This window comes from Heloderma suspectum, chromosome 10 (assembly GCF_057233095.1).
Source record: "Heloderma suspectum isolate Gila_16-S chromosome 10, 16-S_ref, whole genome shotgun sequence".
NCBI classification, from domain to species: domain Eukaryota; kingdom Metazoa; phylum Chordata; class Lepidosauria; order Squamata; family Helodermatidae; genus Heloderma; species Heloderma suspectum.
In genome coordinates, this window is record NC_139467.1 from 44,864,529 (window position 1) to 45,002,064 (window position 137,536).

Below are 137,536 nucleotides of genomic sequence, written 5' to 3' on the forward strand. Positions count from 1 at the left end.
AGCTTTGGGATTTTCTGGAGCTGGTGGAAGATGGTGCAAACCTGAGGAAATGCTCCAAGAACATTTTCCCATATGCCCTCTCCATGTGGTGGGCGATTGTGGTTGATCAAAGTGATTTTCACAGAGGGATAGAAGGCAGTATGAAAGGTTAGAACCTGCGCTTTGAACTCTGCTTGAAAGTAATCCTACAGCAAACTAACTTCAGATGCTGGAATATTAATGTCATAGCTCCTGCCTTCTTGCTGACTCCATGGCAGAGCCTTGAATAATTTTTAAATGGTGGGTAGGTGTGTGGGTTCTGTTAGAAAACAACCTCCAAACCACAGTATGCTAATGCCTTTATTAGGACCAATCAAAATACCTCAACGTTGTGAGCAAGCTTTAGAGTTTTTGGAACTCGTTGGGCTGGACTTGAAATAAAGGGCTGGGGTGGTGGTGGTTGGGCATGATGTAAAACGGGCCATTATTCCTTCTTTGCCACAACAGCTGCATCCTGCAATCCCTTGCACTTTTCGGGGCTGGTCTAGCTATGTCTGCAGAACTCCTGCATTCCACCTTAAGACTGATGCAAACTAAGACAGGAGCATGATATTATTACCCAATGTCTTCTCCCCCTGCCCCTTTGTTTCAACATTCAGCCTGAAGAAGAGTTTTGAAAGCTCTAATCCTTGTTCACAACTTGACATTTTTGATGCTAATAATGGTATTCCTGAACTGTGGCTTGTGAAGAACTCGCAGCTCTGTGACAGAGAACTTTTGTCACAAAGCCTTGTGTGACATAGTTCCTTTAGCTGGAGGAGACCTGCCCACCTCCCTATCTTCCGTCCTCTTCTCCCTTGTTATATGTGTGGGGAGGGTGGGGGGGAGAGACAGGTGTTTGACTTTCCGTATTGTGCTACTGGGGGAATTGTAGAACAAAGTGCACACGCCACAACGTATAATTCCATGTCTTCTTTTTTTAACGGACTCTGCTCCAGGTGGTGCATTCAGTGCCATTTATGTGGTGCCTGGCAACACTTGTACACCTGGGGCAGCAGCAAACTTGGTACAAGCACCCACTTGTAGGGGGCCCTATGAGAAAGTGCCTGACTTCATCCGGATAAAACCAAGGATAAGCCCAAGGGTTTTTAGGGCCCTGCTGGAGCCTAGACGAGGCTGCTCTTCTGTAGGGTTCTCCTGCCCCCTAGTGAGGGACTCTTGGAAGGGCTTCCGCTCTAGGGTTTGGCTGCTGAAGGAAGCAGACAAGACCGGCTCTGCCAGTCCGTTTGCCCTTGAGCTCTGACTCACACCAAGAATCTCTCCCTGCTAGTGCCTCATCAGTGATCAGTGGCTCGGTATGAAATTTCAGTGGCCTGTTCCTGCGGCTTGCTGTGTGTGCAAAAGGCGGGACTGGGTCTGGTATGCAGCTCTTGCATGGCTTGCTGTCTGAAGATCTAGCCATCGTAACCCGCTTTGGAAGAACCAGCAGCGGAGACGCTGGCAGATTCAGAAGAACAGAAATGCGCCTATGAAGCAGCCGCCTCATACTGCCATACTGACCCCATACTGCTGCTCTGGTTGACAGCAGCTCTCCAGGGCCTCAGGCTGAGAGAAGTCTTTCTTTCCTAGCCCTCCTACCTGACAATAATTCTGGTCTGAGCAGAAACTTAAAACCCTTTTTTCACATTCACGTTCTGTAAAAATTCTGTACTTGGTACAAAGGAACATTGAGCAGCCCCAACTAGGAGGGATACAAAGATGTGACCATAGTTTTGTGTATTCCCATTCCAGAGAAATGCTTATGTAGCTGGTGCTTCAGTTATCACAGGGACACAACTGAGACCAAAACCAACCAGGTACATGTGACCACCTCTCTATGGTTTATATCACAGAAACATACTGATCCCTCTTTTTGACTTACGAGTTTTTACAAAGCCAAGTTTCTAGGCCATATGATTCCAGAGGCAACAGTAGCACTCAAATCTGAAAAGGGGATGTGTGGCATTTCCCAAGTCTATGAAATGTTAGAAAAGTTATTCCCTCCTCTCTGTCCCCTAGGAAACCAACTTGCATGTTCATCCATTATAGGGGCAGGAAACAGACAGAGGTTGGCTGTTTGCTTCATAGCAGGGAAGAAGGCTTGGTCAGCTCAGTTGCCTCTGGAGGGACAGGCCTATAGGAAGAGGGCCTCCCCCGGCCAGGGATGAAGAATTCACGGCCAGCTGCTCCTGTGCAGAAGAACACCCCAGAATCCAGGCTGCCTTCCATTGTAGTCTGCTACTGGATCAGGCAGTTTGCCATTGAAATGGCAAGTGCAGATTTCATGGCATTGTAGGTTGCCAGAGAACAAACAGGTACTTCTGCTTGTGTGGGGTCAGGCAAAGTTGGAATTGCCAAAGCTGACGTCATGTCAACATGGAAGCATCACTCTTGGGGAGTGGGGGAAAGAGAGAGGCAAGGGCAAGTGTTCAGGGTGTTCCTTTTGCTCTGAATTACTTGGCAAACTAAATATTTCACCAAGAAGAGTAGAGCAGCTTCTGTAGGGGGAAATAAAGGGTTTGTGGGCCCTGGAGAAAAAGAAACCAAGAAGGCCGCTCCAGGAACAAATAAGGGGCGACTCCTAGCTGCTCTCGCATAGAGAAAGAAAATGTACGTTTCGGTCTTGGCAAAGAGACGAAATGCCGAGATGCCTTAAATGATGCTGCCGTGGAACAGGGGAGGTAACCCTGTGCTTAATCCTGAGGGCTGCCCAGGACCAGGTGCAACAGATAAGTGCTGCCAAACCATCTGGGAACAGTGAGGACAGTGCTATGAAATTCAGCACATATGTAAGTGGAAAACTGCCCAGAAAGACCAATGTGGTCTCATTTACTTTCAGAGGAAGAGGGGAAACTTCTGGAAAAGAAGAGGATAAGCAGCTGAAAGGGAGAATAAGCAAGCTCAGTTTTCTCCAAGACACTTATAGATTATTTAAAACCATGTTAATAGAAGCTCAGCTAGATTAGGTCAGGTACTAAGAGGTCCAAGAGGATGCCAGTGTGGTTAACGAGCAGGGTCAAGGAAGCTACAGAAGACAAGAAGGCTTTCTTTACAAACTACAGGCCTTGCCCAAATGAAGAGAGGAAAAGGGAGCACAAATTCTGGCAAAACAAATGGGTGTTGACAATAAGACAAGCAAAGGACACTATTTTTAGGATGATGTTGCTAAAAACAACCTTTCCCAACCTGGCCCCTTCAGATGTGTTGGACTGCAATTCCCATCACTCCCAGCCAGCATGGCCAATGGCCATGTCCACTGAACCACGTGAGGGGCTGTGGCTCAGTGCAGAGCCCCTGCTTTGCATGCAGAAGGTCACTGATCCTCAGCACCGTCAGGCAGTGTTGGAAAAATTCCTGCCTGAAACCCTGGAGAGCCGTTGCTGCCAGTCAGTGTTGACAACTCTGGGCTAGCTGGACCCAGGATATGGCTCAGTAGTAGGCAGCTTCCTAGAATCATAGAGTCATAGAATAGTATGGTTGGAAGGGGCCTACAAGGCCATCGAGTCCAACCCCCTGCTCAATGCTATGTTCCTAGCACATCTGGAGGGCACCAGCTTGGAGAACGCTGGTTAAAAAACATAAAGGGAAACAGCTTGCATAAGGGCCTTCGCACGATGCCATCACAAATGCCTAGAATTCATTGTACCAAGACGTGGGACAGCTGTCAGCCAGCTGGCTTCACAGGGGGACGAGATTGTGCGTGGAGGAGGGAGCGGCCTGCCCGAGGCTGCTAGTCATGGCAGCTCTTTGCTGCCCCCTGGATCGGTGGAGCCTCTCGGCACCAGGAGCTTGAGGGCAGGGGCCGGACCGCTGTCCTGCTGTCTGGCATGTGGGTGTCCGGGAGGCCCCTGTGGGAACCGAATGCTGGATTAGATGCAGCTCTGTTTTTTGTCACTCCCAGCGGGCCTTGCAGCTCGACCAAGGGGAATAGTCTGGTAAGTGTACGAAGGACTTTCCCTGACCCCTGCATGGCTGCAGCTGCCCCGCAGAAATCTGAGGCTGGGGGCATGGGGGGTGCTTCCAGGGTGACAGCCGCCACTTCTAAGCAGCACCTCTCTTTTCAGATATGTATAGGGTGTCCACTGAGGGGGTGGGAGGAAGCAACAGTGGCCTAGGCGCTTCTCTGGCTTACCAGACAGTTGCCCCCAAAGCAAGGGGCATGTCTGCTTCTCTCTGCCCCCCCCCCTGCTTGCTTTTATTTTAGCTGCACAGATTCCATGAATAAGACTCAGGCCTGTTGCTGGATCCACCAGATCCTGCTGAGGGAGGTTGCTGACCCCATTCTGAGGGTCCTTCTCCCAGAGACAAGGCAGAGTGTTTTTTATCTTGAGGGCTGGCAAGCCTGTATATTTGTGAACTCTGCGGATCGCACTCAAGAGTCATGCTGCTGATGTGTGCGTGGGTGATCACAGCCCACATGTGTGCACTTCCAGGAACAATGCCGGGGGAGGAGGGAGGACGACCACGACATCTGCATTACTCTTCCAAGGCCAGTGTCAGCCTTCGTCATTCTGGCAGCTGTCCTCAACTGTAGTTCTGAGGTAGGTATGACTTTTGTAGGGACATCTCTGGTAATACTTACCAACAACATAGCACATTTCACATGCCCAAAGTACTTTGTACCCTCAGCAGTATTTACAATGCACGGGAAAGATAGATTGTGTTTATTAATTTGTTTAAAAAAATGGAAGATGGCCTTTCTCATACAGGGCCTGGAATCCAAGGCAATTAACTGCATGTCAATAGATGATCATAAAAATGGTAATGTAAAACAGAACAATGTACTATTGTGTACAACTAGCAGGAGCAGCTGTCCCCTACAAGCAACTCTGCCCAAGGCACCAGCTAAAAACAACATTAAAAAGCAGGGAGGAAAATCCTACAGCCAATAAATGGTATTACCATCCAAAGTCCTAAATGAACAGGACAGAATTTTCCTGGCACCTAAAAGTTAGCAATGAATGTGCCAGGTGGATCTCCCTTGGGAGACAGCCCCATCAGCAGGGTGCAACCACAAAAATGGCCTTCCAGTCACTAGCCAACTGAACTGCTGCAGCTAAGTTTGATGGAGAGTTGCCTTGTCTGTGATACTTCAATAGCCATTCGTTTTGAAGTTGTGATGCAGTGGGATGTTCACAAACATTCTAAGTGCTGAGGAGAGTGGAAGGTGAGTTTGAGAGGAAAACCTCATACAAGGCCTGGACTCAGGAGGAGTTGCCAGGGACACCTTCCCACAGATGGCCAGAAAGGGCTATGTGTATGTTCCAAACGGGCAGCAGCTGGCATGGCTAGAATCTGGGCAAAACCAGCTAACTGGGCCATATGGCAACCTCATGTGTTTGAAGGAGGATACTGGGGAAAACCCTCACCCAGGGTCCAGCAACAGGTGGGGAAGGCACAGCAGAACATGTGGCAAATCCTGAGATAGGCTCAAGAATTTTCGAGTGTGGTGTTGGTGGGAGAGGTATGGAGAGGCCAGGAGAGATTCAAAATAACCAGACTGGCACAGTGGCACAGGGTTTTTAGCACCCTCCCTGCCAGGGCCAAGCATATGTCATCATCTGACCTCGCAAAACAAAGGAGGCTGAGTAGCCCAACTTGTTGTCCCCTGAGTGCTTGAGGAGTGACAGGTCTGGGTGAGCCCTTCCTGGCCAGCATGTCTCAGGCAGGATGTGACCAATTCCAGTCTTGGCTGCTTGCTGCTCCATCATCCACTTTCCCTGAACTCTCCATGTGTTCAGGGCCAGAGCAATAAATGCTCTGGGTGTGTTGTGAGCTCTTTATGGCTTTCCCTTGCCTCGCTGATACTCTGGCCAGTTGTTAATGCAGAGGGGCTCTGGGTGGGTGGGGTAGGGACAGCAGGTTTGAAGAGAATGAACAGCACATTTTTGTTTGCTAGGGAGTTGCCTCAATTGGGAGCAGAGATGCCACAGTCTTGGACAACCAGTATGTTGAGTTCTTCAAAGCACTTGCCCTAGAACAGCAAAGATGTGCGCTATCACACCATTGTGGAGGACATCTTGCATTCCAGCTCCGCCAAGGGTGCACTGCATGACCTCTGGCCAAAGCCGAGCGTATTTCCCAAAGTAACTGCGCAATTTGGGAAGTGATAAGTCTGTGGGGTTCCTTGCGCATGAGGCAACCTGGGGAGGGGCCACCATGCTGCTTCTGTGTGTGGGGTTTACATTTGTACCCAAAGGTTCACCAGTGCACAATATCTTTGTAATGCAGCCTTGGAAACATATCTCTGAGCATGCACAGAGGCGTTTACCTTCCCACTGATTAACCACAAGCCAGCTCCCCCATAATGAGCACAGCTGCCAGGCCAAAAAGTGGGACGGAAGCCCAGTGTCTTTTTCTTAGAAGGACTTTGGGGCAAACACTGCATATCTGGAAAGCCTTCAGAAAGGCACTAAGGGAACTGGGCCATATAATGTAACAGCATTTATATGGTGCTTTCCAAATGTTTTATGCACTTCATAGATGTTCTCTCTCCTTCCCTGTCACACTTGCCTGTCCGTCCTCTCCCTTTAAAGGCATTTAGACTGTAAGCTCCTCAAGGCAGGAGCCATACCTTTTTGCTTAGGTTACTCTCCAAAGTAACCCTTATATTACTATTATTGTGCCCATATTACAGATGGGAAGACAGCACTGAGTCTGAGATAGTGGCATGTCCAAGGCCACCTAGGAGGTTCATGGCTGAAGAGAGATGGGAACAAAGGATTCCCAGCAGAGCCCATGATCCCCACGAGGATGCTATTTTAGTTCTTTATGTTGAAAACATGTGAAATACCCTTTATGACATCAGTTCATATCTCATCACCTTTCCTTTGCCCCCCACTGCCTTGCTTTTCTTGTGCTTCTCACATTTATGCCTTTTTTGGTACAACCAGGACAACTCCACCCTAAGCCCGGGATTCCACTTTGATATATGGAATTGTTGGGCTGTGCCAGTCTGTTTGGAGCAAGCAAGCCGCCTGGCCTGGCCTGACCTGGCTGTCCTGCCTCCTGGCAGCCTGGAGCCCTCCCTGTGCTTTGCTGGGCGCCCTCAGGAAGCCGCCTCACCTGTTTGCCTAGTCTGGGCCCATCCCTCTCTTGCGTGCGCACCAGGTTTATCCCGACGGGACTTCCCTCCTGGCTTCATAAAGGGAGCGTCTGGTTTCCGTCTCCCACTTCGCCCAGGAACGCACTGCTGGCTGGATATATGCCGAAGGAGGCAGCAGGAAAAGGAGAAAGGAGGAGTCACCATGGGTAAGTATGTGACAAGGCCCCTGGCCCTTTCGACTGGGAGTGGTGCTGGCATGATTTCTTTACGGCACAGGATTCTAGATGTGGCAACACTCGCTGCATCTGGCACAGCACTGCAATGCACGGCACACTTATGTAGGTTCACATCTCCCCATTGTATTCCTGGTGTAGCATAGTAGGTAGTGAAACAACTGAGCCAGGAAGGCCAGGGTTCGAATCTCATTCCTGCCACAAGCCGCCTAAAGGAAGGCATCACCTCTTAGTCCCAGCCTCTCCCCACCTGTTCCACAGGGATAATCATATTCGTCTAATGTACATGATTGCTCAGTATATTATGTACATGGAAACATGCTGAGAACTTAGGAAGGCCCTAGATGAATATGACAGGTTTGGTCCGCATCCTCAGTGTGCTGCACTCACTGCAAAGAGCATTCTTTTTGTTAAAAGGACGAGTTCCATGTTACTGAAAGGGGAGTGACAATCACTCAAAAAGTGTGTGCATGCTGGTGTGTTTGTGCATTTATTTTATAGGGTTTTATTTAGCACTGTTTGCTACCTAAGGTTATGAAAGCAGCACCCCGATCCAAAGCCCTGAGCGCTCCAATGCGAGCACAGAGCATGGCTGCATGCTGTTGCATCCCCCTCAGTAGAGCCCCCCGCCCTGTGGAGAACTGTCCCCTCCATTGGAGTGACGAAACAGCACTCGCTGAGCTCGGTGTGTGTGAGTGCGTGGAGCACACACCGGAGCCCTCGTGCCCTCAGCAAGTCAGAGCCCACATCTGGAAATCAAGCATGATTGTTCTGATGTTATATTCAGGCATAATTAAGAAAGGAGAGGGTGCTCAAAGAACAGGTGGGCGGGGGCATCACGCCCCACCCTTTGTGGTGGCCCCCTCAGCTACTGTTTTACAGCTCTCCTAGGGGAACCTGATTTATAGAATCATAGAATAGTAGGGTTGGAAGGGGCCTACAAGGCCATCGAGTCCAACCCCCTGCTCAGTGCAGGAATCCAAGTCAGAGCATCCCCGACAGGTGGCTGTCCAGCCTCATCTTGAACGCCTCCAGTGTGGGAGAGCCCACCACCTCCCTAGGTCATGGGTTCCATTGTCGTGTTGCTCTAACACTCAGGAAGTTTCTCCTGATGTTCAGCCGGAATCTGGCTTCCTGTCACTTGAGCCCATTATTCCTTGTCCTGCACTCTGGGATGATCAAGAAGAGATCCTGGCCTTCCTCTCTGTGACAACCTTTCAAGTACTTGAAGAGTGCTATCCTATCTCCCCTCAGTCTTCTCTTCTCAAGGCTAAACATGCCCAGTTCTTTCAGTCTCTCTTCATAGGGCTTTGTTTCCAGTCCCCTGATCATCTTTGTTGCCCTCCTCTGAACCCTCTCCAGTTTGTCTGCATCCTTCTTAAAGTGCGGTGCCCACAACTGGACACAGTACTCCAGTTGAGGCCTCACCAGTGCTGAGTAGAGGGGAACTAGTACTTCCCGGGATTTGGAAGCTATGCTTCTATTAATGCAGCCCAAAAGAGCATTTGCCTTTTTTGCAGCCACATCACATTGTTGGCTCATATTCAGCTTGGGATCGACAACAATTCCAAGATCCTTCTCGCTTGTAGTGTGGTTGAGCCACATATCCCCCATCTTGTAACTGTGCATTTGGTTTCTTTTTCCTCTGTGCAGAACTTGGCAGTTATCCCTATTCAATGTCATTCTGTTGTTTTCTGCCCAATGCTCTTGTCTATCCAGATCACTTTGAATTGTGTTTCTGTCTTCCAAAGTATTAGCTATCCCGCCCAATTTTGTGTCATCTGCAAATGTGATCAGCATTCCCTGCACCTCCCCATCCAAGTCATTAATACAAATGTTGAAGAGCACTGGGCCCAGGACTGAGCCCTGCGGTACCCCGCTCGTTACCTCTCCCCAGTTTGAGAAGGTCCCATTGAGAAGCGCTCTTTGAGTCCGATTCTGTAGCCAACTGTGGATCCACCGGATCGTTGTTTCATCTAGCCCACTTTGAGCTAGTTTGCTCATCAGGATATCATTTGGCCCTGCCATGTCTCTCTGTGGCGCTGCACCTGGCTGAGGATTGCAGGCCGCTGCCAGGTCTGTAGGGCATTCCTTATTCCAGTTGCCTGTCCAGATCCAACCATGTTCTGGGCTTGAATTGGGGGTGGGCAGAGAGGGGGCCTTGCTAGCCCCCTTACCTTCTGTGACTGCCGTTGGAAGGACCGTCTTAGAAGGCCTCAGGGGTGGGGGGTATTTTCATACACCAGTTTCTGTGGAAAATGGGCGGGAGGGTGCTGTTGCACTGCTGTCCTACTTGCGGGTTTCCCTGTGGGCAGCTTGTTGGCCACTGTGTGCACAGAATGCTGGGCAAGATGGACCCTGGGTCTGATCCAGCCTTAGGGCTTTTCTGTTATTCCGATGTTCTTAACATTGGGAGGCGTCAGGGAGCAACAGGGCTTGTGGATTTGTTAAACATCGCCACCCCCACCCCCGGCAATTCAAGCCCTGGGAGGGAGGGCATCTGGTTCGTGGGGATGCCGATGAAGTTGCTGTGGGCCCTCGGGGTGGTCCACCCAGCGGCTGCTGTTCAGCCATGGCTGCTTTATGGAACGGGGAGCCTGTCCACACAGCCAAGAGTCTCCCTTGGGGTCAAGGAGCCACCAGTCCGCTGGGGATGGGGAGCGGGGCCTGGGTGGGTCTCTCTTGGTGGCGCCAGCAGGGGGAGCGATCGACACTGCTGATGCCTTGGAGGAAGCCCACTTCCGCTGTGCTCCTCCCCTTGCTCCTCAGAGGTCTTGGTTCTGGTGGACTTTGATGGGCACCTGGCCGATGAGCTGAAGACCATGGCTGGAGACATCATCCGCAAGGTGCAGCCAGGCCCGGAAGAGGGGTGGCTGCAGGGCGAGCTGGATGGCCGAGTGGGGCTCTTCCCTCAGCAGTTTGTGCAGGTGAGCCAGCTCAGGGCGAAGGCCTCACTGCCACATTTAGACTCCTGTTCAGGGCAATGATGTATGCGTCTACTCAGATGCAAGTCCCATGATTTTCAGTGGGGCTTACTCCCAGGTAAATGTGTACAGGATTGCAGCCTTAAGGTGTGTGTTCTCAAAAACTGTGAGCAGCCACTGGAGGCAACTTGTGGGTGTGAACACCTGTGAAAAAGCCTTTTGCTATCCCAGGAACCTGTGTTCAGTCCCAGAATCCAGCACTGAACATGAGAAGTCCTCTTTCGAATGAGTGCCTCTGAGTACGTGCAAGGTGCCGCCCGTCTCACTACTGAGCAACCACAATCTGCACACCAACGCACAGGCTTTACCTCCAAACGTATTTGGGAGAAAAGCCCCCAGGCCAGAGGGAAGGACATCCAAAGCAGAACTGAGCCTTGACCTGTGGGGCCCAGAACCACAGGCAGAAATGAGAAGCAAAGGAGGAGTTCCTACCTAAGGGGCCCTCCTGGCTGAAAACCACATTGCTGGTTGTTGGGGGAATGATGTCTGGGTCTTAGGGCATCTCTGTTTTGCTCTCCTGAAAACAGCCGGGCCCCTCTTCCATCTGCACCCTGCCACACTCTGCTTGGTTTCAAGCCCTGGAGTTACCATGTTCTGTGCATATTTATATTCACTCCATAAATAGCTCAACATCAAAATTCTAAACGCATGGGGTTATCTGTGCTACAGATAGGAGAAATCTATTTAGCTTGGGATATACTGGGGCTCTAGCCTCTGCAAAATAAATTGCTCATGTTGCCTGAAATATGTAGCCCCTTGTTATATTTTCTGTTAAATGTGATGACTCTCCCACACTGGAGGCATACAAGACGAAGCTGGACAGCCACTTGTCAGGGATGCTCTGATTTGGATTCCTGCATTGAGCAGGGGGTTGGACTCGATGGCCTTGTAGGCCCCTTCCAACCCTACTGTTCTATGATTCGATGATGTTGCATTGTACTGCATGTTCCCCCCCACCCCCACATTTCTCCCTCTTTAGCTGGGATTGCTGCATCTCTGCTTATTTCTGGAGAGGGAACCAACTAGATATTTTCATTCAGGAGGAGTTTGTGGCCAAAGAGTGCAAATTATTCCCTGAGAATTTGTTTAAGTGATGAGCCACAGGAAAGCTGCATGGAACTGGGCGAGATGTGGCCCGTCTCCTGTTCCACCCAGCAAAGTATGTGCCACACCCCTGGTCACCTGCTGCCTCCTGCCAATGTTTGCCCATGAGCCTGCCACCCAGCCCCTCAGAAGGCTGTTCAAGCAGGGAGCTGGCTGGCTGGGTGCAACAGAACAGGCTACAAATGGCCACATCCAGCAGAGCCATGTAAGGTTCCAAACCCAACCGGTGGCAGCTGGTGGCCATTGGAGCTGGGGGGACAGAAGGCAGGACCACCAGAGGTGGAACAGTCTTTTGAATGCCCAGGAGCCAGCAACCCATCCCTCAGGAAGCGGGGACTGAGGCATGTGCACTTGACGGACTTGAGTGCAAAGCGGAGAATTCACACAGCCACACAAAAGCACTCCTTTGGACCCACGTTCTCCTGTTCCAGCAACAGCTCCCATTGCATAGAGAATCAAGTGACTTTAAGATCAGGAGTGCAAAACAGTGTGGAGTGGGGTGCGGGGGAACGCACACAGCCACACAACATCAACAACAATAGATTTGATGATATCCTCAGAGCCACACAGAAAAATAATCTTTTGAACTCAGCAGCAAGCTCTGAGAATACCCCAAAGCCACCCCTTTGCATGTTCTTGTGGTGGTGGTGGTGGTGGTGATGATAATTTTCAAAATTTCTATACCATCCAACAGCTAAAGTTCTTTGAGCAGTTCAAAAACATTACAAACTACAAATATAATAAAACATACTATAAAATTTTTAACATGCAAAATTTAAAAAATTTACAGAGCTAAACAATTTCAATAAAGTACTAGACCCAATAAATGCCCCATCATAAGCCATTAAATGACTGGGAGTAGAGGGCAGTCTAAATCTGGCACTGAAAAGATGACAGTGTTGGTGCCAGGTGGGCCTCAGTGGGGAGATCATTCCATAATTGGGGGGCTACCACTGAGAAAGCCCTCTCCCTTTTTGCCAAAGGTCTGCACCTCCCTCAGAGGAGGCACTCAGAGGAAGGCCTTGGATGTCGATTGTAGTGTCCAGGTAGAGGAGAGGTGCAGTCCCGAGCCTTGTAATACTTTATAGGTTGAAAACAACACCTCGAATTTGACTCGGAAATATACAGGCAGCCAATGCAAGTAGGCCAGAATTGGTTGTAATATGCTCAGACCTTCTGGTCCCAGTTATTAATCTGGCTGCCACATTTTCCACAAGCTGCAGCTTCCGTACAGTCTTCAAGTGCAGCCCCACATAGAGTGCATTGCAGTAATCTAACTTGGAGGTTACTGGAGCATAGTTTACTGAAGCCAGGTTATCTCTGTCCAGATAGGGGTGTAGCTGGGCCACCAACCGAAGGTGGTAGAAGGCACTCTGCGCCACTGTGGCCACCTGAGCCTCAAGTGACAGAGATGGCTCTAGAAGCCCCAAGCTACGAACCTGCTTCAGGGGGAGTGCAACCCTATGCAGAACAGGTTGAGCACCCTCCATCCAGTCAGAAGAACCACCCACTAGCACCTCTCAGTCTTGTCTGGATTGAGCTAGTTTATTAGCCCTTGTTCAGTCCTTATGCAGCCAGGCACCGATCTCGCACATCCACAGCCTCACCTGATGAAGATGAAAGGGAGAAGTAGAGCCGCGTGTCATCAGCATACTGATGGCAATGCACTCAAAAACTCTGGATGACTCTACTCAGATGTTTCATGTAGATATTGAATTAGCATGGGGGACAAAACCAACCCCTGAGGAATCCCATGCTAGAGAATCCATGGGGCCGAGCAATATTCCCCAAGCACTACCTGCTGGAGCTGGTCATTCAAGTTGGGGCAGAACCACTGCAATGCAGTGCTTCCCACTCCCAGCTCAGACAGTCACCCCAGAAAGATGCCACGGTTGATGGTATCAAAAGCCACTGAGAGATCCAGGGGTATCAACAGGGTCACACTCCCTGTGTCTCTCTCCTGACACAGGTCATCATACAGGGAGACCAAGGCTGTTTCCGTGCCAAAACCAGGCCTCAACCCTGACTGAAATGGATCCAAATACTTGGTCTCATCCAAGAGTATCTGGAGCTGGTTGGCTACCACCCACTCAAGGACCTTGCCCAGGAAAGGAACATTTGCTATCCGCCTAAAGTCACTAGGATCCTCCTGGTCTACAGAGGATTTCTTCAGGAGTGGTTTCACCCCTGCCTCCTTCAGGTGGCTCGGGACCATTCCCTCTTGCAAGGAGGCATTTATCACCTCCCTGGCCCGCCTGCTGTTCCCTCTCTACTGGCTTTTATAAGCCAAGAGGGGCAAGAATCCAGTATGGAAGTGGTTGCATGAACCTGTCCAAGCACCTTGTCAACATCATCAAGCTGTACCAACTGAAACTCATCCAAGAAAACTGGACAAGGTGCTCTGGACACCTCACCTGATTCACCTGCAATAACACTGGTGTCTAAGTCCTGGTGGATGCAAGAGACTTTCCTGGAAGTGCCTGGCAGGTGTGTCACAGTGGGCCTTAGATGGGTCCACAGTGTCCTTTCAGGGATTAGACCTGATAGACAGAGTGCCTGAGGAACTATGGACGGAGGTCCATAACATTGTTCAGGAGGCAGCAACTCAATCCATCCCAAAGAAAAAGAAATGCAAGAAAGCCAAGTGGCTGTCTGATGAGGCTTTACAGGTAGCTGAGGAAAGAAGGGAAGCGAAAAGCAAGGGAGGAAGGGGAAGATATATCCAACTGAATGCAGAGTTCCAGAGAATAGCCAGGAGAGACAAGAAGGCCTTCTTAAATGAACAATGCAAAGAAATCGAGGAAAACAACAGAATGGGAAAGACTAGAGATCTCTTCAAGAAAATCGGAGATCTCAAGGGAACGTTTTGTGCAAAGACGGGCATGATAAAGGACAAAGAAAGCAGGGACCTAACAGAAGAGGTGAGAAAGATGAGATTAAGAAGAGGTGGAAAGAATACACAGAACTATACAGGAAAGATCTTAATGTCCCTGATAGCCATGACAGTGCGGCCACTGAACTTGAGCCGGACATCCTAGAGAGTGAAGTCAAGTGGGCCTTAGGAAGCATTACTAACAACAAAGCTAGCGGAGATGACAGTATTCCAGCTGAGCTATTTAAAATCCTAAAAGATGATGCTGTTAAAGTGCTGCATTCAATATGCCAACAAATTTGGAACACTCAACAATGGCCGCAAGACCAAGGTCAGTTTACATTCCAATTCCAAAGAAGGGCAACACCAAAGAGTGTTCAAACTACCACACAATTGCGCTCATTTCACATGCCAGCAAGGTGATGCTCAAAATCCTACAAGCTAGGCTTCAGCAGTATGCGAACCGAGAACTACCGGAAGTACAAGCGGGGTTTCGAAGAGGCAGAGGAACTAGAGATCAAATCGCCAACATTCGCTGCATCATGGAGAAAGCAAGAGAATTCCAGAAAAACGTCTATTTCTGCTTCATTGACTACGCTAAAGCCTTTGATTGTGTGGATCACAACAAATTGTGGCAAATTCTTAAAGTGCTGGGAGTACCAGAACACCTTACCTGTCTCCTGAGAAACCTGTACGAGGGTCAAGAAGCAACAGTAAGAACCAGACATGGAACACCCGAGTGGTTCAAAATTGGGAAAGGAGTACGACAAGGCTGCATATTGTCACCCTGCTTATTTAACTTACATGCAGAGTATATCATGAGAAACGCTGGGTTGGATGAATCACGGGTCGGAATTAAGATTGCCGGGAGAATTATCAACAACCTCAGATACGCAGACAATACCACCCTAATGGCAGAAAGCGAAGAGGATCTCATGAGCCTCTTGTTGAGGGTGAAAGAGGAGAGTGCAAAAGCTGGTTTGAAACTCAACATTAAAAAAACTAAATGGCAACCCACTCCAGTATTCTTGCCAAGAAAACCCCATGGAACGTATGACAAGGCTAAAAGATATGACGCCGGAAGATGAGCCCCTATCTCAAGAGCCTCTTGTTGAGGGTGAAAGAGGAGAGTGCAAAAGCTGGTTTGAAACTCAACATTCAAAAAACGAAGATCATGGCATCAGGCCCCATCACTTCCTGGCATATAGAAGGGGAAGAAATAGAAGCAGTGACAGATTTTACTTTCTTGGGCTCCAAGATCACCGCAGACGGTGACTGTAGCCATGAAATTAAAAGACGCTTGCTCCTTGGGAGGAAAGCTATGGCAAACCTAGACAGCATAGTAAGAAGCAGAGACATCACCTTGCCAACAAAGGTCCGTCTAATCAAAGCTATGGTTTTCCCAGTAGTAACGTATGGCTGTGAGAGCTGGACTATAAGGAAGGCTGAGCGCCGAAGAATTGATGCTTTCGAACTGTGGTGCTGGAGAAGACTCTTACGAGTCCCCTGGACTGCAAGGAGGTCAAATCAGTCCATCCTAAAGGAAATCAACCTTGACTACTGCTCATTGGAAGGACAGATACTGAAGCTGTAGCTCAAATATTTTGGCCACCTAATGCGAAAACTCTCTGGAAAAGACCCTGATGCTGGGAAAGACTGAAGGCAAAAGGAGAAGGGGACGGCAGAGGATGAGATGGCTAGATAGCATCACCGATGCAATGAATATGAACTTGAGCACGCTCCGGGAGAGAGCGCAGGACAGGAAGGCCTGGCGTGCCATGGTCCATGGGGTCACGAAGAGTCGGACACGACTGAATGACTGAACAACAACAACAACAGTGTCCTTAGGGCCAGCATGTAATTGGCTCTGGATGACCCTGAAAAGCTCTGCTGGGTGGCACAGGGAAGATTCAACAGAGGCAGTTGTTTCTTTGCCATCCTTGCTGCCACTGAATGTACCTGCTAATAGGCACACACCTGTCTTCAACTGCATCCACCAGTTTTTCTCTATCTGCACTCAAGCCGTCTCCTATGTTGTTTCATTGCTCTCACCTCTGGGGTCTACTAAGGAGCTGTATGAGCTCTGCTGCAGAGAAGGCGCTCAGGAGCACTCATGTCAACTGCGCAGGTCATTTCTGCATTCCACCCATTGACCAGGGTGTTGACAGGCACGCCAGCCATATCAGCCAGGACCACCCTAGAGCCCTCTGGAAATCCATTGGCCCCTGGGGGCGGACCCTCTTCATAGGCCCCCCACCCTTGCAGAGGGGAAATGCTGCTGTCAGGCTGAACCTCAATAGGAGCTGATCTGACCATGACAAGAGGGCTGATTTTATTAATAATAAAAATATCTTCAGAGCAGCAACACAGAAAAGCCGCCCTTGGATCTCAGCACCACCGCCCATGAGGGCAGCGGGGCAGCTTCCAGGGCGCAGGGCAGGCCACGCGGCACACCGCTCTGTCCTCCAACGTCTTGCTGCCATGTGCTCAGTGATTTGCCTGGCCCCTGCGAACTGCTTGCTCAAAGCGGCAGTGCCAGGATGCCCGTCGGCGCAGAGCAGCGTGTGCCTGTGCACAGGGACTTCTGGGGCAGGGGCCTCTGCCTGCTCACCTTTCCCACTGGCACTGGCAGTGACACCTTGGGGGAAGGGGCCAGGTGGGGCAGTCAGCCAGGCCGGGCCAGCAGCAAGGAAATGTGGGCACGGCTGTGTGTGCATGTGTGAGGAGGGATGCCTAGGAAGGGGCGCTGCTGCTGCCTCCCCCCCCTCCCCTCCCCTCCCCTCCCCCCCTCCGCATCCGCTGGCCTAACTGTAGGGTTTGGCTCAGATTCTTCTGCGCGCTGGGTGTGAGCCTGTGGGGCACTGGGTAGATGTGGTCTTGAACACATGAAGGCCTAGTGTGGCATGGGGGTAGGTCCAGTGGAAGCCCTCCCCACAGCTGTCCATCTCCACACACGGAATGCCCATGGAGGGCTGCGAGGCCACTTGCATGAAGCTTGTATGGCCATCGCCTGACAGAGGCAGCTCTCCCCAGGGTCTGCGCTTGCTGCCACTCGACTTTGCACTCGGCTTGCAGGTTCTTGCAGCTTGGCTGGCAAAAGAGTCTGCAGGGCTCCTTCTTTCGATGAAAATGGCTGCCATCAATGGCTCTTCCTATGATGCAGTAGGTGCCTAGAATATGCTAGAGTCCGCCTTCATGGTGGGAGGTCAGGGGTGCCCCCTTGGCTTTGCCCCTGCCATTCTGTGACATAAACAAAGGGGACAGCCTGTGGGTTTGGGGGACCCATAGGTGCACATAAACAGCAGGCACTTCCACCCTGGGAAGCAGCTTCATGCCGTAAAATGTTGTGGATCCTTCTCCTTTCACGGCATCCAGCCTGGATTTCCCTCAGAGCCTCCAAATCATTCTCAGGGGCTTCCCTACTCCCCTCTGTCACAGGATCCCTCCACTCCTCTTAGCAAACAGGAAGCCAATTGTATTGGCACTGGTGAATTTCCTAGAGTTTCATGGCTGTGGAGTTACCAGTTCTTTGCTGAATGGCTTGCTAGAATCCAATCCAGTAAGCAATCCTTAGAGTCAGGATAGGAGGCATTTTGTAGGTCTGTGAGGTGGAGAGATGAAAGGAAGCAGGAAGCAGATTCAGACTTCAGTATCTATGCATCATCATCACTTCTATAGCAAAGTGTTAACAGACCCATTTTACAGTTGACAAACTGAGGCTCAGACTACCCAGCCATAACCACCCAGTGGGTTCATGGTCGAATTTGAACCCATGTTCATTCCAGTTTCTCCAACAGACTGCATGAGCTCTCATCTGGAGAATATCACTTCTCGTTTTTCTTAATTAAAAAAGCCCCTCAACTATTATGGCAGCAAATAGTTGGAAGCTTAAATCCGATTTGACCTGATATGTCCCAAGGCACTCTGGGAACTGCGATTTGGAGAGGATATTGCGGGCCTCTATGTGGACGTAGGTTTGTTGCCACATCGAACTACAATTCCCAAGGTACTTGAGGGGGACGAACCAGCAGTTACCCCATTTTGCTTCGCACGGCAAAGGGTGTGCCTCGCTGAGGCCACGCCCCTTACCATCACCTATATATTCGCGGGCAATGGCGGCTCCCGAGCCTCGCTGTCCAGGATGGCTGCTTCGGCCCCGCGCGGCCGCCTCGTTCGCTGGGTGAGGGGAGAAGAGGCGTTCTCGCCTCGCCTCGCCTCGGGCTAAGAGGATAACGCCTGACTGCCTCCCCCTTGCAGCGGGTGGAGCTTCCTCAGGTGTTCCGCCCGGGCGATGGCGACGCCCGCTCCAGCCCCTCGCGGTGTTTCTCGGGAAAGGGGCCGGAGGGCTCCTGGGCTCTTTCCCCCCGGGGCTGGCGCTGCTGCCCAGGCCGCCGTGGGAGGAGATGGCGCGTGAGCTGCAACAGGGGCGCGGCAAGAGCGGCGTCCCGGGGCTGTCCGGGCGGGACCCCGAAGCCTCGTCCGAGGCGCCCGGGAGCGGCTCCCGCGCCTGCTGCTCCCCCCCCGCAAGGCCCCCGCCGGTGGTCCTCGGAGGCTTTGGGAGCCGCGCAGGGGCCGCTTTTCGGGGTCCGGCGCGCGTAGCGGCGGCGCTCCCGCTTCTTCGTGTTCGAGGTGCGCGTCCGCGCGCGCCGCCTACCGGGCCGCAGCCCTGCGCGGCGGGCTCCTCCGGCGCTGTGCCTGCGCAGGGAGGGGGCGCCGCGAGGCCGGGCCCGCCCCCCTCCCGCGGCTCTCCTCGGCCCGGCCCGAGCAGCTCCGCGCTCTTGGTCACGCGCGCCCTGCTCTCCCCCAGGAAATCCCAGCGAGCCTCCGAGCGGACGGCGCCCAGCGGTACCCCCGATCGCTCCGCAGTGGTGAGTGGGGCGGGGGGCGGCCTTCAGCGTAAGGGCAACGGAGGAACAGCTGCCCTCGATGGAGCCACAGTAAGGAGCGCGACGCGCGCGCCCCTCCCGCCGACGCGCCGCGAGCGGGCGGGAGCACGCGGGCCACCGGCGAGGCGGGAGCGAGGGGGCGCCGGCGCGCTCGGCGCCGCTGGCCTTTCCTGCGCGGGAAGCGAATGGGGCCCCTTTCTGGATGGCGCCGCGCGTGCTCGGGGCGGAGGGAGGGCCGTCCCGCCGCGCCGGCTCCTGTCCACGCTGCGCTGCCGCCCAGCCCTGTTCGAAATCGGTTTAACCGGCGCCTCTCGTCCCCTTGGCACTGCGACGTGTGTGCGCAGAGGGGGCGCGCGCGGCCGCTTCAGCCTGCAAGACCGGCGTTCTCCTCGCGGAAGTGGTGTTCCTAGAGGCCCTGTGCTGGAACAGGATGCGGGGGCTAAATGGGCCTAAAACCGGGCGGGCGGAGGGGGAGCGGGCGCGGCGGCCCTGTCGACTCTCTTGGCTCCACTGGGTCGCACCCGAAGAATGCGAGCAAAGATGGCGAGAGGCCCACGGACAGTCGCCCACCTCCTTGGCCAGGATCGCTGGCCGGGGAACGCGCGCCACCCCCCCGCGAGCTGCCGCGCTCAGGCACGCGCTTCCTCCGAGCCCCGTTTAGGCCGCGGGGAGAGCCGTGCCCGGGCTGCGCGCTCGGGTGGCGGTGCCCCCTCCAGGCCGGCTGCGGCCCTGTGTTTGCGCGTGTCTCCCGTTGGGCGCGGAGCGCCTCCCCGCCCCCGCTGATGCGGCCCCTTCTGCCTTTGCCTTTCCGCAGCCCGGGCTGTGAAGAAGCCGCCCGCGGTGCAGCAGCGCTGGGGCCGGGCCACCTTCCCCTACGTCCCGGCCAAGGAAGATGAGCTGGAGCTGCGCCCTGGGGAGCTGGTGCAGATCTTGGAGGAGGTGAGGCGGGGCGAGGGCGGGCGGAAGGCTGAGACTCTGCCCCCCCCCCGCGTGTGGCAGCAGGAGCGGCGTGTGCGAGCGAGGAAGGCGCCTGCCTGCCGCCGGAGCTGTGTGGGCGGGGAGGGGGCGGGGAGGGCGGCCGCCCCGCCCCCCGCCCCGCCCGGGGCCCCAGCCGCAGAGAGGGCGGAGCAGTTCCTTCTCCGTGAGCTTCGCGTGGGGGTTGGCCGGGCGCGGGCGCGGGCGCGGCATCTCTTGCGCCTGGCTCTGGAGCGCCAGCCGAGTCTGGCCTTGCGCATCAGAGGCTTTAACGGAGCAGAGCGCAGCTTGCCGGTTCTGCAGTATATTTTGTTTTTAACGTGCTGTGAGCCCTCCCGAGCACTGTGAAGGCAGTGGAGGGGCAAGCAAAAACGCAAAATAACAAGCGTGTGCCTCTTATTTATATAGTTTGTGAGGACCCTGATAGAATCCTGAGAGTTATGGTTCAGTTGCTGTGTGTGTGTTGGGGCGGGGGTGCTGCGACTGTTCCCGACTGCCTGTCTCCCCTCACCCTTCCCTGAAGAGAACTGAAGCCAGGCTAAGCGTAGTGTAAACGGAGAAGGGTCTATTTCTAGGGCTTGCCGTGCACCCGGCTCAGACAATCTTTGAGGAAAAGGTTCTTCACTCACAAGCTGTGAAATGTGGGGAATGACCCCTTTGGCCACTCACTGGCCCTAGGAGGGGAGCATGCCTGTGTTACGGACTTTGCCAGGTGTGGATTGTTATGGACTGGGGGGGGGGGAGTTCTGTGTTGAGAGAGAGGCCTTTTAATCCGTCCTGTCTTCTAGCCATTTGTTTCTTCCTTTATTGCCATTGGACCGTTGCCGCTTTCTGTTCCGTGGGTGGGTCAGCGGGGCCTTGTGCAGAGAGGGGTCCTCCCTGAGTGCCAGCGGGCGTCTCCTCCTCCTCCTCCTCCTCCACAGATTGAGGATGGCTGGTGGCTGGGCAAGAAGAGCGGGCAACTTGGCGCCTTCCCCTCCAACTTTGTGCAAGAGCTGAGCAGCCGACCTCCAGGTGGGGAGTGCGGGTATAGGGGTGGCCAGGGGCAGGGGGGAGAGATCTGGTGCCTCTGCAGCTTGTGGGCTCTACTTGAGAGAAAGTGGGGGCAATGGGGCAGAGTGAGGGGGTAGAATTACATGACTGTGGGGTGCTCTTGAACTCCAGGGCTTCCATGCGATTCAGGATGGGGCACAGCATCACCATGGGGCTAAAGATCAGGAGTTTCTGGTTGAGACCTGTGTGAGCAGGGCAGGGGCGATGGCAGGTGCCCCAAACGCGCCAACGTGCCCCCTCTCCCCCAACTCTCACTTGCAGATATGACGTTTCCGGAGCCCAAAGGAGGAGCAGCGAAGCAACGGCCCAAAGTGACTGACGAGACCTTCCTTCTCAATGAGCCTGAGAAGGTGAGCGGAAGACGGCACAGCGGCCTTGGAGTTGGGGCTTGGAAACAACCAGCCTGCCGCTACGTTGGACGGTGCCCCCTGCATGGACTCCCGCATCGGTGCCTCTTTTCCCCTGACCTCAGTCCAGTCCTTGGGGTGCTTCCAGGCGAGACATTTCTCATGCCATCAGCCTGCCTCATTCATGGCCTTTTATGTGGGGAGGGGGGCAGGCAACATCTGCTTCAGCTTGTAACCTTATAGGAGGCTGGCCTACACAGATCCAGGCCACTAGTCCATCTGGCTCAGTAGTTGTGATTACACCGACTGGCAGCAACGGGCCTCCCGGGTCTTGGGCAGGGTGCTGTCTTCCCGGCCCTGCCTGGAGATGCTGCCAGGGACTGAGCCTGGGACTCTGACATGCAGTGCAGGGGCGTGACCACCGAGTTATGGCCCTTCCTGTGTTTTTCCACCACTTCCATCTTTTCTGTTAAGGAAAAAAGAGAATTGCTGCCCAAGGCTTTTTGATTGGTAGGGCTAGGAACAACGCCCCCCCCCCCCACCTGAGGCCGTGTACCCATCATGAAACAACTGCGCAAATGTGCCACCCCCTTCTGGAGAGAGGCCCGCTTCTGCTCACTTCACAGCAGCAGCTGAATGTTGTGCCGGGTGCTGTACGGAACATGCATTTGCGCCCACGTCCACCTCAGGGCTGTGCAAATGCCTCCTTGTCCCTTTCTTCCTCCACATCCCTGTTCCTGCTACAGCTGGAGAGTGCCGCAGAGAAGCCAGCTGCTCAGATCCAAGCGAGTCCAGTGGTCCAGGCCAGGCAAACCTGTGAGTGACGCCAGGAGGTCTTGGTGCACGGGGCTGGCTTTGCTCCGGGCGCTGCAGCCTTCCCAAGGCAATGGGGAGGGGGGGGGGCAAGGCTGTGACCCCTCCGCCCATCCCAGCAGCGCTGAAAAGGCCTGGCAGGGGAAGGGAAGTTGGGGGCAAGGCCAGCTTAGGGGAGGCCTAACAGAGGAAGCCCCACACTGGAGTCTGGACTGGGCGGTGTGAGTGGGTTGTAACATCTGGCTGAAGGCTGTTCATTCATAGGCCCTCTCTGGCATGGAAAGCGGGGCGGGGGGGCTAGCTGGCGGAGGCGTAATTCCAGCGGATTTCTTAAGAGCCTTCAGGGAGCTTCCAGACGAGGCTTTTATTGTGCTATCGCTCTGACTCGTTCACCGGATTTGATGGGGGTGTTCAAGCAGTGGCATCTTCCCCTTGCGACCCTCCCATTTTCTCCTGTGGCTGCTTCTGCCCTTTCCCCTCCTTTGGAGAATCCGTTAAGCAGAAAGTTGGGATAGCGGCATGAGGCTTTCTGACTGTCAGCACTAGCAGGAGCCCTCCAACCCGAAGCGCCCTCGGTCAGAAGCAAGCCAGAGATCGGGCTCCAGCCCTGCGCCCGCCCGTCTCATCTGCCCTGCGCTTCCCTGCAGCTACAGGCGACGCCTCCCAGTACTGCCGTGCTATGTTTGACTACGAACCGGAGCACGAAGATGAGCTGCTGCTCCGGAAGGGCGACCTGGTCCTCTTGTTGAGCAAGGTGGGGACCGTCCAGAGGGTTAGGGTTGCGGGGGGCCCTGTGGGGTGGGTGTCATGGCCGCTCTCAGGGAGCCCCTTCAGCTCAGAGCTGCAAGCACACTGCCTTGCTTCCGTTCGTGCAGTATAGGGTGGGCTGGACGGAGGAGCGCGGCATCCAGGCGGCAACCTCCCCCTGCCCTGTTCATGGGCGTGGGACAGGGCTTGGCACCTGGAGGCAGGATGCAGAGCTGGGCCCGTCCTTGGCCAGGCCTCTGCTCTGCTCACGAGGGCCCAGCAGAAGCTCTCCTGCCCTAGAGACTTGCTTCTGGAAGAGTGGAGGCTTACCTGATGCCAATTGCTGAGCTCCGTCCCCCGTTTTGCACTTGCAGGGTAGGATGCAGAGCAGTGAGCAATGGCCTCTTGAACTTCTTCACCCTACTTGTGGGGAGAGAAACTGGGGAGACTATTTCACCAGACTTCTCCAGGGGGAGGAGAAATTCTCCAACAGTTTCTCACGGGTAGGACTCACCACCGTCAGGTGTTTTAGCACAGCTGTTTACTTTTTTTTCCTGTAAAGGTTCTTGTCTTTTGGAGCTGCCACTGCAAGTGGCAACAGCAGCAACTGTGCTGGCAACCTGGCCCCCAATTTGCACTGTCCCCACTGCCCCATTCCAAGCATCATTCCAGGGTATTGGGTGCTTTGGGGAAGGCAGACACCACAAAACATTGGGAAAATATTTGGAGAAAAATCTGTAAAGTGGCTTTATTTCTAGGGTTTAAATGTGTGTGTGTGTGTGTGTGTGTATATATATATATATATATATATATATATATGGACTTTTCTCAGAAAAATGTCTTTACTGCAGATGCTTATAATACTCTTTCTTCCCTGAATGCCCTGTTGCAGGGTGGGGTGGGGTGGTAGTATTGTGTTGAGCTCTGAGTGGAGCTAGTGCTGTGTCAAAATTTCTCCTCTGATTTCCCAAGAGTTTTCTTCGCCCATTAAATAGTCTTCTGTTTTTCTGCCTTGTTCTCAGGGAATGCCACAATTTATTTTGAATTTGTTTTTGGTAGTGTTTTTGAGTTACCTCATCCCTGCGAAGTGGCTGAGGGTGTTGTGTGTGTTTTCTTTCTAACATTCCTCTCTACATGCCTGAAAAAGCCCCATGGGAGAGGAGTTCTACCATGACCTCTTCCCCTGGGCTTTAATTGAATTGCAGAAAGTTGGGGAGGCCGGAGAGATGATTGCACAATGAAAGACAGGACGCACACACATGCACACACACACTCGCTCACTCACTCAGGGCTGGGCCCCAGGATAAATAGTGCCCTGGGCAAGGAGTGCCTTTGGTGCCCCCGCCCCCCTGGTCAGCTTTGCAGGGCCATCCAGAGGATTTAGGGGGCCTGGTGCAGGTGCGACATCCATCAAGAATGACATTGCTCAAAACCTTGATCTCTCAGCCACTGTGCTACAGTTTGCACAAGCCAGAGCTCGAAAAGCCACATCCTGACCAGTGGCAGTGCACTATGCAACACGGCAGAACTATCACAGGTTTTACTTTTAATATTTTTTTGTTTTGTAGCAGTTCCTATTTTGGGGGGTAAGCATTCTTTATTTTATAATATGCATTATTTTTATCTTTAAAAATAATAAAGAAAAGTTATAAATAAAAACTGTATCCAGCTGACCTTACATCTTACAGTTTTATTTTATTATTTATATAGTGCTTATAGTGTTTACAGTATTTGAAGTGCTAAGTGCTTGGTAACGTTGCCTCAAAGCAAAGCTGTGTTCCACTGATTTTTACCTGGCACAATGGCATTGAAGTGGAAATTGAAAAGGAAACATACTTTAAAGCTAATTGAAGGAAGGTTGTTTTGTAGCTAGTACCCAAACGACCTGTAGAACCCTGAGAAAAGTTCACAGACACTTGCTTTCTGCCACCCTCACTCCCTGCAGACAGTACATTCAAAAACTGCAGCCGCTGAACTCAGCTTGGCTTGGTGCCCTGGGCAACCGCCCAGCTCACCCACCCCTAAGACTGGCCCTGTGCACACCTCTCTCAGCCTCCTCAGAAGTGAGGCAAACACAAGGACCCCAAACTCCATTCAGGAGGAATCATAGGGTAGTAGGGTTGGAAGGGGCCTGTAAGGCCATCGAGTCCAACCCTGTGTATGGGACTGCCTCCCGTACATAGCATTGCAGGGTCAGACACCTTCAGGAATGTATAGTGCAGGCTTCCTCAATCTGGTGCCATCCAGACTGTTGGACTACAACTCCCAGCATCCTCCAGGCAGCGAACTGGGGTGGGGGGCGGCAACAAGGATGATAATAACAACGACAACATTGCTGTGGTCTCTGCTGTAGGTGGTGGGGATGAGATATTGGGGTGCTTCTGGCAACTCTAGATGCAAATAGGTGCATTATTGATCCTGGAGGGGGCTGTTGGAATACGGCAGGTGGTGGGGTCGGTTTGATCATAGGCAAGATGGGATGCTGTGGTGTGTGGCAGGGTGGCAGCGGTGGGAAAATGCAGGCTAGAGAAGCCTCCCGGGTAGGGTGTGGCAGCTTTGGGCTGGAGGATTTCTCAGAAATGTTCTTCTCCTTTGAATTTCATTTTGAAAGCAATTTCCGTTCTATCAAATTGAATGAGAATGGTAAAAAAAAAAAAAAATGTGGAAGAATTTTTTGGCACAGGACTAGACTGTGCAAAGAAGACCGCACAGAGCTCTTTGCAGCTGGCTGGAGGGAGGGTGAATGGCTGAGCAAAATATTGGTGAATTTGGGGGAGCAGTTCTGGGCCTGGCCCACGGTAGGCAACTTCTGTAGGATTAAACTATCTTGTACTTTTTCAGTGCGGGGGGGGGGGGGACGGGACGCCTGCAGCTCGCAATGAGCAATTTCTTCCTTGCACTAAAAAGGTGAACCTTTTGTTCACTGGTCAAAGGACAGGGGCCGTCACCATTTTTCTTGAGTTAGAACAACTCCTGATACTTTGGCTGAGAGGAGGGAGGAATGGAATACTTCGGGGGCAAGCCTGGATCGGCTGGGTGATCATCAGTCGGGAGGAGGCACTTTTCTGTTTGTGCCCACCTGTGTACAGGAAGGAGAACTTTTGGGTTATGGTCGAGGTCTCCTGACTGTGAATATACTTCAGCAACAGGGCTCCGGCTCCTTGAATCAGACCTTGTGCGCTAGAGAACTGACACCCCCCCCCCCCCGACTGGGCCAGAGCTGACCTTCCTCTCCGTTCTCTTTGCAGGAGACGGTGGACGTGGGCTGGTGGGACGGCGAGTGCCGTGGCAAGAGGGGCCTCTTTCCTGACAACTTCGTCATGCCTCTGAGCCATGTGGTGAGGGGGATGTCCTCAGCTTCCTTCAGGGCAATTCGGGGCTGCCTGCCTGCCTTCCTGTCCCCTGGCCTTCTGCTGTGCACTGCAGCGCTTTCCCACAAGCGGCGGCACCCTTGGGCCCCAGGCAGGTCTCCAGAGCATGGGTAGTTCTCAGCCTTGCAGTGGCCTTCCCTAAGCATTTGTCTGCACAGGCCAGTGGGTGCCACGGAGGGAGGACATTTCTGCACCCAAGGTCCCCTGGACTCCTTCTCTGGCTCCCCTGCCGCTGCTGCTGCTGCGCCCTCAGTTGCCTTCCCCCCTGCTTCTAAGTGTGTGCATGAGCGGAATCCGGCCCAGGCCGCCCTGAGGTGCTGAGGCTGCTGTTCTGGGTGACTCAGCAGCTCCTTCCTTCCCGTCATCCTGCTCTTGTGTCTCTGCAGATCAAAACCAAAGTGCCAGCGCGGAGCAAGGACTCTGGTGAGGAACAAGCACTCGGGGGGGGGGGGGGGCGGGAGCAAATGCCATCAGGTTCTCCTCTCTAAGCAGGATTGAGTGGCCCCAGTCCAGCTGGCCACTCTGGGGAAACTGAGGCATAGATGACACATGTATGCCCTAAACTGGCTTCTTTCTATTAATGCCCAAGTGCAAGCAGGATGGAACCCTCTGGGTTCATGTCTGTGTGCGCATGCATGTGTTTGGGATGAGGTTGCACATGGAGCTCCCCCCCCCCCGCCCGCCCAATCCTGCTTAGGAATGCAAAGAGGGGTGTTGTGTGGAAATGCTTTGGGATATGTCCGGTCCTTGAGTAGCATCCCAGTGCCCTTCTGATACTGGCTCTGCCATGGAAGCACCCTCCTCCTCCCCACGCGCAACACTTGTGTCTTCCCTCCCTCCCACCCTCCCTCCCTCCCACCCACATCTTCTCTTGTTCCTTTTTACAAAAGCCACCAAGCCAGGGAAGAAAGTCCTCCAAGGCAACAAGGGGGAAACGAGACATCCTGGAGACCACAAAGGTGAGAGGGCAGCTGACCGTTTGGGGTGGGGGGAGGTGCCTTTGTGCTGCTGTCATCGGGCTTAAACAGACCTTAAGCAACAACGGAGACAGAGGGCAGAAGTGCAAAGGTTTTGTGTCTTCCTCTTCCTGCTGTGGTTTTCAGCTTGTTTGCGTTCTCATATGAACAAACCTCTCTGCAAAATGGAATGGAGTCTATTATTCCCAGCCGTGACCCACTCGCTGCCCCTCTGCAGAAGGGCTGGCCTCAGGCAGGAGGGGTTCTCTGGATGCTGCCTAATTCTGGTTTTGCACATGGTGCTATCCTGCTGTGCCGTGGCGGGGGGGTGGGGGGCTTTGAGCCAGGCTGTTGATGAGGCCCAGTAGCTCCCAAGGGCCTGGAGCACAAGTTGCCCCCGCCTGGCCCTCCCAGGCTAGAGAGCCTCATCTGGTGAACAAGGTGCGCTGAAAGAGCTGCAGGCGAGAGTTGACTCTCACTACGGGACCAACGTTCCAGTGGCATCTGCATGCTTGCTTCCTTGTAACACATTTTTCAACAGGTTCAGAGGTACCTGAAGTCTCCTCCAATGGAAGCTTGCCTTTTCCTGTTGGCTGCAAGCCCGTTGTGTAAGCTACTGCAATGTCGTGGAGTGTCAAAACATTTCCAGAGGGCAGACATGTTAGCCTATGGCAGCAAAACCTGATATCAGCAAGTTCAATTCTATTGCAAGAAGCTTGAATCTGGAAGAAGGATTTTTACCACACTACATGTGTTAATTGGCTTACCTGTTGCCCCGATGTTTGTGTCACTGGCAGCAACTGTACTGTGAATGACCACTGTTCATACTGTGATTGTCACTGTCAGCACTTTCTGCATTTAGTTTAAGATCCTTCTCCCCACCCCACCATATGTACTATAAAAAACTTGACATTCTCCATAATACTCCATGCATCTGATGGAGTGGGCTATAGTCCACAAAAACTTATGCCAGAGTGAATGTGCTGGTCTTTAAGGCAGGGCTGAGCAACATGCAGCCCACCTTGGCCACTTTTGCAGCCTCCTGCCCCCACCACTGAACTTGCACTTGTGGTGGTGGAAGCAAAAAACAGGGCTATTTTACAAGGAGAGACAACGTCCGCGGGGAGAACGTGTCTTTGCATGCAGAATTGTGCTCTTGGAAGCATCCTGGAAGTGAGTGCTGGCACAGGGTTCTGGGGAGGGGCAATGCATCCCCTGACCCCCAGAGGTTGCCGGGCTCTGCCTTAAGGGTCCACAGGACTCGTTGGTCTTGTCTGAATGTGCTTCAGCTGACGGGCAAAGCATTAGCCATGGCCTGCTGAGGTTCTGTTTGGGACGTGGTGCAGGAATTGATCCTCCCTGTTCTGCTCCCAGAACAACTCTGCTGGTGCTGCACCCTTTGGCCAGCCTGCTTTTCAACCAGTTGGGCCTGCTGCTGTATTGACCTTTTCTCCCCCCACCCTTAACTGCATGCTAGCGGCCTCCCTCCGAGGGTTCTGTTGAGGATAAAGTAAGAAAAGGATTAAAAAATGCCATCCGTAGGGAGTCACAGGCCGTTCTTGTGCGTTCCCTTCATGCCTGTCTTGCAGGCTCAAAGGAGCAGAAGATGGATGCCCCCAAGCCGAATCCTCCTCCTGTCAAGAAGGCAGCTCCCCCTCCGCCTGTGCCAGCGAAGGCCAAGCCAGCCCACAGCCTCCCCCACAAGTAAGTTTTGATGGGGCCCGGGGGTGCACCTGTGTGTCTCCTTTCCTTCTATAAGTCAGGACTGGTTTTGGCCCAGTGTTTAGTCCAGAACCCATTTCAAGTAGTAGGGCTTGTTCTTGGAAGCAGTAAAGCAAGCGTGGGTTCCCTGGGGCCACCCGAGTGCCGACTGTTCAGCTGAGGTTAGGGGGAAAAGGCCTCCCGGTTAGAGGAGCGTGTGGCTCCCGGGCAGCCTTGAGCCTCTACATTTCTCTGTGTAGAAATGTAACTTCTTGGGCCCGAATCCGGGGGCGATGTGCCCTGTAGGGTGAGGGTCATAGTGCTGGCTGGCAGAAGGTCTAGGGCCCTGTGCATGTGACAGGGAGAGAGAGCTTTTAGGCCAGATTCAAAATGGTTCTTGGAGGTTGTTGGCTCAGCGGTGGAGCGCTGCTTTGCCTGCAGGAGGTCCCTGGTTCCAGCTGAAAGGATCAGTCGGGAGGGGATAGGAAAGCCCCCCACCCCCTGCGCCTCTTCTCAAGCCCTGAAGAGTCACTGCCAGTCAGAGCAGACAATACTGAGCTAGCTGGCTGGGAAAAGACAGCTCTGTGCATATGAATTCTGGTGCAGGCTTCATGGTTGCTGGAGGGAGTGGTGAGCCCATGTGGCTTTCTTCTCTGGGCTCAGGTTCTCGCCCGCCAAGTCTGTGCACCCCCCACCCCTCACTGTTGATAGCTTTGTCCTGCCTCATCTCTCCTTAACCAGGCTGGCCATTCATGTGCAAGTGGCCAGTTTGGAGCTGGGGTGAATCTACTGGACGTGCATTTTATTTCCATGGCTTTAGCAATATCCATTGAATGCCATTTTCATCTATCTCACTGCATGATGGTGATGTTCCAGGTCCACAAACATTCCAGCTTCCTGCATGGCAACCCGTGCTGGGAGAGGAAAATGCAAAGAGACAGGTAGGTGTCAGCCCTTTCAGTGCTTTTACCCCCAAAGTCCTCCCCCTTTGCAGGGCTCTTATTCTCTCCTTCTCAGCCAAAGACACAGCTGGGTTGGCCTGGGAGCCTTGAACCCCAACCCATGCAGCTCCTTCTTGGCCTGCACTGTCCCCTGGCCTGCACTGCATGGGTGTCCTTCCTTATGTCTGTGTCTCTCTACAGAAGCCGATACTTTTAATGCTGTCCCTATTCCCAGTGCCAAACTGAGCCACCCAACAGCCAACCGCCCCAGAATGCCAGGGAAGAGGCCACCCAGCCAGCTGCTGGCTGGCTCACCGGTGAGTTCCCCTCGGCCAGCTTTTGCTGACGAAGGAGCAGAAGAGGTGGGAAGCTCTGGTATTCACGCAGAGCACACAGATGTGATCTTGTGCCTTGAAACAGCCCAAACGGCTGCAGTGTGGCAAAGCAGAACTGGGGCTGGGCTAACATTTCTCAGACAATTTTTCTGAAAACAGTTCTGAGACTTTTCTTTTCTCCTGACCTTAGAAAAAGGCTACTTTGTAGAATTTTCTCCAAATATTCTCCACCATTTTTGTGTGTGGTGGTGGCCATTTTCCTTCCCACTATACCCAGTGCTGCGTTCATCCTTTTTTTTTAACCACAGAAAGTCCTGACTTTTTTTTTGTGAGAAGAATGGAAGAGTAACACAATGTCCACAGGAGTAGATGGCCTTAACACTACTCTTCTTGGTTTGTTTGCTTTTAAGGGGGTGTGGTTTTAACAAGGGCAGTAACCTATTGGGCAGATGAACTCGCTAGAGCTCAGCACACATTTCAGTATAACCTTTGCAGTTGGTTCTATTTTTATTCATTTTTTAGATTGATCTTTTAAGTAGAGCTAAATACTATTCAATCTCTCTCTCTCTCTCTCTCTCTCTCTCTCTCTCTGTGTGTGTGTGTGTGTGTGTGTGTGTAAAAAATAATAGTGAAATTCCACTTAAATGAGAGTGTTACAGTGCTTCACCCCTGTGTTTATAATGAGATATATAAATAAAATGAAAAAGCCCTTTCCAGTCACTGTCATTTTGGCAGGTTGGTTAATGGGGGTGACCAGAAAGGTAATCTTTTAAAATGATTAAAAAAAAAATATAGCACTATACCTATATAATGCTGTAACATTTTCATTAAGTGGTATTTCATTATTTTAGTATTTTAAAAAATATAGTCAGAAAGGTATTTGAGTACTACTTAAAAAGACTGGTTTTTTAAAAAAATTGGTGATAAAAATGCCACCCCCTGTGAAAGGTCTACTGATAGCTGCCTGATCAGTCCCTGCCCACGTCAAAACCTCTCAGGCACTGGTGTGTATGGACCATCATGGAATGAGCACACAGAAAAGGCACCATATCCCCAGATAGCATGGGAGGCCCATTGCAATTCCGTTGGCAGTGGAAGAGTGCAGGAACTTCATGACTGGAAGTGCCTCCTTGTGAAGCTAAGATGCAGGAATGACTTGGCTGGTCCTGAGGGCACCAATTCTCTCTCATTGGCTCTTGCAGGATGAGAAAGAGTCGACCCATCACTTTAGCTCTACAGAGAAAGCAAAACACCCTGAGCTGGTGAGTTGTGTGTATGGTGAAGGAAGGGGGAGAACACTGTGTTGGGTGTGATCCAAGAGCTGTTTCTTCTGATGCACCTTCCCATCAAAAGGGTATCTACTTAACCATTGAAGTTTAGGGATCACAACTGTTAAAAAAAAAAAAAAGTACCAATGTTATAGACTTAAATTGGTTTGACATCCCCCCCCCCCTTATTTCCTGGGTACCATTATCATGATCTTCAAGACATGGTCCGGTATTAGTGAGTTCAAGTTCTCCAGGGCCTGTCTTTGTGGGGAGGGGAGCCTTGTCTCACAGACAAGTTCAATCAGCAGCTGCCCCAAATCGTCCTTGCCCAGGTTTCTCACTCTGTCATGGCTTCTGGGTTTGGTAGGTGGAGAAGCCGTCCATCCTCACCAGAGAGGACTCTCCCACCCTGGTTTGTGATGTGCCACAAATGGAAGAAGGTCTGGAATCTCTGGAGGACCTCAGGACAGAGCTCCGGTCACTGAGGACTGTCATGGATTTGATGCGTGCACAGCATCGGTGAGAGGAGCCAAGGGCAGGCCAGTTCCCCTTTTCCTCAAGGCAAAGGAGCCGATAATTCTGGAAAAGCATATCTTTGCCAAAACAGCGGCCAAGTGCAATGTTGCAATTCACATTTCTGTCCTGGTGGATTTGCTCACCTGCTCAGGACTACTCTGAAGTGAGCAGCCAGTTAACACCCACAGAGGCCTCTGGGAAAATAAAACAGCAGTCATCAGGAATGCTCAGGGGATTTCTACACCAGCCTAAATTCCTGCATTTAAAGCGGGGCTTTCTGCTTCCATTTTAAATGCAGGATCACAACTGACTCCCTTTGCACGCGCTTCCTTCTCTGTAGATGGCCGTTCCCATAGCATTATGTTGCTGTGAAGAGGCATTTACACACAGTCCAGGTTCAGCAATGCTTGCTCCTGGGTTCTTGCCCCTTTCCCTCCCCTTGCACATTACTGGTGGATGGGGACTGACACATGGACAGCCCCTGCCCCATCTCCCTGGGCCCGCCCTCCCTCTTCCATTCTGTTGGCCAGTCCCTGCTGCTCAGCCCCTCTGCTCCTCCTCCGCCCGCCCCCCCGCCACCACGCGCTGCTGCTCTGCCTTGAACAGGCAGGCTGAAAATGGTGAGGAGCCAAAATGGTGCAGGCATGGGAAGGCTGAACGCCCATCAGACCTTCGTCACCACCTTCGGCATCATGGCCACGCCCCCAACAACCACACTCTGCACTTCATTCAGGCCAGGGGAGAAATATGCGGGGAGGACATGGCGCTCCATTTGCGCATATCTGGAAAAATACCCCATGTCTTCTGTTTGAGGAAAACACAGGGTGGGTGGGAGGAAGTGGCGGAATAATGACTGGACAACGATGACGTCATGTAATGGACCCGCACAATTCAGTGCGTGAGCAACCATGAATGCGCAATAAACTTGAGGTGTAGAGATCCCCTCAGTCCTGCAACTTGGGAGCCAGGAGATGGAGCCGTGAATAGAACCAAAGTCAGTGACAGCCTCCTTGGGCAAAAAGCAAACTCCCTAACTCTGTCTTCTGAGGCTGCAGACAGGTTATCGGTTTTCAAGGCTGGAAGGAAATGACAGCCTGTGTCCCCAGCATGGGGAGAACGTTTCCTTCCCAGCCTTCAGGTTCCTAGATCCATGTGGCTCTTTTCTGTCTAGTACTGAGAGCTCAGTGTTGCACGAAAGAGCATGAGGCTGCCTGTTCCTTCTAGTCCTCGAGCTCCTGGTCAGGCACTAGAAAAAGAGGAACCTGTGTGGGGCACGTTCTCCCTTCAAGCCTTGAGTCTAGGAGCTCTAGCATTGCGAGGCAGGCGCTGCTTGGTGCACACAGGGGTGCTTCCTCCCCGTGTGTGTGTGTGTCCTGAAAGCAGGGCAGCCTTGTTCAGGTAAGGCAGTAAGCAACGTCACAGCATGTGATGCTGTGGGGGGCACCTGCCCCCCGTGTCCTTAGTGACAAAGCTGGTGGACAGCATAAGCCATGCTGCTTCTCTCAATCCGTGGTTAGCTCTCAAAAACTAGTCGGCCTCGAGGTACAGATGGCTGCAAATGCATGGAATTCTATGGAAAAGTGGGTGGATGATAAAACAATTGTGTATGAGGCACTTGAATGTTCCCAAGCATATAAACGTGAATTACGTGAAGCACGTTATATTACTCATAGTTATTTGCTGTGTTTCTGTGCATTTTCCAGTGATTTTCACCCATCTGTCTGGGGAGGGGCCTGCCATTGTCTTTTAAGTTTTGCATTTGCCAAAATTCATCTCCCTCCCTCCCCCTGCAGGAGAGACATGGAGGAGCTGAAGCTGGAGATGAGTCAGGAGCACACCAAGCGGGCAGCTCTGCAGGTAAAAGATGGCGGGGGGCCGGGAGTGACAAGAGCAGCACAGGAGACAAATAAATGCTCTTGTGCCCAGTTGGGATAAATGAAGATGCCATTTTGGGTCGTGCGTCTGCTGTCCTTGCCTTACTTTTATGTTCCCCTTTTTGCAGGCAGAAATTGAGTGGCTGAAGCGGACGGTGCCTACGGTGCCAGAGCCACTGGGCTATGCCTGTCCAATGCCCGCACCTGGCAGTGGAGCCGTGGAGGGGACCGGCCTTGGCGTCTCCTCAGCCACTCCGAACACTCACTCCACAGTCTCTGCCAAGGGCCGAAATGCTCTCTTTCCCTAGCAGTGTAGCTGAACCTGGGAGGGGGAGGGATCCTTCTTCCTACTTGTAGCATCTGAGATGGTCTGTCTTCTCTCCTGCCTCCCCCAGCCAGGCCCCAAATATTCTTGGAGACTCCAGTGCAAGCAGCAGCCCCACGCGGCTCTTGTGCTGGGGTGGTTCTGCTGGGCAGGTGGGGGGTGGGGGACCTCGCCCACAGGCATGGTCCAGCAAGAGCTGCAGGCCAGTGATCGCCGAGGCCCACACAACTTACTTTCTTCGCTGCAGTCTCCGAGTCCTGCCAGGTGTGGGCATCCCCCTCTGGGACCTGCTCCATACCTTGACTCGACTGTCCCCCAAGCCTCAGTGGTGGTCTTTCTCTCCTGAAGTTAGGCTGTAACCGGCCATGACTAACATGGCAGACTAGGCACACATCTTCATATTAAATTTGGCTTGGCTGTACTAGCTTATCTCTCCCCTCCCCCCAATGGAATAAGATATTCCTGTTGCCCAAGAGCTCCTCCAGAGAATCCCAAGAACAATTCTGGTTTCTTTGTCAGAGCCATGATAGCCAAACTACTTTCGTTATCTTTGTGGTGTGGACAGCTTCCTTCAGTCCCTCTGCAGAGGCAGCCCTTTTGCTTGCTGAGGTGTAGCCTCTGCCCTCTCCCTCCCTCTTAATCTGTCCCACTTGGGGGAGCACTGGGCAAAATGCTCATTGTTTAATTGTCTCTAGTGCTGGGGGAGCAGGGGGAGGAAGATACATGCCTTACCCATGGGCCGTTGCTTACCTGGAAGTTGCATCACTGGAAATACTCAACTCTGTGCATAATTTTGAAACCTTTTAACTTAAAATAAAATATTTTTATATGCAAATCAGGTGGTTCCTCCTTGGGGGGGGATGTGTTGTACAGAGGTTAGGTATCTGCACAGATAAAAATAAGAACGATCCACGTCTCCTGTGATTTTTCTCTTCCTGGGGGAGCTTCTGTCCTTCTCCTTTTCCTTTGTAGTGCCCCCCCCCCCCGGTAGTGGTGCTACAGCCTGTCCTCTGCTGGGGTGGGGCAGGCAAGGAGCACCTCGAAGATGGTTCTCGCATCATGCACAGCCCCTTTCCTGGGAAGGGATGCTGCTTCCAGCAGCAGAGGGCGCCCCCTTCCCCGTGCACATCCCGCTGCTCGGCACTCCCTTTCCTTTGGCTCGGTCTTGTCCCGATGGAGACCGGCCGCTGCCCTTAGTGTGTGTGCAGTTCAGCTTTACACTGAATTGTCATAAACTATCTGTTGCATTTCATGGTGACTTGATACCTGGACGTGAGGGTCTTGGAGGCCCCTTCCAACCCAGCTATTCCATGATTCTGTTTCCGTTTCTCCCTCTCTGCCTCCCTCTGCCACTTCGTGTGTTGGAGGAAGTGGGCGGCGCAAAAACTTCAGCCATGCTGAAGCCGCTAGTCTTTAAGGTGCCACAAGACACTTGGTAGCTTTTGATCAGTAATTTTACAAGCAACCCTGTGAGCACCGTGTCACTTGCCGGTGGAAACCTGGATCCTCATAGGGAGAAAATGGCAACCAGGAGCATCGGCCAGGCACCCGATGAGTGGAAATTCATCTAATTGTTGGGAAAGAGGAGAGAAATGACCATGGCTACTTTTTTAAAGAAGGGCGTGTGTAAGTGAGCGAGAGAGAGAATTACAAATTTGCTCTGAGGCTCCTGTCAAACCCTCAGTGCTGCAGGTTTGGCAGAGATAGGTGGAAAAGGAAGATCTAACCTCCAGGAAGGCATTTCTAGCCATTCACCAGGTTTATGGGCAGTAAGAAGAGGCTCTTTGAAGTTTTGGCTTCCCTTTGCCTTCAAAGTGGGTTTAACTGTACCCCAAACCACTACTGGTTTTCTGTTACCTTGCATGTCATGCCCCCCCCTCCAGAAAACTGCAGCTTGATGTGGGGCATTGGCTGCCAGAGGTGCCTTTGTCCCACTCACAGGCTACAGGATGGGGCTCCCTAGCCAGGGTGAGTGCGGGTTTAGCAGGGAACACACACGCAATGCAGGGGGAGGAAGAAATGTGGATGCTGCTTGGGCTCAGATGCCCTCAGGTGTGGGCAAAGATGTTTTTTCCCCTGCAATAACTTAATTAGCCAGAAGTTTTCAGCTCTCTGCTTTGGCACAGCCAAAGTGGAGTATACTGCTTTGGGGATGAGCACGTATTTGGGGCCCTTGAGGTGATTCCACCCCCTTCAACCCCCCCCCCCCACAATGAAATTGTGCAGGACAAGCCTTGCTTTCAACAGCAGTCTGTGATGGTTGCTCAAAGAGGGATTGTGTGTGTGTGTTTGTGGGGCAGTTACAAGCATGAGCTCCAGTTCAAATCCCAGCTCAGCCAAGAACAGCACGGAGCTTCAGCACATCCCTATAAGCCCCCGCTCCCCTCCGGCACACCCAGCCTGTGCCACAAACGGCTGACGGAAATGTGCCCCCTCGACAGAGAACACCGCGCCACAGACCTTGGAAGCAGTGCGGGGTGGGCCAGGTGCGAGTGTGTGCGGTGGGAGGAAGGGTGCGAGAGGGCCCCCCCTCAGGTTGCACAGATTCGGAGGAGATGGCGCCCTGAGGGTGGCGGGCCGGGCGGGGCGGGGCGGGGCAGGGCCTCCGCACACGGTCGCCCCTGCGCTGAGGATGCAAACGGAGGCGCCCGCGTTTAGTTTTCGACAGCGTGGGGAGCAGGGAAGACACTGGCCGGGCATTCACCCCAAAGCTCAGCCTCCCCCCCTCCCCAAGCGTAGGGTGGCTTTCCTCCCCCAACGCCCCTTCCCCTGCATTCCAAGCAGCCTCCTGACCGGCCCCCTTGGCCCGCAGGAAAACATCTGGCAAACATCTGGCTCCAATTAGAGGCGGCGGCGGGAGGAGAGGTTGGGCTATTTGTACCACACCGCACCGAGGAGGTGCACGGGGGGAGGAAGAGCAGGAAGGAGGCTCTTCCGCGGCCTCTTTGCCCTGCGGACAATGGCCCCAAGCGTCCCTCCCCAGTATGCCGGCTGGGCCCGGGGCGGGCAGCTCAGGGGCCGTCGTTGCAGATGGGGAAATGCTCTCTCCCCCGCCCAGCGCGCCGCGTTTCCAGGCGGGCCTGCGCGCTCTCGGGGGAAAGCCCCGTCTTCCGCCCCCACCCGGCGGCAAACAGACCAAGGCGCGCCTCCCCTCTGGCCTCGCGGACGACGTTTCTCTGGGGAAACCGCGCGGAGGGCGGGCGCGGGGACCCCAAGCAAGCCAGCCCCCCCCGTCCCAACGGCCAAGGCTAAGCCCAGGGCCTCTGTGCGGGTGAGGCTGGCGGGGCCGCAAGATGGGGAAGGAGCGTGGGAATGGCTTTCTTTTCCCACGGACGGAATGGTCAGCGAGATCCCGCAAGCAGTGGAGTGGGGTGGGGGGAGAGGGCACAGAAGGCCCAGCCCGGCGGAAAGGTCTGCGGCGGGGGAGAACTGGGCCTGGCCTCCTCAGGGAAATACTAAATCCTTCACATTGGCCGGCGGGGGGGGGGGGGGGGCTAGGCTATGGAGAACGTTAAAATAGGCTGTGCTACAAAAATGCACTTGGGACGCATTTTATAAGCACACAAGAAGGGCCCTGCTGGATCAGACCCAGGGTCCATCCAGTCCAGCGCTCTGTTCACACAGTGGCCAGCCAGCTGTCGACCAGGAACCCGCAAGCAGGGCATGAGCGCAACAGCACCCGCCCCGCCCATGTTCCCCAGCAACTGGTGTACCTAGGCTTGCTGCCTCTGGCACTGGCGGTAGCACATAGCCATCAGGACTAGTAGCCAGTGATAGCCTCCTACTCCAGGAATTTGTATCCCCCCCCCCCCCCGTTAAAGCCGTCCAAATCGGTGGCCAGCACTATTTCCTGTGGTGGAGAATTCCATAAACTGCACTGTGTGTTCTTTTTATAGCACCCCACCCCCCAAATGAGCCACCACGCAGCTGGCCCTCTCTGTGCTGTGAGGCACTTTTGGAGAAAGAAGTCAACGAAGAGGCCCCACTGAAGGAGGCTCAGAGAGGCTAGACTAACAGCACCAAGGTGAGTTGTGGAAAACTGGAATGATTCTGCTTTATAAAAGGTACATTTTTACACAATACATTGCTGGCTTATAACAGGCACGCTGTGTCCAATATGCAATACAGGAGCACCCAGAGCAAAAAGGGGCCCTCGGGTATGTGGATTCCAGACACGGAGCCCTCTACAGAGGCCACGTGGGAGCTGCCCATCCTGCACCCCCCCCCCAGCATCAGAGCCCACTGATCCAGGCTGCCCCACTCCTGAAGAGCAGCCAAGCCCCCGCAGCCTTGCGGGATGGAAGGAGTCAGGCAGTGGAGGGCGTTCGGGACAGGCCTGTCCTTGCTTGTCCTGTGCGCTGCCTGCCTGCGGAGGGGCATGTAACAGGGCCGCCCAGCCATGCATCAGCCTGGGGGAGGGGAGAGGAGAGCTCCAATGGGGGGGGGGTCTCAGGACCTGAAAGACACCTGAGATGGTGCTTGTCTGCTTCCCCCTCCCCTGAAAGCTCCTGGAAACAATCAGCACGAGCCGGGGCAGGCAAAGAGGGGTACTAGCTGCCAGGGGAACCATCATGTTGTGAGGAAGCCCGGGAAGAGGCAGACGCAGAATGCAGAACTTTGGCACAGCTACTCACCTGCCTTCCTTGGTGTGGGGCTGCGTAGAAGCAGGAGTGGGCTGAAGCTTGCTGAAGCCTCTTCCCTCCGACCCAGCCCAAAGATGTGGCAAGGGCACACGCCTCCCCCTAGCACCGTCTTCCTTCTGGGCATGCCCTTCTTGCCAGACGAATGTGGCGCAGTGGACATCTCACAGATGGGCACCTCCAGGCCGGCCAGGGCTCTGGCACCTCCCACTCCTCCATACATTTCCCCAGCCAGTCCCACTGCATCCTGTACCTCTCTGTTGCCCCCACAGATGCTGCTGCGTCATGGGCCATGCTCCCTGCACAGAAATGGTCCCCCGCATGTAAACATGAGTGGTGGTACCAGCTGCGGCTCCTGCCACATTTCTTTGCAGGCACTAGCTGCCCACCTCCCTCCCCACAGAAATGGATGGTGTCAGAATAAGATGTTAGCAGAAGTGGAGGAAAAGGGGTGCAGGCTTTGGGTTGGCTGTCCCCTCCAACAATTTAACTGAGCACTTGTCCTTGAGGGTTCTTCTTGCTGCTTGCTCACCCTCATTGTCACTGTCCCTTTGCCCCCAAGTAAGCCCCTTCTCTCACCTCCCACCCACCATGCAAAACGGCTGCCTCTTAGTTGGCAGGAGGGCAGGTCTTGCTAAATGTTTGAAATGCTGGCTGATTGGCGCAATTACACACAAATCCCTTGGGGAGACACAAGGGGGGTTCAACAGGTCGGTAGCTGCCCACCCTGCCTGGGTGAGGAAGCAGGTTGATCAATAGTAGTGGACTCTACTGATGGTACCAGTACCAGTGCCCAGGATGTCAGGCTGCCCATTGCGCCAGATCTCCCGGAGGATCCGCTCACGCTCCTCCAGGCGCTGGGCGCGCTCCAGCTCTTCTGCTGAGGCAAAGACATTGATGGTGAGGGTCCCGTCCGGTGTGCCATGGGGCTCCAAAGGCAGCTCGGTCAGGGCCAAGGCAGGCTCAGCGGCAGCATGGTCAGCAGTGCCCTCTTCCTCCTCCTCATCTTCCTCCTCGTCCTCGCTGACGTCCCGTAGGCTTTTACGGGGCCTGGGGGGGATGGTTTGAGGCTGCCACGAGATATGGATGACCAGCAGGCAAAGGGTCAACACCAGGCCAAAGCACACCCCCAGCACGAAGTACAGGCCGAAGCTCTCGGGGTTATCTGGGCAAGACAGGCAGGGGCAGGATGAGAAATGAAGGCTGAGGCCACAGTCAGGCTCTGGAGATTCACATCATGGTGAAAGGAAAGAAATTGTGAATGGGTGCGTGTGCGGGGCTGCTAGATTCTGGTGGAGACTATAGGTTGCTGGTCTCAAGGCATGAAACCGAGCTAATCTACTGTCTCCTAATGGTGGCTGGAATTTTAATAGCCAAACACTGGAAGAACACAGATCCCATCAATCAAGCAGTGGGAGGCAAACTGTTGGTCCGTGCTGACATACATATAGGGAAGGTAGAATGAATGGGGAGGGTTTCTTTCAGTTGTGGGAAAGGAATAATGTCCTTGGATTGAACAGCTGGGGTGACATGATGGCTGAGGTGAGTATAGCAAGAAGACAATTAAAGTGATCTGATGTAATGAATTTTGTACAGCTTTTGGGTTTCTCTGATGTTTTTCATTACCTGAATAGGTGCTAAGCATTGTATAATGTCCCATGATATTTCTGATACCCTTTGATGGTTTTGATGTTATTTTATTAATTTAAAACCAATAAGGAATGTGGTTGAGTGGTGGCCACTGGCATACCAGTTGAACTACTTCTTGCTGGAAAGGAATGCATACGGGCCCTTAAACACGCAAGAAGGGATTTTCAGGAATAATAATGTTCTGCTCCCGAAAACCTACTTCAGTGGGAAACAAATTTCGATTCATTTGAGAGAAAGTTCCTTGCACCCAACTGAACTGCTTTTGCTGCATTTGTGACAATGGTGAGACACCTCAACAACCATAGCAGCAGAATAAGTGATTTTGAAAGAACATTCCTATTTTTTCATATTAAGACATTACATGTAAACCTCCTCTGTTGTGTCATCAACCTCCTGACCAGCCTACCTGTTCTTTAAAAAACACCTTCCAGCCTAGTTAGTACTCATGGGCAGGATGGGAACATGAGCTGGGTCCCTGTCCCGCCAGAGATGGCATCTCTTAAGTGGAAAGTCCAGTGAAGGCTTGCATGACTTCGGACTGCCATGGACCGCCCACCTGAGGCAATCGGGCCATCCCCTTGGGAACAGCACCTCACAAGTTCTGACTGAAACAGACTCCCTTGGGCCAGGCCTAAAAAGTTGGTTGCTGCCACAGCCGTCTGTGGACTATTTATCCTCTCCTCCCCACACTTCACATGAAGGGGTCAACATCAATTATTTTAATCAGATTTTAAAACTGTAAATGTTTAATTGTAAATGTGAAGTTTCTCTTAAAGTAACTTAGTTAATATTAAGAAAGCTGAAAATAATCATGTTAGCCCTAAAGTTAAATATCTAGAACCTGAATCAATGCCTCTAATGGAGTTAGAAGAGGCTTTTCTGTATAAGGGAAGAACCAATCATTTCTCAAATATGAATATTTTACACTCTACCTATAAAACGCAGGCATGTCATTTTCACCTCATTAAAATAAACTGCTCCAGTCTGACAGTTAACTACCAGACCATGATCTGTTGTCTGTCATGGGAATCTCATTTTTCTTTGCAACTTTGTTTTTCATGAGGGAAGCAGAAAGGAGCAACAACAGAATGAGGAGAAGACAAAATTGTCTGGTGCACAGGTTCCTAAGTCTCCATACTTAACCTCACGTTAGTTAATAGAGATGGAGGCAAACCACTGTATCCTTCCTTCGGAATAAAAAGAAACAAGGAGGCTGCCATTTTGAAAAGAAAAACAAAAGACCTGGGACTACTTCAAAGAGCAATTGCTGAGGACAGAGGTCTATTTTCACCTTCACCCCAAACTGACTCTTTGTGGGGTCAGATTGTGCAATACTGCTTTTGCTGGTCAGGTACATCCCAGGTCTTCCCCACATTGGCCCAACCCACCTCGGATGTGTGCATAGGCTGCAATGCTGTTGCTCAGTAGCTCCATCTCCCGGTTGTGCGTCTCCATGGTAACTCCTCTGTGGTGCCTAGGAGAAGGAGTTGGTGGTGTCATCATCATCATCACCACCATCTTGGAAAAGGGGTGCTTTTGTCCCAATCCACTGAACAAGCCCCTCTTCTGAGGGTTGAGCTCCCAAAGTGAGGACCCCCAGCACCTTCCCACTAATCTCACACTGCCCCTCACCCAGTTAGCTGGCTTGTAATCTCTTGCCATTTTTAAACTAAAAAAACCCAACACATTTGTGGGACCAAAGACCTTGGAGAGATATTAAAATTATAATAAAAGGGCCTTTTCTGCTGTGGTTCCCCAGTTGCGGAATGAGCTCCCTAGAGAGGTTCGCCTGGCACCTATGTTGTACTCTTTCCGGCACCAGGTGAAGACCTTTTTATTTCCTCTGCACTTGTAGTATTTTAGCATTCTAGTCTTTTAGCTCTGCTGTTCTAAATTTCTTACTGTATTTTAAATCTCTGCATTGCTGCTAGGGTTTATGCTTGTTGTACTTTTATACTGTAATTGTAATGCTTTTATATTTTATACTGTTTTTATGCTGGACTTGTAGTTTTAATTTGTGTGAACTGCCCAGAGAGCTTCGGTTATTGGGCAGTATAGAAATGTAATAAACAAACAAACAAACACACACACTCTTGGCCTGTATCCCATTTGGGGTCCAAAACTATGCCACAATGGTGGAACATATTGGCTTGCATCCTAGGATGGCTGGCTTGGGGATATTGGGCACAAAACAAACTTCCCTTTTGTATTCACAACTGAGATGGTTAAAACAGATAAATGAAAGAGCTTTGAAGCCAGGATAGTGCCCAGGAATGACTTCCCCTTTAACCAGCCAGCACTGCCTGGCTGTTCTCAGGCCCTGAGGCCTGTCATGGGGTCCGCAGAGAGGAAGCCCCATCAAGCCAGAAAGCCCCGTGACAGGCATCCCTCCCAAGTGCCTCCAGGCAAACAAACAGGCCAGGCAGCCACATCGCCATTCGTACCCTGCACTGAATCCAGTGGAGGAGACAGTCAGCCCTTGCTTACCCTTGTCCATGGCTCTTTTCAGCTTGCAGAAGCCTTTAGAGTCCCCCGTTGTGTGTCTTCCACTCAGTACCCCTGCAAAGCAGGGCAGGGCAGGCCAAGAGAGGGGCTTGCGCAAGGCCACTCCTTTGAGCTTCATGGCTGAACGGAGCTTTGAACCCGGGTTTCACCACACGCAAACTCTGCCCTCTGTCCGCTGTGCATTGCCCTCGCATGCCTTGGGCCCCAGTGTTTAGGCTACGATTGTGCATGACCCTGTGAACTAAGTTGTGAACGCTTTTCCTCTCCCCACCCTGGGGGGAGGGGGAACTTCCTGCCACTGTCAGGGAAAGATTCATCCTCCACGGTGGGAAGACAGTTTGCTTTTTTGAGACTGGACGCTTCCTTTTCCTCTGCCTCCACCCAGCGCTGGCACCACTCCCCAGTCATCCAGGTCACGCCTATTTATGGCAGGTTCCACAAAGTGGTGGAGCCCATGGTGGTGGGGGTGGAAGCCGGGGGTGGAAGCCGGGGGGCGCTAGAGGAGACATGCCGGGGGGGGGAAGCTGGGGGGAGAACTGGAGTCCCTTGAGCAGCAGAGCAGAGGACAGAATGTCCTCATGGGTAGAGGTTTGGCCTTGGGTCTGGGCGGCCAGGGTTCCAGCTGTATCTGAAAGGCTATGAAGAAGATGCTAAGTGCTGGGCTGCGTATGACCATTAGGACCACCACCACCACAGACTCCCTCATTATAGGGCCCAGCCCCAGTCTCCATCTGTATAATGGGAATGAGGGCAAAGCAAAAATCAACAAAGCATTTGCAAACAGAAAAGGACTGCAAACATGCTGGCTTGCAGTGTTAGGCAACAAGGCAAACTAACATGACCAAACCTGGCTGGCTGAATTGGTGGTCCAGCATTGGTACTGAGTTCTAGAACATGGGGTTGCCCAACAGCACGTTGAGTATGCACAGAGTGACATTCTCCAGCTGCCAGCTGCAACTCCCACACATTGTGGCTTGGGGGATCAGGGTCCCCAGTTCAGAGAGTATGGTGGCTTCTCTGCCAGCCAAGCTGTAGATTCTTTCACCTGAAAGGTTGCTACTTCTGGGGAGAAACTGCAGCAGAAAGAAAGGATACATCTGGAATGGAAGCTGATTCCCACCTGAGGATGCACCAGCAGGGTTTTATGCTCAGTAGTCGGGATGCCCCCATTTACTTGGCCCTGGCCTTGCCTCAGCCGGAGTTCTGCATGCAGTTCTGAGCATCACTCTGGATTGGGGGGGGGGGGGCAGGAGGGAGAGAGAATACTAGGGAACTGAAAGACCCAGAAGGCAAAGAAAAGGCTGAGGGAACAGGGAAGTTCAACTGGGAAGACGGGTCTTTGAAAAGTTTGAAAAAGAAAGGGAGGAGGAGGAGCTCCCTTTGATTCTTTGCTACTTTTGCCTCTCCTCAAAATGGGGATGCAAAATGTCATGCACACTGACAGAGCTGTTGCAGAAGAACTCCCTAAGTGTAAGGGCCACTCAGTGCTCAGAGAGGGGCCAGGCAAGAGATTTTCAAAGGACACTGTAGCTAGGAAGCACGCCCTTTGAGGACAACAGGCTGAATTAGAGGATTCATGATCCATGAAAACACCCAGTTCATCCCCACTGGCTTCCAGGGGTCATGCAGGCAAATCCCCCCCCCCCCCCCCGGTTCATGAGTGCAAGACTTCCCAAGGCTCTAGAACTCTTTGATGAGAACCAGACAGTGGAAGTGGGTTGGGCACCATGCCAGGCAAGTGGGCAGAGGGAGTTTTGCCACCTCTCGTTAACATGCAAAGCATGTACTGTGCACACATACCCCCTTGCTGATTAGGGGCGTGTGAGTTTGATCCCTCTGCGAGGGGGGGCAGGGGAGGGAGGCTGTTGCCTCCAGAATGAGCTGCTGCTGCTCATTCTCCGCCTCTGCAAGCCCCGGGGAGATGCAGGGGGCTTCCCCTAGCAGCATCCCACACAGCTCCTAGCATGCTGCTATGTACTATTTACGCACAAGTGGCGGAGAAAACTGCATCCTGCAAGAGGGAGCAAGGGGTGAGGCTGGAAGCTCTGCCAGACAAGGCCCGCCCATGGCACACACCTCAGCACACCCCAGTGCCCCACAGTGCTGTTGAAAAGAACACTTTCAGGTATATTTGCAAAAGCCAAAAATGGGGGGAGGGGGGGCTTTGGGCCCAGAGGATGAAACACTTCTTGTGTTAAAGAGGAGTTCATATTCACAACCGTTGGTGACTGACTGGAGTGCAGGAGGCGGACACGTCCTGGGCCAGACCCCTCCCCGCGTACCTTCGGTTTGTTCTAGTCAATAATTTCATTTAAAAATAGTGGTATCTTCGGGGATGTTCTATGATAACGAAAGAGCAACAGCGCTCCATTTTGTTTTCTTTTTCAAAGCTCCAAGAGGAAAAAATGGATTCCTAACCCTGCGCCTGGCGGGCGTTTGAAACGTGCCTCAGAGGTGCTTCCCAGAAGACTGGAGCGAAGCCGGGATCCTCCTCGCGTGTCAGGCTACGCAGGAGGAGCCTGGGAGGAGCAGCGGGGCGGGGAGCGCTTCCTGGGCTGCCTGACCTGCCCGGCGCTGCCAGGACATGGGCCGCCCGCCTGGCCGGCTGCCGCGGGGAAGCCAGGCGCGCAGGAACGCGGGGCCAGCAGAAGCCAGGCGCGGCAGCAGCCCGCGCGCCAGCGGAGCCCCGCCCCGGAGACGGGGCGCCAGGCGCGGGAACATGCCAGCTACCAACCAAGGCGAGCGTGTCCAAAGGCATGCACAGAGCGCCTCTCACCCGCCGGCGAGGCCGCTGCCGGCACACGCATTCGGGGAAGGAAAAGGAGGTCGCGTTCCAGGGCGGTCAAAGCTAGAGGCCCTCCCCGCACACCCTGCCGTACGCGCTGACCCCCGCCTCCCCAGACTGGGAATGGCGTTGTCAAGAAGCAAATCGAGAACAACTGCTTGGAGCGCACGGCGGGGATTTGGCAGCTTCAACCGACCCTTGTGTTCGCGGGTCCCATCACAGCCAAGAGCGAGTTGCAGGGCCGCGGGAATTTTGGGAGAAGGGGCCTCTGTGGCTCCAGCTTCGGCTGAAGAGGCGAGACTCTCTCGCGGCGGGTTTTGCCACACAGCCCCGGAGATGTCTGAGTCTTCCTGCAGTCCAAGAGGCCGTTGTTAAGCTCCCTCACGGGCTTGCTCGGAGCTGCAGCTCGTTGCCAAGGCTTAGCACCAGAACCCAGTAATCAAGCCTGCCTCTGGGCACGTGCAGAACACTCCGCATCCACAGTCAGCCCCCATCTCATTTAGGGCTGGGACGCAGAACCTCGCAGAGCGACCGCCCAGCGGGCTTGAGCCCGGGCGATTCCCGTTCTGAGAAGTTGCGGGCGAGGCAGGGACGCCCGGGGGCTTCCCGCATCCCCGGCGCTTGCAGGGGGAGCAGCGGAGATCCGGCTGGCAGGCTGGTCCCCAAGGGGGGGCGAGCGCAACGCGTTCTGACGTGACGTCTCCCTGTGTCCGGGCTTCCTCCGCCCGGGAAGCCGGTTCGCGCGTTAGTGGGGCCAGCGGTCCGCCCGTGTGGAGGCGCCTGCTTGCGGGCCCGCTCCCTAGCGGCTCACCCTCCCCGCAGCCCCAGCCTGGAGCAAGGCTCCCCACGGGGCAGCGCGAGGGCCGGGGCACGGGGGGGCTCCCCGGACGCCCGGAGGGTCGCCAGTGCGCAGCACAAGCTGCCCGGCAAGGCAGGCTTACCTGGCGCACGATCGGCGCGGTTTCAAGACCGCGGCCGCTCTCCCTCCATCGCGGGCTGGCAGACGCGAGGCGGCGGGAAGGGAGCCGCGGGGGCGGCAGGCGGGCTGCCCGAGCCGCGGTGGAAACTGCCGCTCACTTCCGTGCAGCTGGGAGCGCCCCGCGCACCAATGTCCGGAGCGGCTCCCGCGGGACGCGACGCCCCGCCCCGCCCCGCCCCTGGCGCAGGAAGCCCGCGCGGGGAGGCGCGTCGGGGGCCCTCCTGGCCCGCGCGGGGCGAGCCTCGGGGCGGCGGCGGGCCGAGCGGCTGGCGGGCGAGCCCTTCGGGGCGTCCCGCGGAGGAGGCTGCCCGGGCCTGCGGCGCCTGCCGGGGAGGCCCTCCGTCGGCGGGAATAAGGGAGGATCAGAGCCGCCCGCGCAAAAGCCCCTCTCCGCGGAGCTCCCGCCCCGGCCGGGCCGGCATCGACGCTCCCGGGGCGGGTTTGCACAGCGAGGCTAGGAAAGCACCCGCCGGTCAGCCGGGGGGAGAGCGCTGTGCCGGCCGCTCGCGTTGGGCCGCGCGCCCCTCCCGCAGCCAGCGGCCCAGGGCTGAGCTGAGGAGCGGCTGGGGGCCAGCCTGCGCCCAGCCACGGGGCCCTCTGCACATGGCTCAGAGATGCGCCGCTACTCCTCGCCTCTCTCCTGGTTCTGGCACGCAGCTGTGGCGAGCTGGGGCCCAGATGCCGCCCGGGCAGCGCACCCCACGCGGGCGGAGCGCTCACTCGCGGTGGAGCTGAAACGCAGCTCAGCCCAGCAGGACGGAGAAAGCCGTGAGCAACGGCCAGGGCGCGGCCCCCGAGGGGGCTCTGGTCCGAACGAGGTTTTCCTGCTGTCGCCTAGATTTTTAAAAAACCCCAAAACACGTAGTTGCCACAAATGCATCTCTGGTTCCAGCATGTTTTTCAAACCCAGGTTTCAAAATGCAAGATCTTGGCTCACAGCTGCAGGGTGCTTAACATTGGGGACCAGCTGGTGCCAGTTCCCCATCTGCTCTTACTGATGGGTCAAGGGAGGGGCGGTGGCACTTGGAGGGCAGGGGCCTTGGGCACCCTTCCGGGCACCAGCCTCCCAGGGCTGGAAGCGGGGCTGGCACAGGCCAGGCCTCCTGTGGCATTTCCTGTCTCCTGTTCCCAGAACACTGAGTGCAACATGGCTGCCCAGGTTTGCTTGGCCCTGGGGCTGGCTGGCTTCTCTCTGCTGCAGCAAGCGTGGCAGCTGGCGTCTTCCTGGGACCGAGAGCAGCGGCTACTCAGGCTGGCCTAAGTGGGGGAGCAGAGACGGGGGCAGCCAGAGCCTGTTTTTCCTAGAAATATAACCCAAAGGATGAAGAGAGAAATGCAAAAAATGTGACACATCAGCAAAGATGAGCCAAGATGGGCCAGGCCAGCTCCAGTAAACGCAGCCCCCCCCACTCCCCACCCCCAGGCTCTGGACAACGAGCAGGGGAGTGAGGCACATTGCCCAGCCACTAGAAATAAGGGGCACTGAGGGCTTGGGTTGTCCCCCCGGCAGCATCTCCCTATTGTGCTTATGGCCGTGGCTGTGTCTGCAGGACAAAGGGGTGGCTCTTAGGCTGATGGCTCAGCTGTGTGTGTGTGGGGGGGGGGGCAGGTGGGTTGGATGTCTTAAGCAGCCAAGCCTGGGTGGCAGTCAGTGCTTCATTTCCACAAAGAGGGGCTCAAAGCTGCCAGCACTGACGGACAGTGAGGGGACCCTGTCATGGACTTCGCATAAGTAAGGACACAGTGAACCCCGACTAACGTGAACTGGCCCTGAGTTCTAGGGCTCCTTTGTGTGTTCCCCGCTCCCCCCCCCCCGCCTTAATGCACTACTCTTGGAAGCTCCCAACAATGTTCGCGGCTCTTAACATCCAGTTAATGATTAAAGCAAAGTCAAGAGGCTTGAGGAACAGGGAGAGTGCAGCAAAGTGAGTGATCTGCTTTGCCAGCTTTTCAGCCAGCCACTGTAGCTGTGCCTTTGTAACAGCAGCTGGAATGCAGACATCAGCAGGTGAGGAGAAAAATGTTCTTAAGGCCATTAGAGGCGCAAGAGCAGGCGGGGGCAGTTGGCAGCTCTGATGTTAGTGGTGTAAACAGTTGCAGCAGCTGGAAGAGAAGCAGGGCCTGCTGGTGGGCAAGCATGCCCACCTGGCCAAGTGCCCAGCAGAATCACACAAGGGAGCACAATCATCATGGGGCTGCTGCCTGCAATAAGGCCACCTGCTGATGGGCATCCTTCCTTGGCCTGGCTTCTGGTCTTCTCCCCATTGTCAAAATTTAGCTTGCAGGCTCCTGCAGGCAGGCAGGGAGAGTCCTTATAGCTCATGAGCATCCGTAATGCTCCATGAGGATTGGTGGTGCTGTAAAAACACTCGCAGCACACAAAGTGCCCGCCTGGCCCTGGTCAGGGTAAGGAGCAAGAATGCTGCCTGCAGCATCATACCACCGAAGGAAATTCACACGATCCCTTCTGCCTCCGCAGCTGGTGCGAGCTGGCCAATCATGGAATGCCTGCTGAGCAAACCCATGATGCCTTGCTTCATATCTTAAAGCATGGGGAGGCAACATGGTGCCCTCCAGACGTTTTGGCCTATATCATCATCATCACCATATCTTGGCTGCCTTTCAGGGCGGAAGCCTTCCCGAGGCAGCTCACAGCAATAAAGTACATAAAAACAGTTAAAATATTAGAAGTGATAAAAACATAATCACAATGAAATAGCAATAAAAGCCGACAATAAAACCAACTATAACAGCAACAAGAGCAACCAAATTAAGAGAAGGCCACAGTAAAATAATACATTTTCAAGGCCTTCTTAAAAGCCCGCAATGACAGAGCATGGTGGACCTCCGATGGCAACTTGTTCCAAAGGTGTGGGGCCACTGCAGAGAAGGATAACTTCCTCCTACAGAAAGTAGAGGAAGGAACTAGAGGATCGGCTATCCTTGACTTGATCCTAACCAACAGAGATGACTTAGTGGGTAAAGTAGCAGTTACAGGAACCCTGGGGGAAAGTGACCATGTTGTACTTGAGTTCTTGGTTCTAAAGGAAGCAAAACCTCTCATGCGTGTTCACCCACCTAACTGCTCTCAGGGGTGGGCAGATGAGAAGGGCCTCTCTTTCTGATCTGAAAGTGCGGGCAGGCTGATATGGGTGAAAGTGGTCCTTCAAGTAATTTGGTCCCAAACCATTTCAGGCTTTAAAGGTCAAAACCAGCACTTTACTTTGGGCTCGGAAACACACTGGTAATCAATGCAGCTTGTGCAGTATAGGCATCATGTGATCAAATCGCCTCACCCCACCAATAGTCAGGTGGCTGCACTCTGCACAAGCTGGAGTTTCTGAACCGTCATCAAAGGCAGTCCCACGTATAGCGCATTACAGTAGTCCAACCTGGACGTCACTAGTGTGCAGATAACTGAGGCAAGGTCCGTCCTCTCCAGATAGGGCCGCACTTGGCGTACCAGCCTAAGCTAATAAAAAGCACTCCTGGACACCACAGCCACCAGGGCTTCCCCAGTTAGCTCAGAGTTCAGGAGGACTCCCAGACTGTGCACTTGGTCTTTTCAGGGGGAGTGCAACCCCATCTAAGACCAGTTGTAAACCCCAATCTGAAGTAGTTGGTTTCCCAACCCACAGTACCTCCATCTTGCCTGGATTAAGTTTCAGATTGTTCACCCTCATCCATCCCCAAACAGCCTCCAGACACTGGTTCAAGAGTTCCACAGCCTCCCTGGGATGTGCAGATGGAAACGAGAGGTAGAGCTGAGCATCATCCGCATACTGATGACATTTCAGCCCAAACCTCCTGATGACTTCCCCCAGCGGTTTCAGGTAGATGCTAAAAAGCATGTGGGACAAGACAGAGCCTTGCAGCACCCTGCAGGCTAATGGGCATGGGGTGGAACACAAGTCCCCCAGCACCACCTTCTGAAAGTGCTCCTCCAGAATGGACCAGAACCACTTTAAAACTGTACCTCCCAAGCCCAGTCCAGATACACGATCCAGAGGGATACCATGGTTGATGGTATCGAAAACCACTGAGAGGTCCAGAAGAACCAACCGGGTTGTGCTCCCCCTATCCATTCCCCAGTGTAAGTCATCAGCCAGGGTGACCAAGGCTGTTTCCATCCCATAACCAGGCCTGAAACCTGACTGGAATAGATCTAAAACACCAATATCATCCTACACTGTTTGGAATTGTGTGGCCACCACATGCTCCAGCACCTTGCCCAAGAATGGCAAATTTGACACAGGGCGATAGTTATCCGAAACCATAGGTTCTAAATCTGGTTTCTTCAGCAAGGGCCTCACCACAGCTTCTTTCAAAGCAGCAGGGACCTCACCGTCCCTCCAGGAGGCCTTTACTACCTCAGGTCCAGATATCCAGCCCAGCTCTGGCAGATTTCACAAGTCAGGATGGACCAGGATCTAAAGGGTCCAGAATCAAGTAGTAGGCCTTGGTCCTCCATGCAGTTTGTCCACATCCTCAGGTTGCACAAGCTGGAAGGTATCCATAACATGACTAGACGGTGCACCAGCCCCGTCCCTATCAGACTCTGTCAAAACAATGGCATCCAGGTCAGCACGAATACGAGCGATTTCATCAGCAAAGTGACTGGCAAATGGTTCGCAGCAGGCCTTTGAGGGTTTAAATTGCTGTGTTCCAAGGCCTGCACCCAAGAGGCCCTTAAACACACGCAAGAGTGGTGCTGGACGACACTGAGCAGATGCAGTGGTGGCAGACAACTCCCATGAGCCCTAGCCAGCATAGCTAGTGGTAAGGGAAGATGGGAGTTCTAGGCCAAAACACCTTGAGGGACGCAAGTTGCCCTCCCCTGTCTTGAAGTTGCCCCTCTAGGCCCAGAGGTGCCCAGGGCTGCTTGCATGGCCAAAACCCAGACCACGTGATCTTGCCCTGGAAGTAGCATGAAGTCTGGAGGAAGGAGGAGGACAATGCAGCCACAGCGGCCCCTTTCTCAGGAGAACCCTGGTGCTCACTTTGGTCCGAGCACCTCTGAGGCAGGGCAGGGATGAGGGAGATGAGACAGGCAGAGTGGAGCAGGGCCTTGGCTTTGGGCCTGGAACCACTTCTCAAGGCCTGCAGCGGGGCCTGCTGCAGGGCTGAGGGCTCCCTGGGCAGGGCCCTCTAGGGGGTCTGCCAAACAATGCCGGGCCGCTTACTCTAGCCGCCCTTTTCTTTTCCCACAATGCCCCAAAGCAGCCATAGTTCAGGGGCATTGTGGGCCACTAAAGGGGCAGCTAGAGCCAGTCACCTGGCACTGCTCCGTGCGCTGGCCCGTGAGTGTGTGGAAATTAAGGGCGGCTAAGGGCAGGTGTTATCCCTGGCAGGACCTGGGCAGCTGCCCAAGGATGTCATCTGAGGGCCATTGCACCGGAATACATGAAGTAGCTCAGGTGCCACTGAGCATGTGCAAAACACCTTTCCCTCACGTAACGACCACCAACTGCTTCTCATTTGAGTAACGACCACCAACTGCTGCTCATTTGAAAACCATTTGCCCCTAAAGCTGAGGTTAGCAGGGCATGGCTTCAAGGCAAGACTGAACCCCAGCCAGCTCTCCTGCTAGATGGGAAGCCCTGGGAAGGGAAGAAAGCCATCCGAGAACCAGCCATGGTCGGTGAGGCTGGACGTGTATGTCTGAACATGCCTGTGGAGAAACCACCCCCAGGCCTAGATGGCTCCCCCTCCCCACAGTGGGAGCCCAACTCTGCAGGGTTCTGCCGTCCTGTTTGTGAACAATGGTGCAGAGCCCCAGCCCAGCCCCAGCCCAGCCGAGCGCGGAACACATTTGTGGCTCCCCGTCGCTGAGGGCTGAGTTGCCAGGAGCCCAGTTGGAGAAGAAGGAAAAAGGGCGCCCCCCTGCTGTACTCGCCTGGGCACCAAGAGCAGAGCAAGCTGGGACCAGGGCTGCGGGAGGGCAACACGAAGCACCTTTGCTATGGAAGCCCCCCCCCCCCCCGCTTTGTCCCCTTGCCTGGGAATGAAAAAGCAAAATGAGAAACAAAGATGGGGTCTGGTTCCCATTAAAGTTGCCGAGCAACAGGAAATGGTTGCGAGAGGCCAGGGCTCCCCTCTTCCATCCACACACAGGGAGCTTTGGGGAGCGGGAGCACGCAGTGCCAAATGATTTTGATTTCTAGCCCATTTCAGGGCGGGTGCAACACAAACAGGCACCTGGACACCATCGTCATGATAAAATAACCACTGCTGACTGGCTATCTTGCTTTCTGTCTATCTAGGGAATATTAAAATTCCACATGAATGGGAAGAAAAGAGGGAGAAATAACGCATCTGGAATAGTAACTTCTGGATAAGTTTTTTTCTTTAAAGGAGAGGAAAAATGGCTTGCCTGGGTATGTTAACACTTTTGAATTTAAATATACACAGGTTTGAGGCGGCCCTGCTGGTTTTGCTGTGCTAACAAACAGAGAGGGTGGGAAATATGAACAGCGAGATATTCCTCTCACTCAAGGGCAAGAGGCCCTTCAGGGAGCAACATGCAACCCCCTTATCTGGATGGATCCAGATCTTGAAACCCCAGCTGACATCCCCCCAACCCTGCCGCCACCATCATGGAGCTTTCAGACATCCCCAGCTCTCATGCTCTTGCATTGATAGGGAGGCTTGCAAGCAGCCACTGGCCTGGCCTAGAAGGATAAATTTTGGCCAGGGGACCAGGCAGGGAAGCCGTTTTAGGCCAACTGACCCTCAAGATCCTTTTTGCTTCCTAGCCAATTGGCAATTGTTGCTGAAATGCTCCTAACCAGACACCATTTCGGCAGAGGAAAGAAATGGTTGTTCAGCTATTAAATAAGGATGGCAAAACGATAACAGATGACAAAGAAAAGGCAGAGGTGCTCAATTCCTACTTTGGCTCAGTCTTCTCCCAAAAGAGGGTCTATGACTCCACTGGCACAGGCAAAGTACAGGCTGACAGGGGAGGACTGCAGCTTGAGATCGATAGGCGTATGGTCAAGGAACTCCTAATTATTTGAATGAGTTCAAATCTCCAGGGCCAGATGAACTGCACCCTAGAGTAATAAAGGAACTGGCAGAAGAGCTCTCAGAACCGCTGTCTATTCTCTTTGAGAAATCATGGAGGACGGGGGAAGTGCCAGATGACTGGAGGAGGGCTAATGTGGTCCCTATCTTCAAAAAGGGTAAAGAAGAGGAACCTGGGAACTACAGACCAGTCAGTCTGACATCAATCCCAGGGAAAATTCTGGAGCAGATGATAAAGCAATCCATCTGGAAGCACCTTGACAACAATGCAGTGATGACTCGAAGCCAACATGGATTTGTCAAGAACAAGTCCTGCCGGACTAATCTGATCTCATGTTTTGATCAGGTCACCTCCCTTGTGGACCGTGGGAATGCTGTAGAGATCATATACCTCGACTTCAGCAAAGCTTTCGACAAAGTGCCCCATGATCTCCTGATGAGCAAACTAGCTCAAAGTGGGCTAGATGAAACAACGATCCGGTGGATCCACAGTTGGCTACAGAATTGGACTCAAAGAGTGCTCATCAATGGGACCTTCTCCAACTGGGGAGAGGTAACGAGCGGGGTACCGCAGGGCTCAGTCCTGGGCCCAGTGCTCTTCAACATTTTCATTAATGACTTGGAGGAGGAGGTGCAGGGAATGCTGATCAAATTTGCAGATGACACCAAATTGGGCGGGATAGCTAATACTTTGGAAGACAGAAGCAAAATTCAAAGTGATCTGGATAGATTGGAGCGCTGGGCAGAAAACAACAGAATGACATTGAATAGGGATAAATGCCAAGTTCTGCACCGAAGAAAAAGAAACCAAATGCACAGTTACAAGATGCGGGATACGTGGCTCAACAACACTACAAGCGAGAAGGATCTTGGAATTGTTGTCGATCACAAGCTGAATATGAGCCAACAATGTGATGTGGCTGCAAAAAAGTCCAATGCTCTTTTGGGCTGCATTAATAGAAGCATAACTTCCAAATCCTGGGAAGTACTAGTTCCCCTCTACTCAGCACTGGTTAGGCCTCATCTGGAGTACTGTGTCCAGTTCTGGGCACCACACTTTAAGAAGGATGCAGACAAACTGGAGAGGGTTCAGAGGAGGGCAACAAAGATGATCAGGGGACTGGAAACAAAGCCCTATGAAGAGAGACTGAAAGAACTGGGCATGTTTAGCCTCGAGAAGAGAAGACTGAGGGGAGACAGGATAGCACTCTTCGCGTACTTGAAAGGTTGTCACAGAGAGGAAGGCCAGGATTATTCCCGATCATCCAAGAGTGCAGGACACGGAATAATGGGCTCAAGTTACAGGAAGCCAGAATCCGGCTGAACATCAGGAAAAACATCCTGACTGTGACAGCAATACGACAATGGAACCAGTTCCCTGGGGAGGTAGTGGGCTCTCCCACACTGGAGTGTTCAAGGCTGGACAGCCATCTGTCAGGGATGCTCTGACTTGGATTCCTGCATTGAGCAGGGGGTTGGACTCGATGGCCTTGTAGGCCCCTTCCAACCCTACTATTCTATGATTGTATGATTCTACCATTCATAAATCCAGCCACCAAATATTCCCACCATCATATTTATTATCATCTTTCCAATCAGCTGTTCTCCCCACAAATTTAACTGAAATGTTTAGATATAACCCTTCATCCCCTCCCCTTCATTCACCATATTCTGGTTCTTCTGCTCTTTCTGACGTCATAGCACAACATGTTTGATACGATAGCTTGGTGTGCAGCTTCAACAAGGAGGGGAAGGATGGCAGGAATTAGTCCTTCCGTGGATTGGAAACCATCACTCCACCCACCTTTACTTTCTGGAAGGGCCCCTGTCTGAAAATGTATGATTTCTACTCCCTCCTGTGGAAAGAATCCTTTAACCTCACCCCTAATGTGTTGTGTATACCCCAGTATGGCAACGCAGGTATAAGAATGCCGTTGGCATCTGCATGAGGTATTCAACAGATGCTTGTGCTTATGTTAAGTCTTAACCAGAGTAACTTCATGTTTGTTCACATGCTTACCCTGTTCTGGCACTACAGTCTGTTAGAAGCAGATTACAGCCTGTCAGCAGCTTCTCTGGGAATTGCTGGGTGGTGTAGGTTTCTCCCCAGGGAGTCGCTGATAAGCATTATACTCCATGCAGCAGCTCAGTATCAGTAGATGGCAAATGTCCACCCTGTCCAGGGAGGAACATTCAGCTCCTTTCCAGTGTGTGTACGCCTCCAAGGAATCCAAGAAATGTGTCTAGTAGACCATGGCTAGAGTTCTTCCCTATACAGTCAGGGCCAGAAATATTGGAACAAGGATAACTGTTTCGGCAGTTGGCCTCTGCACACCACCACATTGAAGTTGAAAGGAAACACACTCAGATGGGAGCGAAGTCAGGACTTTCAGCTGTAATTCAAGGGGTGTGACAAAAGTGGGGCACTAACCATTCAGGAAGGACAGCCAGTGGCACACACACACACCCATTGTTGGTGGCTCATAGGTAATGGAACAAACCAACATCATTTCAAACTTAAGGATCGCCTTTAATACCTGGATGAAAATCCTTTGCAGTCAATGACTGCCTGAAGTCTGGAACCCGTGGACATGACCAAATGCTGAGTTTCCTCCCTTGAGATGCTTTGCCAGGCCTTTACTGCAGCTGCCCTCAGCTGCTGCTTGTTGATGGGTCTTCCTGCCTTCAGCCTTGTCTTCAGTAAGTGAGAAGCATGCTCTCTTGGGTTGAGATCAGGTGACTGACTTGGCCATTGAAGAACATCCCACTTCTCTGCCTGGAGAAACTCTTGGGTAGCTTTTGCTGTATGTTTTGGGTCATTATCCATCTGCAATATGAAGCGGTGTCCTATCAGTTTGGCAGCATTTGGCTGAATCTGAGCAGAATATATAGCCCTATACACTTCAGAATCCATCCTGCTGCTTTCATCAGCAGTCAGGTCATCAATAAACACCAGTGACCCGGTTCCATTGGCAGCCATACATGCCCATGCCATAACACTGCCTCCACCATGTTTGACAGATGATGTAGTACGCTTTGGATCATGAGCTGTTCCTTACCTTCTCCATACTTTTCTCTTCCCATCATTCTGGTACAAGTTAATCTTGGTTTCATCAGTCCAAAGGATCTTATTCCAGAACTGGGCAGGCTTTTTTTAGGTGTTTGCTGGCAAAGGCTAATCTGGCCTTTTGGTTCTTGAGCGTTACCAGTGGTTTGCACCTTGTTGTGAAGCCTCTCTTTACTGTAGATGTTGACAATGACATGCCTACTTCCGCAAGAGCGTTCTTGACCTGGCTAGATGTTGTGAAAGGGTTCCTCTTCACCATGAGCAGCATTTGCAGTCATCCACTTTAGTTGTCTTCCGTGGTCTTCCAGGCCTTTTGCTGTTGCTGAGCTTGCCAGTTAATTCCTTCTTTTTCAGGATGTTCCAAACTGTTGTGTTGGCCACTCCCAATGTTTTTGCTATCTCTCTGATGGGTTTATTTTGTTTCCTCAGCCTAATGATGGCCTCCTTCACTTGCATGGACACCTGTTTGGACCTCATGTTGGGAGTTCCAGTGAACAGCTACCAAATGCAAATGTAACACTCAGAACCACCTCCAGGCCTTTTCTCTGCTTGATGGGTCATGGGGTACCCAGGAAACAGGCCACACCTGGCCATACAGCCGCTTGTCAGCCATTCGTTCCATTACTTATGAGCCACCAACGATGGGAGTGTGTGTATGCCCCTGGCTGTCCTTCCTGAATGGTTAGTGCCCCACTTTTGTCACACCCCTTGAATTACAGCTGAAAGTCCTGACTTCACTCCCATCTGGGTGTGTTTCCTTTCAACTTCAATGTGGTGGTGTACAGAGGCCAACTGCCAAAACAGTTATCCTTGTTCCAACATTTCTGGCCCTGACTGTATGTGATGTATTTCGTTGTATAAAAACCTGCCCCACTGAACATTCGGGGCTCTTTGCCCCTTTGCTGACAGAGCACCTGCAATCCTCATAATAAACACGTGTCTGATCCAGAAGCTTAACCATGTCTAGTTGACTTATTGGACCATCAGCTAGCCAATGAACCTATGGGCCTTTTGCCCCTCTTACCACACTCCAGTATCTCTCCTACCTCCCCCCGCAACCTCACAGGTTGATTTCTTAAGAGAGGTGCTGCTAGAGCTCAACACTGCCCTTGCATCTGGAGGCCTTGGCCCTGCTTCCAGCTGCAGAGGAACAGGGCTGGGCCTACCCGGTGGTGAGAGGTGCTCTGCACATGCTGAGAAGGTGAACCCAGGCACTGAGAACCAAGTGCAAGTGGTGGGAAAGCACAGGACCTGTGCAGGGTACTTGAGCAGCATCTCCAAGGACTGGAGGTTTTTATTCATCTAGCTTTCAAGGGCAGGAACAGCCAGAAGGTGGGTGCTTCTGGACAGAGAGCTCCTTGCACTAACAAGGCATCATGAAGCAATTCCATCTTCTTTTTCTGTAACGGATGTTTTGCTGTAAGGAAAAAGATGGAAGAAGCGGTGGAGAAACACAGGAGGGTTACAAGTGGAAGACAACGTTGTCTGGACCCCTGAAAACATCCATAAGTGAGACCTGACTTGTGTTGTGGATAACGTCCTCCTACAGAAAATAGATGAAGGAACTAGAGGATCGGCTATCCTTGACTTGATCCTAACCAACAGAGATGACTTAGTGGGTAAAGTAGCAGTTACAGAGCCCTGGGGGAAAGCGATCATGTTATACTTGAGTTCTTGGTTCTAAAGGAAGCAAAAGCCGAGTGTAGCCAAACGCGTACCCTGGATTTTAGGAAGGCCGATTTCAATAAACTCAGAACAATGATAAGTAAGGTCCCATGGCAAGCGACACTAACGAGAAAAGGAGTCCAAGATGGGTGGGAGCTTTTAAAAAAAGAAATTCTGAAGGCACAATTACAAACAATTCCAACAAGAAGAAAAGGTGGAAGACAACAGAAGAAGCCAATGTGGCTGCACAAAAAGCTAAGAGATGACCTGAAAACAAAAAAAGATACATACAGGAAGTGCAAGGAAGGCCAAGAATCAGAGGAAGAGTACAGGCAGGTAGCACAGAATTGCAGGGATGGCGTCAGGAAGGCTAAAGCTGAGAACGAGCTGAGGTTAGCGAGGGAGGCTAAAGGCAACAAAAAGGCTTTCTTCAGCTACGTTCATAGTAAAAGACTATGAAGTCGGAATTAAGAAGTGCTTAATTCCGACTTTGGCTCAGTCTTCTCCCGAAAGAGGGTCTATGACCCCCCCGGCAAAGGTGAAGTACAGGCTGAAGGGGCAGGATTGCAGGTTGAGATCGATAGGCATATGGTCAAGGAACACCTCATTACTTTGAATGAGTTCAAATCTCCAGGGCCAGATGAACTGCACCCTAGAGTAATAAAGGAACTGGCAGAAGAGCTCTCAGAACCACTGTCTATTCTCTTTGAGAAATCATGGAGGACGGGGGAAGTGCCAGATGACTGGAGGAGGGCTAACGTTGTCCCTATCTTCAAAAAGGGTAAAGAAGAGGAACCTGGGAACTACAGACCAGTCAGTCTGACATCAATCCCTGGGAAAATTCTGGAGCAGATGATAAAGCAATCCATCTGTAAGCACCTTGACAACAATGCAGTGATGACTCGAAGCCAACATGGATTTGTCAAGAACAAATCCTGCCAGATGAATCTGATCTCATTTTTTGTGTGGCGCAGAGTGGTAGGCGGCAGTACTGCAACCGAAACTCTCCCCATGACCTGAGTTCGATCCCAGCGGAAGCCGGGTCTCGGGTAGCCGGCTCAGGTCGACTCAGCCCTCCATCCATCCTTCCGAGGTCGGTAAAATGAGTACCCAGCTTGCTGGGGGAAAGGTAGTCACGACTGGGGAAGGCAATGGCAAACCACCCCGCTACAGTCTGCCATGAAAATGCCAGCGTAAGCGGCGTCCCTCTAGGGGTCAGTAATGACCCGGTGCTTGCACAGGAGGAACGTTTCCTTTCCTTTAACCTCCCTTGCGGACTGTGGGAATGCTGTGGACATAATATACCTCGACTTCAGCAAAGCTTTCGACAAAGTGCCCCATGATATCCTGATGAGCAAACTAGCTCAAAGCGGGCTACATGAAACAATGATCCGGTGGATCCACAGTTGGCTACAGAATCAGACTCAAAGAATGTTTATCGATGGGATCTTCTCAAACTGGGGAGAGGTCACGAGTGGGGTACCGGAGGGCTCAGTCCTGGGCTCAGTGCTCTTCCACATTTTTATTAATGACTTGGAGGAGGAGGTGCAGGGAATGCTGATCAAATTTGCAGATGACACAAAATTGGGTGGGATAGCTAATACCCTGGAAGACAGAAACAAAATTCAAAGTGATCTTGATAGGCTGGAGCGCTGGGCAGAAAACAACAGAATGACATTGAATAGGGATAAATGCTAAGTTCTGCACCTAGGAAAAAGAAACCAAACACACAGTTACAAGACGAGGGATGCTTGGTTCAACAACACTACAAGCGAGAAGGATCTTGGAACTGTTGTCGATCACAAGCTGAATATGAGCCAACAATGTGATGCGGCTGCAAAAAAGGCCAATGCTCTTTTGGGCTGCATTAATAGAAGCATAGCTTCCAAATCTTGGCAAGTGCTAGTTCCCCTCTACGCAGCTCTGGTTAGGCCTCAACTGGAGTACTGTGTCCAGTTTTGGGCACCACAATTTAAGAAGGATGCAGACAAGTTGGAGAGGGTTCAGAGGAGAGCAACGAAGATGATCAGGGGACCGGAAACAAAGGCCTACGAGGAGAGACTGAAAAAACTGGGCATGTTTAGCCTTGAGAAGACTGAGGGGAGATATGATAGCGCTCTTCAAGTACTTGAAAGGTTGTCACAGAGAGGAAGGCCAGGATCTCTTCTCGATCATCGCAGAGTGCAGGACACGGAATGATGGACTCGAGTTACAGGAAGCCAAATTCTGGCTGAACATCAGGAGAAACTTCCTGTCAGAGCAATACGGCAATGGAACCAGTTACCTAGGGAGGTGGTGGGCTCTCCCCCACTGGAGGCATTCAGGACGAAGCTGGACAGCCACCTGTCAGGGATGCTCTGACTTGGATTCCTGCACTGAGCAGGGGGTTGGACTCGATGGTCTTGTAGGCCCCTTCCAACCTACTATTCTATGATTCTATGACCATAAAAGCCTCGTCTGGTTTTGTGTGCAGGCTCGGGTTCTGGTGCTGAGTTCCTGGGCTAAGCATGTGCTCAGAGGCGCACCTTGTTCCACTGCTCTATGCTCACCTTCCTGGCCGCTGATTTGCACCTGGCTGGTTAGGGGACTTTTGGGTTTATGTGAAAAACAAAGTAGGTCCTACAGGCCTGACGCCGGCGCCGGCCTGTTCTAGGGTGGCTGCTTCTTACCCTCCATGACTCAATGTCTGCTGCTGAGCTCTAGGAATCCCACGTGTTCACAAGGCTGACATGGATCCCCGGATCCTTTTTGGACTCAGAGGTGCATGAGCCGCTGGAATAAGGAACAGACGCTTACCTACCCCTGCATCCCAACATCAGATTTGGGCTCCTGCCATGATCCCTGCAGATCCGAGCTCGCCCAGCTCTCCTCTGGGCCCCTTATTCGGGCAGCCCCGTGTCGGAGGGGGGGCCACCTGGGCAGCAGGTGCGAAGTGCTCCTTTCTGCTTCGGAGACCGCGCACCAAGGGGACAAGGAGGCGGGAGCCCCTCTCCAGCCTGCCGCGGCCAGCGGAGCCCGCCGCCCCACGCAAGCCGTCCTTCTCGGAGGCTGCAAGGCGCGGAGCTCCCGGCCCAGCGGCGGCTCCCGCGGGCGCGACCGAGGGCGGGAGCTGAGCGCCGGGCTGCCTGCGGATGCTGCCCACGGGCGCCCCCTGGTGCCGCCAAGCGGGCCCTGCACAGCGCCGAGGACCCTCTCGCGGGGCGGCCAGAGGGAGGCAGGGAAGGGCCCGGCCTGGGCCCCGAAGCTTTTGGCCTTGGCGGGCCTTCGCACGTGTGAGCGAGAGAATGGGCTGCCCTGGGAGTGCTAGCCCTGCCCCTGGCTTCTGCTCCAGTTCTTGTTGCAGCAGCGCCCGGCTGAACCAGGCGGCTCAAACAGCCCACCCCCACGCCCAGAGGTCCCCCTGGAGCAAACCTCTCAGCAGAACCCTTTCAAGCTGGAGCCATGCAGACAGAGCATCTCAGGGCACCAGAGCTCGCTGGTGGGCAACGTGCTCGACGTGCGGAAGCTCCTCGGTTCAGTCCACAGGACTGCCGGGTAAAGGGTGTGTGAGGTGGTAAAACTGCGCAAGAGGGGCTGCCGGGGCCCTCTGCCAGAGACTATGGAGCAGACAGTGCTGGGAGAGATGGATCAATGGTCCAAGGGACCCATGAAAAGACAGCTGCTGTCCGAAGAGAGCAGGGGGGCACTTCCCCGCCTGGAGACAGCATGGCCTTGTGGAGTAGACAGCGAATTGGCCTTAGACTGGAAGGGCTGTGTTCAAATCTCTGAGCGCTGACCAGGCTAGCCTACTTCACAGGGTTGTTGTAAGGATAAAGCAGGATTGGTTCCCAAATAACCCACTCTGAGCTCATGGGAAGATGATGGCCAGCAACTAGGTTGGGTTCAAGCCCTCACTGGGCTGGGAATGCCAGCTCACATTTGCACTTTCCCCTTCACCCTGCCCTGCTTCTTTTGTCAGTAGCTCTTGCTATGCGGCTTGCTAGAGATCTGTGCAGAGACAGTTGCCATGGGAAATGCAAACCTCCCCAGCAACCCCCATCCCACTCAGTGGAGACAGAAGAGATCTCAGAGAACTACATTTAGCTCAGGGGCTGCCCTGCATCAACCCTGCAGAGTACTAACTTCTGCCCTCCTGGGCAGAAATAGTTGGGAGAAGAGCCTGTCTTACTCAAGAGTAAGGAAAAGTAAAATAGTCAATGTTTTTCAAGAAGCTTAGCTGCCACAGAAAGTACATTTGGGGGGTGGTTCCTTAGGCAAGACATCAGAGGAATCTTAGGAACCAAACTGTGTTTGATAAGAGCAGTGGAATTCCTCCCAGGGTCAGTTCCACACATTCCTAAGAAGTGCCGCAGTTAAACAGCAGTGTCTGTGCCATGCCTGACTGCCAAAGCTAACGGGGGCTTGGAGCGCTGCTGTTTGGAAAGAAACAGTTGCAAACATTCTCAAGAGATGCTTCTCCGGTGGGAGCGGTGCCTTCATTCTGACCAAATACTGGTCTTGCTGATGTGAGATGCATCAACTCTGTCTCTTCGCCCAAGCTACAGGCCACCCCAAAGGTTCTGGGCCTGGACAACTCATGTTTCATGCAGACTAGCAGAGCGCCCGACCTCGCATATGTTATGTGTAATGAACCGGTGTGCATCACTGCTCTTCCAGTGTAACTCATTCTAGTTTTGCCAGCTATGGAAGGGCAGGATCCAAGCCTGGCCCTCTGGATTACTGGGTCTCATGCCTCCACCTGGCTTCCAAGATTCCAGCAGGCGCTGCCTACCTACTTTCAAGCACACCTTCCTAGGCATGAGGGCTAGAAGCTTTCCTTAAAAGAAGCAAGCAAAGGTTTATCTTGAAGTAGAAGTCTGCTTCTGTGGAATTATGGCTGCGGGCACACAGACCCTGGCAAAGAAGGAGCCTGCACCTCCCGACACACAGATTTAGTTCTACATTATGAAATTTTATTGCTGACATGCAGGAATAGTTGGGTGTAATACAAAAATAGGTCTCTATACAAATTCTCTTTGCATTTTTTTTTACAATAGGATCTTTGTCTCTGGTGTCTCACCCAGCCTGTAAGCCACCAAAAGAAAACCCAGCAGCTCCCACCAATCCCCCCCGCCCCCCAGTTTCCTTTCCATCTTCTTCCAGTTTGTTTTTTTATCACCATGTAACAGATGGGTGGAACACTCAACTTTACCGTCAGTGGAGTATTGCTACCTTTTTGGGGGATGGGGCAAGGACCAGTACAGACACACAGCCAGCTATGTTGGGAAAGAAGTTAAATATGGGGTTGGGGGGCAGAGAAAAGGGGAGTCGGCTCTACTTGCATTCTTGAGGGGGCCAGAAAGTAGCTGAACTCTCAGATGATTCATATGATGGCTACTTACCCATCCTTCTGCACGAGTCCTAGGAAATAATCAGGCCTAAGGGAAGACCCCTCCTGCGAGGGAATGGTGGGGAACAAAATCGTGCTTAAGTTAAATTGTGGCGCAGGCCAGCCCACACCCTGAGCTGCCCCCTCCCCTTCATCCTATGTGTCATGCTGGCTGTGCCCCACTCCCAATATTGTTAGGACACATCAGCCAGAACCAGCTGTAGGTGGAACAGAGGCGGAGGGAGTGTAAAACCCACTTGTTCCATCTTCAGGCTCCAAAGGCTGTTTTTGGCATGTGTTGGCCCAGCCCAAGCAGCGCACTGCGCACTGCTCAGCTGACAAGATGTGCAGTTCATTTCTGGAGTAGGGAAGTGCACACCTCCCTGCTCGAGGGACTCTTCCCATGTGCTTTGTGGGCTACTACGGTGCTACGAGGGACGGCCCTGAAAGCAACCATGGAGGCTGTGTCCTGAGAAACAAGATCAAGGGGACCCCAGAGGCCAAATTTACTGCCAACACCCCCCTCACCCACGCAAGAGATGCCGCTAGCTCTTTAGTGTTCGTTTTGGCCCAGCTTCTGCCAGAGGCTGGCTTTGCAGAACTGAGGTGCTCCTTCACAAGCAGTGCAACTACAGACACACTTATGCTGCACTTCCTGGCCAAGACTGCATGGAGGGTGGGCGCTCAATACCTCAGGGCGGTCCGGAGACAGTCCTGCTTTGCCATCCCTACCAAGAGGGAAAAAAGGCTGCTGAGGTCAGCCCTCTCATTTTCCAACGTAGGCAGAGACTGACCAAGGCTGGTTCTGCCCCACGCCTGGCTGCACAGGGTTTGCAGAACCTGCACGGAGGTCCTTGAGGAGAGTTTACACATGGGTGTGTTTTTTAAAACAAAGACTTGCAGACACGGCTTGAATTCCACAATTCTTTCGCAGTTCGTGACAGCAGAAAAGCATGCCTGGCCTGGCCTGGCAAAGCCAGCTTTCAGATTCCAAGACCTGTGCCTGCAGTTCTTCCAATCATGTAATCACACCCACTCAGGAAGTTAGTCATTCCCTTACACCAGTGGGGATTTCAGCGCCCCCCCCCCCCACAAGTGTTTCTGACTAAGGGGTTACTGAAGAGCTCCTGGCTAAGAAATCATCTGTCCATCTCATTTGCTCCATGACAACGCCGCTTATCTGATACCATGATGGCCACTTGGGCACCAAATACTTTGGCCAGGAGACAGACTAGTGCTTGAGTCACTTCTGGAAAGGCGATCAAAGGCAGTAGGGAAGAAAGAGAGGGAAGGCTGGAGAAGGGTGGCGTGAGCCTGGCTTATCTGGCAAGAGAGGCATCCCGCTCAAAGAACACGGCTCAGAAACTGTCCTGCCCAGTCTCGGTGCAAACTGCCACATGCGTGTCCTCGGGGGAATCTCCCCCTCCAGACCCGTGCTTATGGGTCCGCGCTGCGACAGGACAGCAATGGCAAGACAAAGCAAAGAGCACAGGAAGAGTGGAGACCAGCAGGCCCTTCTGGACCCGAGACATATTTGTGGGAGAGAGGTATCTGGGGAAGGGGGCGGGTTGGGGGGGAAGGGAGGAAAAAACCCTTTCACATTATCACAGACTTATCCCTTCAGCCGTACCACTGTGATGAGGGGGCAAGAGAGACATCAACAGAATTAATGCAACATTACATAAGCTACCATTTGAAAAACAAACGAACAAACAGAACTCCCAGGAAATCCAAAATAATTGAGTGACTGGAAAAGGGAGGCTTGGGCCTCCAGAAAAGCTACATTTGGGGCAGGCCCTGGATGAAACTCTTCCCCCTTGCCAGAAGGTGCAAGCAACGGCTTCATGCCTCGACATGCTCATAGTAAAGCCGACTCAGTCTGTGGCCAGAGGGGTCCGAAATCAACACTTGCAGAGAGCGTATTCAAACCAGGTGTTAAATTAAAAATAGAACAAATAGAGGGTTGAGTGGGAGAGGGTTTAAGAAGTAGTTACTTCCATGAAACCCAGAGGGAGGGAAGGGAGAAGGGAAAAATAATGATTAAGCTTATTCAAACAATATGGAGCAAAACGCAACCCACGTAGCCTCCACAGTTCAACATCTGCGTCAGAGAAGAAGCCTGCTGGGGCAACCTTTGCCAAAAATGCTCCTCGCTTCAGTCCAGAGAACAGTGTGGTTAAAAAAAGACAGAGGTAGATTTCAGAGTCATGATTAAAAGCAGATCAGCTGTCTAGGTTTGGAGTTAAAATCCACCAGCCACTTCCCCAGACAGTTGCCTTCCCCCGGCCCTCTCGGGGCAGAGCAAACCCCAGCAGGTGAGACCCGTCAGTGGGGGAAGACTGCTACACGGCGGGGGATGCCGGGCTGGGCTATTGCTGTCGTGCCGGGTCAGGTGGGCGGCTCCTGCGGTCTCACGGAGCTACTTCCGAAGGTAGCGTTGTGCAAGAACGGCGGCGTCAAGGGGGCTCATGGGCTGAGCGTCGTGGCCGAGGCGGCGCACAGGAGGGATGTTCCCAAATTGCCGCTTTTGGAGAAAGCTTTTGGCATCATGAAGGGTGTTCTTCTCCTCAGCGAGCAACAGCTGCTGCCTCATGTAGTTCTCGAACTCGTACTGAGAACACTCCTCAGTCACTTTGGCCTATGGAAAGGACAGACCCTGTCAGGGATGGCAAGGGAGGAGGAGCAGACCTGTTCCCCCCCCCCCCCGCCCCCTTCTGCCTTGCCACAGGAGCTCTGGAAACCAAGCAGGGACACAGCCCTCTGACACTCAGCCCTCCCACAAACACACTGCCTGAGCCCAGGGAATCCCAGCTTCTCAGGGATCCCAGGGGTGCATGGGCAGTGAGCAAGGCCCCAGAGGAAGGGCAGCTGGAGGCAGTGGGAACCCACATAAAAAAAGTGGAAGGGAAGGGATGGCCTGTGGAGGAGGTGGGGGGGCAAGGAAAAGATGGGGCCAGCCGAGGGCCACATCTTGGTCTTGGAAGAAGCAGGAAGATCTGGGGCTGCGAGTCTCTAGCAACATGTCATTACTTTGAGATTAAGGAAGCCACATTAAACACAGGATTCAGTTTTAAAACGTGTGCCCACCACACAGGCTTCCTGCACGGGATGTTTACTTTCCCTCCCCTAAAGCTGCCCGGAAGCTCCCCCCCCCCCCCCTCAGCATTTCCCGTCAGCTGTGAGCTCTAGCTTGCGCTGAGCCTCCACATTCAACCACCTGATGGGAAAAGCCCGAAGACTGGCGGGGACAGCCGCCTGCACAGAACCGTCACCTGCTTGGCCCAGCTTTGACCAGGAACCGGACTGCCCGGTGCCATCACAACTTCCACTGGAAATACACAGACATGCACACCAGCAGGTCTGCAGCTCTAGAAGCCAAGTTCGAAAGCGGAGCTTGGCAACACTTCAGAAGCCAGAGGGAGGCTGAGCAAAGTTCCTCTCCCCCCTCGTCAGGGATAGGGCTTCGGTGAGCTGCTTGACCCGCCCCATGGTGAGCAGAAAGCAAGTTATGCCAGAGCAGCAGATACAAGATCTCGTCCGGCTCCGGAGCCCGCCTCGCTCAAGGGCACGCCACCCGCCATCACGTGCTGGCAGCACCCCTCCAGGAGGCCTTCCTTACCTCGTGCACGCTCTCTGGATTGCCCACCTGGTCATCTATATCTGGCACCACCTGCAAGGGCCCGCTCAGCGAAGACATGGACTGCCTGCAGGAGACAGGCTTGTGGGTCAGAAGGAGACAGGCTTGTGGGTCAGAAGGAGACAGGCTTGTGGGTCAGAAGGAGACAGGCTTGTGGGTCAGAAGGAGACAGGCTTGTGGGTCAGAAGGAGACAGGCTTGTGGGTCAGAAGGGCACAGGCCAACGGCCTCAGAGCTGCTACGCCCCCAACTGACCCGGTGCTCTTCAGCACTCTGCACCCAGGGGCCTTGTGCACCCACACTCCCTCCCAGGGACACAAGTGGTCGAGGGTGCTGCCCACTGTGCCCTCATCAGGCAATGCAGGACCGGGGCTTGTAGTGGAGCAACACCGTCTGTGTGCACAGACCATCGTGACTCTTTCTGCAACCGCGTGGGGAGGGAGAACCATGGCAGGCACTCTTTCCCCACGTGCTGCAAAGTTAGGGTGTGCCTGCATGACAGCGTCTGCTCCAAAGAACACCGCAGCCCTGCTGGGCCTACCCAGCCCAGCACCCCGCTTCCCCAAAGCGGCCAACCCGAGGCCTCGGGGAAGGTTACAAGCAGCACCTGAGGGCAACAGCCCGCCCTTATGTTCTGCCCCAGCAACGAGACAGACTGCTCTGATCCTGGAAGCCACAGAGCCAATGGGCCGCTCTGCTCTGTGCGTCTGTCCAACCCCCTTCAAAGCCACCTAAGCGGCTGCCGCCACGTCTTGTGGCAGAACATTCCACACTTTAATTCGGTGCTGTGTGAAGAAGTATTTCCTTTTACCTGTCCTGAACCTCCCACCATCCAGTATCAGGGCTACTGTATCCCAGGTTCTAGTATTATGAGGGAGAACAACATTTGTCTACCCAATTCCACCTCTCCATGCATACTTGTGTACACCGCTATCATGTCCAAGTTGCCTTTCTTGTAAAAAGCCCCAAACACAACCTGTCCTCAGAGGGAAGCTGCTGCAGCCCCTTGATCATTTCAGTTGCACTTTTCTGCACCACAACTGTACATGGCATCCAAGTGTGGTTGCACTGTGGATTTGTATAGCATGATTACGACACTGGCAGTTTTATTTTCGACTGTAACCTAATACTCCTTACTACAGAACTTGCCTTTTTCACAGCTGTTGCACAGTGGGTTGACATTTTCGCTGATGACATTTTCACCCCAACATGACTCCAAGGTATCTTTCTTGGGTCATTACCAGCTCAGATCCCACATTAGGATTTTTCGCCCCAATGTGTATCACTTTACACTTGCAAATGCAGTTCAAACTGTAAAGTAATGCACGTTTGGGCAAAAGGTTCCCATACAGACTGATGTGGGGGTCTGGGCTGGTGGTGGCTGGGCAGAAAAGAGAGCTCAGGGAGTGTTTGTGTACAGGGCGTGCTCCCTGTACACGTGGCCTGTGCCACGTAATCACACAAACAGGATCTTCCTGTTCTGCCATCCAGTTGTGGCCTAACTAAAGGTGGCTTCTCAAGCTCGATTTTGGACTTGGGTCTCTGCAGCCGGGTACAAAACTTGGTGCAAGAAGATGCTCTTCTAGCAAGGAAAGGGAACAAGGCCCAAGGAGGTTGTAATCATTCACATGCACCATAAGAAATAAAACATGGAGCAGGCCTTGAGAGCAAGCCAGCAGCATTCTCCGTCCTGAAGCCCTCTTCAGCTCCTGCCAGAGCCACAGGCAAATGGGCACAGAATCCTCGAGACCCCAGCACTGCAGGTGAACTGTGAGCGGAAGCCATTCAGCAGAGGGACTCAAGTCCCCATCATCCCCACCCAGGGCTGCACCCAGATCCTCATCTCCCACCACATGCTTACCAAGAGGCGATTATGGAGCTGAGGGAGTCGAGCACTTCAGAGGCAGTCAGGCGCTGTTGGGGATCCAAGACCAGCAGCTTTCGAATCAAGCACACAGTGTTTTCTGACACCCGCCCATCTCTGCTGGAGAACAGCGAGAGTTAGGGGAGGAAAAGCCCCTGAAGCCCCTGATGCCAGGGGTACCAAGACCCCTGGCCTGGCTTGGGGTGCATCCTCCGGCGTAAGGAGGAGCTGGGGGCTGCTTCCACTCACTCAGGGATGGTGTACTCGGCTGCTTTGATCTTGCGGAAGAGCTCCTGGGGGATGCTGTCGTAGAAGGGGAACTGTCCGTACAGCATGGTGAAGAGGACCACACCCAGGGCCCACATGTCACTGGGCTTCCCACGGTACGGACGACCTGCAGACAGAAGAGGTGCCCGCACGTCAGCACGGCCTCTCCAGCAGCAGCAGCTGAGTCCGTGTGCTGCTTGGGCTCATACTGTGCCGAAGCCTCCTCTTTAAGCAAAGAGGCAGGCACACAAGTCGTGGTGAGGAGAGAGACAGTGATGCCCACCCAGCCCTACAGGTTACTGAATCATTCCTCCTCCTCTTCCAGGGGCAGAAGGAAGGAAAATCCCTTTCCCACCCCATGGACTGGCCAGCAGGGAGAGGGACTTGAGGCAACTGTACTTCTGCTTAAAGTGGAGCAAAGTGGAAATAAGGCTGTATGTTCCTCTGTGACCTGGCTGAGGGGCACCCCACAGCCTCAAGGCTCTGGAGGGCCTTGGGCTGCCAAGAGAACATAAGAGCATAAGAAGAGCCAGGCTGGATCAGACCAAAGGCGTATCTAGTCCAGCGTTCTGCTTGCACAGTGGCCAACCAGAGAGCAAAAGCAACTTTGTGCTCGTGTTCCCCAGCAACTAGAACACAGAGCCACCCTGCCTCCAAGACTACAGTCATCCTGACTAGTAGCCACTGATAGCCTTACCCTCCATGAATTTATCTAATCTCCTTTTAAAGCCATCCAAGTTGGTGGCTGTGAAGATTATACACACGCTCACACAGTTATGTTCTGTAATGTTTAAATACTCTCTGTGAACGTGAGGTTACAATGTATCTGTGTAGGCCTTAGTGTTATGTCAAAGACCTGAGTGCTTAGTGACACATTCTGAAGAGGGAGGGAGGATCGCTTTTAATATTTATAGATGGGGCCTGGATCAGGTAAATTCACTGTTGATTCTTCTGGGAAACATCAGACTCTGATTTGCTGGGGGTTCTAGCTAGGTGGAAAAGAGCAGTTGGGAAATTACAGTTGACAGAGAATTAGTCAGTTGGTGGAGGGAGAGAGAGTCTGTTCGTTGGTGTGTGATAGAAGGACTAGGGAAAAGCTGAGGACAAAAGTGAATAGCTGAGACCTGAATATTAAGCTATCCCTCCTCTGTGTGGTAACCATACATTGCTGGTGAAGATCAGGAGTAGGGAGTGGGTGGCTGTGTGATGCCAAGAGGCTGCCCTAAGATCGTACCAGAAGAAAGTTACAGAAGCAGCCATTAAAAAACAGATTAACTGTCTAGGCAGCCAGTAGTACAAGAGGAGAAGTTTTGTCATCAGAGGGATACTGTACTCAAGAGCTGGACCTGGGTATGGGTGAATTTGGCTGGGGTGGAGGTTTAGGGAATTTGGCCTGAGGTTAAAACAAAGTCATTAAGGGTGCAATCCTATGCATGTTTAGACAGAAAGAAGTCCTACAATTTCAAGCATTCCCCATTCATCCATGGGAAAAACCCAAAAGTAAACGTTGGTATTTCCTTATGTATAAAATATCCCTTTAATAATCAACCAACTTGTTTAACTGTTCATCTTGTCTCTAGTGCTGGTGCCCATCTCACGCTGAAGCCACTTATACAAAGCTACTAGGAGGTTCTAAAGTATTCTAAGAGAATTGGTGGCAGCGGAAAAGGATCGACTTGTGGAAGTGTGAGTTATAGTGGCATGGAGTGCCTTAGGCCCTAAAACAGGGATCCCCAACCTTTTTGGATCTATGGGCACAATTGGGAATTTGAGGAACTGCTGTGGGCACCACCACAAAATGCCTCATCAGTGGAGAGGTGCTTTGGTGTCCACCTGTCATGCCTCTGGATCTTAGGCTGCATCTTATTTAGCAAAAACTTTTGCTTCATGTCTATTGGACACGGCAGCATCTCTTTAACAAGGGATTGATAAATTCAGCTAATTGCTGCTGGTGCAATACAGCTAATACTTCTTTTGAGCATATGTTTTGGCAATGTCCAGTAGTTCCTTCCTTGCGGGGGAAGGTTATTACACAGATAAGTTCCGTACTGAAATCATATTCACTGATGTACATGCTCTTTTAAATTATTTTAAATGGTTTATCTGCACCCTTTTGACAGCTAAAAGACTGATATTACAACACTGGAAGAATAAGAACTCACCTCCTATAATGCAATGGACTGAGGACCTTACAACACTTTCAATATCTGAACGGGTAGCATATGTACAAATGGATACTTATTTGGAAATTTGGTCCACTTTTGATGAAGCCTATGTATAACTACAAGAAAGCTGTCTGCATTTCATACAAATCCATGTACGTATATTTTAAAAAGGGGGGGAAATAAATTTTTGGGGGTGCCTGCAGACACCACATTGGGGATCCCTGCCCTAAGATATAACCATTTGCTAAAAAAGAAAAAGAAAAAAAAGGAACTGCACAGGTGGGATTGCATTCCCCCTATGTGGTGACTAGTGGTGGCGTTGCCCAGTGCAGGAGCAAATTCGCCACAGGGGCCATTAGAAGGTTGCACTGTGGTAGTGAATGCCATACTTTAATTTGTGGCGTGTGGGATGGGTTGTGAAGTGAGGAGGAGCCTCAAGATACAAAAGGGGCTCATTCTTGGTAGTAAAGAGGTACTCCAAGGCCAATGGGGTGGCAGGCACGATTGGTCTCTCCGGGAGGTAAGGAAGCAGCCTGGTCCCGCTCCGAGGCCGGGATCCCAGCTGAACGAGAGCACGAGCCCTGGGGAAGAAGGCTGGGCTGCAGATTACGTGGCTCAGGCAGGGAAGGGTGGCCACTTACCACTGAGAACATCGGGGCTGATGTAGGCAGGGCTCCCACGCTGATCCTTCAGCAGGTCATCTTCACTCACAAGGTGCTTCCCGAGGCAGAAGTTTGTGATGGTGATTCGGTGGGTCCTGGAGGGAAAGGAGAAATCAGTGTGACTGGCATGGGGCAGGGAGGCAAGAGAGGAAGCCAGCAGACCCCAAGAGGTATCGACACACAGGCTTCTGGCAGCCCTGAGGATGGCTGCTGTCAAGCGGTTCATGAGAGGGGACTGACTGCACGGTGGATGCTGTATGTTGGGAACTTGGTTTGATGTGTAATTATGACCAATGAGAGCCAGGATGGTGCAGTGGCAGACAGGGTGCTGGACTGGGAAGACAAGGGTTCAAATCTCCACTCCATCTTGAAGCTCGCTGGGTCACTCACTGACTCTTTCAGCCTCACTTAGCTCACAGGATGGCTGCAAGGAAAAAATGGGGGGAGGGGAGCCATGTTTGCTGCCCTGAGCCCCTTGGAGGAAGTGCAGGATATAAATATGGTGATTACATGATATTAACAACATTATTAACAACATTTGCTGGATACTTTTCCATGAATCAGTTGGTATATGTATCGTTATTGGAGTTCATTCTTATTATTAATTACAATTATTTATATGCCACCTTTCAGGATACAAACCTTACCACAGTGGCTTACACGTAACATAAAACAATTAATATATTTTTAAAAACTCATCAGGATCCTTCCCTCAGAACAGCTGATGGTAGACAGCCAGTGGGGGCGGGGGAGGAGGGGAAAGTCTAGCTGGAGTGGGCCCTGAAGTCTTCTTCACCTTCTGTGGGTCAGGCACGGGAGACCTCCGGCTTGCAGAATCTAGGGCCCTGAGGCTCTGCCGTTGGAGGCTGGTGCAAGACAGTGGCGGGGCTGAAGTCGCGCCAGGCAGCAGCTCAGGAGGCAGGCCAATTGCCTCCACTACCCCACAGACTGGGATGGGCGGCACAGGCAAGCACGGAGCAACACCGGAGCTATGGCCAGCCAGGGATTCTTACAGCCTAACTGAGAAAAAGTAACCCAGAAAAGCCTTTGGTTGTTGCTACTGTTAAACAGCTGGGGGTCAGAAGCTCTCGCTGATCACCCAGCCATCTACCAGTAGATCCCAGTTTACCTGATGTCACTTATATGTTCCAACCAGGAACCATATGTTTTTTGATAATCAAATACATAACAAGAAGAAAGGGGTGAAAAACTAGACCTAGTCAGGAGCCACAGCAGGACTCCACCCGCCACCATTACTTGAGCGAGGAAGTTAGTGGTATGGATGCCAGATTGGAACATGGGGTGTCACTGCCAGAGCTTTTACTATGTCAGGAAGGGGACACAGAATCCCCACAGCCCCATTTTCACTTCATGGGGGCTCTTCTTGATGCCTGGGAGCACCGGGACAGATCCCCTATAGGTAAGCCTGCTCCAGTGTAATACGGGAAGAGACACCTACCAGAGGTTAAGTACTCATTTTTCTCACCCATTATCAAGCTGCTCTATTTAAACCAACTCTTTCCCAGGAAAACAAAATACATCAAGGTACCCACTCTCCTTTGACACGGATCACAGCATTAGGAACATAGGAAGCTGCCTTATACTGAGTCTGACCACAGGTCCATCTAGCCCAGTATTGTCAACACTGACTGGCAGCAGCTCTCCACGGTTTCAGGCAGGAATCTTTCCTCGCCCTACCTGGGGAAACGGGGATTGAACCTGAGACCTTCTGCATGCAAAGCATTTGCTCTACCACTGAGCTACAGCCCTCCCCTCTAAGGGTCTCTCAACACTCAGCTTGCAGAAGTCAAACGCACTCAGGAAAAAAAAGGAGCAGCCATCTCTAAATCACCCACCTGTGAAAGAGGACTGTCCCCCTCTCCCCGATCCTGGAGGGAAGAACCTGGCCCAGAAGCAGCCACTGCTGCCCGCCTGGTCACGTTCATCGTTAACAGATCTGAGATATATGTGCAAATGCTGAGAAACCCCCCAAAGGACTTGCCGCCCCACTGAAAGAGGCCAGCTCTCACAAAGGCCTTCCTTGCTCAATGAAGAGGTGCAGTGACGGTGGGGAATTCAGGGACACAGCGATCAAGAATGGACTTCGAGAAAAATTTTGGAGGATGGATGAAAGAGCAGCTGAATCAGCCGGCCCAAATGCTCTTCAGCCTAAACCAGCTGGAGCCTTTTCTTAAAGCTAACAGAGTTCAGCATTCCAAACTGCCAGCTGGTGATGGCTCTCCCGTGAGCCAGGGTCAGAAGACTGCTGAGGCTCATAAACATCCTCCATTTCTTTTGACATAGCACAATGTTTTCTTGGCTCTGAAGGCCCTCAAGGGGATCAGCATCCAAGGCACTTCAGCTATTAATATATCAATGGCCATTTTCCATCAGCCAAAACTCGACTCCATTCAGCTGTGGACCAGGAAGGAGTAGAAAACAAAATGTTTGCCTCACTGGGACCCTGGACGAAGGCCGCCCTCCCTGGCAATGACTACGGGTCTTCCTGTACCAACAAGCCATTGCTCAACAAATGCTGGCCAGTTTCGACTGCCTTGCTCTTAGTCCACACCATTCTGCACTTCTGAGGAAGCAGGTGACAATATGCCTGCGCTGTATAGCAAACTTAATTCTGTAGCCATCTTGAATGTAAAAACCTGCAGGGGCACAAATGCTGAGCCTTCCAGATATCTGCTGAACCTGAATTTTTCTGTATCATTCTTCTGAACGCAACTGAGAATCTTATTTATACAAGCTATTTATACTTGCGAGGTCGTTCTAAATCACAGCCTGATCTCCCTAAGTGATTAAGCCTTTGGGAATGGTCCACTCTCAAAGGGAAACTCCTGAGGATTTGGGAGAGAGTCAGGAACATAGAAAGCTGCCTTATAATGAACTGGTTTGCATGATGGATAAAAAGCCGCGGTGGCTTGTTAACCACGCTGCACGTGCCGGGGGGAACAGCATAATGACCCTCAGCAGGGCAGCTTGTTGTTTCATCCAGCCAGGGTGGCTTGCTGCCATGGGTAACAAGCCACCCAGAACACTACAACAGCCCATGGGTTCTGGATGGCTTGTTACCCACCGCAACAAGAAACCCTGGCCTGGTTCCCACAACACGACAAGCTGCGCTGCCGAGGTAATTAGGCTAATCCACCAGCACGCACGGTGGGGGAACTACACCACCATGGCTTATTTCTCCAGCCATGATCATGCAAACTGGGTCACTGACTAGGTTCGCATGATCAGGGAAGGAAACGAAGCCATCGTTACAAACCACTCCACGACCCTAGAACAAGCCATGGCTTCCGGGGTGGTTTGTAAACCCTCCTGCTGTGCACCTTCGCAGGGTTCGGATGACACGATAAACCGAACCCAACGAGGGTAATTATAGTAAGGATGTGGCATGCGACTAGCACATGCAGGGTGAGAAAATAAGCTATGATGGCTTATTTTCCTTCTCCGATTGTGCACACCAGGCCACTGAGTCAGGCCCTTGGTCCAACTAGCTCAGTATTGTCCACACTGACTGGCAGCTGCAGCTCTCCAGGGTTTCAGGCGGGAATTTTTCCAGTCCTACCTAGAGATGCTGGGGATTGAACCTGGGACCTTCTCCATGCCAAGCGGGGCTCTGCCACTGAGCTACAGGGACACAGATTTTTGCACATTCCCACAATAAACAAAAACAGAATTAAATTAAACTGAATTATGCAGGTAGCAAAATCCAGCTTTTTTGATTCATCAACCTTCCAACTGTGATACTCAGAGTTAGGATTTTGCTCTACAGCAAGAGCTAGATTACTTTTAAAACTAAATGTAAGTGCAAATGTTCTACACTGCTGAACATTTATGCTAAGCCAGAGTGCTAGAATTTTGTATTAAAAATGATAGTCCCATCTTTCTACTCAAGACAAGTCTCTCCATTCAAGACTGGTCTGTAACAACATGATTAACAATCACCTTGTTGTGGCGAAGGGGCTTGCGTAACTCAGTGAAGCCATAAGCTATGCTGTGCAGGGCCACCCAAGACGGACAGGTCATGGCAGAGAGTTCTGACAAAATGTGGTCCACTGGAGAAGGAAATGGCAACCTACTCCAGTATTCTTGCCAAGAAAACCCCATGGAACGTATCACAAGGCTGAAAGATATGATGCCGGAAGATGAGCCCCTCAGGTTGGAAGGTGTCCAATATACTACTGGGGAAGAGCAGAGGGAATTTCCAAGCAGCGCCAGAAAGAGTGAAGCGGCTGGGCCAAAGCCAAAAGGACACTCAGCTGTGGATGTGTCTGGGGGTGAAAAGAAAGTCCGATGCTGTAAAGAACAATATTGTTTAGGAACCTGGAATGTCAGATCAATGAATCAAGGTAAGCTGGAGGTGTTCGAACATGAGATGGCAAGATTGAACATCGACATCTTGGGAATCAGCGAATTAAAACGGACAAGCATGGGTGAATTTAATTCAAGTGACCATCATATCTACTACTGTGGGCAAGAATCCCTCAGAAGAATTGGAGTAGCACTCATAGTCAACAAAAGGGTGGGAAAAGCAGTACTGGGGTACAATCTCAAAAACGACAGAATGATCTCAGTATGAATCCAAGGCAAACCATTCAACATCACAGTAATTCAAGTCTATGTCCCAACCACTGAGGCCAAAGAAGCTGAGGCTATGAAGACCTACAACACCTTCTAGAACTAACACCAAAAAAAGATGTCCTCTTCATCATAGGGGATTGGAATGCTAAAGTAGGAAGTCAAGAAATCACCGGGATAACAGGCAGGCATGGCCTTGGTGTACAAAATGAAGCAGGACAAAGGCTAATAGACTTTTGCCAAGAGAAAACGCTGATCATAGCAAACACTCTTTTCCAACAGCACAAGAGGCGACTCTACACATGGACATCACCAGATGGTCAATATCGAAATCAGATTGATTATGTCCTTTGCAGCCAAAGATGGAGAAGCTCTATACAGTCAGTAAAAACAAGACCTGGAGCTGACTGTGGCTCAGATCATGAGCTTATTATCGCAAAATTTTGGCTTAAATTGAAGAACGTAGGGAAAACCACCAAACCATTCAGGTATGACCTAAATCAAATCCCTTATGAATATACAGTGGAGGTGAGGAATAGATTTAAGGGATTAGACCTGAGAGACAGAGTGCCTGTGGAACTATGGACGGAGGTCCGTAACATTGTTCAGGAGGCAGCAACGAAATCCATCCCAAAGAAAAAGAAATGCAAGAAAGCAAAGTGGCTGTCTGATGAGGCTTTACAAGTAGCTGAGGAAAGAAGGGAAGCGAAAAGCAAGGGAGAAAGGGGAAGATATACCCAACTGAATGCAGAGTTCCAGAGAATAGCAAGGAGAGACAAGAAGGCCTTCTTAAATGAACAATGCAAAGAAATCGAGGAAAACAACAGAATGGGAAAGACTAGAGATCTTTTCAAGAAAATTGGAGATATCAAGGGAACGCTTTGTGCAAAGACGGGCATGATAAAGGACAAAGAAGGCAGGGACCTAACAGAAGAAGATGAGATTAAGAAGAGGTGGAAAGAATACACAGAAGAACTATACAGGAAAGTTCTGAATGTCCCTGATAGCCATGACAGTGCGCTCACTGAACTTGAGCCGGACATCCTAGAGAGTGAAGTCAAGTGAGTCTTAGGAAGCATTACTAACAACAAAGCTAGCTGAGATTACGGTATTCCAGCTGAGCTATTTAAAATCCTAAACGATGATGCTGTTAAAGTGCTGCACTCAATATGCCAACAAATTTGGAACACTCAACAGTGGCCACAAGACTGGAAAAGGTCAGTTTACATTCCAATTCCAAAGAAGGGCAATGCCAAAGAATGCTCAAACTACCGCACAATTGCACTCATTTCACATGCCAGCAAGGTTATGCTCAAAATCCTACAAGCTAGGCTTCAGCAGCATGTGAACCGAGAACTACCGGAAGTACAAGCTGGGTTTAGAAGAGGCAGAGGAACTAGAGATCAAATCGCCAACATTCGCTGGATCATGGAGAAAACAAAAGAATTCCAGAAAAACGTCTATTTCTGCTTCATTGACTACGCTAAAGCCTTTGATTGTGTGCATCACAACGAACTGTGGCAAATTCTGAAAGAGATGGGAGTACCAGACCACCTTACCTGTCTCCTGAGAAACCTGTACGAGGGTCAAGAAGCAACAGTAAGAACCAGACATGGAACAACCGATTGGTTCAAAATTGGGAAAGGAGTATGACAAGACTGTATATTGTCGCCCTGCTTATTTAACTTACATGCAGAGTACATCATGAGAAACGCCGGGTTGGATGAATCACAGGTCGGAATTAAGATTGCCGGGAGAATTATCAACAACCTCAGATTCGCAGACGATACCACCCTAATGGCAGAAAGCAAAGAGGATCTCAAGAGCCTCTTGTTGAAGGTGAAAGTGGAGAGTGCAAAAGTTGGTTTGAAACTCAACATTAAAAAAACTAAGATCATGGCATCTGGCCCCATCACTTCCTAACATATAGAAGGGGAAGTAATGGAAGCAGTGACAGATTTTATTTTCTTGGGCTCCAAGATCACCGCAGACGGTGACTGTAGCCATGAAATTAAAAGACACTTGCTCCTTGGGAGGAAAGCTATGGCAAACCTACACAGCATAGTAAGAAGCAGAGACATCACCTTGCCGACAAAGGTTCATATAATCTAAGCTATGGTTTTCCCAGTAGTAACGTATGGCTGTGAGAGCTGGACTATAAGGAAGGGTGAGCGCTGAAGAAATGATGCTTTCTAACTGTGGTGCTGGAGAAGACTCTTATGAGTCCCCTGGACTGCAAGGAGGTCAAATCAGTCAATCCTAAAGGAAATCAACCCTGACTACTGCTCATTGGAAGGACAGATACTGAAGCTGAAGCTCAAATACTTTGGTCACCTAATGCAAAGAGAAAAGTCACTGGAAAAGACCCTGATGCTGGGAAAGATTGAAGGCAAAAGGAGAAAGGGACGGCAGAGGATGAGATGGCTAGATAGCATCACCGATGCAATGAATATGAACTTGAGCACACTCCAGGAGAGAGCGGAAGACAGGAAGGCCTGGTATGCTATGGTCCATGGGGTCACGAAGAGTCTGACATGACTTAACGACTGAACAACAACCAACACACAAATGGAAGAAAAGCCAGCCACCAACTTATAAGGAAACAGAGAAGGCAGTCAGACAACCAAATGCTGTCCAGACCCAAAGCAAACAGAAAGTTTTAAATCACTGCCTAAAACTCTATATAGGAACTTGATGAACGAAGCCAGGGAGGGTGTACAAGATCTGGGTGCTACCATAGACGAAGCCCTGTTCCCCATGGCCACACACCTTACCTACAAAGGCATGCACATGAGGAATAGGGTCTTAACATATGGGCAGGCGCACAGGTGAGGAAGCAGTCCTTAAATGATGCTGGTCCCAAGCTGCTTAGGCCTTTAAACAGCAGCCCTGTTTGGCTGTGGCTCTTCAAGGTCTTACTACCCAGGGTCTTGCCAGAGCTTTGAGCCACAATATGCTGAACATGAGACAGAGTGTAAGCAACAGGCTCAAAAACCACTTGAGAGTTTTTTTTAAGGTGTGACTGGACTTATGTCAGTGACATTCCTGACTGTGAACCGTGAACCCTAAGTCGCCTAAGTGTAAAGGAAGGGAGAGGGTGGTGGCATCTCCTTGAACTTAGGCTCTAACGATAAAACTGGTTGGCCTAGTCTCACTGGTGACTGTCAGAAAGTCACCCCAGAGCGGTTCCACAAATGACTAGGCTGTGGAGTCACCTAGAGCAGTGTAGGTGCCAGTATCACATTTCTAGGTGGATGGGTGAAGGACACACCTGTCTCACCGCCTCCTCCAGAGCTTCCTTCTATCTCCTCCCTGAACTCCTACAGAAGACCCTCAGTGACTACTCCAGCTCCAAAGAGAGAGGAGAGGGGCAGACTGAAAAGTGAAAACTTCCTAGGATGATTTTTGACAATCTGGGGCCAGCAGATTGTCAAAAACCTTTCTCCTTTCCGTGGTGTGCAACCTGCAGGAACTCCAACAAACCATTCACAGAAATCCCTCCAGCAGGAAAGAATGTCCTGGGATGAAAAAACAATTGCAAAACAAGCTCACCTTTTGTTCAGCACCATATTCCCCAACTTCAAGTCTCTGTGCACAATGTTCTTCTGGAAAGACAAAGGAGAATTTCTACCATTAGAGCAAACAAGATTTTGAGCAATATAGAATGCCAACATTTTCAGTACAAGATTCAATTCCTCCTCAACCCCCGCCCCCCACCCCAGTTGCAATAGCAGAAAATGCAGAAGCCGTCACAACCGAATGCTGCTTTACACCAAGTTCTGTCTCGCTCAACCAGCGACCGGGCTCCTACCCAGCAGAGTCCCTGAAAGACCTGGCTACCCCTAGTGCAGCCCAGGCATGGCAGCTCCCAGGCCCCACATCTCCCTCGCAAAGGAAAGCACAGGAACTGCACCTTGTGCAAAGCTTCCACCACCCGCACGACGTCGTAGAAGATCACGACAGTCTCCCGCTCGCTGAGGCGCTTCTCCTTGATGACGTAGTGCTGGAGGTTGATGAGGTCGGCTGTCTTGTCGCTGAAGTCATGGGCACAGAGGCAGTCCAGCACCAGACAGATTCGCTTCTTCATTTTTCGGACCATCCTGCTGGATTCTAGGTCTTCCACAAGCTCACAGGCTCGGTCCTGCATAGTCCCAACAAGTGTGGGGGCAGAGGTCAATTAAATAGGGGAGAGGAGGGCTGGCTTTCCCATCAATCAGCAGCTGACCTCTACTTGCATGGCTACCAGAAGGCAACACCACACTCCTGGTCGCCACATTTCCTCACGTCTGCCAGGAAAGGTCATAGCCAGCACCCAACTCTACACTTGTTTGATGTGATCACAGGCACAGAATAGACAGCCCAGTTACAACCTTGGATTTCAGCAGTCTCCTTTCAGCCAGTCCCTAGCGCAGCAGCGGCGGCAAGACAGGCTGGAGATGCCTTCTTGCCTTTTTCAACCATGTGCTGAATCCACATATTGGGCATGGGGGGGCGGCACTGAGAAAAGCCCTCTTAGCAGAAGCATGGAATTCCTCCCAATTTGCTAAGTTTTTGCCAAAGGCAGAGTTTGAACGTCTGACTGAAGAGCACCCTATGCTTGCTTGGGCCAGCAGTAGCCAAATTAGCACAGAGGGACATTTCATTGTAACAGTATAATGAGGAAACATGGGAATTAGGTCTGGGGCATTCGCAGCCACTGCAAGTAGCAGCAGCAAAAGAAGTGGATGAAACTGTGATCGTTGGAGAAAATGTGGATAACTGGCTGGAAAGATCTTTTGAGGAACAGGGGTCTAGGCTTTAAGAACACAGGTCTCTTAGCTTTCCAAAAGGCAAATGCTAGCAGAGCATGCAGGCAGCCATGCTGGGCACATGTGCACAACTCAGGCCAGTCATTGCTGCCAAATGCCCAAAAGTACTAAGGATGGCTATGCTTACCTGGAAAAGGCCATGGTGGTGAACCACCCCATCCTGGTTGTGCAGGAGGGAGAGAAGGGAGTACTCCGTGTGGAGCAGCATCTTGCCCTGACGCTCTTCTTGGGTTTCTGTGCCTTTGTCATTCCTGTCCTCCAAGGTGAGGATCTTTGGGAAAGGAAGCAAAGGGGGAGGGGGGGGAAGAGCTGCATTTCTTCTCAAGAGAGCCAACAAGTTCAAGTCCAACATGGTGGACACCTTTCTTGAGGCCTGCCAGGCTCCCTGCTCCTCCTGGGTTTTAATTACATTCTGAATAGTACTACTATGACTACTAAAAATAATAATAATCACCCCACCCCCACGGAAGACTGGCATGTTGCAAAGCAAAGTGATGGCTTCCAACACCATCTTTGTTTCCAAGAATGCCCTTGGGCCCCACATGGGCCCCAGAGGCATTCTTTGGGAAAGAACAATGGTGTGTGGCTGCAGTCCAGCGGGTCCAGCTGACCACAAAAAGAAAAAGTTACACTAGGAGTGGCAGGGAGCATGGTGGGGGAGAGGCACTAAAAGGCTGGGGACTGAGGGGGATGTTTTGTCTTTACCATGGCAGTGGTTTGCCTTTGTGAGAGTGTGAGCATGTGTGTATTAGCTTGGTTGATTTGTGGTGCGAATGGGTGGGTGTTTTGCCCCACCTCTGCCCTGTACTCAGTTTTTTGGCCAAAGTTTGCCTTCCATGAAATGACCGTTCGAGCAGAAAACTGTGGTTTCAAAAGAGTCTTTTGTGTTCTGAAGTTCAGATTCCATCTCTTTCTTGGGCAAGTTACTTTTCTTTTAGTCTAACAAATTTGCCTTCTGGGAAATGGGTGTTTTTGACTGACTACCATGGCAGTCATTTTGTGACTGGCCAAGCCCCCCCGCCCATTTTGTGAGAGCACCAATGACACACTCCCAAATTTCCAAATGTGCCCACTGACCAAAAAAGGTTGAGGACCACTGATTTAGAAGATTAGTAAATGCTACTTTGTTTCAGAGGTCTTGGTGTGCTTGTTTGTTTTGATGTGGCCACCGAACTTTAAGAATATGTTTTGATTTTGTTTGCCGTATGTATTTGTAATTTTAAAATGTTTTGTCACTAGACTCTACACAGCTGTGTTTTAGTGAGATATAAATCCTACTAAAACACTTCCAGGTTAGCAGGCATGGAAAATACCTCTCTAACTTGTATTGCTAGTCAGGGTGGGCAGCCCTGGGTTAGATCGACCAGTGGCCCAATTCTTTGGAAAACAGTGACAGATACGTGTAAGGCAGTACTTGAATCTTAAGACCAACGGCAGTGGCCCTGATCCGCATCCCACATGAGATCAGACAGGAGGGCAGAAGATGCAGGGCCTTCTTGCTGGTGGTGCCAAGCTGCTCTTCTGCTTTAAGAACAATTCTTTGATGCAGCTTTTAAAGGATTGTTTGCTGCTCTCTTATCAGTTTTAGATTTATTTCAGTTGTTCTTACTGTTAGAATCTTTTGTAGATGTTTTGAATGCTATGTGAAAAATGGAATAATAGCAAGAGTAATAAGAGCCCAGAAGAACAAAGGAGTGACTGGGGAAGGCAATGCACCTCTGCTTGTTCCACAGAGCTTTCCCTCCCCTAAGACCTCTACTATCCTTGCAGACAGTGAGTGGCACTGCTCAGATCATCTCTAGCCAAAAGCTGAAGTGGCCTAAGGAGAGCTGCATCACCTTCTCTAATCATAACTTCCTTTGCATTTTCTGCTGTGGCTTCGGTCATTCAATCAGCACAATCATGTCTGCTAGAGGAACAGACAAGGCCACAAACTGCAGCCGCTTCTGAAATCTCACCAGTTCCCCTCTAGAACTGAAGCTTCCACATGCTGCTTACCTTGAGTTGGTAGAAGTCGTCTGTTCCATCCTTTCTTGCCAAACACTGGACAATGCTAGGCACCGGGGAGTTGCCCAAGCGAGGCCCTGGAAACACAAAAGCAAAACAAAAGGCTTTGCTTCTTCTGACTCAGTGGGCCAGTTTGCACGACTGCAGGGTGGTTAATAAGCAATGATGGCTTGTTAACCACCCTGTGTGTGCCAGCTGGATTTATATAATTACCCTCGCTGGTATGGCTTGTTGAGACATCTGAACCCAGCAAGGGTGGGAGGTTGGGGTGGTTAGTAAACCACCCAGCAACCCTAAAACAGGCCATAGGTTCTGGGGTTGTTAACCACCCCTGCTTGCTGGGCTCTAATGTCAGAAAAAGCTGCACCGGCGAGGGTTAATATGTAAATCCAGCTAGCATGCAACTGGTACACACATGGTGGTTAACAAACGAACCAGTTCAGTGTCTACCCTGGTTGCAGTTGGTGGTTTGATTACCTATCCATATCACCAGGAGGTTGCCCTTTTCCTGCCCAGCATAGATTATTTGCCTTTTCTTAAGCCACAGAAAGCTTCAAAACAAGGCAGACCCAAAGCTCCCCCCCCCCCCGAACAATACAAAGAAGAACACAACGACCATCTCCACCAGAACTAGAGCTTGGCAGAAGTGCTTTGCACAAAAGGAAGAGGATAATTGCTTGGTACAACACCCTGGGATCTTTGTGATTAAGGGCACAAAGAAATAGTACGTAAAACAAACAAACAGACATAACATTTCTCTCCTGTGCTTCTGCTCTTCAGCATGATTTAGTTCCAACCACTTCCTGCCCTTTTAGAGACCACAACCCAATCTGCACGATTACAACAAGCCATGGCGCTGTGTTGTGAGCCACAGCACATACCGGCTAAACAACCCTCAAATAACCCTACAATAGCCCACAGGTTATCTGAGGGTTGTTTAACTCTCCAATAAACCATGCTGCCTGGGTTTGGACAACACAATAAGCAAATCCCTCCTGGCATGCACCGTGGCTTGTATAAGCCACGGTGGCTTCTTGTGACTGTGTGGACTGGCCCCATGGCTTGAGCTGTCTTAGAAGGGAACATGGTGGGTGGAAATGGGAGCTGGCAGTAATCCCAGTGGCAACAGGAGAAGGGTCTTGGAAGGTCTTTGGCCACCGGCAGAGGAAGGGGGTGTTATGGTCAGGATTAGATCTTTGCTGCAGTTCCATGGGACACAGAATTCTGATCCCTCAAATTCTCAGCTTCCTTCCTTCCTTCCTAAAGGCAAGCTTTTATGTCTTCTGGTAGTGAAAACAAGCTCAGCAGTGGCTGGGCAATGCCTGGGGAGACTTCAGATGCCAAAGTGCTGGCTGAATGTGACTTCTAGTTTTCAAGGAGGGAAAGAGGCTTCAGTGTGCTGCACTGCAGAAGCAGAATTCATTCTGCAAAATAAGTCATGGAAATGTAATTAAGCTGCATCATTTAAATAAGCTGCAGAATAAGCACCCAGTCTCCCCTCTTGCTTACCGAGAATGAAAGGCCCGGCCCGCTTGGTGTTGTTGCTGGAAACCCCTGGACAGAGAGCCTTGGCAGATGTTTCCCCACATCCTCTGTCAGATGCTCGCCGCTTCATTCTGAGTTCTGGAAAGTGAGAGCAGGCACTCCCTGTGAGGCACGAAAGGCGCTCCCTGACACTCAAGCCTTTCCCATAACAGTGCATGCACACCTCCATTGCCTTGAGCAATGCTTAGCAGTTTCTACATACAAACAACTGCAGCTCACTGAAGGCTGCAGACAGTCAAGGAGAGATGAGCTAGCTGGGGTCAAGAAGAGCTTTGTGCAATATCAAAGCTCATGTCACAGAAACATCGAACAAAGAACTTGGCCATGTCTAGTGGTGCGGACTTGGGGATGAATTTGTTTCTACACCCAAAGATTTGGCTCATGCTTGTGAATCAATAGGTGAAACCCAGCCCTTCTTATCTCGTCACATCCCTTGCCACCAACAGTAGACAGGCAAGGGAGAAATCCTCCTCTCATCTGTATACTGCTGCCTCTACTTTCCTCCTCCCCTTCCATCCATCATGACAACAGCTCAGGGAAACTGAAAGGAGAATCAGTACAGGCGATCGACACACTTTGGGGCTGATTTGGGGATCCCAGATGTCAAGCTGACACAGCCTCAAATAAGGGCCCTGCTCTGGGAACAATTACAAGAACGGATCCTCCTATCGCCACTAAAAGGTGAAAAGTTGTCCTTTATTTACTTTCTGCCAGGGCAGCCTCTGCACATGCCACGCCACACTCGCTATTCATACAGGTGCTTGCTCAAGGCCACGCAGTCCTCCCGAGGCATGCGAGGTACAAAGGTACGTATTCTTGCACAACTCCCAGACAAAGCCCTGGAGAACCTGCACGCAACTGGTCTATGAACACAAGTGCAACAGTTTCACCTACAGCAACTGTCAGTCTGTTAGGGACCACTGGAGCTTTGCGACTGCAGCTGGACACCTGAGTGCTCACAAATGGCACTTTACATAGCTTGTGGAAACAGATTAATTATGCAGGAAGCGAAAAGTACAAAGTAATGTATGAACCCTTCTTAATGTAGAGGTTGAGTAAAACAGGAAAAGCATGCTGCGATAGAAAAGCCATACTGGATCACCAAGAAGTTGAGACACTTGCACTTAAACATTCTACGTGTTTTCTGGCCTTGAGTCAGGGGCTCCGACAGACAGAATCAACATTCCAGGTCTGATGATGAACTTGTAGTGGCTGCAAACTGAAGCACTAGCTGATATTTTTGTGGAGCCAACCCCATCGCAGCTTTTGGACCCAAAGAGCAGCTGACTTGAGAATACCCAACATCCTTTCAGGCACCACATCCAGGTAAAACCCAAGCCTTTCTGGAAACAGCCTTTGGAAACAGAAGATTCTCTCTCTCTCTCTCTCAAAAGAGGAATTTTAGAATGAGTATTGTGAACCTATTCAAGCCTCTGGCAGCCCTGAACACCAACCCGAGACTGGAGCGCTCAAGTGGAATGTGACACAGGGAAATACAAGAGAAGTTCCCACGCTGCTGAAGCTGACAGGCACGCAGAGCAGATGAATCACTTCTCCCTGGAGACTCCTGGCAGGCACCATTTGTCATCAAACTTGAAACGTCAGCTGCTGCTGCAGTCACAGCAGAACCAAGGAGAGACGCCCAAGCGGCAAGGGGCCAAGGGAATCTCCCAGAAGCGTTTTATGTTCAAGCAAAGAGAAATGCGAGTCCACAGAGGAATCCCGCCAGTCTCCCTCCTGATCTGCTAGTTCATGGGGAGGAAAGCCAGAAGTGGCCAGCAGTGGCCTGCCCATTTCTTCCTCTCCAGCAGCCATGCCCGGCATACTGCAAGGATTTAACTGAAAGGTCAAGATGTACCATGTAGAGCACAACGTAGAGGGATTGTGAAGGAGGACCATGTATGCTGCCTTGGGCTCTTTGCAGGAAAGGTGGGATATAACTATAACAAATAATAAATAAGGGGAGCAAATATACACAAAGATATTTAACTGGCATATTTTAATGTATGTCTTTGAAGTTCTGTTGTGTCTTTTGAATGGGTCTGTGACTGTATAACCCCCCCCCCCCCCCCGAACTGAATAACTACTCAGGTTGCAGAATGCAACTTTTCTAGGCACCAAATTTGGGTATTTTGGCCTTGGTCACAAACAAGCAGCTGTGAAAGGGTGCAGAGGGCAACACAGAGGGCCAATTATAAGCCAGATGTTCTCCAAGTTTTGGCCCTTTGCTTGGATCTGGCCATCTCTAAGGAACAAATGTAAACACCTGCTTTGTTACACTTTTCATGGCCTACAAAGAGCCGCCAGTGTGAAGCAAAGCTCCTTCTGTTATTGAACAGAACACATTGAACACGTTGGCTGCCTGCTCTTGGCTCCCTTTGAGTGTGCCGAAGCTGCAACATCCCTCTGAAAATACAACTGTGCTGCAAGTTCAGTACAACAAAACCCCATTTCAAAGAGTACCAAAGCCCAGCTATCGAGAAGGACCAGGGCAAAGCCAAATAAAGGGACCTGTGTGCTCGCTGCAACATTTTCAGGGTGTTGTTAGGGAAAGACAAGACAGCACTTAAAACATTGTAGTGAGTGAGGAATTTAGGCTCCAGAAGTTTTGGTTAAGGGCTCGCTCCACCCATAAACAGTTGCTATAAAAATTGTGCTAAGAATGACGAGGCAAGAACAGATCATGACTGCTGAAACCAGAAATATTGGCAAGTCCTAGAAGGAAACCTGCAGGGAATGTTTCTTATTCCAGGTTGAATGATAAAATAGAAGCACAGGAGAAGTTGCTAAAGGCAACAACAATGCCATTTACTGCAGGAAAAGGAAGCAAGTAGATATGGACTATGGACAAAGACAAATATGGCCTTGTAGGCCCCTTCCAACCCTACTATTCTATGATTCTATTCTATGAAATACTGGGATAGACAAAAGGAAACTCAACGAAGTACTTACTGGTCTGGACATAGCCTAAAGAGATCCTTCTGCCACTCCTATTTTTTGCCTCCAGGATACATGAGGATCCAAGGACCTGCCAACAGACCACCTGGCCCAGTACTGCTGCATGTCAGGGTCTCAAGGCAGAGCCTGGTCTCATCCCAGCCATCCTGAGATGCAAGGGACTGAGCCTCAGACCTTCAGCATGCCGACAAAGTACTCTGGGCCTGAGATCTATCTGCCACACAGATACAAACTGGATAGACCATCACATACCAAGGAAGGGGAGCAGCAGATAAATGCTGAGCAAAACTATAATGATCCTGTCCCAATTTGGATTAATCTAGATGCACTAGAAATCACTGAAGTTGTCCTTAATTACTGAGCAGGTGGGAACTGTTCAAGACATCCCTTCCATGTCAAGAGAGCAGCTCTCGAGCAAAAATATCAAGTAGAAAACCTGTCAGCTTAGGGGATGCATCAGGACAATGCAACTGAATGCCACATGAAAAGGATACCTCCCATGTCAAGTTAATGGCTGTTGGCCAACGAACAAGTGCTCCTGGACAAGTGCAACTGAGGCAGGTTTAACCAACAAAGAGCTGCCTTGGAACAAAGATAGGCAGCAAGCCAGTGCCAATTTGTCCTAGACCAGGGCACTCAGGCCAAGATCCTTCCCTAGCCAATGGCTATGGGTTGGGAAAGTATTTCAGAGGCTGAAGCACCATCACCAGGGCCTTTGGAGATAGCAAATAAAATGTTAGGCTAATTAAATATTTGGGATCTCTAGGCACCAGCATGAAATATTTAACACCAGGTGCCTGGGATTTTTTCAGCCCTGAAGAAAAGCTAATGCAGCAGCAACACCTAACAGAATAGCCAGGATTTTTGGGAAACCAGAGGTCAAGAAACACCAAAAGGCTTTCATCTTACCCTTGCCTCCAAGACAGGATCAGCCACACTTCAGTCGCTTACTCACATAAACCAGATGAACCATGGGTAGAGGGCAGAACTGGGCTGTCCCATGGAAGTACCACGTGTATTAGCACAGCCAATAAACTACCTTCCAGGCACTGGATTTCTTAATCCATTTTTTTTTATCAACGTTCATATTAAGAACGTTAATATGTTCTTAACGTTCATTAAGACGTTAATGAACGTCTTAATGTCTTAATGTTCATTAAGACATGCTTAACGTTCATTAACGTTCACCACAACTTCTCACAACACATTTGTGGCACTTTTTAGTATTAATGCAGAAAAGGTAGATACAAGATATAGTGCTGGAAGTTTTAAAAAGACAGTTTTGCTTTGGTTTTAAAAAATAATCCAAGATGGTCTCAAAAATACTCTAGGAAAGGTCAGGAGAGACTCCCCCACAATAAAAGGTAGGCAGAGTGGAGTAATCTGCAGATTCTGGAGTAATAAGTTTCACAAGATAGGACTTGGGACATTTTATGGTACTGATGAAATTGCTGCTGTTGAGAGTCACCAGCCAGAGCACACTGCTGAAGGCCTGGGTTTGTTGCCTCTAAAACAGAACATCCTCTGGCACGCAAGAACATATCCGCCACATACACACACACCTCCCAGTTTTCTCCATCTTGGCAGTGTAGTCAGCATCTCTAGCTGGAAGATACCTCTGTTACCTAATAATCTGTTTCCAATGCTTTCAGCGGAGCCACTGGAGCGCACAAAATGCAGAGCAGGCTCACTTACACTTCAACTGTATATCTGTTTTATGCCAATGTCACTATCGTGGCTTGGCTCCCCCTGGGAGCTGTAGTTTAAAGGTGCTGAGAATTCTGTTAGAGAGTTCCTGGTCAGCCACACAGCTACAGTTGCCAGAGTTCTGTGGTGGGAAAAGCTGACTAAGAAGCCAGTTGAAGTCTGCAATGTAGATATGCCATGATTGATGGGATCTGTTAAAGGACCTCAAAGTGACAAGCAGGTTTCACTTTCAGCCTTTTGACACATGACACATTCAGCAACAACTCTGCAGCAGGAATGTGTAGGTTTTGTGTGCTGCACTGCTACACAATTGATGACCCAGGGGGAGGGAGAGAGAGAGAGAGACAGAGAGAGACACACACACACACACACACACACACACACACACAGATTTCACAAGGACACAAACCATGAGGACACAACTATTACAGAAAGCACCCCTTACTGCTGAAAGCATTCACAGAGAGTGTCAAGCTCTCATTGTTCCTGCCTATCAGACGCCATGCATCAATCTTTCGAAATGTTGGATGATTCTGTTATAAGAATGTTTGTCAGAAGGCAAGAGAAACTTCTATCACCCAAAATTTCAAGAAAACTAATTCTGGAAAAAATTGTACGTTCACTGAGATATTACATAAAGACACAAACTCAAGGGTGAAGTTATTCCCCAGTGGCAAAGTGGGGTGGGACATTTACCCATTACTTTATTCCATTTTTAGAAATGTACTGTTTCATAAAATTAAGTAGTAACTTAATGAATGAACCCAATACAAGTCAAATTCAGTGACTGGAATGGATACTAGTCTAATCCAAAAACCAAAGTTTTAACTTAATTTTAAGTTTAATTTAACTTTTTTCAGGTGACTATACCTAGGAAGCACATATATTTATGTGCACAGTTCTTCAGGCAAATTAATATGTTAACAGTTGTCAGTACCTTCGAGAAAGCCCCATTGGGCTCAGCAGGAGTTACATCTGAGTAAAAATGCATATGATTTGCTGTTAAGATCCAAATAATGTTAAGGAAGTGTATGTGTAAGATTGAACTGTAAGGTTTTAAAGTATTTATAAAGTATTTCAGTAAAAACAATTCCCAATTAAAGCTTTGAATTTGTTTGAATACATCAACATTTAATCTACACTAAGTCCACTTTATTAATTCCCCATCCCCTACATCTAGTATTTCATTTCACCTACTTCTGGCTACTGAAAAGGCTTTTCAGATATTTATACAGCATGTAAAATTAGTGTGGCAGTTTTCATTTTGTTTACTAAATGTAAGTCAACTAAACATCCTGAAGCAGATCTCTATAGATTTACTGTAGTGGAAAAGTTTCCAACTCAGTCTTTTCCAGAAGACTCACATCATTGTCTGCAGAATACTACTTAAGCAAGCTCCAGATGTTGTTCAAACGCAAAAGCTCTGTTTTCCTAAGGACATCCCTAACCCAGTCGGCCATTCCCTGGACAAGCTTATTTTAGAGCTGTTTGCTGGTGGAAGGTATGTGAGCTATGTGGGCTTGGCAAGTTTAGCTCAGAGCAAGCCACAAAGTTTACCTCCCTGACCAAATGTGGGCAAGGAGACCAGGGCAAGTGGAGGAAGGCTACAGCACTCCAAAATAGCAAGCCAGTCTATTCATGATACCGAACAGCTGCACCTTTCCAACCTCTCCAAAGCTTGGACAGGAGCCAGAGTTCAAATCGAGACTTCAACCCATCACAACTTGCAAGACTGAGAAGACCTTCTCAGAAGTTTTTTGACATTTGGCATCCATGACCAGTTTCAAAGCAAGAGTTCCTTTTTCAGGCTACTGTCTGCATTCAAAGGCATCCATGTGCCCTATGGGGCCACAGACTGAATGTGACATTCAAATCTAAGCTCCCAAGAACAGCAGCTTGTTTCAGGTGATCCCTCAGCTTCAAATCCTGATTTTTCAGTGCCTGCCAAATTGATGCTGTATATCTTTTCTAACACACTGAGCTCATACAGAAGAGCCAATGCCACACTCCTCTTGCACTTGGCACATGTAAAAACCCAGAAAGAAGGGGACAAAACTCAAATGTATGAACCTTTGGAGGAAAGGTTCACAGACAAACCAAGTCCTGATAAAAAAAATGAGATCTCTCCTGACCAGACCACAGACAGAAAGGAACATGGAGAACCACAGGCAGCACACAGACCTCTTCAAGTGGGTCAGCTGTATCAAAATATCTCCATGCCAAAGTTTCTAGGGGAACTGCTCATCAATGGCAAATAACCCCAGGGATGTGGCAAGTTGTGCAGGCCTAGAAAATGGCCGGAAGGTGCATTTCTATCTCTGAAGCTAAGCATGTCAGGATCTGACTAGCGCACTTAGATACCCTTGCATCGCCACCTTTGGGCTTCCTGCAGAACAGGCAGCTTACAGTGGCATTGATTCATTTGGTTGCCGCCAAACCTAGAGGGAGTAACCTTGGCCTAATCACAGCCTCTGTGCTGTGTGCACCAGGCCCCAACTCTGGCAACTGTTTCAAGAGAGGTTTCTGCACCACAGCTTGCTCAGTACCAGACACTTTGTGTCTTCTCTGCTGCGCTTTGCACATGGTATGCTTGCCATTTTCATGTGGAGGGGCCAATGTTCAGTGGCAGAACCTATGCTTTGCATGCAGAAAGCCTCAGGTTCAAGTCGAAGCACCTCCGGTTGAAAGGCTGGTAAGGCCCAGGACCTTGGAGAGTGGCTGCCAACTGGAATACAGTACATAGTCATATGTTAGATAGACCAGTGTTCTGACTCAGCAAAAGGCAGCACCGTCTATTCAAGCACATCAGAAGCCAAACAGCCACTGGCAGAAATAGTGTACTTATTTAGAAGTTGATACCTATGATAAATGGGGAAACCTTTGAAAAATATATTTATATATGGATTTAGAGCTCACAACAGTCACACACACACTACTTTGGGCTCTGCTACAATCACAACTAGAACCATTAAAAAACAAAAGCTGGAATTCTCATATTTCCAACAGGACCCCCCACCCTGAGAGGTACACTGGATTGAGTTGTATGTTGCCCACCACAGAACACATAACGAGATGCAACCCACTGGATTTATGTACACTAGCCTGCCTTTCATTTTATCACTCACTCGTGCACATGAAGGCATAGGAAGCCACATTCATCACCTCCTACAGCTACAATTTAGCACTTTGTTTTCACAATCAGCAGCTCTATACCTGACTGACTCCTCAGTAATTAAAGACCTCAAGCACAGAAAGTGCATGCTAGGTGTATTTATTATGTCCATAAATCAGTTCCTCCCTCACCCAACTTCCTGTCAGAATTTCAGAGCTTCTCTAGGTTTCAAAGAAGTCACTGCAAATCCAAGGAAGATTTAAAAAAAGGTACCAAGGCTTATAAGGTGCAAAGATTCTGTATCAGGTGAGCAGAATGCCAATGAGCGCTACAATTACCTTCCTGAGTAATATCACCATCTGGCTCTCCCACAAGGCTAATGCTTGCAGGAAAGGACAGTAAAAATGGATATTGGATTCTTCAACCTTGTTCTGAATCAGAAGCGATGGCAGCTACCCTTACAAACCTGGGTTGTGGCCTACCACAAAGCCACAGCTTAAGTTGCAGCTTTATGAACCTGATGAACAGTGGAAATATTACTAAAGAAACAAGCACATGAGAAGCTTCAGATTCCAAGGGAAGAGCTTGGGCCACACAAGAAGAGGCCACAGCTCTGGATCCCCCAGGCCCACCTTACCACAGGTTCAGGCAAGCTTGCCCTCTCAGGGAGGAGTTGTTTTGCAGATGAACTGGGGGCAGAACAGAAAGAAAAGGCCTAGACCGGAACACATAAGAGGGCAGGACCAAAGAGAACAGAATGGAGTGTCTCTGAACCATTCAATGATCCTTTGGGGCTGGAAAGTATTTTTGATTTCCTGGCATCAAAACCTGCACAGAGCCAGAAAATAGTTCCATTTCTTGGTTGTTGTTGTTCAGTCGTTTCCGACTCAAGCATCAAATTTCCCAAGAATTATTGCAGTCCTATGTAAATGGCACTTTATGTGCCTACAAGCAAACTGCCTATGAGTGAATTGCTTTCATTGACATCAGTAGAGAAAATGAAAGGGCTGCCCAGAGGACACAGCTGAGAACCCCAGATTCCGAGGAAAGGGCAAGTTTTCGCTGCCTCAACATTCTTCCCAACTGCAGACCCACAAATTTCTCCTGAGGAAGTCAATGAAGCCATGTCTGAAAGGAATGAACTCTTAATATGGAAAGTGTTGCACAGTTATTATTTTGTATCATACAACATGATTGCTATTATTCCCATTTGAGGAAAACTAGCAGAGCATACTGGCTAAGAGCTACACATGAGGAAATCCCTGGCTCAAATCTCACCACTGCCATGAACTATTCAATGGCCCCTGGCAATCTATTTTTTTCTTCTCAGCCTCACTCCTACATTAGCAACATGGATGTAATAGTACTGATGTATCTTACAGGACTGTCGAGTGAAGTGCTTCAGAAACTCTAAAGCACTCTAGATATGCTTAGCAGAATCATTAACAGACAGGATAACTTGCCATGGCAGAGGTGGGTATGCCCTCTGTCCAAGCCCAACTCTCTATATGGGACCACAAAAGGTTTGAGCCTGGACAGTCTTGGTGACACATCTCCTCAGTGGGCAACAAACAATGTTCTCCTGATGGCGCTTTTACTCAAGAGACGAACAGTTTGGTTCTGTACAGGCCAGGTGTGCCTAAGTCCACTGATTTCACCTAACTCTGCACAGCATCAGGCTCTTCGTAGCTCAACTGTCACCCTTAAACACACATTGCTTGCATTTATTCAGAAGACCACTCTCTTTTGCCAAGTCTGTTTGCTCTCTATGACTGCATTCAGGGCTCGAGCGTTTCCCGAGTACTCCCTTCCCTTCCCTTCCCTCCCGTCCCCCACATGCTTAATGCCACTGCAAAATAGCCCTCATATTTAGTAGCCTTTCCTCCATTCATCTGTCCAATCCAGTGAAATCAATACAGCAGGAGCCAGGTGGCGATCTCCCAAGCAGGAAGGGATGGTGGAGAGGATTATGACATGCTTAGAACACCCTAAGCTGCATTACACATCAGCCCCGAAACCGACTAGGCACAGCCCAGCAGAAAGACAGCAGAGAAGCTGAAACGTGCCACTCTCCGTCGCCTCGGAAACAAAGCAAGCGGGTTTGGGGGGGGGTAGGAAGAAGAGACTGAGGAAGAAGCGATGTAAGGCGGGGAGGTGTGGCCATCAGGAGAGAGGAAGAAGAGTGTGTGGGGGGGAGAAGACTGATTGAATGATCCCCCTCTCTGATATAAAGATTTTTGGAATGGGGTCAAGGGGAAAACACTGCCCCCCAATTAGGGGGAGGGGGTTAAAAGGGCATGAAGGCCTCCTCCCTAAAGTCCACCTGCAAACAGGATGGGTGCAAGAGAAGAGGGGCCGCTGGAAGCAACTGACGACATCACTAAGTGGGGGGGCGGCACGTTTCTGGAATGGGGGAGCAGCAGCCTATTTTCTGGTAGCCAAAAGCTGTCATTTAACTCGACATCAGTTGAAGGAAGAAACCGCTCCTGGGGCAAGTGCATGTGAGGGGATGGGGAGAAAGAAGAGGGGTGGCCACCATTACCTGAAAAGGCGGCAGGGGTTGGGGGTGGCTTTTTTCTGGTCCTGCTGACCTTGGCAAAATAGAGTTTCGGGGGGCCCCTTTCCTCCCTCCACAGCCCTGTATTCTGACGACAGGCCACGGGCGGTAGTGGAGGAGAGGCAAAGTGGCTGCCTCGATCGCAGGTTTCTCGGGGCAGGGGTCTACGTACGAGGGGCCTGCCTCAGCGGGGGGGGGAGGACGGAGGGGAGCAGCAACGCGGAGAGGCCTTTCTGGACTCCCCACGGCCCGGCCTGCGCCCCCTCGCCCCGGTTTGGCTGCGATCCTCAGCGCCCGCGGCTTCCTCAGGAGGAAATCCCGACGAGGGGTCACTCCTGGGAGTGTCCCCGGCAGGAGCACGAGGAAGAGTCCGGCGAGCGGGCGGGGGGCCGGGCTAACAGCGCGACCGGGGCTTCCGCAGGAGGCGAGCGGGAGCCGCGACGGGAGGCTGCGGGGGGCGGAGGGCTCGTCTTCTGCAGCAGGCCCCCGCCCGGCCCCGCCGAGCCAGCCCGGGAAGGGAGGCCCCGGGCCGCCGCCCCGGGCCCGCCCGCCCGCCCCGCCGGCCGCTTCCTCCGCTGCTCACCCATCGCCGCCGCCTCCGGGCCCGGCCCCGCCGGCCACCGTCCGCCTCGCCTCTCCCAGCCAACTCGGGCTCTCCGACTCCGCCACTTGACAACGGACGTGACGCGGCGCCTACGTCGCGGCCGCCAGCCACGCCCCGGCCCCTCCCACTCCAAGAAACCAACCCGCCGCCGCCGGCCGCCTTTTCTCCTAGACGCGCGTGCCCGCCTCAAAGATGGCGACGCCGAGACTCGCCTTTCATTGGTTAAAGGGGGAGACGGGACAGGTGGGCAGGGCTGACGGTCTAAGCGTTCCTGGGATTGGCGGGCGCAGGAGACTCCCGCCTCTCCCGGCTGGGGAGGAAGCGCCTTACTTTGCCTGGCCCCGCCCACCTCTCCCCTCCTGTAGCCAATGAGGCGAGTCTCGGCGAGCGTGAATGAAAGCCAGCGCGGAGCCCGCCCTGTTTCGAAGGGCCGTTTCGCCCGAGCGTGATGGACAGGCGCTGGCTTACGCCCCCTCAGCTGGGATCAGCGATTTGTTCCTAACGCGCCCCCGCGCCTCTGCTCAGCGCGCGCGGCGCAAGGGCGGACGGCTCAGTTAAGACGGAAGCGCGCGGAAAGCGCGGACTCTCCTGCGGAGCCTCCCTCGCGGGGCCGCCGGGGGGCGGGGCTCAAGCAGCAGGCCGCGCCCGCCGCCGCCGCGGAGCCCGGAGGCCTGCGGAGCTCCCGCCGCAAGGCCTCCTGCGCGGCCGGCGGAGCCCGGCCAGGCCCGGCGCCGGCTCTCGGGGCCTCGCGGAGCGCGTCTGCCGGGCCGCCCGCAGCGCCGCGAAGGGAGGCGGGCCGCCGCGCGGCTTCCGGGGAGAGGCAGGGCGCGCGCGCCCCCGCACCGTCCCCGGCCCGGCCCGGCCCCCCGGCGGCAGGCGTCCCGCGGGGGCCTTGGCCGGCCTCGTCTGCGGCAGCCGCGCCGCGGCACGGCGCCTGGCGGGGCAGAGCGCAGGCGGGAAACGCGCCGCCCGCCTCGCCGCCGCCGCCGGGCGCGCCTGCCGGGTCGCCTCGGCGCGAGCGGCCGCCCCGCGCGCGCGCTCCTGGCCCCGGCAGCTGCGCGGCGCGCCGGGCCGCGGCCTTGTGCAGGCGGGCGGCTCCGGGCAGGTCAGCGGCGCCTCGGCCCGGCCCGGCCCGGCCCCGTGAGGCCGGCGAGGTGGCGCTGCCTCCGGCCCCGCCACCTCGGGCTCGACGCGCGGGCAGGGCTGCATCCTGGGCGCCAGGGCGGCGCGGGGCCAGAGCCCGCGCTTCGGACGGGATCCCGGAGGCGACCTGGCGCGGGTGGCAGGCCGCCGCCTCCCCTCGCTTCTGCGGCCCCAGGCAACCGGCGGCTGGCGCACGCGCCTTGGGGGCGGCGGGGAGCTCCCTGCCCTGCTCTGGCCAATGGCGGGGCCAGGCTGGCGGCACAGCCCCCCGCCTTTGGGGGCACAGCGGGCTTCCTTCCGCCCTCTTTATTCTGCTCCTGCAAGCTATGGGCAGCGGAGCTGGGTGCGCAGCTCCGCTCGGAGGCCCCTGCCGCACAGTCAAGTGCCGTCTCTGCTGCATTACGTGGCTAGAAATACCTTTTCCGAAAAGTTGTTATGCAAGAGCCATGACTCCCAGAATGCCGAAGCCTGAATTCAGCAGCGGATATACGCGCAATGTGATCACAGCCCCCCCAACCGCCCCAGTACACTTCGCTGTAATCATCTCCCAGCTGACTGGTCAGTATGGGTCTAAGAGAGACCTAGTACATGCACAAAAAGCACCTGCCTCTTGTTTGCCCCTCAGTGTCAGAACGCCAAGACATCAAGCCTTTTGGTTACAGCACATATGCACCAAGGTGTGCAGGGCAGCCTCCCCGCGGCTGCTGCGCACACCTGCCAACTCAGCCTTTGGATCAATTACGAAGTGAATCACTTTGCAAAATGTGCACCTGCTTCAGCGGGGCAGAGAAGGAAAAGTGCTAATGTAAAGAGGAGCCACGGGTGTGCGCTGGGCTAGAAGGATGAGCCCGTCTCTGGCATTTGATATACAGCAGAGTGGTTCCCCACAAACAGCAGCCATCTTTGGCTGTGGCCCTGGGAAAATAAAAGCTGGCATGGACACAGGCATGCTGTTTGCCGTGTCCTCAGTGGCAGTCGAAAGCTGTGAGTCATCAGCCAAAATGCATTTCAGTGCAGCTCCTCTCCTGTGCCAAAGTTACCCCTTACGTGTGCTGGGCAAGTCCGCTGACTTGGCAGACAGCCACTTACTGTGCCTTTATTTATTTATGAAATTTCTTCATCGCCCATCTGGCTGGTCACCTGGCCACTCTGGGCGACGTACAACAGTACAATTTAAAACAGTGAAATTACCCATTAAAACATCATTTAAAAATACCCCGACCCACTGCAAACACCTGCCTGAACAACCAAGTTTTCAATGTGTGGCAGAAGCTCATTAAAGAGTGTCTGGTTGAAGAAGGAGGGGACACTGTTGTGCAATGTGGCCAGACAGTAGTGGGAGGGGGCCCCCTCTTGTGGATAGGCCCCATTCCTCACTAAACATGGCAGCTCATGAGTGTGCTTGTTTCCTCTTCCTGCAGTGCACCAGGACTGCCCGACTCCTGTCCCAAGGACCAAGAGGAGGAGATTCCTCCCAAGGCAGCGCATGGCAGCTCTACAATCCTCATCAACCACTTGCATTCCACAGCAGCTCCCCACACTGGAAGGAACCAAGAGACATAGAAAGGCTCACAACGCCCTCCTACATGTAATCCTCCTCAGACCGATGATCACCACAGCATAATGCCCTCCTGCCAACATGGACCTTCATTAGAATTATGTTACTAAGGATTTCCAGCAGGTTTCTTGCTTTTATCCCATTAGCCTCATCACTTGTACCTGGGATTGCATTCCCTCCCATTTCTCAACTCCCTCTCCTCCCAATATAAAGCTACTTGCCTCAGCCTTTCCCTACTCTGGTGTAACAGTCATTTCTTTTGACCCAAGAAAGTCAGTCCCAGTTATTCCAAGTTAAATCTTTCTCACCTTTGCCACTTTTGAGATGAGGCGGGGGATGGGACATAAAGCCCATGCAGCTTAACCTTCTGAAACCAAGACAGGACCACCTGGTCACCAGCTCCCCACAAATCAACCCAAACCAAAGCACAGAGTGCCACGATCAGAGAGCAGCAGGGGTGCCACATAAAGTTGACTGCAATAGAAATTGCCAAATAAATCAAGCCACACGCTGCAGAGAATGAGTATAACCCCCCACATCTAACCTACTGGACTGAGGTGGAATTTAATTCCAGTAAGGCCATCACTGAGACCCAGATCAACACTATCTTACTGATTCATCACACAGCAGCAGTTGGGTGTGCCTGGATCCATCTATGAACAATAACCCCTTGTTTACGTGCAATGATGGACTCATCTACGGCACCCAAGATTTGAGTATGTATTATTCACTCATTTTTAATCTCATCTTGCAATGCAGCTTTCACACTCCCCCTTCTGTGCATGTACAACACACACGTGCACACACACCACAGCCTATTTCATGCATCTAGTGAGATAGGCTCTTGCCTGCAAAAGCACATGCCACAATAGATGTGTTAGTCTTTAATGTGCCGCAAGTCTTTGTTGTTTTAGCTTCAACAAGACTAGCAGTTATTTAGCCACAATCCCATCTCTATTTGAGGACTGTTTCAAAACCAGAAAAATAAATCCCCAGGCATCCGTGGCACAAACCATTCTTCTTGCGACAAAACAGCCACATGGTATGCAGCAGTCTTGCCACTTTGGTAAACCGGAAGAACTACCCCGAGGTGGACTTTGGATCCCAAGTGATGCCACATGCACTACTGAGTAACAGTTGTGGGAAGCTGGTACAGTCCACCACGCATCGCAGGTGCCCCTTCTTCCTTCATTTCAAAAGGAAAAACAATCCATGCAAATGCCTCATGAACAGACGCACAGCAGCGAAGTGTGATAGATTGTGCACTAAATCCACTTTGCCAGCTGCCGCTTTGGACCTCACAATCTCAGGGGAGGGCTGCGGCCCAGTAACAGCACAACAGCCCAAGTGTAATGCTTGGCTCTCCCGCTGGAGAAAGGTAGCAGGGTTAGGAAAGCTCTGTTTTTGCCCAAGGCCCTGGAGAGCAGACAGTACTGGGCTAATGGACCACTTTTCTGACCTGGCATCAGTCAGCTCCATATCGACATACTGAGTTCTCGAGTTAAGCTCTGCACAAAGACAGTGAATTATCTTATTCCCAATTTAACCTCCAATTAGATGCAAGGACAGTTTTCTTGCAACTCAGCCTGCAAACCTTAGTTAAAGGGAGATGATCCAAGAATATTCAGCACACACAACTGCTGGTCAGGTTGTGCTTGCAAAAGGGAGAGTAGATGTTCATGTTTGTAAGAATTTATTTGGAAAAACAAAAGGGGTGGGGGAGGGAGTATTCTTGAATTAGGGCTATAGAAAAGTTGCCTCCTATTCCTAGCTAGGGGCATTTATATTCGCATATATTCTTGCAAAGGGACTCTGCTTCCCCTTTCTTCGGAACCCTCGAATTAAGGAAATGCAGCCAGCTGAGGCATCTAGAAAGAACGTGGAGGGTTGCCTAAAGGTCATTTCGAACCCTAATCCAAGAGAGGTGTACAGGGCAGGTGGACAAATACTGTGAGACTGAGGTCAGGGCACACTGCAAGGGCAGGGCATTCGCAAGGTCATTTGTCCCTCTTCGTAAGGAACTCCTTCCTCCCTTTGTCTCGGCCACCAAAAGTACGAACTCTGTGGATGAGCTGGAGCTGTTTCTCAATGGTGGCCCTGATGTCCACGTCGTCAGGGATGTGGACGTAGCGAACGTTCCTTCCCGTCACAAACAGGTCGGCCAGCCAAGAAGAGCGGCCGCACCGGTCAGTGAACGTTGCCTCGGCCAAGCGGACATTCATGAAGGCGTCGACGTTGGTGATGCGGCCCACAGCCACGCTCTCGTCCCGCAGCTCCACTGTGGTGACACGCCCGTGGAGGCCCTGCAGCAGGATCACCAGGCTGTTCTCAGCGATGGTGCGCTCCTTGACGGAGTGGCTGATCTCCATGGCTGCGCCCCCTGGTGCCTGGCACAGAAGGAGCAAGAGGGAAGGCTCAGCTGAAGCCATCCGGGCCAACCTGCATCCCGAGCGCCGGGCGAGCCACGGCTCTGCGCCGCAAGCCCACAGAACAAGCCCACGGGCGCTACGTCCGCCAGAGCCTGCCTGCCGGCGGCGGGCGAGCCTGCGCGCTCCGCGCTCCTGCCCGCTCGCTTCGCCGCTCGCTGGCGGGCAACTGCTGGGCGCGGAGGGGCGCGCGCGCGGGCTGGCCGGGGCCCCGCAGCTCGCCTGGCGAGAGCGCAGTCCGCTTTCCTGCTGCGCGGCGAGCTCGCGAGGGGCCGCTGCAGCAGAGCCTCCAGGGCAGCCTGCGCTGAGCAGCGCTCCGGGGCGGGGCGGGGCGCCGCGCCTCCGCGGGCGCAGGAAGGAGCGGCTCCTGCGGCGGACTCCGCTCGCCCGCGCCAGGAGGAGCCGCGCCGGCGCCCAAGACCCGCGCGCCGCGCGGGGGCACGGCCCGGGCCGGCGGCCCCACGAGCGCGGCGGGCGGCGCCGGCGGGGCTCCGGGGAGGGCCGGGCCGCGGCCAGCCGCCCCGCGGCGCCCGGCCAGCACAGCCGGGCATGACGGGGGCCGCCGCCTTCCCCCGCGGGGCCCGGCCGCGCCGCCCAGCGCCCGCCGCGCTCGCCTACCTGCGCCGCACCTCCGGCCTCGGCGCCAGGCAGCGGAGCGCGTGCGCGGCCGGGGCCCCGCCCCGCCCCGCCCCGCCCCGCCCCAGAGCAGCTGCCCCGCCGGCCCGGGGAGCGAACGCTCGCTCCGGATTGCCTCCTCCCCCGCCCGGGCCGCCCTCGCGCTTCCTCCCGCCCCGAGCCCGGCGCCGCGAAGCGTGCTCGGGGCGGCGCGGAGGCCCCGCCAGTTTTGCCGGGGGGGGGGGTCGGGCGGGCGCGCGCCCCTCGGGAGGTGCCAGTGCCTGCGTCGCGTGGCCTTCCGGGTGTCAGAGCAGCCGCCCTAGCGAGGCCGCGCAGCTCCTCCTGCCCGTCAAGGCGGGCGCATGGGGGAAGCGACGAATCTAGCGGACCTCCGGCACTGGGAGCACAGAGGCGTCTATGCGCCCAGGCGCAGGATGTAGTTACGTCCAGGCAGGTTCATGCGAAGTTCATTCTCAGATGAATTTTCAGATTCATTTTGCAGGTGCGATGTTGGAGATACTTTCCCACAGCCAGAGTCCCCGAAGAGCAACATCTCCGAAGTGAATTCAGAGGCCTTATTTGCAACAAACTTCATCATCTCAAGAAGATTCAGGAAAGCTAAAAGGGTGGCAAAGTCCTGCTTGGGGAAAAAACTAGGAACCCTCCCAACCTAAAGGAACAGTGTAATAGCTAGGAGAGGACTGGGATGCTGACATGTGAGAGAGTTTACAGGTCAGGTGGAGTGAGCACTAAGACGTTGGCAACAAAGAAGACAGAGAGCATCTCATTTCTGCCCTTTATTGCTGCAGCTAAAAAGAATGTGACAGCAACATCGTTACAAACTTGAACCCCCCCAATCAGTAAAGGAATTCCTCTTTCTGCTCTTGTCGAGACAGGCACAAACAATATAGCGCATTTTGAACCTCTAATTAGGGAGCCTATCTAGGGGATTTCTTTCCATTCAACAGGTTCAAGGCAGGACTTTAATGTCCACTTTCTTTATAGCTGTTCCATGGGGCACAACATAGGCCATTAATAGCACAAGGATAAATTGCTATTTGCATCCCTCTAACATTTCCCCAAAGCCAGAGAAAGGGTTAGACTAATTCTAAGCACCATCCAGCTTTAGTGGCCCAACAAAAATGGATGCCTTGGTAACCGTTCTTCTACAAGAGGTTGATAGCTAGCTGCTGTCCCCATCAAAACGGCAGGGATTGACCATTCCTTTGTATCAAGTGTGTGCTGCTCTCGAGCTGCAAGTCACAGTGCATCCATCATTGCCAATAAGTCAGCCCCCTTAGTGATCGTCTGGGTAGGCTGCTCTGGCACCTCAAACTCTCCCATGATGCGAGCCAGCTCCTCGTTCCGTTGTTGGTCCTATGTAAAAGAGTCACATTATTGCAATAAGCTACTTATGGGAGAACAAAAATCTAAAATTGACAGAATTCAATATTATCCCAATGTTTTCTGGATTTGCTACATTTCTTTTCAGAAACCAGCTCTTAAAAATCAACATAACCTCAGTTACCTACGAAGTTACAAAAAGCTGCAAAACATCTTAGTATTGCAGGTGTTTCTTCAACAACAACAACAACAGTTTCCCTTAAAGACCCAAGCATGATTGTAAAGACTGGACGCCACACCATAAACTTCCTCCAAAGTTGGCAAGAGCTTTGCCTGTGTGAGGACAGCAGGAAGCACTCTTGGGTTTCAAATGCTAAGTTCCAGTTACACGATACATAATTAACTTACAGAATTCCCTACTACAAGTCGAGTGATGGCCACTGGCTGAGATGACTTTAAAAGGGGATTAGAAAAATTCATGAAGGGAGAGCAGCCTATCAGTAGCTGTCAGTCATGATGGAGCCCCTGTGTTCATTTAGAGGTGCTAGACCACTTCTGACTGCCAGATACAGACAGAGGGGAGGGCTGTTGCACTCACTGTTCAGCTGGTGGACTTCCTGGATGGTCGCTGTTAGAACTCGCAGGCTGGTGTAAACAGACCCTTTAAAAATTCAGCAAGGTTCTTATAGTCACAAATTAATGGTGGGTTTTTCCCCATGTGAGAGTGCAATCAGTGTGAGCTTTATCATCTTTTCATCCTTTATGCATGGTTATTAAATGGAACAGAGGTTCAGTTACATGATCAAGAGTTCTGTGAAACGAAAACATTCGCATGCCCATACCTCCAGCAACTGAACTTGGTCCAATTTTTTAAAATGCTGCATTACCTATTATGCTTTATTTACAGGAACTAACATGGCAACAAACATTTGTACCAATGCATCTTTCATTTAGTTAGTAAATTAGTCTATCCTCCAATGAAATGTCAGAGAGCAATGACTGCATACCTGGTCTGCGTGTATGTTGATAACCTGATACGATAACTCCTCTGGGCGTGTCAGTGCAGCATGTCTTAAGGGAGAGAATAAAGCGTTACCACTGAATGCCATTCAAAGCCTAGTGTTTGGTAAGCTGTAAGCAATTACCCCTTGGCAGCTTTTGACACACCTCTCTTGTTTAATTTATTAACTAATATTACTTAATCTTGCTGTATCTGGTAAACCTCCTCTGCAATCCTTAATCCTACTAAACAAGGAAAGCACTTCAGTAAAGGCTCCCACTGTGGGGGAGAGGAGGGGAGGGGGTCACAGAAGGCTTCAGACTCTGCCTGTCATCCAAAGATGGATCCACCTAGATGAATGAAAGGCCACTCTCACCCACTCCATCAAAAACCAAGCAAGTCAGATCATACTCTTCCTCCTCATCTGTGGTGAAGAGATTCAGCCGGAAACCAGTCTCATTGCCAAGGGGCTTCTTGATCTCGAGGCCTCCCAGCAGCCTGGCCAACAAGTTCAGCTCTTCTTTAGCTAGGGGGTTGGGAGTGGTGTTCTCCTGAATGAAACAACAATGGGTCTGTTAAATGGATAGGGAAGTAAAAATGGCATTGTAAGGGTTCTGCTCACAAGAGTTCCTACCTTCCAGGCTGCAACAAAGAGATCTACCAGTAGTCTGACATTTTGACTGAAAACAACTTTGCAATGGGTATGTTTGGAGTCAGGACGTGAAGAACATACACGTCTAATAAAATAACTTCCAGGATAATTTGAGCATCTTAAACCTCTATAAACCTAATTCATTTTCCCAGAGATTATCAGCTGCTTCTTTAAGAAATACTGAAAGGAGCATGCAACTTCTGGAATATGAATTGCTGTGAGATATTTCAGTGTCAGATTTACAATTATGTCGATTCCACAAGGCAGTCTCCTTTTACTAAGGCTCCCACATTCTCCTATCTGGAGATCACTGGGGCAAAGAGATGTTTCTCTGCAACCCTGGGTCAAAGTAACTGCCATCCTCTTCTACAGCCCCAATTATCTAACAGCCCTCAAAGCTCTTAAGACTTAAGCAAACATGTACACAGGCATACAGAAGTTGCATTCTGCAACTGATACTGCCTGATCACAATGGAAGACTAGAAAAAAATCTAAGTTAAAGAGATCTGTTCTGAAGGATGCTCTGTCTGAACAAAATGGCATCAAGAGAGAAGAGCTCACAGTACCAAAAGGATTCAAGATGTTGATCCTGAAACAAAGAGAACAAACATAGTAAAGTTGTTCTCTCCCTCTACACAGCAGTGCTCAAGCGAGTAGAATAAAGATACTTACCTTTACATGTGAAGCCAAATTTTTGGCAGCCCCCGATATGTCTGTTTCTACAGGTCGGCTGATGCTGTATCTAGAAGCAATTGACAACGACTTACAGTAGACACAAAGAAAGGTAAGGTTGCTAAAAGCTCCCAACTGAAATGTGGCTTTGTATGCCATAACTTACATGTTTGTTCCTAGTTTAATTACTCTCTCTCCGTGAAGGTCGAATGAGCCTTCTCGATATGGAAGTACATAATTTCCACCATTCGTGAATTCGGTCCTTCGAATTTCATCCCCTTTACTGTTGAAAAGTCTGTAAAATCACAAAATGGAAACACTAATTTACTGCTGAGTTACAGTCCATGTGTACAAGGAAAAATAAAAAGTTATCTTTCTGACAGGACAGTTGGGAGAGTTTGTGGAGAGATGCACTGTTAGAGGAGTTCATAAAGGGGAATTTGCTGGCCCTCACACACACAACCTTTTCTTTGGTCACAACAGTAGTCTTCCTCAGATAGATGGCTCATGCAAACATGGTTCTAGGGGTTCTTCCAGCTGGGAAAGATAGTCAGCTAGGTGCACCTGATGTATCCACTGGCTACAAAGAAAAAGCAGGGTCTAAGATTCACCTGATGAGCCCTGGAACCTCTGTTCCCCAAGGAACTGGACCCGAGGTTGGTAGTACAAAATGGCCATTGGAATTCTGAACTTTGTCTTTTAAGAGGATGGAAACCTATGGAGGAACAAGCGCAAAGCTTTATCAGTACAGTAGTTCTGCTTAGAAAACACTTGTTTATTTAAAGTATTTTTATCCCACTCCTCAGCCAAAGAGGCTGCTGGAGCTCCTTACAAATAATCAGTAAAACAAGACAGTCGCTGCCTGCAGGCTTACAATCTAACAATACACAACACACAGGGAAAAAGGAATAGGAGGGAAGAGAGAGAAAAACAAGTCTTTCAGCAAGGCTGATTGAATGGCCCTGTGCCCCTCTCATCCCACTCTGTTAAAGCCTCCTGGAATGGCTGCTGGTGGAGAGTTGAAGGAGGAGGACCCTTCGTGGGGCTGGTCTTCAGCGGGGCTGGGGAATGGCCCTGCTTCCCCCTCCCAGTACCCTCAGTAGAGCCTGCTGGAATAGCTACTGGTGGTAACAGTTGAGGGAGGAGGAGTTTTCATGGGGGTGGTCTCAGGCAGGTGGAATTTGTGCCTGACATCTCTGAATTGTCATATGCCAGAGTTTCACCCTGGGCTCACTGTTCCACTATCACAAGCTCCCAGACTAATGTGTAAAACACACTCACCCTGATGTGTATGTCCTGGAAGAAGATGAGCAACGTTTGCCGGATGAGCTGAAGTTCGCCAGCAGAGAGAGAGCCATAAGTCTGGGAAAGAGAATCAGAACATGACAGTTGACTAGTTATAAGAAGTTCTTGCCTCAGCTTTAGAGTTCTTTATACTGACCTTTTTTTAAATAGGCAAAGTGCTTTATATACCCTCATAACTACCAACAGAAGATTACGATTTCCATTTTGGGTACAGGCAATACAAAATAACAACTTTCCCCAAAGACACCCTGTGGCTCTTTAGTTGCTGCTGGGATTTTAAGCCAGGTGACCCAAGTCCAACAACAATCAGAATGTTTTAGAATATCACTACCATAACACTTATGTAGCCCACATAATCAAACATGATTGCATTATATTTGACTTGGCTGCTCTATTTCTGTATTAAGAGTTTTCAATGGTTAAATCTCTAAATTTACGTTCTTTCATCATTTACCTTCTACTCCTTGGGCAGCCCTTTCCTTGCCTCCTATAAAAACTCCATATTAGAAAGCTACATATACTCTATTGTTGGAAAAGCCACAATTCTTTCTGTAATCTTACACTACAGCAATCAGAAGGGAGACTGCACCATACAGCACAAAATCAATGCAATGGCTTGCACCAATTTCCTGTCCTTATGTCGTATACAATCATACGCAGACATACATACATTTGAGTAGAACGTTAAGGATATGATATGCTCTTACATCAATGAGCCTCTGAAAAGTTACATCAACTTGGGTCACAGTTTTGGGCGATTCAGAGATGAAATCCTTGATGGCATCCAGATGGTTGAAAGTGATGAGCAGAATGTCTTTGGGCCGAGGACAAAGTAGAACTTGGTACTTGAAAGCCATGGTCATTAGATCGTAGAGCTTCAGGAGAAGTGGAATGTAATTAAATCATTAGTTGGCTGGGCCTTATTAGATACTTATCAAACAACCAGCCGCATCCAATTGATGTAGTGTATTTTCTTGGGCATTTAGCTATGTTTTCCTGCAGCTCATCCAGATCCTGGCCATCTTTCAGGCTGTAAAGAAATGCTTGATTAAAAAGCAGGCAACATATTCTACAATTCACACCAAGGGAATAATAATAGTGAACTGCAAATTTAATTACTTAAGGGAGCAATCCTATGGGGATAGTTGGCCGCCTCTGAACTTGGAGGCAACTATCCAATACAGAGCGGGCGGAGTGCGGAGGGGATCTTCTCCTCCACGCTCTGGCCACCCTCTGGCTGATTTTGGCTGTCTAGCCAGAGCAGTTCAGAGTGAAGCGTGGGCGCAGGCTGGAGAGCATATAGGAAGCGTCGTACCGGCACTTCTGCTGTCTCCGCCCCCAGGAGCATCCCCTTTTCCCCTGCTCCGTGCTGTTGTTCTGAGAGCGGAGCTGAAACGCACCACCTACAAGGCGGCGGGAGGGGGCAGGGAGATGGTTTTCCGGGAACTGACTTTGGAGCACTGGCTCCGAGGTCGGTTCCTGAAAACTGAAAAATCCTATGGCTGTCTAGCTGCCATCCAGCAATCATAGGATTGCATCCTAAGAGGGTTTAGATCCTGCCCAGGATGCCTTACAACAGTTTAAAAATTACAAGATAAAAATTTTAAAGTAGTAATACAATGAATGAAATAACAACAACAACAACAACAGAAACAACTACAGCAGGGAAATGGAGCCTAAAAGCAAAGGATGAAACCACTAAAACACCTCAACCTGGCAGGTCAAATGCTTGCCAGAATGATGTCTTAGCTGGTGGAAGACAGGGATCCCCCATGGTAGGGAGTTCCTTAATCTAGATGTTGCCACAGAGATCCTCTCCTGCATCTCAGGATGTCAGGCAAAGAGCCATCCCAGAAGATTTTAAGGAGCAAGGAGGATGGGAGAAGATGGTCACCCTGTTGATGCACCTTTGAGAACTGCTGAACTAGGGCTTTGAAAAAATTGTCAGCAGAGCTGTCCAGAAACCATTTGGATTCACCATGCTCCAAGAGTGGGCTTTTCTAATCTTTCCCCACCCCTCCTTCAAATCACAGCAAAGGTTAGGAATCCCTGGAAGCCTGAATGCAACCAGGACGAAACCACATACAGTTCCTCCATACTCATGTAAATGTGTGAAGCAAGAAAATTTCATAAAAACCTGAAGCCAGGGCAGTAGCGTGATATGCATGTGTCTGTGTCCTGGTCTCCAAATCTATGGGTTTATTATCAATCCCCCCACCCGCATTTCCCCCCTAAAATTGCAGAGCAGTAGCAATCAAATGGAACTAGATCGTCTGAAGGGATGCAACAAGCAATGAACACAGCCAGTGTGACACGTATGGTGGAGTAAAGTGATGACTTCGTCCTACATGCAACTTTTGGTATTTCAGTGTGGCAGACACATAACTACAAACACTGCGAACTGCAATGATAATGCAATGAAATACTTGCACTGAAAAATCAGGATTCCAACTGTACCAACTCTTCACTATGGGTCCAAGTTCAGCCCACATTCCAAGTTGTGTGGATTTTTGCCTAGTTCCACGTGATGCCAGCATTTGTTGATTTTTAAAAAGGGTTACCTGAATGCACCTTAAGTCATAGGGGGAAATAGAAAGGGTTGTTCTCACCTTATCCATACTGGGTGCATTCAGTCTCATGATTGAGGCATGAACCAGCCGCTCAAAGACAGTTCTCAGGGCCTTCCTGGAATAGAGTTCCTGTGGCTTAAACAGCTCGTCCATGAACATTTTATTGAATATGCCCCCAATGATGTCATTCATAACTGAAAAGACAAAAGAATCAAACCTGTCAGGAATGAATTGGCTCTGTTTGAGTTTCACAGGAAGCTACATTTGTAGCTGAGCAGAGGACTTGCGGAGGCCACTGAAACACACCATGGCCCAAGAAGGGGAGGGTTTGCATGTCCTCTGGAACTCTTATTGTTTACGAGCAGCGTGCTCGTAGATGCTGCCTGCTTGGGAGCGGCTAAACAAACCGTGGACCGTCTGTCCACAGTTTGTTTAGCATCACATGCAGATCGGGAATCACTCCTTGACAAGCCAGAGAAATAACCCAACTACAAACTGTGGGTTATGTCTTTGGCTTGTCAGGGGAGGGAGGGACAAGTCAGACTTCCTGGTTCACACAATGTGCTAAACAAACCACAGGCAGAAAGTCCATGATTTGTTTAGCCACTCCCAGTCAGGCAGCGGGAGCTACTGGGCAGTGTGCACAAGGATGCTGCACGTACAGGATAAAAACCCCGGTTTATTGTGATGTGTGAACTGGGTCAATGTCTCCTGGCTCTGCCCTCTTCCAAACCCCCTCATCTCAAGGAGACTGCATAGCGTTTGTTGCCAGTGATTCCACTAGCATTGTTAGTAGCGTACGACCTGGGAAAGATTTTCATATATTTGGAAATGAGATGCAACAAGTCTGCCCCCATTGCCACTACTGCTCTGGGGACTTCTGCCAGTGATACTCCCTTCTCCAGCAAGATGGCTGCAGATAAAAAGTGAAATGATCTCAAATTCCAAGAGGAATATTCAACAACTTCACTGCTAGACTAGCAGGTGGTAGAGCTGGCCCTACCGTTAGGTAGAGTGAGACAGCTGCCTCAGGCAGCAGATTTTTGGAGTCTTGAAAACAAATCATTCTTTTTTTTGCATTTACAAACTGCATCAATTGTTTCCTGCAATCATGGCTTAAATGCCTCCGAATCCACAGCAATGTCACTGAGATAGGAAAAGAATCGCATCACCTTGTCCCCTATTTTAACCTTTTGCAGTTAATTGGGCCAATATACACAACCAAATATCACAGATGGATGATTTTCTTCCCTGAATGAGGATATACATCGAGAGGAGCAAATCAAGGGAATAGAATAATATTATTACTGCTGATAATAATGGTTGGGTCCAATGGTGACCTTGTGCAGGTTGCCCAGGCCCAGTGGCGGCAGCGCCTGCTCCCCCCCAACCCCCCGGCGACTGCATCATAGCGTTTCTGGGGGCAAATGCTGAAATGAGTGGAAACACTTATTTCAGGAAGGGGCAGGTTACGCCCCTTCCAGAAACAAGCCTTTCCGCTCGTTTTGGTGCTTGCCGCCGAAGTGCTGCAATGCAGCTGCCAATGGTAGGGGCTGCGCGCACGCCGCTGGGCCTGGGCCGCCTGCACAGGGGCACCACTGAATCCAACCCAATATTCAGAGGTAGTGTCACAGATAGATAACTTTACACTGGCACTATACTAGTACCATTTAGGCACTAGATGCTATTCCCTTTACCCCTAGTGGTATGCAAGCACTATTGGTCACAAAAGATTCTCCCAGGAATGATGTCAGATATCCCTATTGTTAACAGACAGCTGGTCACATACAGAAGTCTTGAACGTTGAAAAGACTCAATCCCTGTAAAAACTACTCTTAGAAATGGCTGTGTACCAGACTATATGGTTATCAATATAAGATCTTAGGTGCCTGGGATTTTCCCAGCTAAGTGGAAATTAAATACAGCTTCCTGGAACGTATACATTGCATGGGTCTTGGCCACCATATAAACCAGGCTCATGTGGGTACTAACAATATCCTGCAAAGTAAAAAAGTGTCGATCTTGTTTTCTGGTTCCTGGTGGAGGTGGACAAAGGTGGACTTTTCTTCTGGTCCTCCATGCAGTTGCCCCAGTCACGAAGCCTTGTCTAGCTGCCATTTTCATTTGCCCTTCCACTAAGTAATAGCAGTTATTCAATCCCCCATGAAACGGGTGTTGCTAAATGCAAAGACACTGGGCAGGATGTGCTGTTGCAATTCCCTCTTGACCTGCTTGCAAAGCTGCAGTGAAGTCTTTCACTGTATGCCCCTGAACTAGGCAGAGTTCTGCTTGTTTGCTGCTCAAGTAAACAACACCAACACTACCTACAAGTGAGTGTAAAGAGTTTCCTTTGTCCCCATTTGGGTTTTTGGAATGTTCCGCCTGGAACATTAGCTACTTCTCTGTCAGATCAAGCCAGTAAACTTCCTGCTAGTTAGAAACCAAACTTAAGGATGGTTGGACAGAAGTCATGCTTTATTTTGTGATGACATAAAACAATAAGACCGTGTGACACCCCAGCACTCTCCCAAACATGGGCCCTCTGGGGCAGGGTGGGGCAGATTAGGCTGGTTCACCAGTCAGCTTCCCTCTCAACCTTCAGGGTAGGGTAGGGTTTTTAGTGCTAATGAGTGACTAACCTTTGGGTTTGTCCACATGAAAAACATTTTTGAATGTTTCCACTATCCACAAGAGAATCCTATTTGGGTTTGCATTTTTGACTCTAAAGGACTGGGTTTATTAAGCAACCAATGGCATTGTCACTGTACACCGCCTTGCAGGTAGCCATTTGCCACATACAGTTAAGAACTTATCCTTGCAAACTGACTGCTCAAGCCTCCCTGTGACACACAGGCAAATGCATGTGGGCTAAATGGTATAAAAAACAGAACCGTAGACTCGCCTTCCCTTATTTACCAGAAGACAATGCAACTTAAAGCAACAGAAACAGAGGTATTGTAGCATTTTGGAGTTGCATAATTTACTTGAAAAAACCTTGCAGTTTCCTCCTCTCAAACCATTCCAAGTCTATTAAAAATGATGCAAGGAAAGGCTTTTAGAAAGAATATAATATAATCTCAGCATACATGGTGATGCCACATGAAAGCAGTGGCAAGCTTTGGGCTTTATTCAGAAAAATGAAGTATTAGAAGTAATCATACAAGGCAGCTGCCTATGAAAGCTGGGGAACTGGTGGCTAATTTTGCAGCAGGGTAGGAAGAGATGAGAGCTGGGAACAGCCTGACACAGAGATATCATGCACACACTCTGCCAGCAGTTTGCTCATGAACAAAGCTCATAGTGCTCATGCAGATCCATGCTTGCCCTCAATTTACTTGAAAAGGTTAGCCAGTGTAGGCATTCAACAGCCAATTGGGTATAGCCTAAGCTGACTTCTCAAATAAACTTATTTCAGGGTTGCTTGTGCTGTGTTTTTGAACTAGAGCAGAAAGTGAGTGTTATTTCTGCCAGTTTTTAAATGAAACTTTTGATCCAACAATCATGTCAGTCCAATGTTACTCCTACAGCCACAAAGCAGCAGAGGACAGAGTGTGCATGTGTGTGCATGTGGCTATATTGCATGCAGTTAAAAATGATATCAGTCAGTCAAAGATTGTTCAGGACTATTGTTACAAGAGTCCAACATTGGTACGTTTAGGAGATCCATGGGTTTAAAAGCACATTTTAATATTTAGGTACATTTTGATAGTCCACATCATCTGTGGTTTGTTCTCAATTCCTGTGTGTTGGAATTCGAGATGTTACCCATTTTCTCAGTTAGATGGATGGTAAATTAGGGTAGAGGATTTAACCAGTCAAAATAGATTTGGTCAATTAATCAGCCCAATACTACTTAAATATTGTCAAATAATGGTCAAATATTTTTAAAACATTAACATTATAACAAGATAGTTGTCAAAAGGTCTGATACTTATGCTACATACAAAAACAAATTAACTATTATGAGAAATGAAGGCACTAACTTTAAAAAATTGTAACCAATTATTTTATTAAATTTTTATTCTGCTGTTCTCCCAAGAAGCTTAGGGAAACACAATAACCCTGTTAAGTAGGTTAGGCTGGGAGTGTGTGACTGGACCAATATCACCCAATGAGCTTTATAACTGAGTGAAAATTTGAATCGTCATGATCCTAGCCTAGCCACACTAGGCAGTAGCTTTTGCCACCAATAACTGCTTGTGTTCCTGTTTGGAGATGCCTAATATAGCAGGTAGCAAGTAGGAGAAACTTTGCTGCTGGGTTTGTCCTTGCTGCTATATTAGGGAGCAAGCGGCTCTCACACATATCCTTCCTAAGAAGTGACACCACAGAATCATAGAATAGTAGTTGGGTTGGAAGGGGCCTACAAGACCATCAAGTCCAACCCCATAATTAATTTTAAAATGTTAAGCCATGAATTATTGGAATATCTGACAATATTTGACCACAAATAAGTGGTTAATTGACTGGTCAATTGACAATTTTTGATCTGTCAGTTGACCAACATCTCAACCCCAAGGTAAAATTATTTTGTCAAAGTGACTGGACCATCCAAAAATGGTCCAATGAACTTCTTCCTATCTTGGTTTGGTATAAATACTGTGATAAGAGTACATAATATTCTCAGTCACCTTAGCTCCACAAATGTAATGCTGCTGTTCTGAAGGGATCTTCTGATAGCATCCTTCAACTGTGTATGCATAGTTTTGAATCTCAATGCAAAAAGGCATTATGCGGGGGGCTAAAAATGTTACAGTACCTCGTCTCCTGTCCACATCAGTCCATTCATCTACACGAAGCATAAAACAGAAAAAATGACGGGTCAAGTAATAAGAACAACACACGAACAAGTAGGTTGAAAGAGGGTAAATAAGGGGAAAAAGAATCCAACAAAGGGACTTAATTTTTCACATTGCCAGTTAGTAACCTGCTGCACTGGTGCTATATAGCAAAGGAGAGGAGAGCTTTCATATGATTTTCAAGCAATAAAAAGAAAATTTAAAAAAACACAGTATGTAAAGGGTGGGGGCAATATCACTGGTGATATAAAATGGGCCGACACTTCTGCAACCACATTCCTTGCACTGTGGGAGGAAAAAGTGCACTTTGCCATCCATAAAGCTTTGTGAAAAAGCACTAACTCCCTAGCAACACAACCTCGATGTGGACTGTCCACCACAAGCAAGACACAGCTCCATTAATTACACAAAATAATGATTCTGAGCCAAGTCATCCTCAGATCCATGTTATTGTGCTAGAGCATTTTTATCCTTCTGAGCAAATACCTGCACAGAACCACTGCATTTTACTTCATCTGCAGGATCACCAAGAACATGTTTTATTTATTTCCTACCTTTCCATGGAGTAACCTATTTATCCTCACAACAGTGAGAGGTCAGTTAGCCTGAGAAATAGTTGCCCAGTAAGCTGCATGGGGAGCTGAACTCAGGTATTTTCACCACACACACAACAGTAGTTTGGAAAACAAGATATTTATTCAGTAGAATTAGTGCCCAGGATTGGATGCTGGTGCCTGGAGACTGAAATTCTTTTTGCATTGGAACGTCAGCACTGCCTTGGGTTGTTTTTTGCCTGGTTTTCATCTACCATTCAGTATTCTATTTCTAATATATCAGAAGCAATGCCCCTCTAAGCCAGCCCCAAATCCTCTTGTCCTAGAAGCAAAGGAGCTATTTTCCAAACCTTCCTCACGACCTTGGAGTTGGGGGTGGGGGGAATGTTCCTGCAGTTGCTGTGCTTCCAAAGTGCTCCAACTGACTCCAAAGTGCAGCACAACTGCAGCTCCTCGGTGAGGAGAAAGGAATAGTGAGCATGGCAAAGGGAATTGTGGCCCCTGCTTAGGATTTGAGAGAGGATTCCATGAAGTGCTCAACATCTCCAGCATTCAGGTCTCTACCTGAGAATATTCTCCCCTGCAGTGTTCTCATGTATTACAAATGTGAAATATCCTGGTTCTAACACTGTTACTAGTTATTGTACAATACAGAAATTTAAGAAGTATATACTTTAGCACAATCGATGAATATGGTGGCAGAATCTTATAAAGATAGATAGGACCCAAGTTTCACATTCAACAGCATCTTTCTATTCTTGGGTAACATCTTCTGTTCAAAATGTCATATGTCACTGTTTATACCCAAAAGATCAAGTTCTTTGTGAATACTGTCAGAAAAAGGCTACTGTGAAAAACATCAGAACTGTTCAGCGAGAACTGATTTCTGTTCCTGAAAATAAGATTAGCAGAAGCTATTTTTGTTCAGGATAGAAAATTACTTGTAGACAATAGCATGTAACAGCCAGCTAAGAAAGAGTGCAATAAGAGGTTTCAGAAGTAAAGCTATGAAGTAAAATGTCTGATTGGGATTCGGAGGAGTGTGATAACTGTTTCCTGGTTTTGAGAACTGAAAAAGCTCAAGCATATGGGTAGGTATGCAGCAATTTCTTTAGCTCCCTGCAAAAACAACATCTGGTCTCAGCGCTCCAACACCCATGTTTGGGAAGCCTGAATGTGAGGTTCCTCCTATAAGGATCAATTACTGCTCCAACGTGTGGCCAGAGACTGGCTACATACCTTGCATTTGCCTTCCCCAACCTGGGGCCCTCTGAGTAGCTTGGGGATGCTGGGAGTTGCAGTTCAACAAATCTGGATGGCCCCAGGTTGGGGAAAGCTGCCTTACATAGTGGCTCTGGAAGGGCACCCTCCCTGCACATCAACAAGGGCTCTGCTCAGGGAGGGGATGGAGGGTGTGTATTTTCAATTAGCCTTCACTGCTCTTTTTGATATACATGATCAGAGGTCGGTGATCTGCTTAAATCAACAAACACGGAGAAATGTGCATCCCTCACAGCAAAAAAACAAATACAATTCAGGACCCAACTTGTACGTGGGAAGGTACCATAAGGTGCGGCTCCCTGTGTGAACATAGCCAAGATAGCTTAGGAAGAGTCTGTTACCCTCCTCGTGGCATGCACACCTGTACCCCAATCCTTCTAAGCGCGACCAGGGTCTCAAGCAGGCCTCCGCATCCATCTTCCCCCAACCCCTCCGCTTCAAATGAAACCCGCAGCATCACGTAGCACGGCCTTCCCCAGCCCGATGTCCTCCAGATGTGCTGGATTACAACTCCCAGCACTGCCCAGCCAGCATGGCCAACAGGAGCTGTAGTCCGATACATCCGAAGGGCATCGGCAGCGGCGTTTGGTCCTGCAGGCGCTCGTCAGGGCAGGCCCCCGAGCCGGCCGGGGGGGCGGAGGTCCAAAAATTGCGGGCAGCTGTGTGGATCCAGGCCAGCGACCGAGCGGCAGCCTTCGGCGAGACCCGTTTGGGGCCTTAACTTCCCAGGCACTCCGATGTAGTTCGCCTTTGAACAGGGAACACATCGCTGCTGGGGGAAATCGCCCGCCGGCCCGCCCGCGCTCGCGCGCGAGGACGGCGGCGCCGCTGCCTCAGAGGGCGCGGGCGGCCTGAGGCGTCGTCCCCGCGGCCGAGCGGGGCCGCGCGCCTCCTCCCCGCCTTTCGCGGGCGCCGCCTCCCCGGGCGGGCCGCTCCCGCCCGGAGGGCCCGGGCGCCTCCCCGCCCGGCGGCCGCGGCGCAGGCGGGCCCCTGACCTTGGCGCGCCTTGTCTCCCGGGATGCTTTGCGCGCGCAGCCGCTGGTCCACGATGTAGAGCATCTCCCCGCCCAGGTTGAGGACGAGCAGCGGCAGCGTCCGCAGCGACATGGCCGCGGGAGCCGCCCGGCCTGGCCCCGACCCGAACGCAGCCCTCGAGGGCGACGCTCCGCCGCCGGCGAGGACGAGCGCGGCGGCGGCGCCGTCGCCAGGACAACACTGAGAGGAGCAGCCAATCAGAAGGCCGCTTGCTGGCGGACCAAGCTCTTTATTTCCGAAGGCGGGGCCTCTCGGGGCTCCGCCCCCGGCGCAGCGTCGGGGCGAGGCTGGGCTTCCCGGAGAGGCGTTGCGGCGCAGGCGCGGCGTCGCCCGGGTCTTGCGCAGCGACCCTGAAAGAGATGGGGGGCGGTTAGAACGGAGCCGCCCTCCGCGAGGGGTCGGGCGCCCCCGGCGGAGGGCCGCGCCTCGGCTTCGTGCGCGAAGCGCTCGCGAGCCCCTCGCCGGGGCCACGGGCCGAGGGGGAGCGCCCCGCCCCGCCGCCCCCCGCGAAGGGCTCGGGCTCAGGCGGGCGGCCGCGCCCTGCCAGGCGGCTCTGCGGCCCCTTCTGCAAAGATTCTGCCTCGAGAACGGGCAGAGCTCGGCGGCCCGCCAGAAGCTTCTGGGGGGCGTTTAGCGTAGGAGCTGCATTCATTAATTGGATCCCGCTGCTGCTGCTGGGCCCCCGGCGGCGAGGGCCTGGGACGCGGAGGCGCCCCGCCGCTGCCATGGTCCAGAGCTGACAGGCCTCACCTCTGTGTGAGTGTCTGATTGCCTCCTTTATCGCCACTCAGGCCGTTGGCTTCCGAATTCCAGAAGCTAATTATGCACGGTGTGAAGAAGCCCTCTATCGTTTGGCCTGGATTTCCTGTCAGTGCCACTACATAAGCCTGAATGCCAGCGTGAAAGGGAAAAACTAGCCACTTCCTCCACACCAGAGATGTTATAAACCTCTGTCATGTCCTGCTTGGTTATCTTTTTTCCTAAAGCCAAAAAGGTCCCAAGCGTTACAATTTAAACAACTATCAGTAGTACGACAGTGTGATTTCCTACTGCAGCACTAGACAACTAGAAGTGGCGTCAAAATGCCCTTTAGACACATGACAGGTATGTTTAGAGGTCCTCAGACCCCAGTTGGAAGTTTCTGTCCTTGTGCAAGTAGTGCTGGCCTCTCCAAATGTTGATTCCCCCCCCCCCCCCGCAACACCTTCCATTTGTACCTTTGTTTGCTTTTTAACTCCGAGAACGGGTGTGCACTTCACGAGCCATGCGGCATAACTCGCACCAGCCACAAAGACACATTGACAGTGCATCACTACAGACTGTGCCCTGCATTATTCAAACCAAAAAGATTAGTGAGACACAGCATCCTCAAGTCTGGAATTCATGTTTGCTGTTTGCTCGCGTTCAGGCCTAGAACATTACACAAGCATGTGTTTAGAGATATAACGAGAGGTCAGCAAACTCAATTAGCCCAATGTATGTAGAACAGTGTCTGAAACACTGATATGAAACAGGAATTCCCCTGGTTTGAATCTCAGTTCACCATAGCCAAGTCTCCCTCTCTGCCATAGAAATAATACTGATTTACCTTGTAGGGCTATTATAAAGAGCACAAGAAAATGTATGTATAACACTTTGAATACTCTAAAGCACTATATATTGGAATATTCATAACGTGAAAATCAGATGCTTGGGAGAAAGGTGATGGGTGACTCAAAATGTGAAAAAGCCCATATCCAATACATTTGTTAAGATTTGTATTGCCTTCTTCCACGAAGTTTGGAGTGGTATGAATTAGGCTACCTTGAGAAATAGCAACTTGCCCATAGCTACCCAAAGAACAGGAGTCTGAACTTGGGTTGCTACAGTACTTGAATTTCTGCGGGTATGTTCACAGTAGCCATATACTGCTGGACAAGTCACTATTCCTATAGGGCTTGCACTTAATAGTGATTTGGCAGAATATGGCTATGCAAATGTTGGTGGGGATGAAGCAGCCAAATAATATGACATCAGTACTGCACCAGTTGCACTGATTACCAGAGTGTTTCCAAGCCCAATTTAAAGTGCTCATTTTGACCTTTAAAGCCTTAAATGGTTTGGAATCAAATTACGCAAAGAACGGTCTTCATCCATATCAGCCTGCCTGCACTTTTAAGATCAGCAACAGAGATCCTCCTTCCTTGATCACTTTTGTGGGTACTTAAGTGGGCAAAGTACATGAGAGGAAGGCTTTACACAGTGGCCCCATACCTCTGGAAGGGCTTGCCATCTGGGGTCTCTCAGGCTCCATCGCTGCGATTTTTAGGAAACCCCTTATTTTCTCTGGCCTCTCTCTGGGCACATTTTATTGCACTCTTGTTTTTAACTGCAATTTAGCTTTTAGTACAGTCTGGATTGGATGTTTTATTGCTGGTGTTTGTTGATTTCCCCGTTTGCCTGGGATTTTATTGTCTGGGATTTTATCATGTCAGACACCTTGGGAGGGCTTTTGTGCCTTTAAAGGTGGCCTCAAATTAAAAATAGTACTAAAGAATTTGGGGCTGAAATTACTGTTGGAACATCCAGCACATTTACTCTGGTTCCCCTAGAATACCTGAAAATTGGTTCAGGAAGAACATTAACTGCTTTGGTGCTCTTAGGTGGATAGAGTTTAGCAGGATGCCATTTTCAAAGGCTCCTTAGTCCCTTATCCCTTTCTGGGATAGTCACTACTTTTCCTCCTTTGCCTGTGGGAAAAGCAGAGAGGAAAACCATTATTTTAATCTGTACTGAAGTATTTGTATGAACAGTACCAAGTTGGAAGTACTTTAGAGTTTAACTACAGGGGTTTGGGGGGCGGGACACCAGAACACCCCAGGCTAGTTGCTGGGATATAATCCAAAAGCACATCCTTCAAATGCACTTGTAGGAAACTAGGATTAACTGTCAGGTAAACATTGAACCAACCTTCCCACGCTATGCAGTGGAAGTTGGAACTGCTCAGTAAAATAAAAGCTAGAGAACAGGTGACAATGCTTTTTAGGTGGCAGGAGAAAATCAAAATCACCCTCCATGTCTAATTTCTGCCATGGAGGGAGCAATCCTATGGCCCCTAGACAGTGTCTGAAGGGCCATAGGATTATTCAAAATTCCCCCTCAGAGGGAAGACAGCGCTCCTACCTCAAAAGGGACAGTTGGAGATCCCTGCACCCACCCCCTCACAGCCGGCATGGAAAGAACCGTGCTGGCTGCTCTCCGAGGTCAGAAATGTTCGGTGGGTGGGGAGGGTAGGAGACTGGAGGTCAGAATACAAGCTATCTTGAGGTCTCTCCAGCCTCCTTCCCTCCCCCTCCACAGCGTCCCAGCTAGATGGGCCAAAAAGCCCGTCTAGTGAGAAACGCAGAGTGGGAGGCCTCCACCACTCCTGCTGCCCTGCACAGGATGATTGTAAGCCTCCAAGTTCAAGGGCTTCCAATCATTCTGATCACAGCTTGGGGGAGGGGGGCCTGAAAGACAACTGCTCTGTTGAAACAAAGCACGCATCCTGTAATCCACTGTTACCTGCAAAATCAAGAGAAATCCTATCTGCTCCATTTTATAATGGAAGCCAGTTCCAAGACTTGAGCAAATTCTTCTCTGTAGTTTGTATTCAACTTTACTAGAGATAACATTGTGATAACACTGACAAGTTGCTTCACAGGATTGTTATAGATTTGAATGAGGTATGTATTGCCAACAAGAGTATACGGGCTTCATCTGCAACAAGTCTTGCCAACAGGAGTATACATGCTTGCATGTGGAGGGGAGGGGTGGGAATAGATCACAGCCAACTGGTAAGTGTAGCCACTGTCATTCCTCTCCAAACTCTGAAATGGTTTATGGAAGGGAGGGGGAGAAGAGAGGGGGAACGTAAACAGGAATGTGTTTCCACCTCTTATTTGGATGCCGCCTTTTCTCTGCTACCCACCCAAATCATTTCAGGTAGCTCAGAGATCGAGGGAACAGCGAAGGCTGGCAAGCAGCACTCTGTAGGAGACTGTTTAGCTCGGCAACTGCCCATCGCTGTTGTATAGGGCTTGGAACATTTGAAGAGGTGTGTAGGAATAGTTTGATACACATCTCATCTGTCTCTTTCATTATCTTGAATCTTGCCACTCAGAGTACGATCACATCCACTGGGGGAATAGAGCACAGAGCACCACAAAGCGTGAAATATTAGCATGTTACCGGAATGCCATAGGAGAGCCGCATGTGAGTCCGTAATGCTGTCATTCCGCCAGGCACCATCCCAAGGAAGCAGTGCTCTCCGTATTTGCGTGACACATAGCAGCTCAGAACTGATGGGCAGCAAAGTCCAACACAGCCTGGCAAACAAAACACACACATGACCAGACACAGCTGGAGGAAGTAGTAGGTAAAACAGAGTGCCACAAGACGGCTGGTTTTGCTGCAACAAAGTAACATAGCTACCCCTCTGGAAATAATTTAAGAGGTAGGTTGCTGACAGGGTCCTAAAATATCATCCATACTAACTGTCCGTCCCTTGGACAAATCCATCATGGTTAAAGTAACAGGAGGGCAGCTGTGTGTTTATGCACGTGTACTCACATTTGTTCACAAACATATCCCCAGTGCTGTCTCTTAAAAATTAAATGCAGACTATTTACCCTTTAAAAATGATTATGAAAGTGGAAGAAAACAGAAAGCTGTAACTCTTTTGATTTTAAAATAATATCCAACAAATTTTTATGTGAGATATACGCCTCGGAAAGGTACACCTCCCACTCCTGCACACAGAAAGCAAAGCCACATAAAGATGGCCACCCCAGAACCTACGCGCTGCCTGGGATCCAAAGGCCCGCACAGCTAGTTCTGCACATGTAAGGAGCCTTTGGCCTGGGGTTTCTTGGGCAGCTTCCATCTCCACGCCACAAGGCAAACCACTGTTGAAACAGACAGCATTCAAAAGCAGTTGTGCGGGGTGGGTGCTCAGCTGTTCAAAGACGAAGGTAAGGCTCTGGGCATAAAAGAACTGTTTCTATCTTGTCGTTTGATAACAAAACAGCTTTCCCGTCTTAGCAACTGCCTAAAGAATCCTCCCAGACTTTTGACAGCATTCTGACCCAAGACAACCCTACTGCTTTGCTTCTCTTCACAAAAAGCCTAAATGTGCAATTCTGCACATAAATCCTCTTGCAGTAAAATTTAATAGGCCTGAACAAGGGGGACTACAGCTGTACATTTCAACAGCTGCTTAACTTTAAGAATATTGGCCTGGAAGCAACGTGGGGATCAATGGACAAACCTCAAGAATGTGCACTCAGGAGGGGAGTCAGTTTGAAGGCCCCACCAGAGACTGTTTCCACCAGCCCCTGCACACGTACAGGTGCTCCCCAAAGGGAAAATTTAGCCAGGCGTCTACTTACACATGGGGCAGTCTGAAAAACAGTCGTACCTCCCAGTGCTCCAGCTGCCTTCTGAGGACAGGGTGACAGGTGAGACTGTGCTAACTGGCTGGCAAGTCACTGGCTGGGACATAGCTAGGGCTGAAACCACTGGCAGCTCAGAAATCCCAATGGCAGTTGACACTGTCTTACAAGAAGTAGAATGATGGTTGCAACAGTCTCTAAAAGCTGTTTCACAAAGAAGAAGTCTGCCTCCAGTTCCTTGTGGTATCGTACTGGTTGGACCACATGTCTTTGAGCAATGTGGAAATGGCAGGGAGGGGGGCAGAGTACTGGAAGGCCTGCTGAAGTTGGTTTGGAAAAGTAGGTTCCTTAGTGGTGAAATGGCCTTTCAGGGTCTAGTTTATGGCTTATCAAACGGAACTTTACAAGAGTTACTAAACTGACCCAGTGGCCTCTGAAGTGTATACAAGATAGGGACCATATGTGCACACAGACACGTGCACACAGACACACCCACACAGACAGAGGGGATGCTGATGGTTGAAGAATTTATTGGCTATTATCTTCAGCATCTGTTGGACAAAATGAACTCCACCCACACAACACAGGGCAGGTTCTGCTTATACTGGGGTCCCTTCATGCTGCAGCGCCTGCTCTTTTGCGGCTTTAGCTCTCTCTTGCCACTCTCGCCTCTGTCTCAGTCTCTCCGGGGCTTTTAGCTTCTGCACCTCTTGGAAGACCTAAAGAGTTAATGGAAAAGAGATGGGAAAGCAACAAATGGAACATTTAGCAGCGCAAGCATAGGCCCACCCCATTTCCCAGGCCCGAGATGGCCACTCTTTCCCACACTGCCATTGCTCCAGCATCAAGGCTGCCATAATAGATGGCCATGGGGACTCATGATGTTTCCTTTCCATCTGAAAAACAACACAGGAGCATGTGCTGCCATGGCTCTTCTGGTTCTCTTTGCTGCCCAGGCTGGCCACTTCGAAGCTCAGCCCTAGCTGCTATGTTTAAAAAAATAGAAGCTCCTTCAAGAGGCGTGTGTGTGCGCGCACGACTAGTCCAGCAATTTCACCAAGCAATACTGCTGTAAGACAGAACACCAGCATTGCTTTCTACTCCCCACCCCCATCAGTCACATTCATCAATGCTCCCCATCACCAAAAGAAATGACTTTCCTATTTTGACTGAGTGTCATAGAGAAAAACAAAAAAAGAGTAAGCAAAAGGAAAAGGCTCAGCCCGGTGTCTCCAAAGTCCTGTATTGGAGCCAGGCAGGAATGAAACAGGAAGGAGACAATTTTAGGCCCCAGGCTTCATGGTCTTGTGGAATGGCCCCTGGGTATTACTTCAACTGTGAAGCACACAACTGACATTTTTTCTTCCCCCCACAACCACCATTCCATGCTTCACAGCTACTTCTACATTCCTGGTAAGTTAGAATGATTGCTAACCCTGATTCAAAAACACAAGTTGAGCATGAGCAGTTTTTAACAGACTTAAATCCTAGCACCATCATGCCTACAGGAATAAAACAGAGTTTGCGTCTGCTGTGCTGATGCTCTCATCCCATGCTGCTCTTTAGGGCCCCCTGGCCTGCTAAGCCCCAAGGCTCAGCCCTAGCGGTGCCACTGGCAGGAGACTGCTCTCCCATATGAGGGCGCACTTCAGCCTGACTGGCCTATTCCTGCCTACCGGAGCGAGTGGGAGGAGCAACCCATCCAAGGATATTCCTCCACTGCAAGAAAGTTACTATCTTGACTCCGAGCATCTTCCTAATTAATGTTTTCTTCTATGTCTGTTCAATTTTAATCTTCAGCTGTGATTGTCACAGGTCAGAAATGTAGTGATAATAAACTGAATTGGGATTACACCAATACAAATCTTAAGCGTGAAAGATCATTTTGAACTGTGTGTTGTTTGTTGAACCATGGGTTAATACGTTGTCTGAACGCAGCGTGTTCTCCGCAGGGTGGGTTATTGTGCTCTCTGAACGCAGCTAGGGTGGCTCAACCATGCAGTATGGCCTGAACAACCCAACAACAAACCATGGGTTCTCAAGGTGGCTTGTTCAAGAAAATAAGCTATACTGCATGGTTAACAAGCCAGCCTGGCTCCGTTCAGACAACACAATAACCCACGGTTCAACAAGCAACCCATGGCTCAAAACAATTCACACTCAACCACTGAGTGTGGGTTAGCGTGTTGTGTGAACAGCAGCAGGATGTCACAATTAGGGATGTATGAGAAATTCAGTTTGCTTATGACTAGAATTTACCCGTTTGCACTTTGCGAACTGACTCTGCAGTCAAACCTCGTACATTCCTGAGTTTGAAATGCTGTTCATGGGGAAAAAATGCATTCGAAAAATGCATATGTTAGAAAAATACACATGAAAAATGGCATACTTTTTTAAAAGTGTGTACAAAGATGCTTTAATCAAGGGGAGAAGATTGAGCTCTTCTGAATGCGCAGCCAAATATATACTCAAGAATGCAAGTACACTCAGACAGAAAAGCAGCTCACCGTCTGATACAGACACGAGTCGGACCAAGCTCCGAGGCGGAACTCTAAGAACCCTGGCGAGGTGAGTTTCAGGATTTTCACATCCCTAGTCACAAGTGCTGATGGGCAGAAGTAGTTTTGTCATCACTGGAAAATGGGGGGTCACTGTTTCGGGAGAGGCTTTCCCTGTAGGAAAAGCTGCCGTCTTGCATGCTACTAGCAAAGCCTTCCCAACGCTACACAAGATGTTCTTCAAACAGCCCTATTTCCCTGACTAGAGCTTTTTGCACAAGAGCACAAAGCACCACAGCCCGAAGCAAAGTTCTCCATTACATCCACGCAGCACCTCCCAGCACCCAGGCGGCATACCCTGATGCACAAGGCCTTCTTGGCAATCCAGCGCCTCGTGGCTCTCCGGCGATACTGTGGGGGAGGCACATACTCAATGCCCAGCTGCCTGCAGGTGTTCTCAAAGGCATCGTAGCGACTCTTGCGCAGGTACTTCAGGAGCATCCTCCGTCGGTCCTCGGCCATCAGCATACGGCCCTTGTTAGTCTTGTCCTGGAGAAGTAGCAGCCTGTTAACTGCAGTTATGGCAAAACACAGGGCTGCCCTCTGATTAACATTCTCTTAATTATTCAATGGTCTGGCTATTAAGCAACTTACTGAATTTAATTGCATTCACACATTGCAAAACCTTAATGAAGAGAGCAATCCTAAGCCCACCAGACAGCATGTGGGGGGGAGGGCATAGGACAGCTTGGTTTATTGGCTCTGAGCTTGGAGACCGGAAACTGCGCTCCCTGCCTCCCCCCCAAAAACCAGTACCGAGAGAACTGCACTGGCTACCTCTCCACACTCGGAAAATGGAGTGCGGAGATGGGGAAAAGGGGGTGTTCCCAGGGGTGAAGAGGAGACCAGAGTGGCCACCCCACACCGTTTCCTCTGGCCGCCCCAGCCTCCTTCCATCCCACTCCGAGGCACCGCTGCTAGCCTGGGTCTAAGCGGTTGTCCTCATTGCAACAACATCAGGCACATTTTGGAACTTTTCAGTTTCTTCCCCCATTCTATGCTTATTGTATCTTCTAGCCCGATGAAGAGTTCTGGAGAACTCAAAAGCTTCCATTCTCTTGTGGCATTTTGATCTGTCTCAATATTGCCCAAACATGGACTGGATTTCTTTTTCATGGACTAGCACAGCTACCTTCATTTGCCAAAATTAAGCAATTTTAATGTTCATCAGTATTGTGCAAGATCCAGTTTTAGAAGAAATACTGTCATCGCTTTAAATAGGAACAAACTCTGTAGCAGCCAGCACTAAACAGTAGTTTCAGTCTGAGAAATTATCTGCTCATCATCCATTTAGTATATGCTGCTTTAAAAAAAAACAACTACTGACTTTGGATAACGCATTTATAGTGCTTCATGCAATAAAATGGAACATAAAGCATAAACCATTCGCTTCAGAGAAAATTACCTTTGGATGTAGATGCAGATGCTCCTGGAGTGTGCGGATCTTGGCCGTCAAGTATGCAACTACAAAAAAAAAAAGTTGCTGCAGAAAGGCCAGAAACACAGGGGCACTTCCAACGGTGCATTGTCCTACTCCTACTTTAAACACTGTGGATAGACATGGCCAGCAAGCAGCCAAAAACACTCCTTTGTGAGTGTTCAGTTTGCTGCAGGATGTGCTCCTACCACTCTAGGGTTTGCACAGCTAAAGGCAGTTTGTGCTTTTCCCTGCGCTGCTTGGAAGAGACAGTATGAACTGTTTAGGAATAGCGTGTAAGAAGAGATGGGAACCAGGGCCACTCCATCAGCTCTGCTGAGAGACCCGCTCCATTTGACTCCTCCCTGAATTTTTCCACTCCAGCAAATCATTGTAAGTTATCTATCTATCTATCTATCTATCTATCTATCTATCTATCTATCTATCTGATTTATACCCTGCTTTTCTACCAAAAAACTGGCACTCAAGGTGGCTTACAAAAACAATTTAAAATAGATTAAAACAATACAACACATTAAAATACAATAAAACATAACTACAGAATAAAAACAGCATCCAACACACAGACCCACTTACAGGCCAAAATCCTTCAGTCTTTGTCTGCCATTGGAAGGATAGCAGTGAGGGAGTGAACCTAGCCTCCCTTGGGAGGGAGTTCCACAGCCTGGGAGCGGCCACTGAAAAGGCCCTTTGATGTGGGTGATCTTGAAAGAAGGGCCTCTCCATAAGAGAATAAGGACCAGGCAGGGTCGTATGGGAGATGGTATCTCTCAGGTAGCCTGGTCCCAAGCCCTATGGGGCTTTATAGATTATAATCAGCACTCTGAATTCCTCCTAGAAACAGGTCAGTAGCCAGTGAAGCTGTTGTAACAAGGGAGTCACATGCTCCCTGTAACTGGCCCCGGTCAACAGTCTGGCCACAACATTCTAGACCAGCTGAAGTTTCTGAACAGTTTTCAAAGGCAGCCCCATGTAGAGCGCATTACAGTAGTCCAAAGAGGATGTAACCAAGGCACGCATGACCATGGCCAGGTCAGATGTCTCTTAAGAACAGACACAGTTGAAGCACGAGCCTCAGCTGTGCAAACGCTCTCCTGGCCACTGCCGAAACCAGGGCATCCAGGTTCAGGGCAGAGTCTAGAAGTACACCCAAACCGCGAATACGATGTAACCTTAAGAATTGGCATGTGGGTTTGCTTGCTTTCCTCTCCCCTCCTTAGTCCTTTTGTCTCATGCCCTTTAGACTGCAAGTCTGCAAGCAAGGACTGTCTTGTTAATGATCTTATATAAGGCTGAAGTGTGGGGCAAACATGCTTTAAATCAAGGCCTGTCGGAGGTCTAATCTGGCCCCCCAGGATTCCCCCAATGGCCATGCCCCCTTCTCCCCGAACCCCCGACTGTTTGGTGGCTCCCAGCTTTGGCACATGTGACCCCGCCTCCCCTCCCAGCAACCTGGCGGGGTGGTGAAAAGCATGGAACCTGGTTTCATACAGCAGCGGATGAAGGAGAAAGATGTTGACCCCATACTAGTGTGCAGTGCCTCCAACCCACCAGGACCCCTCTGTGAAGGGTCCTGGTGGGCTGCACTTCTTCCAGCTCTACAGTATCTTTTTTTTAGGTATGGTGACCAGAACTGCACACAGTATTCCAAGTGTGGTTGCACCATAGATTTGTATCGAGGCAGTATGATATTGGCGGTTTTATTCTCAATTCCTTTCCTATTTATGCCTAACATGGTGTTTGCCTTTTTTTTTAAAGCAGCCGCACACCAGGTTGACACAGATGGCATGGTCTGCCTTACGAGATCCCGAAGGGCACATAAGAGGCGGGGATTAGAGTACTCTTTAAAAGTCCTTGCTCTGGTTTCTTTGGGACTTACGCTACTCCCTCAGTGTCTGCAAGCACTGACCTGAAAGTTAACACCTCGAGGATCCATACATGGCTCCTCAACACTGTGCTGTTCGCCAGACACCTTCCCGCCCAGCCCAAAGGAGGTCCGGGGGGGGGGGGGGGGAGCTTTTCTCCGGGGACATTCCTGCTTACCTTGAACCTCAAAAGAGCCAGTATCATTTGGGGTACTCCGGACTTTGTCTGCCAGTTGCTCTCTCTTTATTTTCACTTTCTCCTTCTGTGTGCACAAGGGGAAGACAAAAGCGACACCTGAGAGCAACTGACAACTGGAGAGTTCATTCCAATGACAGGGTTGTGACGACACACTGCAGCTTGTCGTGAGTTATTTATCCCAAGATAAGCTGCGGTGCCCACGGGTGCCAGGTTGCCTGTACAACCCCCACTCAGGGGTTGTCATGTCATGTGAACCCAGTAAGCGCGGGTTATGCAAAGGCTAAACAACCCTAAAACAGACCACTGGTTAACTCTTGCATAATGCATGTTCACCGGGTTCGCATAACATGACAATCCCTGAGTGGCGGTTGCATGCACCGTAGCCTCACTGTGGGTTGAATAACCCACAATGGGGTGTTGTATTGTGCGAACAGCCCCACGGGCCTGTCTGCACAATTCAATAAGCCAGAGTGGCTTGTTTTCCTCCCTGGCGTGTGCCGGGCAGCATTTCCCTAATTATTTGCCCGGGCATGGCTTGTTTGAGGGGGAAACAACCCTCAAATAACCCTACAACATTCCCTCAGTTATTTGAGGGTTGTCTCCCCCTCAAACAAGCCATGCCACCAGGTTCAGATGACACCACAAGCTGCACCTGGGAAGGTAATTATGGAAATGGTGCCCAGCACATGCCAGGGATTAAAACAAGCCACTTACTTAAGCCACGATAGCTTGTCTGATCGTGCGAACTGGGTCACTATGTGGAATCAGATCATTCAGGGCAGAGGCAGGATTATGTACAATGCTAACAGCTCACCTGCTTGCCTACAGTACAGGCAGTGTGCTTTTACGGCTTTTAAGCCACTGTAAAACTGGTAAAGCAGGGAATGAATGATTTTGAAAGGTTTGCCCCAAATCCCAAATTGTCCATGTAGAAAAGAACTGACCTGGCTTGCCATTTCCAGAGACAGCATCCTTCTTACAACATCGTCCACCCTGCAGGAAAGCATAGAGTCCCTGGATTACTTGGCTTCCATCCTCTGAACAGCTTAAAATTCTGGGAGCAGTTTCAAGAGATCTTAAGATCAAGGGAATTACATTATTCCAGGAGAGTGAGGCAGGCAAAGAAGACCTTAAGGCCTGCCTCAGCTGGACTCCCCACCCCACCCCACCCCACCCCCCAGGCGATCTGCCATCAACTCTCCTGGGAAGAATTCCAGGAGAGAAAGGGAGGCAGATCAGGAAGACACCAGGCACCAGAATCTGTCTCCCTGGTTCTCCAACTAGATCCTTCTACACAACCATCGTAGGGCTGGGAGCGTGGGGGGGGGGGTGTAGGGCAGCAGCAAATTCGGCAGCTGGAGAGTCAGAGAGTGCAAGGACAGGGTGTGTGGAAGGGGGTGAAAGTGCTTCTGACAGGGCCCAAAGTGTCAAGGAATCCATTTTCTTGCTAAGATTTAGCTGCTTGGAATACAGCTCCATTTCATGTGTGCACTAGTTAAAACCACCTGCGTGTATTATCATATATATAGTTTAGTCTCCAGGCTCACCAAGGCCTGAGTTGAGCTCTTGCCAAATCAGACTGAACGATGTCAGCTGGGCTGTAGTGAGAGCCTTTCACTCCCCCGCCCCCAAAAGCTGAAGAAGTTATTCAGCCTGTCAGTGACTAGTTAAGGAAGCTTGTCTCTGAACAAGTTATCCAGCCCACCAATGATTGACTAAGGTGGCTCACCTCACTTTTGTCAAGGGCCGGGGTGGGGTATAAAGCCAGGGGACTACTGTTGCTATTTGCTCTTCAGTCTTCGTCTGCCTGTGCTAACTGGCTTTCCAGCTGGTGAGCTTTTGGATTCTGATTTGGGCCCTGTCCTACTCAAAGACCCTTACATAGGTAAAGTATGGGAGAGGCTTAGGTATTCATTTATTTTTGCCTGCAGCATTCTCTCTCTGGTTTTCCTGTGTTCTTTGAGATCTATACACCTTCTTATCCCATTTTCCCTCTTCCTTACTGTAAATAAACTTCACCTCTATTTCAGAGTTTGTGTGTGCTTTGTTCCAAGTAAAGGCCCAGCACTACATTCAGAGCCTTCTGTTTGGTCTTGATACTGTTTAGAATTTTTGGCTTGGGGCTTGAAATAAAGGATGTTGGCTTGAGCCCTTATTCTGTGCCCCAAGTGTGTCCTAAAAGTTCTGACAGTCCCTGGCTTAGGTGGATGTAAGGTGTTGTGGCAGCCTACAGGTAATTGTGTTGCCCCTGCCTACCTCTCAGGGAGTTTGGGTAACCCTTTCTTCCCTTCCCTTCCCACTAATACTTTGGGAACAGCCTCAAGAGATCTTAAGATCAAGGGAATGAAATTTAGTCGTGACAGCGTTGTTTTGTCACAGAATATAGAAAAGGAGGATATTTTAATGGGCTCCCTCCATTATCTGAGGAGCCTAGGCAATAAAATGAGGCCTTGGTGGTTGCATCTTGGGACCCCTTTCTTCTCCCCATTCTACCATTTGGCAGCTGGAGGAGCTGGGGCAGCCCAATGTTGCATAAGCACTGATTAACTTTGCTGTTTCCTCCATCAAGTGCCTTTGTTGCAATTCACACTCCTTCCCCATGTCCCTGCAAACCTTACTTGTCTACACCTGGGACCTTGGCATAACAGTTCTTCAGCATTGTAGGAGGTAGGTCATCCAAATGGCTGGGGACTTCTGCCAAAAAAAAAAAAAAAAGGCTGATGAGAACACAACAGCGGTCTTGGTAGATTGCTTTAGTTGAGCGTACTGTCTCTAACAGCAGCCAGCTAGATGCCTGTGGAAACCCACGAGATGGTTTCTGGAGAGAATGCAAAAACAGCTCTTGGAAACTCTCTGAACAGTTAAGGAGTATCGGGTGGGGGGGAAGGTGTAGACAGGGATTCCAGCTGAGAAAGGTTTAGTGGCTCGGACATCATGATGAAGTTGGCTTGCCAATTCCCTGGGCCAAAAGAACATGTAGTAAGTGCATGTGCGTGCGTGTGCGGGGAAGGGTCAATGACATTGCCAATCAGCTTTTATTTCCTCATCAAAATGGATCAGAGACTAAGGCTCAAACCCCATGATCTCCAGGACAGTCATGGAGTGCCCTCAACACCTTGGCCCCAAACACTTCAGATGGTGGTCATTTGCCCAACTGCATACAACAGCAAGCACAGAATGCAACTTCAGATCAGTTTAGAACACAAACCTTGCCTCTTTTCCCGGACAGCCCTGGTGTAGCCCCTGGCTGTTTCAAGGAGAGGGATCTTACCTGAACACAAAAAAGTAGCAGCATTACAATATGCCCAGGACCATTTCAATGTAACACAATGATGCAACATGGAGCATTTTCCTCCTGAGAAGTAATTAGGAAACAGAATGCCATTTCCACATCACTTCTCTGTCTTGACATTTGGAGATATTACGCAGCCCTGTCACTCTTGAGAAACTTGTAAGTAAATTAAATGGCTCACTTTCGAACAAGCTTCCTATTTTCTGCCCCACTGCTATGTGATGTATGAGGAAGGAAGGAACATAGATGGCACAAGTTGCTTCCACCCCCAAAGCTGTTATAATAGCATAGGCTGTTAGGGTACTTAAGAAAGGTGGGAGGAAGGGTATTTTAAAGCACAATGCTATACATGTTGACTCAGAAATAAGTTCAATTGAGCTCAATGGGGGTTACTCCCAATTAAGTGGGTATAGGACTGCAGCCTTACGAGTCCCACCAACCTTCACTTTAGGCTGGAGCAAGAGCAGACCAACTTCTGAAAACCAGAACTTTAGCTATTCTGCAGCACCCAACCCTTGTGTACCGCCAGTTATAAGGCGCTGGCTTTCCTGCTAGTGACACCAGATACAAACTGACGCAGTGGCAAGAACTTCTTGTCCAGAGAACTACTAAGAACATAAGAAAAACTGGATCCATTTTGGATCAGGTCAAAGAGAAGCCCACAAGCAGAGTGCAAGTCCAACAGCACCCCCTTGCTCATGCTGCGCAGCAACTGGCATACAGAGGCACCCTGCCCTGTGTTTTGGACTGTATTGTGGTGGCTTCCGTACAGTTGCATTTTTAAGATTATCTGATTTCATTTCCAGGGGAGTAGGCGTGTTGAGGCAAAAAAAACGAAGAGTCTTGCGGCACCTTAAAGTAGTGGTCTGTTTTGTATTGGCTGTACACCACCTAGTTTTATAGGAGTCTAATATATATGTATATAACAATAGGTGGCTTCTTCGGGCACTTCAGCCACTCCACTTTTCACCACCCAGGGGCATAGTCGAGTAGATTTCCGGTGCAATCCCATTTACGTCTACTCAAGAGTAAGTTCGACTGCGTTCATTGGGGCTTAGCGCCAGATATGCCAACAAGGCCGGAGGGAGGAATGAGTGGGGCGCGCGTGCTTTTTGGAGAGTGGAACTCGGGGACAGGCGGAGAAGCGGCGGCGGCGCGTGCCCGGGGAAGGAAGGTCACGCGCCCGCTCTTCCCGGCGACGCAAGGCCCGGGGGGCGGCGCGCTCCCCGCCGCGACTCCCAGGGCTCCGCCGCCGCGCTTCTCGAGCCGGGCCGCCCGCCCGCCCGCCCGCCGCGCCGGGGCCCGGGGGAGGCGGAGCGCCGCTCGGCGCCGGGGAGCTTTTGGGGGCCGGCACGGCTGCCCGCCTCCGCGACGCCCGCGAGGAGGCCGCGCGCGGCGCAGCGGGGGCGCCTCGGGGCGCGTCCTGCGGGGGCCTGGAGGCGGCGCCCCCGCCGCCCTCACGGCTCCCGTGCGGCAGACGCGCTCTTCGGCGGGCGCCCCGGCGGCCGGCCGGGCTCGCGCCGGCGCGCCGGGAGCGGGGCGGGCGGACGCGGAGGCCCCTCCAAGCCGCGCCGGGCCACGCGGGACGGCCCTCCCGCCCCGAGCCCTCCTTACTCGGTGCGCCCCGCGCCGCCGCCCCCGGGCCGAGGCGGCTCCCCCCGCGCAGCGCCGCGCCGCCCGCCCGCGGCAGCAGCCGCAGCGCCGGAAACATCCTGCTCCGCCTCCCGCGCCGCGCCGCGCCGGGCCGGGCTGGGCTGCGGCGGGGCCTGCGCGGGGCCCACGTGGCTTCCTCTCCCGGTGCGACTAAGAGCCGCCTGCCGCGGGCGCGTCCTCGGAGCGGGCCGGGGGCGGCGCGGGCGCGGGCGCGCCTCCGTTGGCCCAATTTGCGAGACCTCGGCCATCTCCACGCCAGCCCCAAAGCCCACGCTTAAAACGGGCTTTATTTCTGTAGTCATTTAATTTCTCAATCTGGCAAGTCACCCGGCTGCTCTGGGCGATGTACAACAGCACAATTTAGAGCAGTAAAATCGCCCATTAGAACATCGTCTAAAAATACCCCGACCCACCCAAATGCCTGCCTGAACAACCACGTTTTCTCTTTTTTTATTTTTAAAGGAAAACAGAAAGCAACAGAAACAACAACACACATACACTAAAACCTCTCTTAAGATTGTAAGATATCTACCTTCGGCTGTCCTTACACAACAAATTATTATTATTATTCTCTAGTTTTTCTCTTAATTGGAAATCATACATCGAGTTCACAGACATCAGCTCCTTTCTCATAATTTTAACAGCAACAGAAAAAATCAGCCATTTCAACGTTCAAAATCCACATATGTAGATACCATTTTTCTCTATTTCTTGTACAAATTCTATAAAAGGTTTCCAATCTAACAAATTTAGTTGTTGACCCTTCTGAACAACCACGTTTTCAATGCGTGGCGGAAGCTCATTAAAGAGGGGGCATGGTACAGTTCCCTAGGGAGGGAGTTCCACAGAGTGGGGGCCACCACAGAAAAGGCCCCCTCCCTCGTCCTCACCAGCCTGGCTGTCCTGGCTGATGGGACAGAGAGAAGGCCATCTGAGGCTGATCTTGTTGAGCAGCCTGTCTGGTGTTGCTGGAGGCGCTCCTTGAGATAGGCTGGGCCGGTATAGGGTTTTAAAGGTTCTACCCATCTCCACACGCAGCTCATTCATATCTTAACCCAGAGGGGCAGGGGAAGGGAAGAGAGAGGAAGAACCAACACTTTGAATTTGGCCTGCAGAACAACTGGTAGCCAGTGCAACTCCTTCAGCACCGGAATGATGTGATCACACCGGCAGCTGCCTTTAATCAGGCTGCAGTTTCCGAACCATCTTCAAGGGTAACCCCACGTAGAGTGCATTACAGTAGTCTAGATGAGAGGTGACCAGGTCATGTACTACCGATGGGAGCAGATGGTCAGGAAGGTAGGGGCGCAGCTGCCATATCAGATGGAGTTGGTACAGCGCTGTCCGGCTCACAGCTGACACCTGAGCCTCCATGGACAGCTGGGAGTCTACAATGACCCCAGGCTGCGGACCTGGTCTTTCAAGGGTAGCCATACCCCATGCAACACCAGGTCAACATCCCCCAACCTCCTCATGTCTCCCACCAAAAGCACCTCGGTCTTGTCAGGGTTCAGTTTCAGCTTATTTCTCCCCATCCAACCACTCACCGTTTCCAGACATTTGGACAGGGATTCTATGGCCAACCTTGGTGAAGATATAAATGAGAGGTAGAGCTCTGTGTCATCCGCATATTGATGGCACCGCACCCCAAACCTCCTGATGATAGCCCCCAGCGGCTTCACATAGATGTTAAATAGCATTGGGGAGAGGATGGAACCCTGTGGCACCCCACAAGTGAGCGGCCACGGGTCCGAAACCTCCTCTCCCAGTGCTACCCTCTGGTACCTGCTGGAAAGGAAGGACCAGAACCACCGTAATACGGTGTCTCCAATGCCCAACCCCTCCAGGCGGTCCAGGAGGATACCATGGTCAACGGTATCAAAAGCCGCTGAGAGGTCGAGGAGAACAAGGAGGGAGCATTCACCCCTGTCCAGAGCCCTCCTCATATCATCCACCAAGGCAACCAAGGCCATTTCTGCCCCATGCCCAGGCCTGAAGCCTGATTGAAATGGGTCTAGATAATCTGCTTCTTCCAAGTGTGCCTTCAACTGCATCGCCACCACCCACTCAATTATCTTGCCCCAAAATGGCAGATTCGAGATTGGGCGAAAGTTGTTCAAAACTTAGGGCTCCAAGGAAGGCTTCTTTAAGAGTGGTCTTATCACTGCCTCCTTGAGGGCTGATGGCATCACTCCTTCATCAAGGGAAGTGTTCACCACTGCCCTGATCCCCTCACCCAATCTCTCTCTGCAGCTCATAATGAGCTAAGATGGGCAAGGATCAAGTAAGCAGGTGGTTGGCTTTACAGATGAGAGCACCTTGTCCAGTTCATCAGGCTTTCTGCTTCCGTTTTAAATGCAGGATCACAACTGACTCCCTTTACACGTGCTTCCTTCCCCCCTGCCCTTTCCCCCTCCTTCTCCCCGTATCCGAGTCTTCTATTATCTTTCATGGATCTCGTGCCTCTTCTTGCCGCAATAACTCTTTGCATGGAGGAAACTGAAGCGGAACACAACGGGGTGATTTGATAGCTCATTATCTGCGCTCTATTTAAAAACAACAAAGGGCATTTAGTGCAGGAGACCCTTTGAATGATCACGGCGTAATCTAAAGAGCCCACAAACTTCCATGAAGAAGCAATCTCAATAGCAGGATAAAAGCTCTGTGTGAAGGAGCGCTTTAAGATGTTCGCACAGCCTCATCCAGCTCTGTAAGTTTGTCTTTTTCGAGTATTAACTGGTCGCTGTGCTGTTCAGCGCAATCTATTCAGTATTGGGCAGGTGGATTCAGATATTTGTGCAACCTGTGGCGTATCAGAGACGACTGATCATATTCTATGGGACTGTATAAAATAGCTAAGAGAACGGGAGCCCTTTCTCCCCATGTGGAGGGATAGGGGAGCTCCTGTTGGGGACGTGGGTGCTCTCCTTGAGGTCTGAGAGATTCTGTCCGCTGTGCTTGCTGCCATCTGGCGGTTTATGCTTGACAGCAGCTTAGACAGCAGTTTGTGAGTTAACTTCCTGAGCTAATCTGACCTCAGCAGGTGGCGGCAATAGGGCCTTTGGGCCTTGCTTCGCCCTCAAACCTCCAGGAGGAGGAGAACGGGGCAGTCACTTCGGAGTGAGCATGCTGGGCAGAAGGGCTCAGTTGGGCCATCTGGGCCAATGTGGCCTGTGCTGACTGGGTCTCCACCACCCCCGGGCCCTTTGAATGCGGGGGGGGGGGGGATCCTGAAGCACAGGAACATACGAAGCTGCCTGGTATCGAGTCAGACTTGGTCCATCTAGCACAGTACTTTCAATATTGACTGGCTGCATCTCCCCAGGGCTTCAGGGAGGATTCTTTCCTGGCCCTACGTGGAGAAGCCAGGGGTTGAACCTGGGACCTTCTGCATGCAAAGCAGGTCTCCACCCCAAGCACAGAACCTCCTCCAGGCGTCCGAGTCCAGCTTGGGTTTGAGTGCACCTTCCCCGGCATTCACTTAGCCACTCCCCCATTTCTGAATTCTGCTATTTAGGCAGGGAGACAGACAGCCACCTGTCGTGTTACCAGATTTGGCATATTAAGACTTCACGCATGCGTTTTTCCTCTCCAGCACCCTGAAGAAGGGCACGCTTCTCAGATTGGGGCCT

At 51.0% G+C, this 137,536-nt stretch overlaps 7 protein-coding genes and 1 long non-coding RNA gene across 25 annotated transcripts; 2 read left to right on the forward strand and 6 right to left on the reverse strand.

Annotated features, from left to right (window-relative positions):
• Positions 1–7,146: 7,146 nt before the first annotated feature.
• MNMIP1 (manchette microtubule inner protein 1) lies at positions 7,147–35,275 on the forward strand. 4 transcript variants are annotated; one of them, XM_084816192.1, is made up of 19 exons: positions 7,147–7,269; positions 10,066–10,223; positions 19,064–19,124; positions 19,957–20,081; positions 21,041–21,131; positions 21,432–21,520; positions 22,264–22,333; positions 22,978–23,084; positions 23,452–23,580; positions 26,326–26,415; positions 26,835–26,871; positions 27,339–27,407; positions 28,994–29,108; positions 29,982–30,046; positions 30,248–30,363; positions 31,584–31,643; positions 32,017–32,168; positions 33,959–34,022; positions 34,168–35,275. In XM_084816192.1, the coding sequence occupies exons 1-19, from the start codon at positions 7,266–7,268 to the stop codon at positions 34,345–34,347; spliced, it is 1,782 nt and encodes a 593-aa protein (XP_084672318.1). In that variant the 5' UTR covers positions 7,147–7,265; the 3' UTR covers positions 34,348–35,275. The 4 variants fall into 4 exon arrangements, with proteins under 4 accessions (XP_084672318.1, XP_084672319.1, XP_084672320.1 ...); XM_084816193.1 differs by lacking the exon at positions 23,452–23,580; XM_084816194.1 differs by lacking the exons at positions 10,066–10,223; positions 19,064–19,124; positions 23,452–23,580 and having other exon boundaries at positions 7,195–7,269; positions 20,969–21,131.
• A 1,973-nt stretch (positions 35,276–37,248) lies between these two features.
• LOC146338235 (uncharacterized) lies at positions 37,249–42,718 on the forward strand. The gene is made up of 3 exons (XR_014785202.1): positions 37,249–37,635; positions 38,261–38,388; positions 41,726–42,718. It is a non-coding gene; the product is annotated as an uncharacterized LOC146338235 (long non-coding RNA).
• On the reverse strand, positions 37,901–61,808 carry EVA1B (eva-1 homolog B). Of its 10 annotated transcripts, none has more exons than XM_084816200.1 (4): positions 61,478–61,789; positions 51,294–51,481; positions 42,043–42,128; positions 38,395–40,169 (listed from the first exon to the last, which is right to left on the reverse strand). In XM_084816200.1, exons 2-4 carry the CDS (start codon positions 51,443–51,445, stop codon positions 39,757–39,759), a joined length of 651 nt encoding a protein of 216 aa, XP_084672326.1. In that variant the 5' UTR covers positions 51,446–51,481; positions 61,478–61,789; the 3' UTR covers positions 38,395–39,756. The 10 variants fall into 10 exon arrangements, with proteins under 10 accessions (XP_084672323.1, XP_084672326.1, XP_084672325.1 ...); XM_084816199.1 differs by having other exon boundaries at positions 61,482–61,779; XM_084816202.1 differs by lacking the exons at positions 51,294–51,481; positions 61,478–61,789 and adding exons at positions 44,280–44,386; positions 46,886–47,027.
• A 1,806-nt stretch (positions 61,809–63,614) lies between these two features.
• On the reverse strand, positions 63,615–96,607 carry STK40 (serine/threonine kinase 40). 2 transcript variants are annotated; one of them, XM_084816208.1, is made up of 11 exons: positions 96,514–96,607; positions 85,561–85,674; positions 84,043–84,128; positions 82,172–82,315; positions 81,150–81,377; positions 80,789–80,841; positions 72,623–72,738; positions 69,799–69,943; positions 69,547–69,666; positions 67,669–67,753; positions 63,615–66,687 (listed from the first exon to the last, which is right to left on the reverse strand). In XM_084816208.1, the coding sequence occupies exons 1-11, from the start codon at positions 96,515–96,517 to the stop codon at positions 66,469–66,471; spliced, it is 1,314 nt and encodes a 437-aa protein (XP_084672334.1). In that variant the 5' UTR covers positions 96,518–96,607; the 3' UTR covers positions 63,615–66,468. The 2 variants fall into 2 exon arrangements, with proteins under 2 accessions (XP_084672334.1, XP_084672335.1); XM_084816209.1 differs by lacking the exon at positions 96,514–96,607 and adding an exon at positions 95,916–95,940.
• A 4,304-nt stretch (positions 96,608–100,911) lies between these two features.
• On the reverse strand, positions 100,912–102,306 carry LSM10 (LSM10, U7 small nuclear RNA associated). 2 transcript variants are annotated; one of them, XM_084816218.1, is made up of 2 exons: positions 102,280–102,306; positions 100,912–101,622 (listed from the first exon to the last, which is right to left on the reverse strand). In XM_084816218.1, the coding sequence occupies exon 2, from the start codon at positions 101,602–101,604 to the stop codon at positions 101,233–101,235; it is 372 nt and encodes a 123-aa protein (XP_084672344.1). In that variant the 5' UTR covers positions 101,605–101,622; positions 102,280–102,306; the 3' UTR covers positions 100,912–101,232. The 2 variants fall into 2 exon arrangements, with proteins under 2 accessions (XP_084672344.1, XP_084672343.1); XM_084816217.1 differs by having other exon boundaries at positions 100,912–102,306.
• A 749-nt stretch (positions 102,307–103,055) lies between these two features.
• OSCP1 (organic solute carrier partner 1) lies at positions 103,056–117,635 on the reverse strand. Of its 3 annotated transcripts, none has more exons than XM_084816214.1 (11): positions 117,449–117,635; positions 114,579–114,608; positions 109,859–110,013; positions 107,957–108,124; positions 107,226–107,306; positions 106,556–106,659; positions 106,111–106,239; positions 105,945–106,014; positions 105,032–105,171; positions 104,628–104,691; positions 103,062–103,653 (listed from the first exon to the last, which is right to left on the reverse strand). In XM_084816214.1, the coding sequence occupies exons 1-11, from the start codon at positions 117,558–117,560 to the stop codon at positions 103,537–103,539; spliced, it is 1,170 nt and encodes a 389-aa protein (XP_084672340.1). In that variant the 5' UTR covers positions 117,561–117,635; the 3' UTR covers positions 103,062–103,536. The 3 variants fall into 3 exon arrangements, with proteins under 3 accessions (XP_084672341.1, XP_084672340.1, XP_084672342.1); XM_084816216.1 differs by having other exon boundaries at positions 114,451–114,608; XM_084816215.1 differs by lacking the exon at positions 114,579–114,608 and having other exon boundaries at positions 103,056–103,653.
• A 119-nt stretch (positions 117,636–117,754) lies between these two features.
• Positions 117,755–123,085, reverse strand: LOC146338240 (cornifelin homolog A-like). Of its 2 annotated transcripts, XM_084816220.1 has the most exons (4): positions 122,897–123,085; positions 121,698–121,834; positions 118,706–118,814; positions 117,755–117,838 (listed from the first exon to the last, which is right to left on the reverse strand). In XM_084816220.1, the coding sequence occupies exons 1-3, from the start codon at positions 123,006–123,008 to the stop codon at positions 118,719–118,721; spliced, it is 345 nt and encodes a 114-aa protein (XP_084672346.1). In that variant the 5' UTR covers positions 123,009–123,085; the 3' UTR covers positions 117,755–117,838; positions 118,706–118,718. The 2 variants fall into 2 exon arrangements, with proteins under 2 accessions (XP_084672346.1, XP_084672347.1); XM_084816221.1 differs by lacking the exons at positions 117,755–117,838; positions 118,706–118,814 and adding an exon at positions 120,104–120,217.
• Positions 123,086–123,396: 311 nt separating this feature from the next.
• On the reverse strand, positions 123,397–133,992 carry MRPS15 (mitochondrial ribosomal protein S15). The gene is made up of 8 exons (XM_084816219.1): positions 133,866–133,992; positions 132,168–132,230; positions 131,578–131,653; positions 129,904–129,952; positions 128,939–129,023; positions 126,863–126,921; positions 125,755–125,946; positions 123,397–123,618 (listed from the first exon to the last, which is right to left on the reverse strand). The coding sequence occupies exons 1-8, from the start codon at positions 133,960–133,962 to the stop codon at positions 123,499–123,501; spliced, it is 741 nt and encodes a 246-aa protein (XP_084672345.1). The 5' UTR covers positions 133,963–133,992; the 3' UTR covers positions 123,397–123,498.
• Positions 133,993–137,536: the final 3,544 nt, after the last annotated feature.

Coding starts and splice junctions, on each gene's coding strand:
- STK40 (XM_084816208.1), bottom strand. Junction 84,129..85,560: donor GGCCGGGCCTTTCATTCTCG/GTAAGCAAGAGG, acceptor TTGTGTTTCCAG/GGCCTCGCTTGGGCAACTCC. Junction 67,754..69,546: donor AGCTCCATAATCGCCTCTTG/GTAAGCATGTGG, acceptor TGTCTCCTGCAG/GCAGTCCATGTCTTCGCTGA.
- LSM10 (XM_084816217.1), bottom strand. CDS start 101,664: ATGGCTTCAGCTGAGCCTTCCCTCTTGCTCCTTCTGTGCCAGGCACCA.
- MNMIP1 (XM_084816192.1), top strand. Junction 21,521..22,263: donor TTCTCAATGAGCCTGAGAAG/GTGAGCGGAAGA, acceptor TTCCTGCTACAG/CTGGAGAGTGCCGCAGAGAA. Junction 29,109..29,981: donor GCCCACAGCCTCCCCCACAA/GTAAGTTTTGAT, acceptor GTGATGTTCCAG/GTCCACAAACATTCCAGCTT.
- OSCP1 (XM_084816214.1), bottom strand. CDS start 117,560: ATGTCGCTGCGGACGCTGCCGCTGCTCGTCCTCAACCTGGGCGGGGAG. Junction 107,307..107,956: donor CTTTTCAGAGGCTCATTGAT/GTAAGAGCATAT, acceptor TCTCTTTCCCAG/ACTTATGGCTCTCTCTCTGC. Junction 104,692..105,031: donor ACCACAGATGAGGAGGAAGA/GTATGATCTGAC, acceptor CTCTCCCTTAAG/ACATGCTGCACTGACACGCC.
- LOC146338240 (XM_084816220.1), bottom strand. CDS start 123,008: ATGTCCCAGCCAGTGACTTGCCAGCCAGTTAGCACAGTCTCACCTGTC. Junction 121,835..122,896: donor TTTTTCAGACTGCCCCATGT/GTAAGTAGACGC, acceptor TTTGTTTGCCAG/GCTGTGTTGGACTTTGCTGC. Junction 118,815..121,697: donor GGCTCTCCTATGGCATTCCG/GTAACATGCTAA, acceptor TGAATAATGCAG/GGCACAGTCTGTAGTGATGC.
- EVA1B (XM_084816198.1), bottom strand. CDS start 42,316: ATGGCAAGAGATTACAAGCCAGCTAACTGGGTGAGGGGCAGTGTGAGA. Junction 40,170..42,042: donor AGCCTATGCACACATCCGAG/GTGGGTTGGGCC, acceptor TGTCTTGCCCAG/ATAACCCCGAGAGCTTCGGC.
- MRPS15 (XM_084816219.1), bottom strand. CDS start 133,962: ATGTTTCCGGCGCTGCGGCTGCTGCCGCGGGCGGGCGGCGCGGCGCTG. Junction 129,953..131,577: donor AAGGTCCCAGGTGTAGACAA/GTAAGGTTTGCA, acceptor GCTTTCCTGCAG/GGTGGACGATGTTGTAAGAA. Junction 123,619..125,754: donor AGAAGGCCTTGTGCATCAGG/GTATGCCGCCTG, acceptor TTAACTCTTTAG/GTCTTCCAAGAGGTGCAGAA.